The sequence below is a fragment of the Amblyomma maculatum genome, chromosome 10 (genome assembly GCF_055883805.1).
Source record: "Amblyomma maculatum isolate TAMU_Amacu chromosome 10, ASM5588380v1, whole genome shotgun sequence".
Lineage (NCBI taxonomy): Eukaryota > Metazoa > Arthropoda > Arachnida > Ixodida > Ixodidae > Amblyomma > Amblyomma maculatum.
In genome coordinates, this window is record NC_139353.1 from 10,189,417 (window position 1) to 10,332,455 (window position 143,039).

The window sequence follows — 143,039 nt, forward strand, 5'->3', positions numbered from 1 at the left end:
ATCATATAGAGCTCCTTAGCATTAATCAGAAGGAAAGCTGGCGACGGTGCACTTTATCCACATGGGTGGCGATACGCAGGAATACTGACAAAGTTTTGTATTTGGCTCGGCTATTCTTGGGCATGGAATGTGTATTAAGCCGCATCATTGTGGCTCTTTTCTAGGCAAAATGTAAAAAGTGCTGTTAAAATTTTCATACCAGCCTAAGCAATGGGTTAAATTTATGGCTGCAGTTAAAAACGCATTAATCAATGGTAATAATATGTACACATAGGAAAGCACTGCGGCGCAACTATCGGTTTCGAAGAAGGATCTATGTTTTCGGCCCGGAACTAGCCAGAGCTAAATACAGTCTTGTTTTCCCGCGATAGATGAATGTGCTCCTTAATAAAGTCGGTAATATATTGAGAAATGCTAAATACGTACGTTATATAAGGAGTGCTCATTGAAAATACAGCGAGGAAAAATTCAAGTAGGGCTAATGTACACAGATTATCGAGATTTTTGTCTTTTTGTCTTTCTTTTTTGTCAAAGAAGGTACTTACACTGAAAACCGGGTTTTTTTTTGGACTAGGAAAGACCAGAAAGAAAGAAATTCGGAGGGCGAATAAGTGTCTAAGCGCAGCTGTATAGTTTTTTTTTTTTTTTTTTTTACAAAGAAAAAAAAACGCGAGGGGAGAGCGCGTACTGGGGGAGACGCCAGCCTCGGTGAGGCTTTCAATGCCCGATTGGCCGTGTCGGGCGTTGCTCGGGCTTTGCTCGACTTCGTGTGTCCGATGAGCGAGCGGCGTAGAGCTCGTGGCTCTTCGTTCTCTTCTTCTGAGAAATTTGTTCTGGGTCGTGACTCGCTTTCGACTATTTATTATTATTATTATTATTATTATTATTATTATTATTATTATTATTATTATTATTATTATTATTATTATTATTATTATTATTATTATTATTATTACTATTATTATTATTATTATTATAATTATTATTATGCTATCGCCGCAGCCGATCACGCCTCGTGTACAACTGCAGCACACTCTCGCACTGTGCAGTGAATATCGGCGACTTCATGAAGTTTCATCAGCATTGCTCCTTCGTTGAACCTAGGTGAATATACCGTACACATACGCCATGTGTGCAAGTGCGGCCGAGGTCCGCGAGCGCAGTGTCGGGCGAATGAGCCAGGCGGCATGACGTAGAGGAAACTACAGGCACTAAATGCAGAGATCGCAGCCATGCCAGACAGGCTGCCGAGGCCATCGAATAAGCCTAGCCCGTTGCCGATAAGCTTACCAATTGCTCGGAAGCGAGCCAAGATCAAAGCAGCACAACGACTGCGGCTGCGGTTGTTGGCTCGTGAAACTTGGTTTAAGGATAGTTAAACATCTAGAATTTTTGAAGAGTTTTGTAAACTGAATCTATTCCAGAAATGAACTACCATTCTGCTATTTCTGAACATATTTTGGTTCAGCAATGCGCTTTTATTCTGCCATGTCGACGCCAGCAATGTCGGACTCGGAGTGATCCTCATACAGTGACAGGACGGTGCAGAACAAGTTATCGCCTACGCGAGCCGCACACTTTCTCGATCAGAAAGAAACTATTCGACGTCAGAAAAAGAGTGTCTTGCCGTCATTTGGGCTCTGAGTAAGTTCCGACCATACATCTACGGACGACCGGTTTGTGTTGTCAGTGTGTTAGCGATCATCACTCGCTATGCTGGCTAGCCAGCATTAAAGACCCTTTTGGCCGGTTGGCCAGATGGAGCCTCCAGTTGCAGAAGTACGACGTGACAGTCGTCTATAAGTCGGGCTGGCAGCACCAAGTCGCAGACTGTTTATCACGAGCGCCCGTGGAACCGGCTACGCAAGACATCACCGAAGATTACCCTATTATTTGTACCATCATCGTCTCCCGTATGGCGCAGCTTCAACGGACTAACTCTGAGTTGGCACCGCTCATTGAGTACCTGGAGGGTTTCAATGCTAGTGTGCCACTTGTGTTTCGCCCTGGGCTGCAGTCCTTCATTCTGCGGTGTATATAGAGTCCTCTACAAGTGCAATTTTGACAGCAACAAGGAGACGTTTCTGCTTGTTGTGCCATCCCAGTTACGCCCCGAAATATTGAGCGCTTTTCATGATGAACCATCCGTCGGCCACTTGGGTGTCAGTAGCATATTGGCAAAGATTCGGCTGCAGTATATTGGCTTAATTTACTACCATCAGTGCGTAAATACGTAACAACATGCCGCGATTGCTAATGGCGCAAATGTCCTCCTCTGAAACCAGGTGGCTTTCTGCAATCCATAGCCCCCTCCCCCCTTCCCCCCTCCAGGCCCCTTTCCAGCAAATTGACGAGGACCTCCTTGGCCTTTTTCTGAAGTCGTCCAGTGGAAAACGATGGATTATGGACGCGACAGATTACTTGAAGCGGTACGCTGAGATCACGTCACTTGCAAGCAGTATAGTGCTGCTGAAGTCGCCGAATTCTTTGTCCACAACATCGTTGTGCGTCATGGCGCACCTGCAGCTATCATTGCCGACCGTGGAGCTGCATTCACGGCCCGCTTTACAAAGGCTGTGCTGAATCTCACTCACACGAGCCATACACTTACAACGGCCTACCAACCACAGACAATGGCTTGGTGGAACGCATGCACAGAACCTTGACCGACATGCTTTTCATGTATGTTGATGTCGAGCACAAAACACGGGACCAAATTCTTCCATACGCAATTTTCGCGTATAGTACCGCGAAGCAAGAAACGACAGGGCTCACTCTGTTCGAATTAGTACTCGGTCGCCAGGTTAACACCCTGCTGGACGCTATGCTACCCGTGGACCTTTCTGACAGTGAGACTGAACTTGACGTCGACGTAGCCACTTATGTTCAACGCGCGGAAGATGCGCGGCTACTGACCAGACAACGTATTGACCGTCAGCAGCAAATGGATGCATAGCGCTACAACCTTGGACGCCGCTATACGTTACTTACAACCCAGGGGGTCTGGACGCCTGTTCGTCGCCGCGGGCTGTCCGAAAAATTACTGCGCCGCTACTTCGGCCCTTACTTTGTTGTCCGCCGCCTCAGCGACGTAACGTACGGAGTTGCATCAGCCTCACCAGCTCGTTTATCGCACGACAGCAAGCGCAGCGACGTTGTGCATGTGGTGCGAATGAAGCCGTACTACGAGCGACCCCCGACTGACTTTCAGGCTACATGAAGTCCCTCGTTCCCTGGTTCAACTATCTTGGTGCCCTCGTACAGCCGATGCAGTAGTTTTTCAGTGTAACAACATAACAGGCCATGGACTGCTCCTCTGCGGTGGCGCAGTGGTAGGATACCCGACTACTGTGTCAGAGCACGTGGGTTCAACACGTCCGCTGGCAGCCAGAGAAGGTTTTGAGTTATTCACAAAACTCTTCCGGGTTGAAATGTGTCCATTAGTAATGTGTGCGGTCTTTAGCTCGGTGTTAGACAGACAGTGAGCTGTCATGACTCTGCGAGCGTTCAACTGCTGGGGAGGGGAGAAAAACGTCCTTATATACTGCCACGCTCTTTCTTACCTGAAAAATCCCTACACACTTCGTGCATCTTCTATTCCTTAACGAGCAAATCTCCTTGTAGGAGGGCTAAGCTTTTTTTTTTTACTTATAATTTACGCTGAAAGAGTGTAACTTTGCCGGTGAAGTAGCCTAAAGACAGTAAATGATGTCGTTCCATGCTCGTCGATCGCTTAGTTTGCGGCACTGCCGCAGCGTGACATCGTTTTCATAGACATCGCCAACACGAAGGGAACTTCTCCGCGGAGCTTCTGTGCAGTTTAAGAAGGCCAACCTGCAGATGCAGTTGGTAACCGTGCGATGGCTAGCCACGTTGTAGCCTCCCAGTTGGCTAACACCTAAAAATTCGATAAATGTGACAGTATTCTCTCTTCCTCATTCAACAGTTTTTTTTTTTTAAAGCGGTCCACTGTAGTTAAAAAGAACGACAACAACAACAACAACAACAACAACAACAAAAAAGCTAGCGCTTCAGACCGACTGTTTAGCCTTGTTTGCCGCTTCAACAGAAATGGCTGAAGAGCGCGTCAGCGTGACCTGAAGGAAAGATTCACAGGGCTAACAAATAGACACTCACAAATAGACACACAGAACAGAGCCCGTCCTGTGTGTCTATTTGTGAGTGTCTATTTGTTAGCCCTGTAAATCTTCATTTTATGAGTAATGCAGCAACTAGCCCAGCATTTAGTTTTACGTGACCTAAAGGAACCACCACCGGCAGCATCCATTGACCAGTTGAGCACCTCGTTCAACTCATTCTTGCTGATTTGCCTCTTTCTTCGATGCTTTTGCGAGTGAACGTATCCAGCCTATCGAGGCACCCTCGGAAATACACAACAGCATGTAGTCCGAGAAAAAGGAAGTTGACCTGACTTGTTCCGGCTGACCTGACTGTGAGCAGACATACCATCGGGCGGGTGAATGCACTCGCTTCAAGCCCGGTTCACGTTTACAACACGTGAGTACAGTAGCTCCTCTTCCTCCGCTTCTTGGCCTCTCACGCCTGCTTTTGCTAGTTTCGGGTGCCATACACTACGCAGGCGCTTCAGCCGGCTCCAGAAGAAACACTGTTCCGTATTCTACACGGGCCACGTACAACACACCTGCCCGCCCTGCACGGCCTGACAGATACGCATGGTCTGTCAGTGAGTAGCGAGCCAGGGCATCCCTCCTGCAGTACAAAGCCTTCTTCACTCCGAGCCAAGAGCTTAGGTGTATTTGCAGACACCCGTAAAGTTTGCGTCATTGCCCTGTTGCCTTTCCAGATTGGTACCAGCAACCTTAAAATAAAATTGGGGTCACGTGCCGTTCCGCATGTGTAGCTTCGACGCAACGTACCATCCTCGAACGTGTCTTTCATCGGCTTTCGCTGGAGCGTCCAGGAATCGCAAGAACCTGTGCAGGAACGTGTCTTTACTTTCTTCGGCAGCCTGGTAAGCGTGCCTTAGTCCACGGTCATGTCTAAAGGACCCGCCTCCTCAAGTTTGAAGCGATTACGCAACGGTCCACGAGCACGCACGCGTGGCTCATGCAGAGACGTGGTTGAACGACAGACGCTTTCAAAGAGGAAGGGAGGGGGAAGCTCGGTCAGGGGTCGGCCGTTTATTTACAATCGAAGAGGGAAAAAAAATAAGCGAACGAAGAACAAGACAGGAAAGAAAAAAAAAGGCGTGGGGAGGGGGAGAGAGACCAAAAATAAAGGAGGCGCTAAACGAACTGTGAAACTCCAAGCTCTGCCACTTTCTCTTTTCCGCGGCACTTCGAGATCGAAGTGCCCGCTGTGATCGCTGCTGATTTTTGTCACTTTTGATCTTGTTTACATCTAGCTTCAACATATTTTCGCATTATCGCAATTCCTAAATGCGATAAAAAGAAGAGCATGTCGCGACAAACACTGCGGAGTGTTCATCATGCTCGCAGCTAGAGCTCATGTTTACTGTGGATTCCTGCCCTCCACGCTGCGGGTAAGTAACATATATTCATGCAATGTTGAGTAACAAAATGCAAGGTTGTGGTGCTTGATGTACTTAATCGTCATGACGTTCCGAAATTACCTGGCAGCAACGTTTATAAGCATACGTCGAACAACATCCATGCAACGTTGCGGTGCTTGAGGTACTTCGCCATGATGTTCCGAAATAACGTCGCAAAAACGTTTATAAGTATCGTTGAACAAACATTGGGTACAAACATCCCCTCAACATTTCTCAGTTACACCTAGACAATATTCGCCAGCAGAAATTCGTAACACAGTGTGAACAAGGTTCGCACTAAGACAGCAGTGCGGGTTTTTTTTAACAAAAACTATTAGCAACATGATGATACACTCTTGTATTTTTATTTTTGCCATTTGAAGCGCAAAAATGATTTAAATATCTTCTCTGAACTTGCAAGTGATACTACACTCTAAAACAGGGTAGCATCAGGGGATATAAACTCGCTGAAAGTTCCTTTTATGCTATTCTGTTCGCAGTGCTCCTTGTCTGATCGATATATTTGACCTGATCGCGGTGTGAATGTTTGTGTAAATTACATGCTCTATCAAAATAGCTGCTCCCTGCAAGAAAGATATATATATATATATATATATATATATATATATATATATATATATATATATATATATATATATATATATATATATATATATATATATATATATATATATATATATATATATATTATTCTTATTGTCCCAAACAGGACCCAAACAAAGAGGAGGGGCAATGCTCATTGCTATTGACGTGTTATATATATATGGGAAAAAGGGGGATTCTTGCTTGGTTGAGAACACGTTAAAAAAAAAGTCAGAAATGATGAATAAAAGAACGTATTGACGTTTCGGTCTCGGGACCCGCCTTCGTCGGAAGCAACTAGGTGGCAAGCAGTGTCCTATACTTATACACTAGCGCTATCAGTATCAGTACTGATGACGGTGACCATCTAATAATAAAACCAAAGCTAATATAGGTAACACTCATCCAGTCACACATGCGTCATGATACAGGTTACAACTGGTTTAAAATAACAAGAAAATAGCACGTGGTTGCCCGGCATTATCAAGAATCCTACGGAGCCCTCCACTACGGCTCCTCTTTCTCTCTTTTCGCTTTCACTTCCACCTTCCTCCCTTCCTCTACGGCCCGGTTCAGGTGTCCACGGGACGTGTGTGACAAATACTACGCCTTTCCTTTCCTGTGAACCAACTTATTATTATTATTATTATTATTATTATTATTATTATTATTATTATTATTATTATTATTATTATTATTATTATTATTATTATTATTATTATTATTATCCCAAACAGGACCCAAACAAAGAGTTGTTGTGGCTGTAGGAAGAAGAAAAAGAAAATGCACGGGGCCTGCTACAGGCTCTGTAGCTGAGCCACCTCCGCTGCCTCGTGCAGACAGAAGATAAAATAGAGAAGAAAGAAAAAGAAGAGGGAGAGAAAGACGCGCGCCGCAACAACAGCCGTTGTCCACCACCGAAACGGTGGCGGGTGCAATGACGGCCTACAACAGATAAAAATTCGTTGGCAGGCAAGCCCCCGCCGCAAGCGGCGGTCACCTACCTGTCCCAGCCCCGGGAGACTTCCAAACAAAGAGGAGGTAGAGTGCTCATTGGAGTGCTCATTGCTATTGAGTTCTGTGCAGTGTATTCGACGTTCCGATCTGAAAACTGTTGAAGAATGTGTGTGGCTTGAGCTCACTTTAAATCGACATGAAAAACTTTTACTTGCAGCTTTCTACATTCCTCCGAGAGTCCAAGTCTTCCTCCTCCAGCCTATGATGATGTTCTGCTCTGAATCGAACATGTTATAACTCGTAACAGCAAACACAAACTTCTTATTTTAGGCGATTTTAATACTCCAGGTATCAACTGGAACATGACATGATGATAACGATGACATGATAACGATTACATGATGATAAGCTGCTGTTCGGTGTTTAAGCACGGGGATAGGAAAAAATCATAAAAAGTCATCGTTTCGTTTTGTAGCTTGCACCGCAGGCTTTTGACGCCGCGAAAGTGATTGCCGAAACCGCTGCTGCTGGTGAGACGAAAAAGGGGGCAATGATATCAGTTTGACTATCCATACTCTCATCCAACCTGTTTTGAGCCAGGCGTTACCGCTAGCTGTCGCTAACCTAGCGCAGAACTACCTGAAGCACGAGATTCCGAATGCCTCCTGTCCACAGCTCGAATATAGAGAAACAAACTGAAGACGCTGTGTTTGTGTCCTTCTGATCTTCGTCCTCGTCCTTCGCGCTGTTATTCCAAAATGAAAACGGAAGCTTTTGGCGGTGGTAATAATCGGCCCCAATCGCGCCAGTGATACCCCCTGGCGAACAGGGGGCGAGGCGTGTTTGGTTTATTTGCGATAAATTGGAAAGCGAAAAGCAGTGGAAATGGCAGCTTTGATTAGCGGGAAAGTAAGAAGCCTACCGACAGCAAAGAGGCAACCGGACCGTAGCACGATTTCTCGCTTATCAGGCAACGCATGACGTGGCAGCTGCTATAGAAGAAACAAGATCCGCACGCTGCACTTACAGCGTACATCAGTGTCGCTTCCGAAGGCCTCCAGTAGACCTTTACGCAAGTTTGGAACCTATATCGCGACCCTATACACTAAGCGCTGCGTTGGCCATGAGCTGCAGTGGCTGCGCGAAGAAAAAGGCAGGAAACTTGTTGACTCGCACCTAACGGGCCGCTATCGCTACGTCGCGTGTATCACGGGAGGATGCATGATTTTACGCCGTCAAGCCTGTCCTTTGCATTCAGAAGAGCGGTCCTCTTCGTCGATCATTTTGAATTGATGCCACGAAAGTGTATCGCACGCGGATGGCTCCGATAACCTTCCCGTAAACCACAACGAAACCCCTCTTCTTTCTTGACTGTCAGGCAAAACGAGCGACGCCGGTGTAGGCTCACGTACCTGGTGATCTTGGGAGTACATGATGCACCGAAGTCCTTCCACTTTACCGTAGAGCAGCCACTTCCTTGTTTCAACACCGCTATAAATCATCGCCCAGAAGTGCCTAGTCCGACACGCCTCCGACGCCACCATGTTGTGGATCGTATACCAATATATACAAGAGCTATCGCATTATAATCGACCTGAAAGGGTGTCATATTCTTAGATCGTGTAGAAACGCAGTGCTTAAAACGGCTTGTTCGGTGATCGTTTGTAGCCCACTGTGTGATACGGTAGCCGTTATCGTTTATTCCATCTAGAATATTTTCGCGGCCGGCAAAGACCCCTAATGCCTAAGCAACACTTGCTCTTGGGCGGGAGAGTTAATTTGTTTACATGCTTACAGGTCCCTGCTCTACACACAACGGAAGTCAAGAACAAGAAAAACGACAGGACGTCCAGTCGTCCTTGTTCTTGCGCACGATTATTTCTTGCGCTGATTCCTGCAAACCCAAAAGCCTGCTCCGATCGATCTTATTCCACAGCCGTACTAGAAGCCGCCAAGAAGCACATTTGTGAGCCAGACATTTAGCCTAGCAGAGACGTTCTAGCGTAATGTATGCCGTTTTACCGGAAGCCCTGTGCGCACATGCCGTGGCAGGGATGACCACGGGCTCCACTTCCGGCCGCCACAGCGAACGGACGTGCGATGACGGGCTCCGTAGGAGCGGCTTCAGCGGCCATGTCAGGCCGCGGTAAAAGGGATGCAGAAAACAAAAGTGTCTCGTCGTATTGCCAGGTCTGCCTATACAGGGCGTTTTGTTTCAAATACAGTTTTCTTTCATGCTGATATCACGGCCCAACAGTATCGCGTGGAAGATTTCCCGGACGTTACTGCCCCACAGGCGTATCGCATGAATCACGTCTGGATCAGCTTGTAGGATGCCGAAGCGGTAAAGAAGATTGCAAGCATCGGTGAGATAAGTGTAAAAAGTCGTCGCTGCCTCGTGACTGACCCGGCAAACCAGGACTTGCTATTGAAGCTGCACTGGCTTTTACGCAACGTGCCCGACTAGGACGTGCGTGCTGCCTTTGCGCCGCACGAAAAGGTTTCGGAAGTTGCCTGGGAGCTCTGGCGAGTATGCGGAATAACGTAAAAAGGTGCTATTACCAGGATGGTCACCCTAAAGATGAAATCAGGCATGAAACTCGACGACCTCACGCATCAGATAAACGTCGGTGATGAGCTTGAACTTCTCGTCGTGCCTGGCAGGCCTCGGCTGTGCCTCTGCTGTTGCAGTGCGAGTCACATGCGCGAAGAGTGTCGGGTTCCACGCTGCGGAACCTGTCGACGTTTCGGACATGAAGACAGCCAGTGTGCACGCACCCACGCTAGCATTGCCGGACCTGGGAAAAGTGAAGACTCCTCGAGGTATTAATGGACGATACGGATGCGGAGTAAGCTGCTGCCACCACAGGACGCGCCTTCCATGACGGTTCTAACCAAGCGGAAGGCGACTTCTCTAGTGCAATAAATGGAACTCGGAAAGTCCTGCTCGTTCCGTCACAAGATCACGAAGGCACTTTAAAGGAAGCGTCAAAAGCTGCATCTCAGTCTTCTGCCATTGTGGAGCGCCTCAGTACTGAGGCCCTCTGTACTGACGCCATGGAGGTCAGCCACGAAACCGCGGCCTTAATGGCTGCGGAACGTCCGCATGAGGAAAGTGTCCAAGAGGATTAGCTGCCCGGTGTTGTCTGTGATGAGCCGGCGCTGAAACCGGCGGGCCGAGGCCGAACTTTTCGGCTGACACACGGCAGGCGGGGAATCCGCCTCCGTATAGTGGGGTGACCTGAACGATCTGTGCGTCGGCTGCCTACCGACCAATGTCAGGAACTTTCTGCAACCAAGCGGTGCTTGTCTGCGAAAAAATGGAACACGGTGCTTGGACATGGTTTGAATGCATCCCGACGTTCTGCTGGAAGGGCATAAACATGCATACATGAATCGCTGTCCGTTAGATAAGGAGACCACACAACCATGAAGGCAGGCACCATACGGGTACCGGCGTCTCTATTTAATGCATGACCCTCAAGCTTAGTTCGCTGCTTCACGTAGCTGTATGGAGACTTTTCAAAAAGACTGATGTGTGTGTATGCCATTCTGTTGGTGCATCGGGTGAATGTCTTATTTATACCCAACCAGTTGGGAGTAAGCGTAGAGTTCGTTTTTGCCTGTCCAGGTGGTCAGCTTTTGGTTACTAATTTTACCTACTCGAATTTATGCTGGCATGTGTGTGTGTGTGTGTGTGTGTGTGTGTGTGTGTGTGTGTGTGTGTGTGTGTGTGTGTGTGTGTGTGTGTGTGTGTGTGTGTGTGTGTGTGTGTGTGTGTGTGTGTGTGTGTGTGTGTGTGTGTGTGTGTGTGTGTGTGTGTGTGTGTGTGTGTGTGTGTGTGTGTGTGTGTGTGTGTGTGCGCGTGCGTGCGTGCGTGCGTGCGTGCGTGCGTGCGTGCGTGCGTGCGCTCTTCCAATTCAGGATGCGAGGCGAGCTTGGATTTTTTGAATTTCTTGGGTTTTGGTTGAAGGCCGACAAAATCTTGCTTGTACTCGGTGACTACAACTGTGTGTGCGCAGCTGTGGACAGAGCGAAATGTAAACTACGCAGATATAGAAGCTCCCAAGTGTTCAATACGCTGGTGCATGATTATGGCTTTGAAGATGTTGGTAGCGTGTTCTCCACTGAACACCCGCCAGATTTCTCGCACTTTCAATGAGATAGCCAAGCTAGATTGGGCAGGATGTATGCATTGGTGGACCTAGTTTTCCTATGTACTGCGTATGAGGTCAAACCTCTGTCCTCCAGTGATCCTTGTCACGTGAGCGCAGTATTTGGTACGAAAGGAAAGACATCCCATTTTAACTGGTATCCTATGGAAACTCAATGCAAAACGTCTTCCCGATGAAGCGTTTTTTACGGAAGTTAAGATCGAGTTTGAAAAAAGGTTGGCTGTACGGCCGGATAGTTTTGCAGCTGAATTCGACAGCTTCAATGAGTGATTAAAATAAAAGTAATAGAAAAGAGTAGCAAGAGGCAGTGTAAAGAGAAAGAAAAAGAACTGGATGCACAACTTTAGTATTTTTCTTCTTTTTTTTTAGCATGTAAATTACTGCGCAGGGAATTTTGCTAGTGAAATACGACAGCTGAAAAGTGAGCTCGAAGGAATCGACAGCGAAAGATAATCAGCAGTCATTCTACGTGCAAGGGCTGAAAAACTATAAGTGCCGACAAAACGGGCGCTATCAGACGAGAAAAGATACGCCTGCCAGAAAGAAATTAGGAGTATAAGGTATGCCGGCCTGAGGTTGCTAAAGATATTCAGCGAACTGTAGCAAACCACTTTGAAGAACTGCTTAGCAGTAAGCTTAGGTTTTTTCAGACTGATGCCTACACTGCATGACGAAAGTGAAGAGCGCATAGCCATACCGATAACGTTGTAGGAGATATAAACTGCAATTGATGACTTGCCATGTGGAAAAGGCCCTGGGTCGGATGGTCTAAATGCTGTCTTCTTTAAGAAGTTTAAACTGTATTCGGCTCAGAGTGAGCTCGATGTAGTTACTGAAACTAATGAACTTAAAACAGTTCCGATGTCTTTCCTCTACCTCACACATTGTTCGAATACCCAAGACTGGGGATACGGAGAAACGACTGTTGGTGGGGTCATATCGACCGATGAGCATTACCAATATTCACTACAAGGTGTACATGAAGATGTAAAAATTGCGCCGAACTATGTACACCACAAGAAAGAAAACGAGACAACCGCCTCTGTCTCATCTTCTTTCTTGAACAATTTTTTCACCAATTCAGTATGCACGAACTTGCCCAAGAAGCGGTGTTAGTACATGAAGGTCTTATCAAAAAGATTGAACAGCGTAATCACACATTTTGTTGGATCTCATCAGACGAGTGTCATGAAAAGTTATTGATCCACTGCCACGAACATCCACGTCGCATGAATCGCATTAGAATGTGTTGATGCATTCGATGGTCATATAGATGATGCAGTTAGACTTGGCAGAAGCCTTTGATTTCTATTCATTCACTGTAATTTGTCTATTTTGGACCATTTTAACCTTATTGAAGTCATAGTGGGGGGTGTTAAAATGGCTTATGCGAACTGCGCGACCTGTATTATAATGAATACTGAGCTCACTCAGAGCATCGCACTACGTTCATCGGTGTGAAAGGGCTGTCCGCTTTCAGCCCTGCTTTTTGCACTGTATTTAGAGCCACTATGATTGGCTGTGAACAATAGCAATCGCATCTTAGGTTTCAAGCTGCAGTCAGTACACTCGAAAATACTACCGTACGCTCAGCAGTGTTTTGCGCAACCAGAAAGAGCATTTGTGAAGTTACGTGCGTCGTTCAAACACAGTGTGATTAAACCGGGTGTAAGATCAATTGGGGAAAAGATCTCTGGGTTTCGGCACAGCGATTGGGACGTTGCACCAGAATTCTTCTGTAGGCTACGATGTTCTGTCCTGCCAACGCGATATCTAGGTGTGCCTTTAGCTTGTTATCGCGATCCCAACGTGCATTAGATGGAAGAATTTTCCAGAGCTAAAGAAAAAGCACACGCGTGGCAAGGAAGGCAACTATCGGTGTTTTTACGTGCTTCTATTTGTAATGTTTTTTTTTTTTTTTTTTTTTTTTTCTCATTTCGAGGCTGTGGTACCTCATGAATGTGCTGTGTATTTCACGAATCTCTATTCAGAAAATGCACCGCGATTTTGCTATTTTTATTTGGCCATCCACGTGGGAGAAAACCACCCGGACGAATCTATTTCATTCTGTTGAAAGGGGGCGGGCTTGACCTCGACCATTTGTTCTTGCGTCAAGTTGTTTCGCGATTTCTCTTCCTCAGCGATCAAAAAAATATCTTTCTATGAACGGTGATTCAAGTGCGATTGCAGAGGCTGCTGCCTGTATGGATTGTGTCATGTGAAAACATGTCTGGTTCTGTGACTGGCTACATGCGCGAGATTGATTTTTCGTGCAAGTTGCTAGAAGTGCGGTTTTCTTTTATCTCTACCATGTTCGCAGGAAAAAACCTATACAAAGATCTCATTTTAACCACGCATGCGTCAGCTCAAGAGTACCTGACGCGTTCATTATGTGTATCTTTGTGTTTAACGGAAATAAAGAAAAAAAGCAGGGGTGGCCACATGTGCATATATTATATATTATACGACCGGTAAACCGGCATACGTCTACACTAGTACGCCTAGGTGGACTTAACGCGTTCGGCAACATACCAAAGAGTTTATTTTAGGCGCCTCTGGCGAAGCCACAAATATATATAGCCAGCGAGCCCGCCAGGATTCGAACCTGGAAACTTCTGATCCGTAGTCTGACGCGTTATCCGTTGCGCTTCAAAAATTGTTTCCTGTGTAACAAATCAGAAACATTTGAACAAATTTTCATAGATTGTAATAACGCTATTTTTTTTTTTTTTTTTTTTTTGGGGGGGGGGGGGGGGGGGGCGTGCTACAGCGTATCATTAATAAGAAGCTTCCTCTTACACCGCAAGGTATACAAGTTCTTGCCCGTTCACTACGAGACAGTACCATACGATGCCATATTAAGACTAAAGTCTTTAATGGATTATGCTGCCGTGGACAACATGTGTCCCGCTTTTGCGGCGCCTCTGATTGGCCGAGGCGAGATGACGTCACAGAGGCCTCGACCAATCACAGAGCACTACTACAGTATGCGCGCCTTATACGGCAATCAATGATTAATTACTAATAATGCATAATTGATAAACATATACTAAATTAGGTACTAATGATGACTAATTAAGTAAGTTGATAACTAACGGATTAACGCGTTATCTGTTGCGCCATAGGCCCGAGACGAAGGGAGTGATTTTGGTGACGCACCCAAGCGTTCTTATGGCGCCTCAGGAATCAGTGAAACAACGAACGAGCCTGCCAGGATTCGAACCTGGAATCTTCTGAACCGTAGTCGGACGCGTTATCCGTTGCGCCACAGGCCCGAGACGAGAGGAGTGATTTTGGTGACCCACCCAAGCGTTCTTATGGCGCCTCAGGAATCGGAGAAGAAAAGAACGAGCCTGCCAGGATTCGAACCTGGAATCTTCTGATCCGTAGTCAGACGCGTTATCCGTTGCGCCATAGGCCCGAGACGGAAGGAGTGATTTTGGTGACGCACCCAAGCGTTCTTATGGCGCCTCAGGAATCGGCGAAAAAAAGAACGAGCCTGCCAGGAATCGAATCTGAAATCTTCTGATCCGGAATCAGACGCGTTATCCGTTGCGCCACAGGGCTTTTTTTTTTTTTTCTTTATTACCGACTTGGCAACTACAAAGAACGATGAAAAGTCGCATGGAATTAAAAACACAAGTCACTTTCTTACAGGTTTCTTGTGATAAAATGGATTAGGTGACATGAGCTTGTCCAAGACTGGCAGCCAATCCGGGGGTTCAGATTGCCCTCCGAAAACATCACGCGTGTACATTACACTTTCAACAAAGTATTGATGGGCTGGGTGTACGACAACATGCTCATGCCGAACATCCATCCGCGTTCTCCATATGCTGTGCATACACAAGACCATCAATAAATCACTGGGCACTTCTCCTGGCTGGGCGCATGGAAGGTAGCGTATGCCAAACGGCGTTATTGGTAAGTCCTTTTTAATAGTGCGCTGCAGCACGTCCCACAAAAAAACCGCATCGTGACAATCAAGGAAAATATGCTCTATGGTTTCCAGCTTTTTGCAAATTAAACAGTCAGCAGACCAAGGCACGAAAAGGCCTTTACTTTCCAGCCATGGCTTCACCGGAAGAGTGCCGGTATGCAATTGAAAAAAGAAAGATTTAGCGGACGATCTGATGGGCATTCTTTTCACTCTCTTCAACACGTCCCGCTCCGGACCCAAAGCATATACAGCGCGATAAAGAGGCACAGGTAAAAAGGTTTCCAATAAATCTTTGTACAGCCTTTTTCGCGTAACAGTACACATATACTCATTTCAAAATCTCGCCTTCACTATTTGGAAGGACGCGACAGCTTCGCGAAGAAAAGCACTTAGAGCCACTGTCCCTGTAGACATAGTCGAAACTACATATTCCGGCAGTGAATCACGCAATCGCACTTGGATTACCGTTCTAAGAAAAACATCGCTTTGTTCGCGCAAAAAAAAGAACCTGGTTACAATCTGCTTTAAGTATAAATGGGACAATCCCAGTCCACCGTTATGCACCGTATGAAAAAGATTGCATCGACTGGTACGCTCCCATGTTGAAGCCCACACAAACGTGGCAAATACCCTATGCAGTTTTTGAACAGAGATTCTTGACATAGATAACACTTGCAGCATGTAAAAAATTTTTGCAACTAGGAACATATTGCAAACGGTAGCTCTTGCGAACATAGAAAAGTTATGTCCTCCCCATTTGTTTGTTTGGGTTTTCACTTGCTCAACTTCCCCGGCCCAACATTCCTTGCTTTCACGGTAATGCTTTAGTGGCACACCAAGGTAATTGCCTGGCGTTGTTGTCCATTGCATACTGGAGAACAGTTCAGGCGCGTATTGCCAGTTTCCGTGCCAAAATCCTAAACACTTTGCCCAACTAATTTCACTTCCACTTGCAGTGCAAAAAGCAGTGGCTTCTTTTACAACTTCTTGCACGCTCTCATGGTCAGTACAAAAAACCGCAATATCGTCCGCGTATGCCAAAACCCGAACTTCACTTTGAAAAAATCTATAACCGCGTATGTTTGGCCTTGCAAGTAATCTTAAACAGAAAGGCTCCAGATAAAGCGCAAACAAAAGGGGAGACAGAGGACAGCCCTGCCTTACTGACGACTGGACAGGTATACGATCGGTTAAATGCTTATTCACGACCAGTCTCGCTGAACAGCACTCGTAAACCATTTTCACGCCATTTGTAATCATGGAACCAGCATTGACATACTCTAAAACAGAGAACAAAATTTCATGTACCACTTTATCAAATGCTTTGTGGAGGTCTAATTGCATCATGGCTACGTGGTCATGCATCGCGTCACAACATTCGAGTACACTCCTTGCTGCGTGTATGTTAGTAAAAATGGTCCTTCCTTTTATACCGCATGTCTGATGTGGGCCTACAAGAGAAGTAATTACACTTTGGAGTCTTCGCCCTAATACTTTCATGTAAATTTTATAGTCAACATTCGTTAGACTTATAGGACGGTAAGACGCTACAGACTGAAGCTTAACTGGGTCATCTGTTTTCGGGATTAGTACAACGTGTGACATTCGAAAAGACGGAGGAGGTACGTTCTTTTCGTAGCATTCACTAATTACTCTTTCCAGTAAAACATTAGGAAAGGCCTTGTATATGGCAGCACCAAGACCATCTGGTCCGGGTGACTTATTGGAATTTAATTCCCCGATAACGGCCTCAATTTCCTCGGAAGTAATGCTTGCTTCAAGTGTCTGCGCAACTTCGTCTTCCACTCTTGGCATCAGCGACAGAAAGTCTTTTCTGAAGCGTTCGATGTCCGGTGTTTTCAGGCTAAACAATTCCCTGTAAAATTCTACAAACGCCCGTTCAATCGTTTTCTTTTCCGAGGTAACTACGTTCTGATAGCAGATTTCTTTTATCTCTTTTGACACTGCGTACCGTTTTTCATCACTAAGTGCCCTTTTCGTGGGCGTCTCTCCGAGCCACAATTTTTCGCTGCGTGCCCTTATCACCGCACCGCGATACTTCTCTTCGTCTATCACCTCAAGTTTGGTTTTTATCTTTTTTATATCTTGGGCGAACAAGCCAGGCTTAACGCTCTCCATGCTAAGCATGTATTCAAGTGTGCTACGAAGTTCTTTTTCTTGTTCTCTTTCTTTACGTCGGAGAGTGCATGCTCGGTCAATAGCAGCTATCTTTATATCGCACTTAAACTGCTCCCATGCTTGTATAAAATTAGAGTCATTTTGCAACAGATGCGTAATATATTCTTTCACTTTAGTGGTAAACTCTTCATCCAGCAGCAGCTTTTCATTAAATTTCCATAGCTCCCAATTGAACTTTGTTGCCTTACTTTTCATGCCTAGAGTAATCATTACGAGGGAATGGTCACTAAAGCTCATGGGAAGTGTTTGATATTCCGAGCACAAGGGCACACAATCAATAGGAACATATATTCGGTCCAACCTTGCATGACAGCTACCTTGAAAGTGCGTGAACAATGCTTGACCTTCATGCGTCAGTATACAGCCAGCATCTTCAAGCTCTGCCTCATTAACAATGTCAATAAGTAACTCTGCACTTTTGTCACGAGGGACACGGTCTGTTGTTCTATCTTCCGGTCTACAGACACAGTTGAAGTCTCCAAGCAGGAGAACACGCCTCTCATGTATTAGGAAGGATTTCATATAGTGAAAAAACTCTTCGCGCTCAGACGTTCTAGTAGGCGCATAAACACAGATCGCTCTCCAGTCCAATCCAGAAAAACTGAAATCACATATCAAAAGCCGACCACTCTCACACGAGAACACAGACTGTACGCACTGTATACAATTTCGAATGAAAATGACACATCCCCCCGATCTTCCAACCGCATGACAAACGCAAACACTATATCTAGAACGATATATTTCAGCCATTTTATCTGTTTGTTGTTCGCTTTCCATTTTGCTCTCTTGAACTGCTAGCACATCAATTTCATTTTCCAGCAGAATGCGGTTCAGCTGAAGTTGTCTCCGACGCGTTGACAGCCCCCTCACATTTAGCGTGGCTACGCGTAAGCTAGTGGTTAAATTGGTCGCCATCTCAAGAAATTATAAATCGCGAAACATATATCACTCACATCGCTTTTGCAGAAAGACAGCATTGCGGTTGATCTGTTGCACGGGATGACCATTCTTCCTTTTTGGCGAGTCCGTCCGTCGTTCCAAGCGCTGCTCCCGATCATGGACCGGGCTTGCAACGTCTCGACCGGAAAGGGTACCCCCGCTATGGCGGAGGCACAGGTGACACAGTTCTCCGGTCTGGGGGAACGTTTGGCCTTGGCTTGAAGGACGCCCGGCGAAGGGGGGCCGCCTTCAGTGGAGGCTGTCCGCTTTCCGCTCCTCCTTGGGTTGATTCCTCGTTGACACTGTCTTCATGCACCCGCTTCACAGGCAAGGTAGAAGCAGTTGGCATCTCAGCTTCAGTGTTCCCCTGTTCCTCACTGTGTTGCGTAGCCAAAGCTGGGCTTGCAGCACTGGCCTTGCCGTCTTCTTTCGTGGGTGTCTCGGTCTCAGTAACATTTGACAACGGAACTATCAAATCTGATTCACGGTGTTCTTTCAGAGCAGGGGTCTTCTCAGAGGATTGTTCTTTCTGCTCTGCATCCTCAGTGATTCCACTGCTAGCTTCCTCGGCGTCCACTGCGTCCATCAAGTGCTCGCCTGCCACTTCACACGGCACGGGGCCGGCAACGTTGGCATACGTGCGCACACACTGCGACTCGTCATGGCCGTAGCGACGACACAGCCCGCAGCGCGGCACACGACAATCACGCCGTATATGTCCTTTCCCCCGGCACCGGAGGCAAAGCGGGGCTCTGCCTGGCACGTGGACGAGTGCGACGTCCTCGGCGACCCGAAGCTGATGCGGCAGGTCCTCAATGGTCACGCCCACTTTTAGCTTCAGCGTGACCGTTCGTGTCGTTGAAGCCTTGTCGACACACCCTTGCACCTTCCACTTTTCTCTTGATATTTCGGTGACTTTTCCAAAAGCCGCCAACGTCGCTCGCACATCATCGTCGTGCACGCCGTGAAGCAGCCAGAAAAGTTTTAGCCTGATGCCTTGGTTGCAGGGGTCAATGACCACGCATCGGTGCTCCTTCACTTCAAAAGCTTCGGCTTGCAAAATCTTCGCTTTCGCCTCTTCCCCTTTAAACGTTACAGCCCACACATGATTCATCTGATATGCCCCGAGGGCAACCACTTCCGGCAGCAGTGGAAGACGAGCGAGGGAGTCTCGAAAGTGCTCCACCCGGTACGGCCTGGCTTTTATGTCTCCATGCAAAAAAACAGTATGTAAAACACTCGAACCTGTAGGCAGATGCGGCAGAACCAGTTCATAATCCTTGGCAGGCCTTTCCGTGCTCCTGATACCACGGCCCAGCTGGGCCGCTGAATCCGCTCCTTGGGAGCCCATGATGAACACGTCCGTCACGCTCGGTGGCCGGAAGTAGAATGTTGCGCCACAGGGCCGAGACGGAATGAATGATTTGGGTGACGCACCCAAGCGTTCTTATGGCACCTCAGGAATCGGCGAAAAAAAGAACGAGCCTGCCAGGATTCGAACCTGGAATCTTCTGATCCGTAGTCAGACGCGTTATCCGTTGCGCCACAGGCCCGAGACGGAAGGAGTGATTTTGGTGGCGCACCCAAGCGTTCTTATGGCGCCTCAGGAATCGGCGAAAAAAAGACGAGCCTGCCAGGATTCGAACCTGGAATCTTCTGATCCGTAGTCAGACGCGTTATCCGTTGCGCCACAGGCCCGAGACGGAAGGAGTGATTTTGGTGACGCACCCAAGCGTTCTTATGGCGCCTCAGGAATCGGCGAAAAAAAGAACGAGCCTGCCAGGATTCGAACCTGGAATCTTCTGATCCGTAGTCAGACGCGTTATCCGTTGCGCCACAGGCCCGAGACGGAAGGAGTGATTTTGGTGGCGCACCCAAGCGTTCTTATGGCGCCTCAGGAATCGGCGAAAAAAAGAACGAGCCTGCCAGGATTCGAACCTGGAATCTTCTGATCCGTAGTAGGACGCGTTATCAGTTGCGCCACAGGCCCGAGACGGAAGGAGTGATTTTGGTGGCGCACCCAAGCGTTCTTATGGCGCCTCAGGAATCGGCGAAAAAAAGACGAGCCTGCCAGGATTCGAACCTGGAATCTTCTGATCCGTAGTCAGACGCGTTATCCGTTGCGCTTCAAAAATTGTTTCCAGTGTAACAAATCAGAAACATTTGAACAAATTTTCATAGATTGTAATAACGCTATTTTTTTATTTTTTTTTTTGGGGGGGGGGGGGGGGCGTGCTACAGCGTATCATTAATAAGAAGCTTCCTCTTACACCGCAAGGTATACAAGTTCTCGCCCGTTCACTACGAGACAGTACCATACGATGCCATATTAAGACTACAGTCTTTAATGGATTATGCTGCCGTGGACAACATGTGTCCCGCTTTTGCGGCGCCTCTGATTGGCCGAGGCGAGATGACGTCAAAGAGGCCTCGACCAATCACAGAGCACCACCACAGTATGCGCGCCTTGTACGGCATTATGGCAATCAATGATTAATTACTAATAATGCATAATTGCTAAACATATACTAAATTAGGTACTAATGATGACTAATTAAGTAAGTTGATAACTAACGGATTAACGCGTTATCCGTAGCGCCATAGGCCCGAGACGAAGGGAGTGATTTTGGTGGCGCACCCAAGCGTTCTTATGGCGCCTCAGGAATCGGCGAAAAAAAAGAACGAGCCTGCCAGGATTCGAACCTGGAATCTTCTGATCCGTAGTCAGACGCGTTATCCGTTGCGCCACAGGCCCGAGACGAAAGGAGTGATTTTGGTGACGCACCCAAGCGTTCTTATGGCGCCTCAGGAATCGGCGAAAAAAAGAACGAGCCTGCCAGGATTCGAACCTGGAATCTTCTGATCCGTAGTCAGACGTGTTATTCGTTGCGCCACAGGCCCGAGACGGAAGGAGTGATTTTGGTGACGCACCCAAGCGTTCTTATGGCGCCTCAGGAATCGGCGAAAAAAAGAATGAGCCTGCCAGGATTCGAACCTGGAATCTTCTGATCCGTAGTCAGACGCGTTATCCGTTGCGCCACAGGCCCTTTTTTTTCTTTCTTTATTGCCGGACAATGCACAGTTTACAAGAGATAAAACACGCCAACCTGTCTTCAGCTGGCGAGACAAATTAAAATTTCTTCAGGCACACTAACTCATCAAATACATCGATCCACTCAGGAGGTTCGGGTAATGCCTGATACACTTCTCTCATGTATACCATACTCTGAATGAAATTTTCGCGTACAGAAAGAACATTTGGATCCGCGTGACGCACTGCCATTCTTGTTTGCCACAGACTGTGAAGGCCTAGGAGCATAAGCATGTCATAGGGAATTTCATCACTTTTCACTGGGAGAAACCGGATTCCGTAGGGTGTAATGGGCAGCTGTTTCTTTAGAGTTCGTTGCAATATGTCCCAATGGAAGATAGGGTCCCAGCACTCGATGAAAACGTGTTCAATTGTTTCCGCTTTTTTGCACAATAGACAATTAATTGTCCATGGAACGAATATGCCCTTCTGGTGTAGCCATGCTTTTACGGGGAGGGTGTTCGTGTGTAACTTAAAAAAGAAGGATTTAATGTGAGGTCTAACTGGCATTCTTTTGACCCTCTTCAACACATCCCTTCCTGGGCCTTCACAGTAAATTACTCTGTACAATGGAGCTGGCAGTAGGTTTTCCAGCAAGTCAGCATACAATTTCTTTTTTGTAACAGAACACAGGTAATTCAATGAGAACCGAGCATGCAGCATACGGAAAGAAACCACAACTTCATGAAAGTAGCCAGTCACGCGACGGCACCTATATCACTGGTTGTAACAATGAATTCAGGCAGCGCTCTCGCGAGTCCAACTTGCATAACTGTGCTCAAAAAACTGTCCCTTTGATCCCGTAGAAAAAAGAAACGTGACACAATCTGCCTAATAAACAAATGAGATAGGCCCAGGCCTCCATCGCGGACTGAACGGAAAAGATTAGTGCGGCTGACTCTCTCCCAAGTTGAGCCCCATATAAATACATTTTCTGTACATTGGCACGGCTCATACACAGCACCTGCAGCACGTACCAAACTTTAGCTATCAAAAACAAATTGCACACAGTAGCACGCGCAAACATTGAAAGGCCACGACCCTGCCAATTTCCCATCTTCTCCCTCATTCTATCCGTTGCCTCACTCCAGTACTCTGCGGGATTCTGATAGTGCTCGAGTGGTACACCAAGATACGTCGTTGGTGTGGTTATCCAATTCATACATGCAAACCTATCTAGCTTAATGTCCCAGTTGCCATGCCATATACCAACACTTTTTTCCCAGTTTAACTCTGAACCAGTGAGCTTACAGAACTTCTTAGCAAGATTGACGGCCCCTAACACACTCTGGCGATCTTGACAGAATACGGCTATGTCGTCAGCGTACGCCAGTAATTTTACCTCTGTAGAGTGTATCTTAAAACCTATTATGGCTGTTTGACGAATCACTGCTAGACAAAAAGGTTCAACATAAATAGCAAACAATAGGGGTGACAGTGGGCATCCTTGTCTTACAGAAGATCGTATAGGCACTCTCTCTGTAAGAGATTTATTTATTATGAGCTGTGCTGCACAATCTTTGTAGGCCATCATTACGCCATCTAAAATGGTGCTGCCAACATTCACATGCCTTAATATGCTGAACAGAATCTCATGTGAAACCCTATCAAATGCTTTCGCCAGGTCGAATTGCAGCATAGCAACTTGACCTTCCATGTCACCGCAGCACTCCAACACATTTCTGGCAATGTGCGTATTGGTAAGGATTGTTCGCCCTTTGATACCGCACGTCTGATGCGGCCCGACAAGCTGTTTAATCACGCTTTGCACCCTCTTCGCCAGTACCTTCATGAATACTTTGTAATCAGTATTTGTAAGGCTGATAGGCCTGTACGATGTTACTGACAGTAGCTTGTCACGGTCATTCGTTTTTGGGATCAGAACGATATGGGCTGCTCTAAAGGACGGTGGCACCTGACTATTATAGGCCTCATTGAACACGCGGTGCAGTATATATGCCAGCTCATTCGCGAAAGCCTTGTAAAATGCGGCTCCAAGTCCGTCTGGTCCCGGTGACTTGCCTGCAGGCATTTCCTCGATAGCAGTCTCAATTTCGCGCACGCTTATCGCTTCCTCCAGGCGTTCTTTGTCGTCATCTTCTATCTTTGGCATATCGGACATAAACTCCGTCATGAAATCGCCACTGACTCGGGTAACGTTGCTAAATAACTCGCTATAATAATCCACGAAAGCTTGCTCTATCAATTTTTGTTCACCCGTCACCTCGTTTTCATAGCGGATCTGTCTGATTTCGTTTTTTGATGCATGCCTTTTCTCGTCGCTTAGAGATCGTTTATTTGGTGCTTCCCCAAGCCATAAGCGTTCGCTCCGCGCTCATCAGGGCTGCCCTGTATTTTTCGTTGTCTATAACCTCCAGTTCACTTTTGGTTCTTCTTATTTCGGCTGCCACTTTTTCCGGTTCGGAACTCACTGTGTTTACCAAAAATTCCAGCTGGCATTGAAGTTCTTTTTCTTTCTTCATTTCATTTCGACGCTTGATGCTCCCTCTTTCAATTGCAGCCATTTTGAGTTCAGTTTTAAATTCTTCCCAGGCAAATCCGTAATTTTCTGGCTCATTATTCATTAGCCACCCCAGTTTTTCCTTGACTCCGTTAACAAAAGCTTCATCATCGAGTAGTTTAGCGTTGAACTTCCACAGGTTCCAGTTGAATCGCTGCTGCTTTGGCTTATTGCCAACTCACAAGGCAATGATCGGAGAATGAAACAGGTATAACCGTATAACTATTGCAGTGTGGCACCAACGGAAGCGATACGTAAACTCTGTCAAGCCTTGCTTGACTATTTCGCTGGGTGTGCGTGAATTGTGGCCGCCCACCGATCGTTATCGTGCGACCTAGATCTTCCATGTTATAGTCAGCCACTAAGGATAGGAGCAAGTCAGCGCTTCGGTCACTTGTATATACCAGTTTAGACCGATCTTCGGCACAACAAACACAGTTAAAATCTCCAAGAAAAATAACGTACCTGTCACATTGCATATATTGCTTAAGGTTTTCAAAAAAAAGACATCGCTCACATACACTGTTGGGAGCATAGACACAAATCAAGCGCCACCCTTTTTCAGCTAGCGAAAAATCCAAGACGATAAGGCGTCCCGTTTCAGACACAGTAATCATTTCCTCTATAATTCCAACACTTTTACGTATCAACACAACACAGCCAGCAGATTTTCCGACGGCATGACATACACAGATGTTGTAATTGGTTTTAAAAGGCGACACCATACGATCGGTCTGTTCTTGCTTTTCCACCTTTGTCTCTTGTACCGCAATTAAGTCAAGCTCTTTTTCCATGCATAGGCGGCTAAGCTGATATTGCCTTCGCCTCGTTGACAAGCCCCTGACATTAATTGTCGCTACATTTATCGAGTAATTGCAGTTGTTCGCCATTTTAAAGCATGCTTATAGAATCGTGTGATGTCATTACACACATGACTGCCACAACCACATCGTGCGTGTAGTAAAAACTCAAGAAATGGTACGAACAAAGAACATCCGGCAAAGTCCTCAACTGTACCTTGAAGGTGCATCTCGAAGTTCCCTTGAATCCTTCCATTTTGACTCAGGAGCGGTTAGGCGCCTTCGACGGCACCGATTCTGTACACTAAGTGGGCGTCGCCGCCGGTCTTCGGTCCGGCGGGATGTTCGGTTTTGGGCGTAATGTCGCCCGACGTCCCCCCGTTGTTTTTGCCGGGGATTCATCATCAGCCGGTTGGCCTTGCTGTCCATCCTGGATATCCGCCTCTTCATGCGTCCTTTTCGTGACAGTACCAGTTGTGCCTGACTCGTTTGAATCCATTGTGCCATCATCGCCTGCCTCAATTTCATTGCCTTTTGAAGCTGAAGATCCTTCATCGCTCTCAGAGTGTGTCGAAGGCGGCTCCAGTTTAGATGTCGGGGCAGCTGGAGAATTACTGGGCTTAGCTTCGTGCTGTACTTCAGACTTTTGCTCTTGAGGCTTCGCATCTTCATTATTCGGTCCTGCTCCTTTAGAGGTTTCCTCGACGTCTGCTTCGTCCATGAGCAGGTCGGTGACATCATCCTTTGCCACTTTATGTGTTACAGAAGCGTACGTCTTCACGCACTGTTCCTCTTCGTGTCCATAACGATGACAAAGAGCGCAGCGCGGAACACGACACTCGCGTCGGATGTAGCCCGTATTGCGACAGCGCAGGCATAACGGGGCCCTGCCCGGCACCACAACCAGAGCAAGTTCACCTGCAATACTGAGCTGATGTGGTAGGTCGTCCTCCGTCACACCTGTCTTCAAAATAATAGTCACCAGGCGCGTCGAGGATGCTTTGTCGTGCACGCCTTGAACACGCCACCGTTCCCGGGACACTTCCGTCACTTTGCCATACGGCAAAAACGCCGCTCGTATGTCATCGTCCGGCACGTTGTGAAGCATCCAATGTAATTTTATGTGCAGTGCTTGATTGGCAGGATCTACCACAAGGCAGCGGCGTTTCTTTCACCGTCACCTCCTTCCTAGACAAGGGCCTTTTCACACCGTCTTCATTTCAGAAGGTCACTGCCCATACATGACTCATCTGGTACGCCCCCAGGGCGATAACATCAGGCAGCAAGCCCAGGCTCGCCAATGCATCACGGAAGTTTTCAACTCGGTATGGCCTTGCCCGCACATCGGCATGCAAAAAAATGGTATTCAAAACAACTCGCCCTGTTGGTAGCTGAGGCAGGAGCACTTGGTATTCCGATTCATCAGTCAAACATCCTGTTACCGCGGCCCTGGTGGGCCGCTGAAGCCGCTCCTACGGAGCTCATGCTGAACACGTCCGTTCGCTAGCGCGTCCGGAAGTGGAATCCCCCGTTGCGCCACAGGCCCGAGACGGAAGGAGTGATTTTGGTGACGCACCCAAGCGTTCTTATGGCGCCTCAGGAATCGGCGAAAAAAGAACGAGCCTGCCAGGATTCCAACCTGGAATCTTCTGATCCGTAGTCAGACGCGTTATCCGTTGCGCCACAGGGCCGAGACGGAAGGAGTGATTTTGGTGACGCACCCAAGCGTTCTTATGGCGCCTCAGGAATCGGCGAAAAAAGAACGAGCCTGCCAGGATTCCAACCTGGAATCTTCTGATCCGTAGTCAGACGCGTTATCCGTTGCGCCACAGGGCCGAGACGGAAGGAGTGATTTTGGTGACGCACCCAAGCGTTCTTATGGCGCCTCAGGAATCGGCGAAAAAAGAACGAGCCTGCCAGGATTCCAACCTGGAATCTTCTGATCCGTAGTCAGACGCGTTATCCGTTGCGCCACAGGGCCGAGACGGAAGGAGTGATTTTGGTGACGCACCCAAGCGTTCTTATGGCGCCTCAGGAATCGGCGAAAAAAGAACGAGCCTGCCAGGATTCCAACCTGGAATCTTCTGATCCGTAGTCAGACGCGTTATCCGTTGCGCCACAGGGCCGAGACGGAAGGAGTGATTTTGGTGACGCACCCAAGCGTTCTTATGGCGCCTCAGGAATCGGCGAAAAAAGAACGAGCCTGCCAGGATTCCAACCTGGAATCTTCTGATCCGTAGTCAGACGCGTTATCCGTTGCGCCACAGGGCCGAGACGGAAGGAGTGATTTTGGTGACGCACCCAAGCGTTCTTATGGCGCCTCAGGAATCGGCGAAAAAAGAACGAGCCTGCCAGGATTCCAACCTGGAATCTTCTGATCCGTAGTCAGACGCGTTATCCGTCGCGCCACAGGGCCGAGACGGAAGGAGTGATTTTGGTGACGCACCCAAGCGTTCTTATGGCGCCTCAGGAATCGGCGAAAAAAGAACGAGCCTGCCAGGATTCCAACCTGGAATCTTCTGATCCGTAGTCAGACGCGTTATCCGTTGCGCCACAGGGCCGAGACGGAAGGAGTGATTTTGGTGACGCACCCAAGCGTTCTTATGGCGCCTCAGGAATCGGCGAAAAAAGAACGAGCCTGCCAGGATTCCAACCTGGAATCTTCTGATCCGTAGTCAGACGCGTTATCCGTTGCGCCACAGGGCCGAGACGGAAGGAGTGATTTTGGTGACGCACCCAAGCGTTCTTATGGCGCCTCAGGAATCGGCGAAAAAAGAACGAGCCTGCCAGGATTCCAACCTGGAATCTTCTGATCCGTAGTCAGACGCGTTATCCGTTGCGCCACAGGGCCGAGGCGGAAGGAGTGATTTTGGTGACGCACCCAAGCGTTCTTATGGCGCCTCAGGAATCGGCGAAAAAAGAACGAGCCTGCCAGGATTCCAACCTGGAATCTTCTGATCCGTAGTCAGACGCGTTATCCGTTGCGCCACAGGGCCGAGACGGAAGGAGTGATTTTGGTGACGCACCCAAGCGTTCTTATGGCGCCTCAGGAATCGGCGAAAAAAGAACGAGCCTGCCAGGATTCCAACCTGGAGTCTTCTGATCCGTAGTCAGACGCGTTATCCGTTGCGCCACAGGGCCGAGACGGAAGGAGTGATTTTGGTGACGCACCCAAGCGTTCTTATGGCGCCTCAGGAATCGGCGAAAAAAGAACGAGCCTGCCAGGATTCCAACCTGGAATCTTCTGATCCGTAGTCAGACGCGTTATCCGTTGCGCCACAGGGCCGAGACGGAAGGAGTGATTTTGGTGACGCACCCAAGCGTTCTTATGGCGCCTCAGGAATCGGCGAAAAAAGAACGAGCCTGCCAGGATTCCAACCTAGAATCTTCTGATCCGTAGTCAGACGCGTTATCCGTTGCGCCACAGGGCCGAGACGGAAGGAGTGATTTTGGTGACGCACCCAAGCGTTCTTATGGCGCCTCAGGAATCGGCGAAAAAAGAACGAGCCTGCCAGGATTCCAACCTGGAATCTTCTGATCCGTAGTCAGACGCGTTATCCGTTGCGCCACAGGGCCGAGACGGAAGGAGTGATTTTGGTGACGCACCCAAGCGTTCTTATGGCGCCTCAGGAATCGGCGAAAAAAGAACGAGCCTGCCAGGATTCCAACCTGGAATCTTCTGATCCGTAGTCAGACGCGTTATCCGTTGCGCCACAGGGCCGAGACGGAAGGAGTGATTTTGGTGACGCACCCAAGCGTTCTTATGGCGCCTCAGGAATCGGCGAAAAAAGAACGAGCCTGCCAGGATTCGAACCTGGAATCTTCTGATCCGTAGTCAGACGCGTTATCCGTTGCGCCACAGGCCCGAGACGGAAGGAGTGATTTTGGTGACGCACCCAAGCGTTCTTATGGAGCCTCAGGAATCGGCGAAAAAAGAGAACGAGTCTGCCATGGTATTTTCTTCATTCATTTCTTTGATTGACTGGTATCCGAAAGCTATAGTGTGGGATCCACGCACATATACTTGAGTGAGGAGGAAGACTGCACTCACGGACACACACACAAAAAAAGACTTGTACCCTGTTGATATCACCGATAGACTGTTGTAATGGGTGATAGAAGTACATTCCGAAGAAAAAAAAGTTCTCCCTTATATATGTCTTAACCGATATGATGATGGCGTATAATGTGTCATATACACCATGGTAATAGATGCGTGCGCGCGCGCCTGTGTGTGCGTTCGCGTGTGTGCCTGTGTGTGTGCGTGTTTTAGAGCTTGTACAATAGCAACGCAAATTAAAAATCCTGTGCCACAATATATTAATGTGATTGTGTTCCAGAGTTAAATGGCGGGGAGAATAGCTTGCGTAATATCATTCCCTGCTTTCACACGTATGTATCTCAGGAGCCGCTGGCCATAGTCGGTATGAGATAATGCGTGCAAAACAGTCATTCGGATAGAGCCCTAAGTGTTTGATGAGAAGCAAATTACAAATATCCTATACTGACACAAATGTGAAGCGAGGATATTGGTTAGTATATATTGGTTGCAATACTTTTGTGTTGAAAAGAATAGGTGTGTGTGTGTGTGTGTGTGTGTGTGTGTGTGTGTGTGTGTGTGTGTGTGTGTGTGTGTGTGTGTGTGTGTGTGTGTGTGTGTGTGTGTGTGTGTGTGTGTGTGTGTGTGTGTGTGTGTGTGTGTGTGTGTGTGTGTGTGTGTGTGTGTGTGTGTGTGTGTGTGTGTGTGTGTGTGTGTGTGTGTGTGTGTGTGTGTGTGTGTGTGTGTGTGTGTTGGGAGGGTGGGGGAATCAGTTAAGCTCCGCTTTGAAGGGATGATGCGACACTCTTAATGGATCCCGTTTGTTTTGCGGATCCTCGTTCGCGTACATTCATTTCGCTGTTCGCTTATTCACTAATCTCCTCATTTTTCCCACTGTTACCTCACACATTTTTCATTGACATCGTGCGCTACCATCAGCACGCTAGTAACACTACTCGATGCAGACACAAAGCCCCGCTTTAACTAAGCCTTAGGAAATGCGTGCCAAATGGCATTGTATCTGACTCTAGAGCCAAGGGTCCCAGAAGGTCCTTTCTGAAAGAATCTGCCCTATCTGGCAGCTTCTCCTATACGCCGAGTGACGTCACACAACCCATCGACCTGTCAGTGCCCGCCCATGTCACCTGCCAACCCCCACATGCCGGAGGCATACCCGTGACTTTTTTTTTCTTTTTTTTAATCGATATAATCGATATTTATTGCCTCAGGGCATCAATAGGGTATGTGATGAAGGATGAATAAAGGAATGGAAAAAGGTTGGTTGATTTTATGAAGTCCAGGAGTGAGCGATGATGAGGTCCCTGCGTCCAAGCGACATATGAGGCAGGATTGGTTGCTGAAAGGCCAGCTATCCTCAGGTGACGGATTCGTGTTGGTTTCAGTGCTGGGCAGTCCCGCAACAATTGATGAATGTCGGCCTCAACATCTTCGTTTTTACAGATCGGGCACCCTGGGCGGGTATATAAGTGTCGGTAGTAAGAACGAGGCCTTGCGTTAAAAGAAATTCAACAGCAAGTCGATAAGAAATGCACACACAAAAGCAACGCAATAGCAGTCATGAGAAACATTCTTATAGCTCTACGCTCGTGATAAGTGGCGCTTCGTCGCCATGATTGCTGCTATATGTTCGATTGCGCTGGTGCTAGTCGTGCCGGCTTAACTTGACGAGCACGATGATCAGAAATCCTCAGCAGTGAGTAGAGTGGTGCCCTATGCAGCTGTAACAGCTGTGGTCAGTGTATAACAGCATTTTTTGCGGTTTCTTGCCCGTTACCGCACTTTAGACGCATATGCCTGCCCAAAATGCCGCAGAAGTGTCGAAGTGCTGGCGGTACAGCAGGTTGCACTGGGCTCCAGCACGGGCCTCGGAGGGCAGCGCATTCATACCGTCGTTGCCGAAACCTCCGGGGGTGGGCAGCCTCGTTGAGAAAAGTTCAGCAAAGCTGTCGACTGGGCGAGTTGATATTGGTTCATAATCGAAACCAGCCAGAAGACGATAAAAAGAAAAAAAGGGGTGCACACAGGACGAAGAGGTGCGCACCCCTTTTTTCTTTTTATCGTCTTCTGGCTGGTTTCGATTATGAGAAAAGTGTTCTTAAGCCCATTGCCGCACGCCGGTCGGTCGTCTCCTCATGCCGTACGCGCATTGTTTCTTAATATCTAGCTTATATATCGGCACTTGCTTATATATCGGCACAGACCAATTTTCATTCGCCTTCGGTGTCGCTTTAAATGGAAGACAAAGTTCACGTTCAAGAACGTATGTTTCAGATAACTGAAAACAAAAAAACAAAAAAAAAGCGACACTTTTGAAAGTGCATAAAGGCACTATGGGTTTGGTGGAAACTACTGCGGAGGAGGCGCAACATACGTCTCGCTCATATTCAGTGAGTAATCGTCGACTGCACGTAGATAAATGTTCCCGTACATAGTGACTCGACCGGTACCTCTATAACTGACTGGGATTTCAATGTATTTGCAGCTGGACGGAATAATGACAAGGTTTATGTGCAGTGGCCATGAAAGACAAAACGCCTTTCGGATGCGAAAGTGAGAAGCCGGCTGCCACCCAGGAGTTGATGTCGGCTAGATTTTTTTTTTTTCGAGAAATAAAAAAAAAAGAACGACAAAACGAACAATATACCCTTATCGAGAACGAAGGCAGGAACGGAGAGGACGACATATAAACAATAAAGTGAGCAGTGGTAAAGACACTGCAATAGACGGACTATATGCGGCATTTCCTCGTCGTCTTGAGGCAGACCCGCTGCCCACTCTCACCCCCGCATTCTCTTCGCTTTCAACCCTGACGCCGCATTGTGCGACATAGCGTCGCGTCGCCCACGCCCGTCGCTCCCAGGGCGGCCATCAAACGAGCCTCATACCAGTCCGAGAAGCGGCGCAAAGGCATCTCCGTTCCGATGAAGTTTTGAATGAAGCAAAGAAAACGCATCGGGCCAGACCAGCTGGAACCGGCTGGAACCGGGTTCGGGACCTCGCGGTCCGGAATGAACGAGCACGGGGTTGGAGAGGCGACGACGGTGGCCTTGCCTGCCACTAACGTCAGGGTACCGAAGACACAGCGCGCAACTCACTGCGGCGGCGTTGCTCGGGAGAGCGAGGAGATGGGGAGGGGAGGAATCGCGCGTGGCTTGGGTTGTGGCCTGGCAGCGGATATGAAACGAATGTCTTATCACTCATCTTCCGTTGTGCTCATTGTCCAGCTTGCTTCCAGCTGCCTAGTAACGGTGGTGTTAAACTGTAGAGCCTCGCCATCGTATTAGCACGTCAGGAACATATTCAATCCGTCAGGTGTCAGAAATGCTGCTTCAACAGACGCAGCACAGAAGCGCTATGCTGGTTGGTTTTCAGGTACTTCAGTTGCTTGGTGCTGAGGTGTCAGAGTGGGCACAAACTGATTGATTGATTGATTGATTGATTGATTGATTGATTGATTGATTGATTGATTGATTGATTGATTGATTGATTGATTGATTGATTGATTGATCGATCGATCGATCGGAAAAGAGTTGGCTTAGAAGTAGAACGAAAAACGAGTTATCGCCACTGCTGAAAACCTGGGCCTCAGATGATCTCACCGAAATTCAAATTAATTTGAGTCGGTCCCCCTTTTTTTTTTCTGCGTATAGGGATTTATCAGCTGTGCATTTTTTCTGCATTCTGACCATAAATTCTGTACTGTTTTGATCCTTTCCTCTCATTTTTGTTAGATTACTGTTTGATATGTGTTCAATTTATTCGTTAAGTTCCTTTTCTTTTGCGAAATAGTGTTATTTCGATAATCTATTTATGATTTATGTACGATATATGCATGCTTTATTGTGCCATGTATCAATGCTGCTTTACATTTTGATTCTGATTTGTAATTTATAGAAGGTCCCGATACATTCGCTGTCTCGCATTGAATGCTAACATTGCTACAATAAAACCGAATTGAAATTGAAATTGCACGGACCCTGAGCGCGCCAGTTGTCGAGGGCTTTAGACAGTCCTCGGTGTTTCAGCTTCAGGACGCTGTTCGTGGTATCGGTGTTCATGAAGATGTATTGATCGTCAAGCCGAATTACACTGGGTGCTCGTAGATGTGTCTCATAGGTGTTAAATAAAATTGCCCGACGATTACGACACTAGAACTAGATAGCGCGAAATATTAACACACCACTTTAGACATATGTTTTGCGATATGTTGAGAGTAAATCACTTGAGAGAGACATGTTTTTATATAATTGCAATTAGAGCTTACTTTACACGGTCCCCCGGATGACACTCAATATTTCCCAAGTTCTTGTTTGCCGTAAAGGAAGATCCTAACATCGGTTCGAACAGTGAATGGGCGACGTGAACGCGTTTCTCATCGGCGCAAACACATTTCAGAGCCGACAATTTACGCATTGTTTAACTATGCCTGTATGGGTATGACACGACTGTGTTAATGGCCCCGTCTGCAGCTCCTATTTCGAATTTACATTCGCGTTCAAGCACATTTCCTGCTCGCTTAATCATTGGTCCCTTATTTGGGCCTCTAACACCTCCCAAGTACTTATTTCACACATCATCTCAAACCTACGTAGCATACCGCCGTAATTATAGGCTATCGCTTTGTAAACGACCATCAGACATATGCAAATCTCCGATTTAAGCTAGCCCCACGAACGTCTCTGCATGCGTCTCTGCATGCCGCGCATTCTCCTCAGCCTATGCTTCGCCGCGATTTACGATTCTCCGCGCCCTTTACCCTCTTACCGAGAGAGAGAGAGCAATTAGCGCCGAACACACAACCGCTGCGCCTACGCTGTGCTTTTTAACTGCTCTCGTTTGCCTTCTTCACGGCACGGTCAAAGCGCGACTTTCCCGAGAATCGGAACGGATTGATTTTTCTATACCACTTTCGAAGAGCGACCGCCGTCTAAGCCACAAGCGGCTAGTAGGACTTGGCTCTGCAAGTTTGGGCGGCAATAGAAGGTCTTCTTTTATTTCAAATACAGTAAATAAAAGCTATGCAACCCGATAATAATAATAATAATAATAATAATAATAATAATAATAATAATAATAATAATAATAATAATAATAATAATAATGATAATAATAATAATAATAATAATAATGGGGCTGGTACAGGTGGGTCACCGCCGCTTGCGGCGGGGGCTAGTCTGGCACCGAATTTTTCATCTGTTGTAGGCCGTCATTGCACACGCCGCCGATGGTGGTGGACGACGGCTGTTGTTGCGGCGCGCGTCTTTCTTTCCCTCTTCCTTTTCGTTCTTCTCTATTTTTTCTTCTGTCTTGGAGGCGAAACGATGAGGCGTCCGTGTGCTGTGCGATGTCAGCGCACGTTAAAGATCCCCAGGTGGTCGAAATTACTCCGTAGCCCTCCACTACGGCTCCTCTTTTTCTCTTTGCACTTTCACTCCCACCTTCCTCCCTTTCCTTACGGCCAGGTTAAGGTGTTCATTTAAGGTGTCCACAGAAAACAACTGAGACAGTTACCGCGCCTTTCCCTTCCTATAAATCAGTCTCTTCTGTCTGCACGAGGCAGCAAAGGTGGCTCAGCTACAGAGCCAATAGCAAGCCCGTGCATTTTCTTTTCCTTCTTCCTACAGCCACAACAACAACAGCCTAGCCCCGCCGGGGTGGTGCAGTGGTAACACGCCCGACTACTGTGCCGGAGTACCCGGGTTCGAACCCGACCTCGGCGGCTGCGTTTCGATGGAGGCGAAACGAAGAGGCGTCCGTGTGCTGTGCGATGTCAGCGCACGTTAAAGATCCCCAGGTGGTCGAGATTACTCCGTAGCCCTCTACTACGGCTCCTCTTTCTCTCTTTCCACTTTCATTCCCATCTTCCTCCCTTCCTTCCCTTACGGCGCGGTTGCGGTGTCCACAGAAAACAAGTGAGACAGTTACCGCGCCTTTCCCTTCCTATAAATAAATCAGTTTTTTAACAACAGCCTACGCGACCTGAAGTGGTAAAGGGTGGCAGTTCCTGGCCCTACGAGGCTGGGATGGTAAGTCAACGCTGCTTGCGGCGGGGGCTAGCCACGGAATTTTATCTGTTGTAGGCCGTCATTGCATCCGCTACTGATTCGGTGGTGGACGGCTGTTGTTGCGGCGGGCGTATTTCTCTCCCTCTTCTTTTTCTTTCTTTATTTTCTCATCTGTCCTCACGAGGCAGCAGAGGTGGCTCAGCTACAGAGCCAGTAGCAGGTCAGTGCATTTTCTTTTCCTTCTTCCTACAGCCACAGCAACTACGCGACCGTCATAAATAAACTCGCGTCAAGCTGCCACTTGGCCTTGGCCGCCCCGGCTTCGGAATCCCCACCGCGACAGTGGACTCGCGATTAACACTTCGTTTCTGGGAGAGCCCGCAATCCCCCTTGGAATGGGAATTCTTCAGAGCCGATGAAGGTGATATATACTCGTCCTCTGTCAGCTCGCTGCCAGCTTTGCGTGAACTTGAGCATCAAAACGGCCGCGACTCCGTCGACTGCCGATTTATGAGCCTACTGCTTTCCGGTTCTGCCTTCGTAGCCGTTGTACTTCAGCACGTCGAACACGGCGAACCTGAGCCGCAGTGCGAGATGGGCCGGCATTCTTCCTCCATGTGGGCCGGCTTCATCCATTGCGACGCGAAGCAAACGCACACGCACTTGTACAACACTGCCCAGCGACGGCCGCCATGTCCGCAACTGACACGCCCCGCTCTCACTGTCTTACTCTAACTGGGTGCATCCTGCGGTCGCTCCGCCCTCTCAGTGTGAAGTCGCGTGATGCGGGCGTCCGATTTCCATTCCTCCTCTTCAAGTTCACTGAGAGATGGATGGACAGAGAGAGAGAGAGCGGCTTCTACTACAGCGCCCCCGCTCCACATACTCAATGCTGAGCCACAAGACAAGCGCTTAGCCACCTTCTCTTGGTTGATGCCTGATTGATTTATAGGAAGGGAAAGGCGCAATAATTGCCTCACTTGTTTACTGTGGACACCTGAACCGCGCCGTAAGGAAAGGGAGGAAGGTGGGAGTGGAAGTGGAAAGAGAGAAATAGGAGCCGTAGTGGAGGGCTACGGAGTAATTTCGACCACCTGGGGATCCTTAACGTGCGCTGACATCGCACAGCACACGGACGCCTCTTCGTTTCGCCTCCATCGAAACGCAGCCGCCGAGGTCGGGTTCGAACCCGGGTACTCCGGCACAGTAGTCAGGCGTCGGACACCTGGACCACGCCGTAGAGGGAGGGAGGAAGGAGCGAGTGAAAGTGGAAATATCTGTGCGCAAGATGTGTCATATTCCGTGAGATTCCGCGAGATGTGCTCTTGCCTAGCGTTCTGCGACCAACCAGAAGTCTCGAAGCGACCAACCGGAAGTCTCATCTTGTCAGCGTTCCCGCCATCTGCAATCCCGCACTTGAATGCGCGGCAAGGAACGCTACGCAATAGGAGAGATGGTATACCGTCCAAACGCACACTTCTCGGAGAAAGTGTGACAGATACTACGCCTTTCCTTTCCTGTAAACCAATTATAATTATATGTAGCACTGCAAAGAACGCCGATAAAAGGCAAACAATGAGATGCAAATAATAGGAGAGGGAGGGTAGGCTTTCGTCCTTCTCCTTTTAAGAGACATTTAAGAGACCCTCTAATTTTTTGCGTCCGTGTGCTGTGCGATGTCAGCGCACGTTAAAGATCCCCAGGTGGTCGAAATTACTCCTTAGCCCTCCACTACGGCTCCTCTTTCTCTCTTTCCACTTTCGCTCCCACCTTCCTCCCTTCCCTTACGGCGCGGTTGCGGTGTCCACAGAAAACAAGTGATACAGTTACCGCGCCTTTCCCTTCCTATAAATAAATCAGTTTAATTTTTTGTGCATGGCTTCTAGCGACGAAATGATCGTTTTGCAATCCAATCCCACTAGCCGTTTCGGTTGCTCGACAACAGCTATGGCAACTAAAAAGGGAGGCGTCACACAGACAGACTTGAGAAGAGGGATGACTGAATAAGTGATTTCGCACTAATAAAATATTATCTTTTAACCCATACTCGAGCTTCGGCAGAGCTTGTGCGGGCGCAGACTTGAGGATGCTTTCAAACAGCGCACCTCACGATTGCTCCCCTGTGTTCAAAGTTCAATCAGCGGGTGCTCAAATCAGGCAACACATAGGGTGCCTCGACGCCTTCGCCTCCACACATGTAGCGTCCTAAAGGAGCCTCGAAGCAACAGCCACGTGTTTTATCCGATAACGAGCAAGGTTGCGCAAGGCTTCGGGCGGCTTACAACGAAGGAAGCGTGAGGCACGGGCATTTCTGTGACGTACAGATAAACGTGGGCAATAAACCATGCACTACATTCTATGCAAAAACAAGGGAAACAAAAGTCGTTCTGATGCTGCGGTGGCATTTCGGTATTTTTGACGCGTTAAGGCAAGTAAGGCATGTGCGCATTTGCGGCATGGCCTTGGAGGAAGGACCTCAATGCATTGGAGAAAGTGTGGCGGAAGTGGCGCCAAAATTTAGGGTTAGCTAAGTCGGGCCATTAACGAAGGCATCGCTGATGCTATGAAAACTCGGGCCACTAGCAACAGCGTTGCTAAGGGCCCGAGGTACGTGAGCTTCGCGGAGAAAAAAAATGCGGAGGGTAAATGAGGTGGAGATAAGAGACATTGCAGCGTCCGGTTGCTCATACCGGCTTCAAAAAAAGTGACGTCAGGGACTCTGGTAAGTTTTTTTCCTTCTTCTATGGGCATGGAAAACGAAGAAGCAACAAGAGCGCCGCTGTAGTGCGTTTGAGGTAAAGAGAAATGATTGCCTTCAGTACCGCACTTCGACAAGAACGGGTTGTCACCTTCAAGAGCCGCTGGCGGAGCGCCAACACGCATCCTGGGCCTGTGGCGCAACGGATAACGCGTCTGACTACGGATCAGAAGATTCCAGGTTCGAATCCTGGCAGGCTCGTTCTTTTTTTTTTTTCGCAGATTCCTGAGGCGCCATAAGAACGCTTGGGTGCGTCACCAAAATCACTCCTTTCGTCTCGGGCCTGTGGCGCAACCATTCTACTTCCGGCCACCACCGTGTACGGACGCGGAATCATGTGCTCCGACGGAGCGGCGATTGCGGCTTTTACCGGCCGCGGAAACAGGATCTCAGATAGCGAAGACAGCGATTATCAGCTTATTCTGCCTCAGCTGCCAACCGGACGCATCGTTCAGAACACCGTGTTTTTGCACGGCGACGTGCGAGCAAGGCCCTACAGGGTTGAAGATTTACGAGATGCACTCTTGCCTACAGGCTTACTGCCGGATGTGGTGGCCCTGGGAGCCTACCAGGTTAACCACGTTTGGGCAGTCACCCTTAAAGATTCCGAGGCTACAAAACGGCTGCTTGGTGTGAAGGAGCTAATGGTGAAGAGGCGACGCTGTGTTATCATCGACCCGCAGGAACAGCAGGTGAAGCTGAAGCTTCACTGGCTATTGCATGGAGTGGCGGACGAGGACGTCCGGTCCGCACTCGCGGCCTTTGGGACTGTAATGGATGTCAGACGAGAGCGCTGGCGAGTGCAGGGTGTGAGTGACAAGGGCTCCACAACAAGGTCAGTGCTTTTAAAGCTGAAGAACGGCATGAAAATAGAAGACCTGCCGCACCAGTTACGGGTCGGTGGTGAACTGGCACTAGTTGTCGCACCTGGTCGCCCGATGCAGTGCCTGCGATGCCATGGCTCGGGCCACGTGAGAAGAGAGTGCAAGGTGCCGCGTTGCTCGATCTGCAGGCGATTTGGGCATGAGGACTCGCAGTGCGTCCGTACCTACGCCGCGGCAACGAGAACGGCGGCGAGTGATGACACCGAGCACCTCATGGACGAGGTTGAGGCGGAGGACGCTGCGGAGGGGACTGGTGAGATAGCGACTGCTTCGGGAGCAGAAATGCCTCTCCTTAGCGAAGGAGCCCAGGATAAAAGCACGGACAGGGCAAGTGAAATGGTGGAAAACCCATCATCGGCAGCGTCGGACATCAACGAAGATGGATCCAGTCAAGCGCAGCAGCCAGCAGCAGTGAAGGGTCAGGAGCCCCCAGGCAATGGCAATGTAAGTTCAGTGGGTGCCGGAACTGCAACTAAACGCCCCCACGACGCAGCCGGCGATCTCGACGACATGCCGTATACAAGCAGTGTGGACGAGCCGCCTGTGAAAGCGGTGCAGCGGTCGTCCTTCAAGCCGCGACCTAACATCGCAGCGGAACGAAAACCTGTCGACAAGCCACCCCCGCCGAAAAGCGAGACCGGCCAGCCGGGCGGCTCCGGAGGCGTCTAGCGGCTTGCTAGACGTTAAAGGTAAGCACCATGCTCCTGGGCCTACCTCATGATTAGAGCAACAATGGCACCTGAACCGTCTCTAAGTGTAGCCACGTTGAATGTCAGAGGACTAGCGAGCAAAAGAAAACAAAGTCAATTGTATCGGCTGATAACAGATAATGACATTGACGTACTAGCTGTTCAGGAGACAAAAGTCGAGGGAGAAGAGGAGACTGGGAGCATGGTGCTGCGTTTTACCTCAAGGTACTACGCTGTGGTTAGCCACGCTGGTGGGTTGTCGGCAGGATGCGTACTCTTTGTCAAAAAGTTACCGGGTCTTACTGTGCAGAGCATCACATCAGGGTCCTCTGGAAGACTCGTTATTTGTGATTTTAGTTATTGCCAAAGAGAATATCGGGTTATTTGCATATACGCACCAAATGCAGTGGATGAGAGATATAATTTTTTCGCTATGGTTCAGCAATATGTGGACCCTGAAAAATGCCTCATTATTTTGGGGGACTATAACTGTGTACTGAATTCTACAGACAAAACCAGCGGCACGGCTTTCCGAGATAAGAGCACAGATTTATTAGCCGATATTGTTACCGCAGCCGAGGTAATCGACGTGGCCGAAGTCCTAGAGAGTGGACAGGCAGTGAAGTACACTCATTTCCAGGGGACAAGCCACGCACGCCTAGACCGGGTTTATGTAGCACTCGACTTGATCTCAAAATGCCGCACTTACACCGTGCTACCGCTGTGTTTTACTGACCACTGTCTGGTTAAGTGCGTAATAGGAACAAAGAAAGAAGTTAGGAAGTTTGCTTGGGATATGTGGAAAATGAACGTTAAGCTTCTCAACGACGAATATTTTGTAGCAAAAGTGACAGAAGAAACCAACAGAATAAATATGAACGATTACTGTAAGGTGGGACAACAGTGGGAACTATGCAAAGAGCAAATCAAAATCACAGCGATTGATAGGGCCAGTTCGATTCGATTTCACGAAAAAATTAAAGAAAACGAACTGCAGAAAACACTAAAGATGTTAATAACAGAGGAATGCAAAAAGCCAGGCGTTTTCAAAGATGACGTGAGGATTATAAAACAGCAATTACAGCTGATCGAAGAGGAGCGTTATCGGGGCGCGCTGGTGCGAGCTAGAACAAATGCACTAAAAGCGGGCGAATTACCTACGAAGCGGGCTTTAGGTTTGGAAAAAACGAACGGCCAACGAAACCACGTATGCGAGATAGAGCGGAACGGCGTTGTGGTGTCAGATAACGACGGCATTGGGCGAGAGTTCTTTGAGCATTATCAGGCGTTATTCGCGTTTCATGAAGCTGACTTGGACGGTTTCAAAAAGATGTTTCTGGGTCAGATGCCGCGACTGGCCGACGAGGTAAAAGAAGTTTTGGAGCGGCCAATAACCGAAAGAGAAGTGTGCCGAGCAATTGAAAACTTGAACGACGGAAAGTCGCCTGGGCCCGATGGCTTGAGTGCCGCGTTCTACAAGTTTTTCAAAGATAAGTTGTCTGCAGTGCTTACAGCTGTATTCAATGAGGCATACCAACTGAAAGAATTACCACCGTCATATAGTACATCACATACTGTTCTCATACCAAAAACTGACGATACAGAAAGACTTCGCCTTGTAACGAGTTACAGGCCCATCTCTTTAACCAATGTTGACTATAAAATATTCATGAAAGTCTTAGCAGCTAGGCTCCAGACAGTGATTAAGGACATAGTAGGGTGCCACCAGACATGTGGAATCAAGGGAAGGTCTATAGTAAGCAACATACACAAGATGCGGTGCGTGCTTGAGTGCTGTGATGTCATGCAATCTGGCGTCGCGGTTTTGCAGCTCGACCTAGAGAAGGCCTTTGACTGTGTATCACATGTTATCCTGTTCGCCATTCTTGACCATATTAATGTCGGTTCGGTTATCAGAGAGGGTGTGGTCATGGCGTACAGGAGTTGCTCAACGCGGCTTATTGTAAACAAGTCACTGGGGGCCCCCATTGCCATGCAGCGTGCGGTACGCCAAGGCTGCCCCATCAGCCCACTTTTATTTTGTCTGTACATCGAATCACTATGCTTGACTATTATTAAAAATGATTCTGTTCACGGTTTTCGACTCCAAGCTGCCGAAGTGAAGCTCTTAGCATATGCCGACGACGTCGCAGTGTGTTGTATTGATAGAGAAAGTATTATAGCAGTGGTCGAAGAGGTAAAATGTTTTCGGGACATCACAGGGAGTTTGATCAATTGGGAAAAATGCCTGGGATTTTGGCATGGAGAATGGGCGTCAACCCCAGACACGTTTGCAGGCGTAACGTGGGTGAAGACCCCAGTGAAGTACCTGGGTGTCCCTCTGCAATTCTACGAAAGCAATGATGGCCTCTGGAGAAGCCAGGCGCATGAAATACGTGAGAAAGCAGACAGATGGAAGGGGGTTCCTCTCTCGTTTTTTGCCAAGGCAACTGTGTGTAATCTTTTTTTTATAAGCAAATTATGGTATCTAATGCAGGTTTTGCATTGCTCGCGGCTAAATGTGCAAAAGCTGCACAGAGTGTTTGCCACCTTTATTTGGGCATCGCAGTGGGAAAGGTGCAGCCGAACAAATTTGTTCAGAAAGGTGGAGGACGGCGGTCTTGGTCTGGCGCACCTCTTTGTGCGACAGCTTATTAACAGGTTTCTGTTTTTTCGGGACACAAAAGACTCTTTCTTACGAACGGTGTGCCAAATGAGATTAAGACGGGCGTTGCCAAACTTTGTGATCGGCACGAATGAAATGCCAGGGCCAATTAAGGGCTTTTTCAAGGAGGTGGTGATGAGCGTATGTTTCTTGACAGTACGATTTTCCAACGATTATTTGTCTGCGGTGAAAAGGAAAACACTGTACAAAGATGTGTGCGACAGCATACTTCCTGTACCGATGTACAGAGCCATGCACAGTGGAGAGCCGGGCCAGAATGTGTTAAAACGGGTGAAGAAAATGCAGGTGACACCAGGCATGAAGTCCTTTTTTTTTAAACTTCATACTGAAACACTTCCAGTCAAAACATTCCTTGAACAACGAGGTTTTTTCTTGCCATGGGGAACTAACTGTCTAATCTGCAAGATACCCGAAACTATAGATCATGTTTTTCTTCACTGCTGGGAAGGAGTGTATTTCTGGGATGTTCTGCAGAGAACAGTGAAAAAGGATTTCCCTCTAGATCCACACGGGATCAGATATTTGGCGACAGATAACGAAGATGGTTTTCCTTTCGATCTCGTAATGTTGGCTGGCCTCCACTCTGTATGGCGCTCCCGCATGGCCGGCTTCTATTGTGATCCTGATGCGAGGCCTGCACGGTTGTATTTTCGGGAGAGCATTTCCCGCTTCGTGGAGGTGCAGAAGACACTTGAATGTGTGCCGCAGTGGCTGCCAAGGCTGGAAGCCTTGGCAGGCCTAAGGGAATTTTAAGTGACAATGTCAGTACAAAACTGACAGCGTTTCCTTTTTTGTTCCACGTCTTGCCTGTGTTTGTATATAGTGTATCGTGATGTACTGAATTGGTTGTCGGAGCCCGGCAATAAAGAAAAAAAAAAAAAAGGCCTGTGGCGCAACGGATAACGCGTCTGACTACGGATCAGAAGATTCCAGGTTCGAATCCTGGCAGGCTCGTTCTTTTTTTCGCCTATTCCTGAGGCGCCATAAGAACGCTTGGGTGCGTCACCAAAATCACTCCTTCCGTCTCGGGCCTGTGGCGCAACGGATAACGCGTCTGACTACGGATCAGAAGATTCCAGGTTCGAATCCTGGCAGGCTCGTTCTTTTTTTCGCCTATTCCTGAGGCGTCATAAGAACGCTTGGGTGCGTCACCAAAATCACTCCTTTCGTCTCGGGCCTGTGGCGCAACGGATAACGCGTCTTCGAATCCTGGCAGGCTCGTTCTTTTTTTCGCCTATTCCTGAGGCGCCATAAGAACGCTTGGGTGCGTCACCAAAATCACTCCTTTCGTCTCGGGCCTGTGGCGCAACGGATAACGCGTCTGACTACGGATCAGAAGATTCCAGGTTGGAATCCTGGCAGGCTCGTCCTTTTTTTCGCCTATTCCTGAGGCGCCATAAGAACGCTTGGGTGCGTCACCAAAATCACTCTTCCCGTCTCGGGCCTGTGGCGCAACGGATAACGCGTCTGACTACGGATAAGAAGATTCCAGGTTCGAATCCTGGCAGGCTCGATGCTTTTTTTCTGCATCTCGGTTCATTTCTTTTTCGCGCTAGCATTATAGTTGGATACACCTGAAGTCTGCAGCAACCACCACACACAATACCTCCTTGAAAGAAAGCAGACCGCGCTGTTAAAGCTTAGCTTGATACATAATAAAAAAGAACTAAGCGTCAAGCCAGATTACGAACGCAAGCTTCGATGCATTTGGCTTCTTTGGTACCGTCAAGTAAAAAAGAGTTCATTTTGTTATCGTTCGGCGACGTAACAACAGGCCGCGTACCATGGCCATGGTATAGGTATCATATGCCGTTTTCTTAAGACTGTAGTGTGTGCTGTTACCGGCTGCCTTTGTACTGTCCCATAAGCCTTTTATCGCTATGACCGGTCTTATTAACGATCGTTACTCTTGCGTAATCAATTATTATAATTATTTCACTTACCCAAGACCCCAAGCGGAAGTAAAACACGGTGCGGGAATATACATATGGCGTTTAACATCTCGAGAAAAACCCAAACCCAAAAAGCCAAAGCGTACGGCGGGACGTTTTCCGTTCAGTTCCATTCTTCACAGGTTGCATTAACTAAAGGCAGTATCGACCAATTAAAAATGAAGTATTTGGAAACAAACGGGTTCATTTCGTTGCTCAGGGACGCGCTCAATTGCACTCTACATACCCAGACAGCACGCCAACTGCCAGGGACGTCTCGCTTAAGTCCCCACCTCCCACGTCCCAACAGAGTATTCAGCAGCATGTCTCCGCGAGTTCCCGTCTGGGATATGCTGTAACCTTCAAACAAGGATCTCCGTGGGATGTTCCGTTTGCTTGGGATCATGCACCCTGTCACACGAAAGCGAGTGAACGAGAGCCTCACAATTTCGCTATGAATGTAAAAAAGAAAAGGCATACTGTAGGTCATTGCAGCTAAGAATAATTGGCACCGTCCTTGCTACTATACTCAATAGTTGCTAACTAAAATTTCGGTTGTGCTTCCCGAACATAGTCTATGTGGAGGGTTGCAGCTGTTTGTTTTGACTTTTCAGAAAATAAAAATAGCAAATGTAAGCTCATAATTGCATTAACTGAAACATGGAAATTGGATCCTTTGGAATATATATAAAAGGCCATTCAATATGCTGCATTACATGCAGCCTACCATAATATGAAGGATATGATCAAGATGAATCACATGTTCGCAAAAAAGGCATATGTTGCAATAGTTAAGCGTGGCATCCAACTTCTCCGAAGAACACAAAATAGCTGTAACTATCGCTATTTTTAACTGCTGACAAAAAATGAGGGCCTAATTAACAAAACGTTGTATGTGACCAGGATTAATTGTACAGCAAATAAAATAAATAAGCATTCACGACAATATTTTATAAAAAAATTGCTGATCTGCATTTGCAGTCCATCACTTGCACATGCCGGGACCCATACTTCAACGACGCGAAAACTAATTAACTACAAATAATGTTGAGAATGAACTCCAGCACGGTGGCCACTTTTCCGCTGAAATTCAACTCTGCCTGAATATTCTGCTCACGTCAGCCTTGCCTTGTCCCAATACGAAGTTAGAGATGCCATTTTGAGTATGCTCAGGACACCAACACGCGCTCACAATTATTTTGGTAAGGGAAAACTGGAAACAGAAGGCATTTCAGAAGACGTCATAATTGCATGCTTCTTACTAGGCACCTGCAAAAGACAGGGCCTAAAATAACAATGTCGAGAAAAGTCTCCTAAACAATGTCCCAATAAGCTTCCAAAACACTCCGAACAAGTTTAACAGCGGTATTGTTTGAGACGTCCTAAAGAAGTCACTTGCTTCACTTCGGATATCTTTCGGATTTTTCTGGGGCTTGGGGAATTCCCAATCTCCCATAATCGTAATCTCTGGGACGTCCATGGGACGCCTATTGCTGTCTTGGTAATCGTCCTAGCTGTGCCTTATAATGAACAGCGCAGCATTATGGTTTCTGGAAAAACAGCAGCATGACATGAGGCCAACAAGACTAGTGAGTGACCGCCGCTGTGACGCGCCGCATGATATATGGCCGTGCAGCGCGGCTTATAGGCCTAGAGCTCGGCCTGACGAGGCGAAAGTTCGTTGGCCGTGGTCTCGCCTGTTTAGCTCGGCCGTTGGGTGTGAAGTGCTATTGCTGTTTCGGTTGTTGCACAGAAGGCCGCCTCTTGAACGTGCGTTCACGCGTGTACAACAGCAGCGGAGAGCGTGTATCAAACATCTATCGCGGCGTGATTATAGCGCCACGCCCCAGCCGTCATATCGCTTCTGGAATTCTGCTGGCTTATCGTATCACTACGGCACTGCGCAGAAAGGAGCGCCGTTGGTCGTTCTGCGCAGTTCTCTGCGCGTAAATCTGCCTCTGATCGAGTAACGTATACCCATGGTGAAAATTCTTTGGGCCACGCTGTTTTGTGTTCGAGTCGTATGGTGCGCAGCCGTAATGGCAGCCCTTGAATCCACAAGGCTTTTAAAAAATGACAATTTGGTTTCGTTTGGTTTGTGGGCTTTAACTTTCCAAAGCGACTCGGAGACGCGTATAGTGGAGGGCTCCGGAAATTCCGACCCCCTGGAGTTTGTAGCGTGCACTACAAAGGGCATAGCCACCATCACCATCTGACAACCCACAGCACACGAGCGTCTTGCTTTTCGACTCCATCAAAAAGCGACCGCCGCAGCCGGGAAAGGATGATCGTGAGAGTTATCCTGCTGAGATGTCTTGCTTCCCGCCACCCGCCTGAAAAGCAAATCATACGCGGCTTGAAAGCTTTGTACTAAGTAGGACATTTAATACAAATCAGCAGTTTTTGGGCTATCAGCCACGTCTAAAGGAAGGCTCAGTGTTATCACCCAATTATGGCGTCGTCAACGAGAAGCCCGTAGTTATTCAACGGACACGAAAATGAGTCCCCAAGCTCCTTTTGCATTTCTCCTCCATATATATCCACGCAGCAGCGGCCGGCACCGAACACGCGAACTGCATGCTTGGCATACAGCTGTTACGGTGGGTGGTTTCTCTTTTATGTCAACAACCTTGGACTCCATGAGAATGTATTGAAGAACGCTGTCTGAGATTAGCACTCAGTCATTGTCTCACTGCAGATCTCGTGAACATGAAAAAGAAACTTGCATGGGTAAATGATTAATGGCTAACTCAACGGTCATGTGCGCCTATCCAGATAAAAAATGAAACTACGAGAAACAAGCCTGGAGCGGAAGCATCATGCTGGGAGAATTATGCAGGTGTCACAGTTAAACGCCACCAAGCATTCTTCACTGAGGTTTTTTTCAATTGCACGGGGCGTTTTAAAGCCCCGTGAAAGTGACTAAGAGCTGCTGAGAGTCGGGCGGCCTATAATCTCTAGTATTTCTCGTTTTTCAACATTATAATCAGTAAACACCGATTAGTTGTTTTTTTTTTTTTTTTTTTTTTTTTTTTTTTTTTTTTTAGCGAGAGCTACATTGGCAGCAAAGTCGTATTTTCGCTGTGGCGGTGGCCAAGCCGTGGTCGCATCGCTCCTACATAACATCGGGCGGGTCAATGGTGTAGTACTAAATACATAATAGCTAACTAGTCACTAACCAGTACCGGACTAACTAGTCACTAATACTAATTAGGCCTTAGGCATGACTAAATAATCATGAGTAATGACAATTGATTGATTGGCTGATTGATTGATTGATTGATTGATTGATTGATTGATTGATTGATTGATTGATTGATTAAAACTTTTATTTTCCATCGATTTAGGAGGCCCTCTACTCCCCGCTCCTGGCACGCAGGCCTGAGGAAATACTGGGTTCCTTCTTCCTGCCCGTAATGATTTCAACGTCAAGGGCCTCGTTCGGAGGGCACGCGTATTGCGTAAGAGGGAGGGGTGTTGTATCGCCGCCATATGTATCTATTAGTTCCGCGTCCGTCTCCTCGAATGCATGTCCTGCCTTTGCTATTGTTGTGTTCGACTGTGTTTTCGAACTGTCGGGATCAAAAGATATCGAAGTAGGCTCCACGTCTTGGAAAGGCTCATGTTTCCTTCCATTTCATGGCACCTGTTACACCAGCTTTGCTCGCAGAGTTTAATTGTATAATCCTCAATTTCCTTATTGTGCCTGGCTATTTTTCGCCTTAGGTTTCGGTTCCATCTTTGACACCGGAGACCTCTTTTCATACCTTTATTTTTGCTTCCCACATCTGTAGGAGTTTCCTGTCGACTGTTTTCGGTGCATCGCGTCCCCCTCTAGAGTAATGGTAGCAAATTTAATGTGGCGCATGAGGGTTTCTGCCCAATCGTCGATGTTTTGAATATTTTCTTCTATGTTTGCGGATTCCTTAATTTGTCTGAATTTTTCCCATTCGATTCTTACTTTGACTCCCTTTTAAGCGTTATTTTTAGAACGTAGTGATCGCTTTCAAAGTTGAGCACTGTGTTCTTCCACCTTAGCTTCTCTATGTTTTTTGGTGATTGTTAAGCAAACAGTTGAAAAACCTCTAGCCGTAGCTCTACAGGTAACTGGAAAAAGAACGATTGAATTATTAGGATATCAAGCGTTTGCTAGGACCCGGGCAGAAAAACCCCGGGTCACTACATTCTTCAAAAGAAACGTAGCGGTGATCGAACATGAAATTAGTTCTCGCGACATTGAGGCGGTTTTCGTTGAAATCATCACGGGCAGGAAGAAGGAACCCAGTATTTTCGTCCTAAACGTATATAGCTCTCCTCAGCAGAGCAACGTTAGGTTCAAGACATTATTCCGCAAAGCAATGAATGCAGCCGGAGCCAATCCCCTGTTAATTGCAGGAGACTTCAACGCCTGCCACCAAGAGGTGGGATATAATAGGCAAGATCCGAAGGGCAGGCAGTTATGGGAAGATTTTCACGAATTAAACCTCACCCTGCAGACGTACTCTGGCTGCCCGATCAGGATGGGAAACAGTGAGCAACGACACGACCCCAGACTTAACATTCACCAAAAACATGAGTGATGACAATGAGTGGTTATGAGGTCATCACATGGTGACGTCATAGGCTGTGACGTCATCATGACGTCACATTCGGTCATGTCGAACATGTTTGCGTCACATCAGGCAATCACGTCACCAGGCGATTATACCATATACGACTTGTAATCGCTGCCAGGCTATGTGGCCTCTTTATTATTTAAGCTAGGACGCGGTGGCGATATCAGGCGTCTTCCTAATCTATAATTTTCGGTGATTCCACAACAACAACAGACGCTTTCGCCTCATCGCACTTTAGTAAAGCCCCTGTATCATTGTTTACACTTTAGTGGTCCAAAGTTCCCTCTATGGCATAAGGCTGTCTCTCATTGCTTAACACGAATGACCACAACAAACTCACCCCAGCCCGAAATAATTCCTTGCATTTTGTAGCAATAAAAGTTCTTACCACCACCACAGCAAGGAAAACGTACCTCTTGCTACGTAGTCTGGGTAAGACGCCCGACTACTGTGCCGGAGTTCCCGGGATCGATTGATTGATTGATTGAAAACGTCTTTATTTATTCAGTATTCTCAGAACATGTGGGTGGGCCGCCTAGTCCGGTAGTCCATTGGCTGCTGCTGCTGCGCTGGCCCTCCCCACCAGCCAGTGCTGACGGTCAGGATCATCGCTGAGCAGAATAGCCTCCCACTGCTCCTCCGAGGGGTTGGGAATGGGGTCAACTAAGGGATTAAATTGGCATGCCCACACCATATGGTAGAGGTTAGCTACCTCTCCACAGTGTGGGCACTGCGGAGAGTATAGTGTAGGGTACCACAGGTGTAATTTAGCTGGTGTTGGGTATGTGTTGGTTTGTAGTCTCCTAAGGATGTTCTCTTCTAACTTATTGAGGGATTTGTGTGGTGTTGGGTACTCCTTTCTGGCTGTTCTGTATGGCGCGAGATTGTCAGCATACACTGCTAAACCTATCAGGTCACGGCACCCTTTATGGTCATCAGGGGGAGACGCCCGGTATAGAAGAGCTCGGGCATGCCTGTGAGCGGCTTCGTTTCCTCCTGCTAGTTCCAGGTGACCGGGAAACCAGATGATTGATGCTTGGTTGGGTGGGTGCTTAGTTAGCAATGACAACCCTGACTTATGAATTAATCCGTAATTGAAGTTGCGACAGGCGTTTTGAGAATCAGTGAGCACAACGGCGTTGGGGTTAGATGCTACAGCTAATGCAATAGCTGCCTCCTCTGCGTGAGTGGGGTTAGATGTTTTCACCGAGGCGCAGTTCACCATCGACCCCGCAGGCGTTGAGACTACGATAGTCATGACTCCATTGTGTGGTCCTGCTGCGTCCACGTAAAGGGTGTTAGCCTGCTTGTCCCATTTCTTCTGCAGGGCTTCCCCTCTTGCTATCCTCCTCTCGATGTTATATGCGGGATGCATATTCCGCGGAATGGGGTACACGTTGATGCGTCTTCTCACATCGCGTGGGACCTCTTCCCTTTGGTCAATTGTATAGGGCTGATTAACATGGATCTTCTCGAGCAGTTCTCTGCCGGGTGTTGTAAGTGCGAGCCTATTGAGTTGTGAGAGCCATGGTGCTTCCCACATCTCTTCGAGGGTATTATGTACTCCTAGAGCCATGAGCTTGGCCGTTGGCGTGGAGTTCGGTAGCCCCAGGGCCGTCTTGTAGGCTTTCCTGATGAGTGTCTCCAACTTTTCAATTTCCGACCTGGAGAGGTTAAGGAATGCCGTCCCGTACATTATCCGCGAGATCACGAAAGCTTGTACCAAGCGGATGGTGTCCCTTTCCTTCATGCCATGGTGTTTATTTCGGATACGATGTATCATCCGGAGGATTTGCTCGGTGGATGTTGTAAGCTTCTTCATTGTGGTGGTGTTCTGTCGCCCCTGCGGGATATACTGCCCTAGGATCTTGATCTCCGTGGGTTTCTGTACTGGGTGGCTCTCTATATACACCGAGATGTTCTGTGCTAGGGGTGTCCTCGGGTTCTTCAGAATTAGCAACTCGGACTTTTCCGGCGCACACTGGAGGCCTCTCTCCCTGGCGTACCGGGCCACCGTGTCCGCTGCTGCTTGAAGACGCTCCTCGATCTCGGCGTCACTCCCCGAGTTGCACCAGACAGTGATATCATCCGCATACAATGTGTGTTTAATGCCGGGAATTTCGGAAAGAAGGCCTGGTAGATCTTTCATAGCTAAGTTGAACAAGAGGGGTGACAGTACCGCCCCTTGCGGAGTTCCCCTCGGGCCTAGAGTGATGAGATCTGATTTTATTCCACCGAAGTTTATAGTGGCTTGCCTGGCTGATAAGAAGTTTTTGATATAGTTGTAGGTTCTTGCGCCACAGTTGGTATCGGCGAGGCTTTGCAGGATATTTTTATGTAGAACGTTATCGAACGCTCCTTTCAAATCAAGTGCCAGGATGGCCCTTGTCTGTGACTTGGGAGGTGTCTCAAGGAGGTCTTTGTACAAGTACAACAGGGCGTCCTGTGTTGATAGCTGTGGGCGAAAGCCGAATTGAGCGTTAGGTAGGAGGTTGTTATCTTCTAAGTATCTACTCAGTCTCGTGTTGATGACCCTCTCTATGAGTTTCCCCAAACACGAGGTCAGCGATATCGGTCTTAGATTATCCAGTTTAAGGGGTTTGTTCGGCTTCGGAATGAACCGAACCTCGGCTGTCTTCCAGGCTATTGGTAACGTTCCTGTAGCCCAATGCTGCTCGTTGAAGCATTCCACCAGCGAGGTGATGGTGTCATCGCTGAGGTTAAATAAGAGCTTCGCTGTTATCTGATCTGGACCTGGAGCTGCATTTTTTCTCATGGCCGCGATTTCTGCTTTTATTTCTTCTTTCGTGAGTGGGATGTCCAGCTCGGGATTCGGCAGCCCAGAATACTCCGGCTGTTCCACGACTTGGTCAGTGCACAGATACCTGGTCTTGAGCTTTTCCATCAACTCTGTGTCCGTACCCGGGGTGGCGTGTACGATCTTCGTGAGCCTGTCTTTAGTGGCCGACTTGCTGCTGCTGGGGTCGATTAGGACACGTAGGAGCTTCCAAGTCTTTGACACCCCTAGCTTCCCCTGAATACCATCACAGAGCGAATTCCAGTTCTGTCTGGCTAAGGATATGGCATAGGATTCTGCCTTTTTGTTTATCTCCTCTATTTTTTTCTTGAGTTTGCGGTTAAGCCGCTGTCTGCGCCATCTCTTTGTCAATGAGTGCCTCGCTTCCCATAAATGTAGAAGGTGCGTATCGACCGCTGGGCAGTCCTCTGTCGTGCAGACCTCTTTTGTAAAGGCTTTCAAAGTGTGCACCTCATCTTTAACCCATTCCTCTAGGTCGGTAATAGGGTTTGCAGGAGATGTCTGGGCCTTTCTCCACCTGTCCCAGTTCGTAACTCTTGCGATACCTATTTTGCGCTTGCACGCATTTGTGCTTATCTCCAGAGAGAGTATGAAGTGATCGCTTCCCAGGTGCTGTTCGGTATTCTTCCAAATGGCGCTTTGTATGTTCTTGGTGAACGTCAGGTCAGGACACGTATCTCTACTGACACTGTTTCCCAGCCTCGTAGGGTAAGTGGGATCGGTGAGGGTCGATAACCCTTCTTGCGTCACTACTTCTTCCAGTTTTCTGCCTTTTGGTGTCGCTGCCGGGTAGCCCCATGAAGGGTGTGGTGCGTTGAAGTCGCCCCCAATCACGCAGGGGGAATGGCCCACTGAGGTCAGAAATTTCTTTATGAGGGAACCCAATTTTGCGTGCCTGTCTTTAGGAGGGCTGTATACATTCAATACGTGCGTGCTTGCCGCTCCTCTTTGGAGAGGAAGAATAGTTATATAGCAGTGCGCAATATCCGGCTCGAAAGGGTCGTGCAATATGGCAGTGTATAATTTGTGCACTAACGTGGCAGTTAACTGGTCGTGCTGGTGACATAGTCTTGGAGTTTAATAGGTATTAGGTGGGGTTCTTGAATTAGGATAGCTGCCGGTGGGTCAGACTCCTGAGATATAAGTAGATTTAGAGCAGCCTGCTTTCTCCTGTATCCCCGGCAGTTCCACTGCCAGATCTTTACTCTAGGTTTGGCTGGCATGTTGAATCCGTATCGGATGGCTCGTCCACTTGCATTGTACGAGCGAATTTCGACTTATGTCTTTTATACGCATGTTCCTTCCGAAGTGCAGAAATTGCCGTCTCCGTGTATCGTCGGTTGTTTGCAATCTGCTCTCGAATTTCTTGGAATTGGGCGTTCACGTAAATTGGAAAAGCTTGAAACTCCTCCTTGACGGACCTCAGTTCTTGGATAATTTGTTGATAGACCTCGCCTAAGGCGGGCTGGGAGCTAGGTACTACCTGCTGTTTTTGGTTTTGAGGAGTCGGCTGAGTTACCGGGGTTATTGCGCTAGTAGTAGCTCGCTTAAGCTCTTGGTTTTGGATTGTTAAAGCACTGACTTGTTTTTTTTTCAGACTTTCTATCTCTTTTTTGAGTGCTTCCAACTCCGTGTTATTCTGAGGGGAGGACGAGGGGAGGGGAGGCCACTCTGCAAAGCTCACCTTCGAATCTGAAAGCTGACCCGAGGACGTCGTCTTCGGCGCCCCGGTGGTCTTGATGAGGTTCTCTTTCCCTTGTTCTTTACCCGCCTCCACGTGACTAGCGTTCTGGGTGGAGCCTGTTGCCCGGCGTCTTGAGCTGGAACGGCCGCGGGAGGCGGAACGAGAGCGGGAGACTGATGACGACGCTCCTCTGTGTCGCTGTGCAGGCTGCTTCTTCTGCCTTGGCCTGCTCCTATCTTCTTCATCTTCAAGTTTCGTTGTTGATGCCGCGTTTGATGACGCGGCACTAGCGTTCTTGTTCAGCGGTCTCTGGAATTTCTCCTTGCAGTCTCTTGCATAAGTCTTGTGCGGGCCTTTGCACAGCGCGCAAACGGGTGTGCACTCGTGCGTCTCATCTGGACTCGGCGTTCCACAGGTTTGGCAAGCAGCCCCCTTGGGTTTCGGACAGACATCTGCTCGGTGACCTGGCGTTCCACAGTTGATACAAGCCGCCCTTGTTTTCCGGTAGATGTAGCAGCGGCGCTCTGACCACCCGTAGTTGACCGTGAAGGGAACCTTCTGCCCGGCGAATACGATGACTGCCGACGTAGTCTTGCCCAGTCGGCGCGCTCCCAGGATGGAATGGCTGGGTGAGGACACGTCTTGGAAGATAGAGTCATCACTCACTTCAGGCTTGATATTATGTATGACACCCCTGCAGACATCATCTGGCAAGGCAACATAAGCGGTGACCGTTATACTCTTGCCGTCGAGGTGCAGACAATTAAGCTTGGCGAGGCGGAACGCGTCTTCCTCACAGTGAGTGCACACCATTATAATGTTCTGCTGGCTAACAACGCGCAGCGTTGGCTTTTCTTGTAGAGGGGTGTTGAGGGCTGCTTGGATCCCTAATTCGAGATCGTAGGAGCGTGGAGCCACAGATTGCAGATCCACCGTGGTTTTAGGTCGGATGATGACTTTGTATGGAAAATTCCTGAGACTCGGTAGACGCGGAGGTCTCGGTGCAGGAGGCTCTCGGTGTTCTTTGTTCCCCTGCTCTTTCTTGGGAGGCGTGGATTTAGCTTGCGCCGCTCTGTCGTTGTTGCGCCGGGACCATATGTTCCAGCCATGGCTGTTGTCTTCCTTCGGGAGATCCTGCGGGGGCTTCAGCTGCTGCTGGGATGTTGGTACAAGAGTGAAGTCCATCTCCGTCGGGTCGTAGCCTCTTAGAGAATTCATCGTGGTCGTGGTAGTCATCAATGAAGCGGGAGCACTCACTGGCGAGCGTCGTTAGACCCGCGTTGCGCGAATCGAATCCCGGCCTCGGCGGCTGCGTTTCTATGGAGGCGAAACGAAGTGGCGTCCGTGTGCTGTGCGATGTCAGCGCACGTTAAAGATCCCCAGGTGGTCGAAATTACTCCGTAGCCCTCCACTACGGCTCCCCTTTCTCTCTATCCACTTTCACTCCCACCTTCATCCCTTCCCTTACGGCGCGGTTTAGGTGTCCACAGAGCAAGTGTGACAGATACTGCGCCTTTCCCTTCCTGTGAACCAACCAACCATCTTGCTACGTAATCCTGGCATAGCTGAGCTAAGTCACTGCCATTTTTTTTTATTATTGACTTGATGAACTAAGCGTCAATTCAAAACTTGTACATTGTCTTCCAAAAATTAGAGGGTCTCTTGATATCTCTTAAGAGGAGAATGGCGAAAGCATACCATTCCTCTCCTATCATTTGCTTCTTATCGGCGTTCGTTGCAGTGCCACGTAATTATAATTTGTTTACAGGGAAAAAAGGCGCTGTATCTGACATGCTTGTTGTCGTTGTTGTGGCTGTAGGAATAAGGAAAAGAAAATGCACAGACCTACTGGCTCTGTAGATGAGCCACCTCCGCTATTGTGCTCTAGCTGTCTGATTATTTAGAGGAAGGGAAAGGCACGGTAACTGTATCACTTGTTTTCTGTGGACACCGCAACCGCGCCGTAAGGGAAGGGAGGAAGGTGGGAGTGAAAGTGGAAAGAGAGAAAAAGGAGCCGCAGTGGAGGGCTACGGAGTAATTTCGACCACCTGGGGATCTTTAACGTGCGCTGACATCGCACAGCACACGGACGCCTCTTCGTTTCGCCTCCATCGAAACGCAGCCGCCGAGGTCGGATTCGAACCCGGGTACTTCGGCCCAGTAGTCGGGCGTCTTACCAGTGCACCACCCCGGCGGGGCTCTAGCTGTCTCGTGCGGACAGAAGAGAAAATAGAGAAGAAAGAAAAAGTAGAGACAGAGAGAGAAATACGCGCGCCGCAACAGCCGTCGTCCACCCCCGAAGCGGTGGTGGGTGCAATGACGGCCTACAACATATAAACATTCTGTGTTGGTTAACGTTGGGCTAGCTCCGCCGCACGCGGCGGTGACCTACCTGTACCTGCCCCATCAGGGCCAGGAGCAGCCACCCTCCTGTGTCATACTTTCTCTGGCAAGTGTGAGTTTGGACGGTGCACCATCGCTCCTGTCGAGTGGCGTTCCTTAGCGCGCATTCAAGTGTGGGATTCCAGATGGCCTAAACGCCAGACAAGGAGAACACATCTCGCGGTCGCACAGATCCAACGTCTTCTAATAGGCGTTGGATCTCGCCAATATGATGAGGATTGTTGAGTGTTGTCGCGCACAGATCTCGCTTATAACTCTCGCGCACGGGATTTCGTTCCATTGTTTTCGCCTTAAAACACCTACCTGAAATGTTTGCAGAAAAGTACGCGCGCCGCGATGGTTCAGTGGTTAAGACGCTCGGCTACTAAATCGGAGCACCCGGATTCAAACACGACCGTGGGAGCCTCGTTTCGATGGAGGCGAAGCGCAAAGGCGTCCGTGGGCTGTGCGATGCCAACCAACAGAGAGGACCCTGATGGGGTTGGGGCAGGTAAGTCACCGCCGCTTGCGGCGGAGGCCAGCCTGCCACCAAATTTTTATTTGTTGTAGGCTGTCATTGCGCCCGCCACCGCTTCGGTGGTGGACGACGGCTGTTGTTGCGGAGCGCGTCTTTCTTTCCCTCTTCCTTTCTTCTCTATTTTCTCTTCTGTCTGCACGAGGCAGCGGAGGTGGCTCAGCTACAGAGCCAGTAGCAGGCCCGTGCATTTTCTTTTCCTTCTTCCTACGGCAACAACAGCAACAACAGCATGGCAGCCAACGTGTCAGCGCACGTTAATAACCTCCAGGTGAACGTAATTCCGCAGCCCTCCACTGCGGCGCCTCTTCTTTTTTCTCCCACCTTCCCCCTTCTCTTACGGCCCGGTTAAAATGTCCACAAATAAGTGTCATAGATAGCTTCGTTTCTTTTCCTATAATCCAATTCACATTTGCATTGTACCATATACACAACTTTCTTTACTTGCCTTCAAAGAAAGCTACCACAAGATTGTCTAGCAGTGCGCATAATTAGCCCAGTCTACAAGCAAAGCTCAGCCGTGGATAGCGCTCAAGAGGAAGACGGACATTGTTCTGATACGCGTCTTGGGAGGCTGAAGTAGTGCGCTGTCACGTGCAAACTCTTATTGTACTATATTCCAGCCACTGTAATTGTACATGCTGCCTTTTAATTTACGTAAACGGTAGCATGACGTGAATATCTGGTTTTGTTTTGTTCGGTTTATGGGGCTTAACTTCCCAATGAGACTGAGGCTATGATAGACGCTGTATAGTGGAGGGCTCCAGAAAATCTGCTACCTGGAGTTAGTAAACGTATCCTGGCATCGCACAGCACACGGGCTCCTAGCTTTTCGCATCCATCGAAAAGCGGCCGCCGCGCCTGATTAAAATAAAAATGCTAATCATGCAGTCTTTGCTGGCCAAACAAGTTTAGAAAAAGGAAACAAAAAAAAAAAAGAGAAAAAGATACCGCAGCCCAGACCACGCGACTTTCAGCAGCCGTCAGTTGGTTTCATTAGGCCACGACATACTGCTTTTTTTTTTTTTTTTTTTAAATCTCAGCTACATTTAGTTGGGCCGCCAGGTATGCACATTTAATGTATCATTACGGAGAGATTTTTGGGCCCTTCATGCTCCTCAACCGTACAGCTACGTCATTTACTGGACTGTCCAAAATTTGTTGTACTAAGAGACTTGCAGTAACATTTCATCTGGAGAATGATGCTTTCCTTAGATTATTTTCGATCCGAAATTAACCCTATAGAAGGCAAAAGGGGAATTAGATCCTCGAACCGTGGCCACAGCGATCGACGGATCTCGAGACATGCAAAGCACTGCTTCGCTATTTGAGGTAGTCATGCGTACCTGGCGAATTGCGACTATGCTCCTCCCATTTCTCTCTTCGTATTCTGATCCCCACACCACTCGTGCCGTACAAGGTAACTAACCGGAACGCACTTCCGTCACCTTCCTGCATTCCTTCTTCCCCTCTTTCTCTCAGAAGTTTTCAGGTAGTTTAATGAACTATCAGGGAAATAGGGTAATTTATTTCTTCGGCTGAGCATATTTTTACGGACGAGGAAGACTGATTCGGGCAGTGGCGCAAGCGGAGCGCTCGTGCTAGGCCCGTAGCCATTATGAAATCATGTCAACAGCATCCGTCATGTTTTGTCTTCGTCGGCTTACCGTAACGTAGTGGTATCAACGGTAGCGAAATCAGTGGTGGTGGTGCTAAAAGCATTTTCTTGAGGTCACCTTTGAGCCTTCTGAAATGCGGTCATGACTGCTACTCAACAATGATTTCAAGCGCCATCATTTTTCAAGAGAACCGCAAAAACGATTCCCAGCTAAAATAAGATAAGGACCCACCGTGCTGTCTCAGCTCTGACAGCGCTTTCATTCTCTTCTCTGCTCAATAAATTACTTATGTTATTATTTAGACAGCGTTGGTGCTGCGAAAGTTTGCTACCTGACGAACGTTATGAAAACGAAAACGTGATGATTCCGTTTCGCGCTTTACATCGCACTCTTCAATAGACCACCACGCCTGTACACTCTTTTTTTAAGCAAAACTCGCATAAAGTGATGTATCCGGTGCCACCAAATTTGGTGCCACGGGATGTAGTATTTGTGGTGATGGCGGCCATATTTTCTCGCTAGTCGCCTCTGCTTCAAGTATATGTAGCCGATGTCAAGAAAGACAGACACGAGAAAGACGAAGAATTTCTTGCAAACTACTACGAATAGTTAAAGGAGGGAAAAAAATCGCGAATTTTCCAAAATAATATGCGCTGAGGAAAGCAGCGCGACGAAAGGAATTTTTGGTTCATGTAAACGGCATGGAACACTGCTGGTGACTTGTTCCCGCTGATCTCACAAAAAGCGCCACAAAACCACTAAAATATTAGAGCAAAAGAATAAAAATAAATAAAAGAACTGGGAGGACTTAATGGCATCCTTTTTATGCCCACTGGCATGGCTTCGCAATTTCTTCCTTGGCCAGTCTTTGTGCGTACAGCTGTGACAACAAAAAATCGCCGTCCACAGCAGTGTCAGTCCCGTTTTGTTTCAACAGGACAATGCGCGTTATGATAACGCCGTCTGTACCAGTTTCAGTTCGGGATATGGTTTGGTTTGGTTTGGTTTGTGGGATTTAACGTCCCAAAGGGACATAGGCTATGAGAGACGCCGTAGTGGAGGACTCCGGAAATTTCGACCACCTGGGGTTCTTTAACGTGCACTGACATCGCACAGCACACGGGCGCCTTGCTTTTCGCCTCCATCGAAAAGCTGCCGCCGAGGCCGGGATTCGATCCCGCGTCCTTGGGAGCAGTAGTCGAGCGCCGTAACCACTCCGCCCCCCCCCCCCCCCCCCCCTTTTTTTTTTTCTTTATTGCCGACTTGGACATTCAAAACAAGACGATGAACACCCCGGCGGGGTAGTTTGGGATATCTTACAGAAGTGTTCGTACAGGATCGCGTTAATTGGAGAGACCTTCGCTGTGCAGTGGATATTGTCCGACTGATGATGATGATGAGTTACAGAAGTTTACATCATTATTGTCATCGCTGTTTGTTTTGATCTGCCGTCGCTGGAGCGACGACACCTTCCTCAATGTGCAATCTGCTTTGGCCGGGTATAGAAGTTATGGGGGCCATATTATTTCTCTTCGCGTTTCCCGTTCACCGCGGTAACCACTCAGTTCTTTTTCACCAGGTGGAAGGATCCCAAGGCGCTGGTTTGTCGCGTGTCACTCGAGTCCTGCATTTGAGAAGTGGGCATGACTTTCCGTCTCTGTTGCGTTCTGCGTTTGTTGCGAACGGACGACTATACCCAACACGGGTACTATGTTAAATGGCGGGTTTGGGCACACAGCTGGAGCTGATTCCTCGCCTTTTGTCGGGACCCTCAAATGCTTTCCGCTGGTTCCCGAGATGCCTAGCCAACGCTATAACCCTTGGTGCTTGCGAGTACTTTGTGTGACAACTCGTGTTCCCCGAGTGCCCCTTGAACGCAGACGTTGTCATTCCTCCCGCGGCCTCCATGTGGCATTTGGTGTAGGGGTTTGTGTCTACGCTATAGACCGTTTGCGACGGTGGGCCCAGAGCGCACTGCACAGTGTCCGAACTGCCAGCTCCAAGGCCCGTATTCCGAGTTTGTGTCATTATCTAAGTGTCGCTATCTCACGTGACCTCGAGTTATCTGATTGGTCGAAACGCCGGAACCGGGTGTTGCCACTACGGAACCGGAAGAGGTAGCAACATCATTTTCCAGCGTTTCTACCAATCAGGGGATTCGAGGTCGGAGAGATAGCGACGCTCACGATAACGGCGCAAACTCGGAATACGGGCCCAAGTGTCTAATTAACCGGCATGTGCAAACATATGTTGCGCCCATGGAAAGCAGCCAAAGCTGAAGTGCGCGCTCTTTTGCAGTGCTCGGGCGGCTTCGCGTGCACTTTGAAGGATGTTCAAGGAAATGTAAGTTTCAATTTTTCTTTTCTTTTTCGTCATTCTCTCATTGTTTCAACCGATGTACCCCGTTTCACAAATTGTTCACAGCAGGATCGCGCGCACTCCATGCTCCTGTCGCCCACCGCGGTCAACATAATCATGTTGAGCGCTCCATCTTGGTCGACCCAGATCGCCCTTATCTTCCACAGTGCTGCAAACAACTTGTGAAACGGGGAATTGATTACCAGAATAGCAGATGTGATGAGTGCTATTTTCAGCAGCAACGATTGCTGCTGGCAGTAAATGCATCACATTTGACAAGGGACATCTTTTTTCTGGTTATATATTAGGTAGCGGGTCGAAGCAACTAGACCTCCCTCGTCCTCCACTCCCTCCCATTCGCTGCAACCCCGATAAAAAAGAATATTGTATTGACATGTGCAACTATTCACTCATGTTTATGAATAACAAGATAACGTTATTTTTAAAAATGAGTTTTCTTCTCGGAAAGCGATTCCTGCAACATAAAATTGAAATAGGTGGTATCCTTGCGTACCGCTGTTAGCTCTTTTAGTTTCAAAAATTAGCACGATTTCTCTAATGCCTTTGCAAGCTCTATCCAAAGGAAACTTAGCTCATGACTGGATGTAAGCGTTTCCTTTAAAAGTGCTCGCGTCTGTACTTTTTGCGCTTGCCGCGCAGACAGTGCAACAGATACGTCATAGCTATAATGTAAAGGCCTCAAAGCCAATGGCCGAAATATGAATCTGCGAGCATCTGAGACTACCGAATTGATAGCGATGACAAGAATCCGGCGTAATATGCACTTCTAGAAGCGCGGTGTCATTCACCCAGGCGTCCCCTATCCCGAACCCCACATAGGAGCCGTAATTGACGCCACCACGAAAGATGCAACTCTAGTGCATAAAAAAAAAAAAGGCCTGTGATGACCATTTCTCAGCTGCTTGAAATTTGCATAATCTCCGGACGTTGAGGTCTGCTTCAGAGGAACAATATAAGTACAGCGATCGATCTTATCTTTGAGGCCACCTCAGGATACGGATCACGTTTCTCCTCTCTTGTGTGGCTTTTATTAAGGGGGTACCGCACAGGGCCAAGCAGTACATGATGGGACGGGTTGAAGGACAGTGCAGTTAGGCCATCCCGACGGACTGTCACTGTGGTGAGACAGTGAGATTTCAAGTGCGACGGTACTCGGCCCGGTCATGTTCGGGCAAGTTTTCAAACGGCTATAGTTCGCTTCTGTCAACCTTGTGTGCCACCCGCTTCCAAGTTTTACGTGAACCGGCGCGTTATATTTGCGCATGTTACGCGGCGCGGTTGCGTTAAATAAGCTAAGATTCTACCGCATTGTTAATTGTGATTTTAAAACATTGGGACCTCCTGAATCATTCGCCGTGTTGAGGCCACGTAAAAAATATAAATAAAATGCAATTCGCTACTCGCTTAATCCCCAATTTCTTAATTTCTGCCTCCAGCACCTCACGCATGTTAATCAGTATACAGTCATAAACTGACGCGCTATGTGAGAGACCAACCGCAATATACACAAAGGCCCGCTTTAAACAAGCTCCATGCGTGTCTGGCTCGGAATGTAAGTGTTCCCGAGGGTTCGATTCTCATTTCACTCCCCAGTCTCAAAGGAGTTATTTGAGTTGGCAGCTCCCACAACTCGGCCACGTTATGACGTCTTGTGACGTCACGCAACTCCCTGACCAATCAGTGTGCCACCTGCCAAAGGCGTGCTCGTGACTTTTTCGCTCACAACGCCGACTCCGACCCCGGAGTTTTTAGAGAACGAGACCTTTCGCGCTAGCGCGTTATAATGAATCGTTGCTTTAGAATAAATATGCATTGAAGTGAAATTTTGTGGAACCTATGGCAAGAACACCATGGATAAGTTCGAGCGCCAATTTTGCGCAACCATGATCGCGAATTTTCTATACTCTAGGGCCTGTGAAATTTTATGAAAACCACATTACGGTTACTTTTTACTCGACCCGTAGAACATGACAGTGACATATAGATAAATAATTAATTTAATCGACCCCGCCGGGGTTGCGCAGTGGTTACGGCGCTCGACTACAGTTCCCAAGGACGCGGGATCGAATCCCGGCCTCGGCGGCAGCTTTTCGATGGAGGCGAAAAGCAAGGCACCAGTGTGCTGTGCGATATCGGTGCACGCTAAAGAACCCCAGGTGGTCGAAATTTCCGGAGTCCTCCACTACGGCGTCTCTCATAGCCTGAGTTGCTTTGGGACTTTAAACCCCACAAACCAACCAACCAACCAACCAATTAATTTAATCGACGCGTTCACTACACGCATATAAAAAATGAGGACCGGAGAGTTAAGTCGGTAAGCCCGACAACACCGAATACGGCGAGTCATAAAGCCCTCTGTGTGCTGCGTGCTCTCTGGGACGCGCTGTACTAGCTAAAACTTCTACTGAAGGGGCAGTGCGGAGTACAATAACTCCAACATTGAGCCATGTGCTCAGCGTTATTTCGTATTCTCATGAGTAGCGAGAACAACTGACGAACACGGCGCACGTAATAATGCCCGTATATAAGTAACTGCGGGTTTAATACACGCAACATGCTTGCATGCGAGGCGAATAGTCACTGGAATGCCGACAGACTTCAGCTATAAAAAGTGTATTATTAGACAAAAATCGCCATACAAGGTGCTCAACGTTCTTGAAAATATGCTATTGAAGAAAGCTTGGCTTCCAATGACGCCAATACGTCATGCGAAGGAGACATGCGCGCGCAGTTACTTACCAGAACCCGACACGTGACGCGGTTGACGAACACCGACCCAACATCGGCTGCGGCTTGTGGAAGCACGATCATCGTCCCATTCCTTTGTTCTTCAAATCCTCTCACCAATTCCGATGCCGAGAAGCACGCGGTAGCACGACAGCCGTCAACGACATGCACCTGCGCGGAGCGCCTATCCGGTGTGGCGGGCTCACCAAAGGACACGAAGACTGTGCGGGAAAGCCCGCTTGTCCCGATGGCTTTCCCGTCTTTCGTTCCTCCCTATTCTTTCCATCCCAGTCGCCGTCGCTCTTTCCCTCTCTCCTTCCTTTCAACTTTCATTTATCTCCGCCACTCTTTCGTTCGCTTTGTTTCTTGTCTTCCGCCCGAGCACAGCAGAGAATACGGCTTTCAGGGTTGCCGTCCTATTTTCCTTTTCTGCTCTCTTTTTAAGTCCTGCACGCATTCTTTTCTTCCCTTTTCCCAACACATTTTCTACCTCGTGTTTTGTTTTTGTCACCCAGACCAGTGTCATCGCTCTTTTTCCCCGTTGTGTCAGCAGCGCCGTCGGGAGGGTTCTTCTTTTGTTCCCTTTTACCCTTGCGCCCATTTCGCTTGTTTGTATTACTCCTAACGTGCGCTTCCCTATACCGCCACTGCATCACGCACCTTTCGTTACTCCTCGCCTATTTTTCCCTTTTTTTCACTTCGTTTTCTTCCCCTAGCGTGGCGTGCGCTAGCGCTTTCGCCGCACTCATCCTCCTTTCACGAGTCAACAGGTTGAAGGGGCGTGCTCCCGGACGAATAGGGAGGGCTTAGGGAAAGGCGGAGGTGGGAGGGAGCAGCGAGCTAGCTATACGCGATCTTTGCCTCCCTTTTCTCCTTCCCTCTCTCCCGTTTTTGGAGGAGAGGTGAACCCTCGCCTCTTGCTTGTTTGGCGCCGAACCGATGTTCTCTCGTGTTTCCGCTGGCCGATGCTCGAGACCTTCGATAACGGTGGTGCTATGTACGTGTACATTTATTAGCGAGGCAAGTGACCGCCCTTCCAACCTTCTCGACCGCGCGTCCCCTGGACGTGGAGCGTTGCACCGGGTAGAGCCTCCCCTGTCTCCCTCTCTTAACCCAACGTTCCGCAGATACGCCGTTCCAGCTGGAAACGCTCTCCCCGTTTCGTTCTTGCCTGTCGCGCGCTTTTGTTAGCGCTGTGCGGAAAACCAGCATCGATGTTGACGAGGTGCACCTGCTTTGTGTTTCCCTCAGAGATGCAGCTTCTGCGTGTTTATCGGCCGCCATCTTCTTTTCCTTCTTTTCGCGATAAGAACTTGCAATTGCGGGTCATAGGATCGACCACGGCACGGGACGACCCTGTGCGGTCAGTGCCGAGGACACGTTGCTGCAAAGACACGTAACATTCTTGCGGGCGGGCAAATGTGAGCGGACGAAGTCGCAGAAACGAAATACAAAGTTGTCGCGCACTGGATATGCACGGGGGTCGCGCGTTTGCTTCGCGCATTTACAGCCTACCTTAAACAGCCAGTTTCCCTCATTTAATTAACTTATTTATTTTTATTTACACGCCTGAATATGCGATGCTGGAGGCTTGAACAAAAAGCTGTCATGGAGACTGCTGCTGACAACAATGCTGCAGATAACCAGCGCATGCGTAGATAGTCCCTCTTTCCTTCTTCCCCTCCTTTCTTTCCTTCTCTATAGATTTCCGAGCCGGAAATAAAGCGTCGTCTTTTCGCTCTGCGAATCTGCCTGGTTTTCATCGCGTAGCTGCCGGCCTTTGGTCGGTAGATCGCAACAGTGGCGACGAGGATTCTGCTGCACCAAGGAAACCAGCAATACGCCCAAGCACGACAGTCACGCAGAAGGAACCCACCGCCAAGGATCAGCCATGGCACACAGGCTACCGGAATTCGAAGACGAAAAAGATAAGTGGCAGCCGTACCTTCTCAAGGTTCAAGCTTATTTCGAAGCGAATGATCTGATAGACGATGCTAAGAAAAGAGCCCTGTTGGTAGCGGCGCTTGGAACAAGGACAATAGAAATTTTGAACGCGAAGGTAGCACCGCGAAAGCCTAACGACCTTACCTACAAAGAAGTTGTGGAGACTCTAAGCAGCTACCACGACCCGGTACCGAATGAAATCTCTGAAAGTTTCAAGTTCTTCCATCGCTGCCAGCAAGAAGGGGAATCTGTACATGCATTCATTGTGGCAATACGGCAGATGGCACACAATTGCAATTTTGGAACGATGCTATACAGAATGATAAGGGACCGTATTGTGTGTGGTGTCAGATCCAAGAATCTGCAGAAGCAGCTGTTAGCGAAGAAAAATCTGAATCTTGAAGAAGCCGAGGCTCTTGCCCTCGCCGCAGAGAACGCTGAACGCGATTCGCAAGGGATTGTTACTGACCAAGAACAAGCGCGATTGCTAAAGCTCTCTGGCCAATACGAATCGCGCACGAAGTCACAGGGCGTGCAACAATGCAAATGTTGCGGTAAGCATAGTCATAATACAAAGGCTTGTCGACTAATCAAGCGCAAATGTTTTAAGTGTGCACGGCCAGGGCATTTAGCGCGAATGTGTGCGGCAAATGAGACAAGCAGGACGCTAGCACTAACAGCACAGACGCCAGAAACCGAAGAGAGTGATAGTAGCGCGTCCCAAATCTGGTCCTTGACCACCACGCGCTCTCTTATACCCCCCATCAGAAAATCGTTTGCATGCAATGGCATCGAAATAATGATGGATATTGATACCGGCTCCCCTATTTGCGTCATTCCCAAAAGCATTTACCAAGTGCACTCCCATCAATGGCCGCAGCTGCAAAAGTAGGAAGTACAGCTTTCATGCTATCTCGGAAAGTTGCCACTCCTCGGTACACTGACCATGCCAGTTTCCTATAAAGGTACCACAGTACAATGCAGTCTGACGGTTTTAGACTGCAATGGCCCCAGTCTTTGCGGTCGGGACCTGCTGAAAAAATTGACAGACGAACGCATTCAGGTGCTGACCATGTATTCGAAGCCTTCCGTATCAAAGCAAGCCAGGGAGGACGTGCCGATGCTGCTCCAGAAAAACTGCGACCTGTTCACTGAAGGCGCTGGTCTCATGAAAGGTCCGCCAGCCCGACTGCACATCAAGGCCGGAGCAAACCCCAAGTTCTTTAAGGCAAGGAAAATTCCTTTTGCACTTCGTGATAAAGTGTCTAAAGAGCCTGACAGATTAGTCTCGGCTGGCATAATATCACCAGTTCCTCATTCTGAATGGGCAACGCCCATCGTGCCAGTCTTGAAGAAGGACGGAACAGTGCGCATTTGCGGGGACTTTAAGATTACACTAAACCCTGTGTGCGAGGTTGAGCAGTACCCCTTGCCTGTCATAGACGACATTTTTGCAAATCTATGTGGAGGAAAAAAATTCAGTACTTTAGACCTTCGCGATGCTTACAATAAACACACACAAGGGGCTCTTTTGCTACAACAGGTTACCGTTTGGCATCGCATCAGCGCCAGCGATATTCCAACGAAAGATTGAATCGGTGCTGCAAGGACTAAAAGGGACTCAGGCTTATCTAGACGATGTCCTGGTAGCCGAGAGCAGCGATGCTGATAACGCAAATCTGCAAGCGGTGCTACAGCGTTTCCGCGAGAACGGTATCAGACTTCGTTATGACAAGTGCAAGTTTGGCAAACAATCGGTGACGTATCTTGGTCATCGTATTGATGTTGAAGGGCTACACCCCCTCGAGAAGCACGTGGATGCAATCAGGCTAGCCCCTTTACCGCGAAATGTTGCCGAGTTGCGATCCTTTGTGGGAATGGTTACATTTTACACCAAGTTTTTGCCAAATCTTTCCACTATGCTTGCACCCCTGTACAGCCTTCTTGAAAAAGGTGCAAAATGGGTTTGGCACGAAAAAGAAGACGCGGCATTTAAGAAGGCCAAGGATGCTTTGTGTTCAGCCCCAGTGCTAACGTACTTTAATCCGCAGCTGGAGTTGATGTTGGAATGCGATGCTTCACCTTATGGTGTCGGTGCTGCCCTTTTCCACCGAATAAATGGTGAAGACAGGCCAATTTGCTTCCGATCACGGACGCTCACCTCAGCTGAGAGAAACTACTCTCAAATCGAGCGAGAGGCTTTAGCCCTGGTGTTTGGCGTGACACAGTTTCGCGATTACCTGTTGGGCCGGGAGTTCACGCTTGTAACGGACCACCGCCCCTTATTAGGTCTACTCCGACAGGATCGTCAAACTTCTGTCATGGCTGCCGCCCGAATTCAGCGCTGGGCGCTTTTGCTAGGGGCATACAAGTACAAGCTCATTTGTAAACCTGGAAAACAGATGCTAATTTCTGACGCTCTAAGCCGTTTGCCTCAATCGCTGCAGGAGCCGCAAGCGGAAACAGAAGATCTGTCGGAAATTGTGCTTATAATCGACGAATGGGACCGACCAGCAGTTTCCCACCAAGAGATTCAAGCGCTCACAGCAGCTGACAGGCTTTTGCAAGAGATATGAAGGTACGTGACTAACGGATGGCCCTCCGTCGTAGAAGGTGACAGCAGGGAAGTGGCGGAATTCCGGAAAAGGAGACATGAGTTGTCTGTGGAGAAGGGGCTGTTGTACTGGGGGCATCGTGTGGTGATACCAAGTGCGGCGCGTGAGAAACTGTTGACGATGCTACACGAGTCTCATCAGGATGCGTCAACCATGAAGACAAGGGCGAGGGCTAAGTTTTGGTGGCCCGGTTTAGATCAAGATATTTGTAGATTGGTCTCGAATTGTCGAAGCTGTGTGCAGGCTTTGCCCATGCCCCCTAGGAATCCTGTCAGCTGGTCGATTTCAAGAGAGAGGTGGTCACGGCTGCATGCAGACTATGCAGGGCCTATTGGAAACAAAATGTTGTTGGTAATTGTCGATGCACACAGCAATTGGATAGAAGCCATTCCAGTATCTCGAGCAACCGCTAAAGCCACTGCCGATTGCATGAGAACCTTGTTTAGCAGGTTTGGATTGCCCCGCACCATAGTTACCGACAACGGTACACCCTTTACTGGGTTAGAGTTTGCGGTATTCCTACAGAAAAATGGAATCGAGCATATTCGTACCCCGCCTTATCACCCCCAGAGCAATGGTCTTGCGGAACGGGCCGTAAGAACAGTCAAGGAGGGCTTGAAGAAAATGCCAGGCGTGGAGTTGACAACTGCTCTGGCGAGAATTCTTTGTAACTACAGAAATTCGCCACAAGCTTCAGGCTCTACTCCGTCCGAACTTCTTCTGGGATACCGTTTGCGCACAAAATTAGATATGTGTTTTCCTCCCAGGAACTACGAAATGCCCAAGCATTCAGAGAGTGATTCCGCCAGTTGGTACTTCACCTCGGGAGACGCAGTCTACGTGCGCAACTACGGCGTAGGAGAAAAGTGGACACCAGGCAAAGTGAAATCGACGAGTGGTGCCCGTCTAGTCACTGTGGCTACTGAGGACGGAGTCGTTCGACGTCATGTCGACCAGATCCGAAAACGTTCATCAGACACCGACGGAAGCGGAGAAGTATCAAGCCCTGCAGAATCGCCTCCTGCGACCTTAGGGGCCCCGAGAGACGAGGCTCACGACCTTCCCGAAGGGCCTGTTCCTGAGTTACGCCGGTCCACAAGAACTAGAAAGCCAGTGGAGCGCTATGGCTATTAGGGGAAGGAAATGCTGCTGACAACAATACTGCAGATAACCAGCGCATGCGTAGATAGTCCCTCTTTCCTTCTTCCCCTCCTTTCTTTCCTTCTCTATATATTTCCGAGCCGGAAATAAAGCGTCGTCTTTTCGCTCTGCGAATCTGCCTGGTTTTCATCGCGTAGCTGCCAGCCTTTGGCCGGTAGATCGCAACAGAGACAACTCGACGAGACATCACACCGACCTGCAATGGTTGCCTTACAGCGTCGCAGAAAAAAAACGGCATCATACACAGCAGATTTGTTTGACAAAAGTGTTCAGACAAGCATGATTAACAACGCTGATTACCGATTACTCTGTAGAGCGAATGACCAAGCACTGGTTCGCAGAAATGATTAAAAGCATATAAAAGTCTTCACTACACATAATTCAAATGGATGCACTTTATTGGAATGAATCTGCAAACTAATATGGCAAACTAAATTGTGGCAAAAGGGGTAAAAGAGAAACTCAAACAAATTGTCACTTAAAGAAACTACAAAAGCAAATTGTTATTTAAGCAAACTAAGTATATTAGCAAAGGAACTGTCAGTAAGAAAGGTTGTGAAGAATTCGTGAGTAATTATGGTCGTTTGGGCAAGAAAATATGCACATGCTTTCGCGGCCTTCATCAACTAATTGAAATTATAAAAGAAACTCCAGCTAGCAACTTTCGTTATTGAAAAACTCGGGAAGTGTTAATTTTGCACTGCTGACACCGCTTTATTGTTTTAGAATGAAATTACTGATCACTATACCCGCGCCTTTCGTTTTCCGCGCTATGATGCCGAACAAAACCACTACAACCACAATCCGGTCGATTCTATTGCAGCAAACTATTCAAATCTGTATTTGTTCTTTTTTTCGAGAGCTGCCGGCATGCGGCTTTTTCACTCTGAGTCTGGCACGCGTATCAATTCTGTGTTCTTTGTCTGATCATGCTCGTTGTCGAGAGACGCAGCTTTAACAGTTTCTTAGCCATGCAAGACGCTCCGAAATGTTTCTCGAAGATTGCAGCCACTCGCGTATATTTCTGCAATGTTCTAGATTGTGCTAGTCACCGTTTGCGGTTTTATCTCGATCTTTCTTTGCAGCCTTTTTAAACCAAGTGCTGAAGCGTGAAACGGGCATTCGTAGATCGACGACCGCTGAGCACGATTGTTCCTACCGCGGGCGATGGAGAACGGCGCGCACGGGAAGCTGGAGGTGCTGGTGCCATGCTTCTGTTCGATGCCGGTGAAAGACCCCGCAAAGGTGCTTGCCGTGGGTCCCCGCAATTACGAGGGTAGCGCGAATGACGAGAAGGGCCAGGATTGTAATCCTGCTGCTCAGGGTAGTTCATGGAGCCGTAGCCGTAACGGAATGCTTGGCGGCGAGAACATGATCTTGAGATGTGGAGGTTGGTCACAGCGATAGCGCACAGGGGTCATGGCGCGGAGGAGTAGTCGCCACTGAGAGCCTCGCGTCGACTGTTGTCATACCGCGGTTATGTGTCGGCTGGTAATAGCGGGTCCGTTGCCTTGGGGGTGCCCTCGGTATGTTGCTCTGTCGCAGCTGCTGCGGTCCCCGGTATCCATCGAAGTCCGCTGGATTAACGAAGTCCGCTTCATTAAAAGTGGTTGTAGGAGGCGGACACGGCGGATGCGACGGGAGCGGCGTTGAGGAGCCCCAAGCTATAGAATTAGCTTGGGGCTCCTGAGCCGGGGCTCCTGAGAAGTGAGCCGGTCGCACTTCTTCGCGAACGATCTGACGGATCGTGGAGGCCAGATCGCTAGACGATGTTACGTCAGCAGCGGCCACCGACGTCAGGCCAGCCAAACGTCCGAACTTGGGTGATATCCGACGCATTTTCAGCGTCTCGAACGTGCGGCAATACTGGATCACCTCAGCCACTAAGTCAAGGCTTGATTTGCCGATAAGAAAATTATAAATATCTTCGGCAAACCCTTTAAGCAGATGGCCAGCTTTGACATTTTCAGTCATACGAGCATCGACAATTCTCGATGTACTTTGTGCATGTTTCCCCAGGAAGCTGAGGTCTTTGAGAGAGCGCTTGTTCAGCTCGCTTCTTCTTCGCGTCAGAATCTCCAAAGCACCTTTTTTTATCTCTTTTACAAAGCGGTCCCAGGTGGTGAAAGTGTCATGTTGTACCACGTTAGGGCTGTGTCGTTAAGCGCGAATGCTACGTAAGCTAGCTGGGTGGAAGAGCCCCACTTATTGTAATGGCTCACCCGCTGGTATAGTGAGTGAGCCACTCATCCACGACTTCCCTGGATGAGCCCGTGAACGAACGCGGCTCCCGGTGATGCTGCCATGAGCTGCTAGGCACGAACCACGGAGCGTCGCTGTCAGACATCGTAGGCTCGGGTGGCGGCAGGCCGGCAATACGACTTCGGCGCGGTTCAAGCTGGGCATTAGTCTTCGGGGTTTCTGGTGAACGTCTACCCAGCGCCTTTCGCCAAGATGTTACGAGCGAGGTTCCAATTGACGCAGAACAAACGTCGAAGACGCAGCTATGTTCCCTTGGGGTCTCAGCACGAGCCGCTTCTTTCATTTCATTTATTAATACTGTCAGCCACCATAAGGGGCTGTAACAGGAGTGGAAAATACAAAACAAAAAATTAGCAATATAGAACACGATCAAAATCAATAGTCAATCAAAAATTGTCTCTGAATACACACACAACCAAAACAAAAATCAATTACACAGAAATCGGAACAACAGCCATCCTACACAACAGCAATAGAACCTCATCACCCTGTGGTAGTGCCATAGACGAAATTTTCTAAATGGCGTACAAATTCAGATAATGATGATGATCGAACAGCAGAATCTGGAAGAGAGTTCCAGTCCTTACAAGTTCGCGGGAAATAACTAAACTTGAAGCAATTATTTTTTATAGCCGGCAATGGAATGAACCTACTATGACGATGCCTTGATGTCTCATTAGTTTTGGTCTCAAAGTAGTCTGATTTATTAATTTTTAGATAATTATTGATAATGAGGTAAAGAGTTTTTAGTCTTTCATACCTGGTTCTGCTTTCTAACATTGGTAGTTGGGCTTGTTGGCAGAGGTCTGTTGAAGAATGGTTACGGTGGTATTTATTATATATAAACCTTGCAGCGAGCCGCTGAATCCTATCTAGCTTGTGAATGTTAGTTGCTGTGTGAGGATCCCATACTACTTTGGCATATTCAATAATTGGTCTGACTAGGGTTTTGTAAGCCAGGCACATTACATCCGGGGTAGCACTGTGCATTGTGCGCCGCAGGTACCATAGTGTTTTAAAAGCTTTGGAGATGACATTTTCAATGTGGGTATTCCATCGTAAGTGTGATGTAAAAGTTAAGCCTAGGTATTTATACTGATCAACTCTTTCGAGCATGTAACCATTTATTTGATAATTGAAATTAAGAACATTCTTTTTCCTAGTTACTGACATCAACACAGACTTTTTTAAGTTTAACTCCATCTGCCAGTCGTTACACCAATTGACTATTCTTTGTAGGTTTAAATTTAATTTAATCTGATCATTGACCTCATCTTCTCTTACCTCCATTTCTGGGTGTTACAATATATCTAGGGTGGCAATTCGTTCTTTTAGCATGATGCCTCCACCACCCATCTCCTCTAACTTTTGAAATTGCCATATGCCATGTTCCATATAATGCTGCACAGCCTAACTGTGATATATCGAACTCGAAGGAGGTCGTGAAATAGTGCAATATATTGATAGCTTCATGCATAAAACAGCAACAGATGGCCTTAACGGTAACCTAGATTAATATATTGATTTCATGCTGGTAATGCGCTTCTTGCAGTGACATATCGCCAATAGGGGTGTTGGCAGCGCACTGCTCGCTAGGCATCGCAAGGTCCAGCCTTCTTCCACCCAATTTACTGTGGACGGTGCTTTGAAATTGGGCACTGCATATCTTTTTCTCACTTTGCAGAGCACCAATGGAGGCAAAGTATGCTACGTTATTCTAAAGGAACTCAACACTAATAAATGTAAACATATGAGTGTTCCTCGATGCACTACCATACCCAACATGCATGAACTGAACGATATCCTTCTGTACCCTGTCCCTTCGTATGAATACCTCGGTATGCATATAACTTCTAACCTCTCTTGGAAACAGCATGTCGAAATCGTTAATAACAATGCTAATCGTATGTTGGCGTATCTGCGCCGAAACTTCCGTACCGTATTTCTTCTAGCCCAGTAAAACTACTGATTTATAAAACACTTTTCAGACCCACATTGAAATTTGCAGCTTGAACCTTTACCATCTGAACTTCAATCTGTATAAAACCGGGACGTCACGTTTTATACTTTCAAATTATCATCCTAATTCCAGTGTCACTGCCATGCAAACAACATTTTCACTGCCACTGCTTTCCCAGCACAGAAAAATTTCTTGCCTTGTTTCACAAGGTCTACTATAACAATCCACTCCTTAAGAACCGCCTCTAACTACCCCTACATATATTTCAGACTGCATCGATGATCCCCACAAAGTAGGCATTCCTTCATGTCAGAAAAAACGTTTTTTATTAATTTGTTCTCAGCACCTATGTTAGTTGGAACCGCCTTTCCAGGCACATAGTAGACATTACCAACTTTTATAATTTTCAAACTGCCGTATGCGATATTTTTTCTAAATACTTGCCAATTTGTATGGCGCTTTAAAAATGAACATCTTAGAACAGACTGTAAAAGTATCAAATCTCATGACAGGGTGGAGTATATTTTAGAATACAGTGAAAGGTAGGGAACGTGAGTCAGGAATGTGACTCATAGCAATACATGTAAAGAAAGCTTACAAAAATATTACTGCGAAAGCAATACTATGACAGCCAAAGCGAGACTTTGGGTGGCCACAGCTACGCTGTGAAGAGGCGTAGCTACAGTGTCCTCATAAAAAAAGTCAGCCTGCCATGGCATTTGAATTCACGTTACCCCTATGCCACGGGCAGCAGCTGCCAACTCTGGTTGGTCCTTTCATGTGGGAGGGTGATATCAAAATCAGCCTGCCAGAACCGTTTTCAATCTCGTTACCCCTATGACACGCAGGCACATCCATACGGCTTGGTTGAAGCGCGACTTTATATACGAGCTGGTAGCTTACGCTCTCGCACCATACACTTGAAGAATGAGCTTAAGTGTCCCCAATAATGTAGCACTTTACACTGATAGGGCGTGATAAGGGAATAATGTAGCAGGCAAAAGAAGCTTCCACCGTTGCTTTCGCAATTCAACTAGGGTTAACCAAAGTTAAACCACAACCAGTTTTTGTTTCCACTTCCCAATAATAAAGGCAGACAACAGTTAAAGGATAGAGAGTACTTTGAAGGAAGTAAGTATGCTGCATCATTTTGTAGTCAATATATGTTTAAAATGAGCCGATAAATGTGTGTTACGAAGTGGGCATTGCCCAGAAAAGCTCATTATCTGCTCGGGACTTCTTCCAATCATGCAAGCTTTCCGTGTAGTCGGACATGCTACTGTGCAGGCTACACTACCTTGTAAACATTGCCGCTCAAACAATACAAACATTGACACTGAATACAAGTCTTTACATAGTGCAATAAATGCACCGCAGCACATGAACAAAATCCGTTTACATGCACAGGTCACATTAGCGGACACTGCAGCCGTGTGTGCTCATGGTAATGTAAAGTGCTGAATGAAGTGAAAAATCTTCGCACAAAACACCTTCCACACAAGACTATAAACTATTCCATTCCACACTCCTTTCTACTTGTGAGCTTTGCATCAAGGGCAAAAAGGAAACATATGCCTCTGTCATGTATCTAAACTGCATTTTCATATATTTCAGAATTTTCGCAAATTCTGGCAGAATCCTGCTCAATCGCCTCGAAATGACAGTCGCCTTCATCAGAGTGCTACAGACAACTTGCGAGACAGCTCGAGTCCAGATGTGTAAATCCCGCTGAACTTGAAGCAACTGTTCCAAGTTCTAGAAACCATTGAACAAATGTTGAACAGGAAGCTAGGTCCCTCAAAGGGAACTGGAAACTCTCGACGCTCTCAGGTTTAGCCATTGTGTGAAAACTGCTTGCTTTAGAACTGCTAAAGTAGGTGACTGAGCAACAAGCAGACAGCAAATTTACCGTATTTGGTAGCCATCCTGACCATTTTATGGTTCCTCTCCAAGCATCTTCAACTACTCATTAAAAGATTAAGTACAAGATATGAACACAGGCCACAAAAAGTGGCCTCCCAGGAGTGATAGCAAAAAGAAAAGAGCAAATCAAATATTGGCAGTATCTGATGCTGTCTTAAATGGGGCAAAAAGCTCTAGATGCTACTTTGCAGCTTTTATACTGCTAAGGACAAAAAGGAAATGACACAATAGACCGAACAGGTGGCAATGTACTAAACAGGTCTTTAATAGAATCGTGTTAAAATCGTGCCTTACTTCTGGAAAGTGGCACTCACTATTCATGCAAGTAACAACACTTAGAATATACATCAAAACCAACTCAGTCCTCGTGCAAACTGCAGCAACAAGTTCCACAAAAGTCGAACAAAAAGTGTCGCACAGCACAATAAAACGATGTCATTGCAATGTATAAACTATGTATATGCTATGTATATGCAAAGGATGCCCATGTCAAGCACATTACAAAGAATAATACACAAAGTATGCATACAATACAAAATGCTGTTACCTGCATGGCTGCAACAAAACCAAGCTATGATATGAGCCACATGACTTAACCATGCAACGTCTGGGATCACAAACTATATATATAGCTGTTTGCCTACCGCGCTGGCTTCGTGCTTAGGGCACTCGGCTACAAAGCCGCACAGTCCGGGTTTGATTCTGCACGGTGCCCGTGTACTGTGCGATGCCAGTACACATTATTTCTAATTGGTCAAAACTGTCCACATACAACCCCCCCAGCGTTCTTCATTGCTCGAGTCTCTTCAGGACGTTAAGCCGAGACTACCCATAAACAATATTTATCTATGTACTTTTTTTTCTTCTTCAGATTGAAGACAACACTCCACATTATACTCATGTTGTCATTGGTTTAAGCATATGCTAATGAAGAAGCTCATGATATGCCAAGCATCACAACCAACCAGTAAGCTTGCAGTTGGACACAGCCCAAATAGCCTTTCCCCACATTATTTACCTACATTATGTAAAAAATATCTAGCTTCCTTTCTATATCAGAGCACAGCTATTAACGTTTAGTAGAAGAAGAAACAACGAACCAACCACTCAAGAAACTGCCCCTTTCAATATTGTTGAAAAGTAAGATTTTCGGCTAAGTGCGGAATACCAGTAAACTGTGCAATTATGCTCAGATATTTTCACTGACAGGCTAGTTGCAATGCTGAGCGTGCATAGCCCAATGATGTGTGCCAAAGCTTGCAGAAAGTGCTTTGGAACGTGCGAGCACAAATTTATGCTACACAAAATGGTCACACCTTCCAACCTGAGCATTCAAAAGATAGCAAAAGCTACTCATGAAATTGTTTTTGGCTTTATGCAATGAGCATGGCATTTTGATCTTCATTCAATGAGCAGCAGTAACCATGGTCACACTTATGAGCGTGCGAGAGAGATTTACTTGGCGTTAGATGACTTAGATCACTGCAAACATTCGACACGGTGATTCTATATGTGAACATGCGTTGGCATAGGCATTTCCAAGGCCTTTTACACAGCTTGGTTATGTGAGCAAATGTATACACATCACATCAAATGTTTACACAGCAACGAGGTTCCTTAATAGGCGCAGTAAACGAGTTGGGAATGCATAAAAATCCACCAGTAAAACACATGGCTAAACAGTTTCCAACAACAAGCGGTATAAAAGAACAACAAACGTGATGCAAAAATGCAATACTTTTTAAAATTGTATATTTGAATGACTGCACATCAAATTAAATAAAAAAAAAAGAGAGAGAGGCTGGCGTATGGAAAAAAATACATTCCTTCTGGAAATGGATACATGAAACTTCAGGTATGAAAGTTTAGTTCCTCCTAAGAAGCAACAAGGTGAAGTAGAACTGTGCCCTGGAAATGTTGATATGCCCAATATCTAGCACAAAAAGATCCAACAAGAGATAAGCCACACGCTCAGTAATGCATACCTAGTCTGCTTTCACAAACACCAACAATTTCACAAGACTTCCTTTGGCCAGGTTTCTGGAATAGAGATAAAGCACGCCTGAAAAATGCAGATTCTCAACCAAGTGCGGCAGCATTTGTACTGCTCACTGTGAGGTCCACGCCTCAGTGAAGCAGCAGACAGTCCTGTTTTTCAGGAGAGCTGAGGAACAGGCATAATACAGCTATCAAGGAGTCAACCTTATGAATTTGTTGCCACTGGGCCATTGCAGTGTGTCCTGACCTGTGCCATATTTCTCCCTCCTTTTAATCCGCTGGTCAGCCATGAACTCGCACTGAGGCATGCAGACCACATTTCCATACAGCAGAAGAGATCTGCCCAGGACACTCAAGGTGCGGCTATAAATGCCATCACACGTGAAAAATATATGACCTTGCAAAGTACCTAAACAAAAAGTCAAATCCATCAAAGTCGATGTGCTTGCACTAAATTGAGATTTGCTTTTAAACATATTCATATTTTTCAAGGAAACTGCTAAGCATCAGACTGGTACTCCATTATGGTCATGTATTGACACGAATAACCTAGGCTACAGGCAACAAAAGAAAAAAGAAACCGTTCTTATTAACAATTGAAGTTGGTATTTCTAATGTTTCTTGTAAAATGGTACAACTACATTATTTGATACTATTGTAGTAGATAAAAGCTGAGTTTAGTGTTCTGCTATTTATAATGAAGCGATAACTGTCAGGCATAGTGTATCTGCTCAAAGTAACTGGACCAGAGCATTTGTGTTAAGTCCTGCATCTGATTTAATTGACTAATATTTGCAATTGTGGACGTGACTCCACTTCAGGTGCTATTCTGCAACAACGAAGTATAGCTGTTCAATAAGGATCACTGGCTTAATGCATAATGAAAAAAATCGATTGGTATGTCTCTGGAAAAAAATATCACCTGCATATGTCCCATTCAGAATGCTAAACACAGTTGCTCTGCCACAGACTTACTACAAATGTAAAAAAATCCTAAACATGTGCCAGGCTTACGGCGTATAACACAATTAATACCATAGTGCTTCCTTGAGGCACTCTCCAAAACAACAGTAAGCAGCAGCGTTACTGTTATGACCGAAAACACAATGCAACTAGATTTACTATGTACAACAGGCCAAGAAAATAATAGCACATTTTCACTGTCAGCTTCAACTGCAGTAAATTTCACATTCTCTCCACATACTCAGCATTCAACTTCCCTTTTACATTCTAAACTACCTGCAATCACCATCACTTCTCTTACGATGCCAACAACATCATTTCTAACAGAAAAATATGCTTTTCTACCATTCACAGACAACTGTTAACTTGTGCATCTATAACTCTGCCTGTTGCATGCAGAAGGAGACTTATTTACACAGCACTGCCAGTTGAATGCAACATCTTTTCTTGAGGACAACTAGAGAGTCAAGTTCGCGGCACTCAGCTCTCCAGCATAAAACTAGCACTATGCTCAAAAACTGCACTGCACTCGATCTGCACTGCATTGTCCACTGGAATACAAGTCAGTGTTGGTCTTGTAGCGAGAGCACGGCAGATCTTGAGCACTACAGCCACAGACAGTTAATCACACCTGTGGCCATTCGTTGCACTGCTCACAATCACAGATTACAAAAGTACACCTTTTTCCAGGCGCAAGTGAAACTAAGCTTGCGCTTCTCCCTACACTGGAACCACACATGCTGCCCCACACTGTCTACCTGAATGCAGACCAGTGCACCACAATGGTTACGAGATTTGTGGCCTGTCCACACGAGATGCTAATCACAGCTCCGGTCGTTCATTACACTTGTCACAGACACGGACTGCGCTCTCCCAGCCGCGAGAGGTGACCGGCCTGCGTGTCATTGAGCAGTCATTGCAGACGCCCAGTCCGCAGCTGCGGCAGTGGTGGATGGGGTTGCGCGGACCAAACTCCAAGCTGCAGACAGCACACTTGGTCAACTCGTTGTCGGGCGTCCAGTAGTCGGGGCGTGCCGAGTCCTTTATCAAACCTAGAACAGATCCTTGATCAAGCGAGGTATTGCTTGCTTTTTTTAGTTCATCCAGCTGCCTCCTTCTGTCATGCTTGGAAAAACAGCTTGATGACAACGGTATGCAATGAGAGCTACAAATGACACTAGCTACAATAGGGAGGTAATCAAGTTCATACCTCCCATATGACATTTCTGAGAACCTATACTATGTCAGGTGTCTACAAACACTCCATGAATGCTTACAATGGATGTATTGACAACACGTAAGAAGTGCTTTTTCATTAGCCTGCAATTTTAATTCACAGCTAGCTATTAGCGCATGCCACATTAGGCCCTCTAAGGCAGTGCAGTTTAAACTCAACTGCCATACAGTATAAATGACCACAGCACTGTACATGAAAGAATAATATGACACCTCCGAGAGAGTCTGCTTTGATCTGCTAATCGGCATGTGGTATCCAATGTAAGGTTGATCAAACAGACTTTAGATGAGTGGCTTACTATTTAATGTGTCTGGGCAGCTTTCTTACACCCACCTCTGGTGACCCTACAATTCTACAAAAGCCACCTTTTTATCCTGACCAGCCTATATGCTAATGTCACGTGATGTATTTACGAATATGCCTAGTACAAGCATAATGCAGCTAATGAGCGACTGATTACCCTTCTAATTAGGTGATTAAAAATATCATTGCTACTAGTTTTGCATGTCAAAGTTTTACTGGTGAGCATGCCCAGTATAATGAAGCGAATTTCACTCAACTTCCTCGCCTACAGCCAAAATTTTGTCGCAAGACAAATAGTAGAGATACTATATTAACCTTTTAGTGTCATTGATTTACCCTTGTGCTAAAAAATGTGAGCTGCAACACAAAGCTAGAGCGGTTGTGCTGGTGGCACCATCTCTAGCACATTTCTAAAAGCTTGTATTATCTCTCTACTGGGTTTGTCAACTGAAGGTCATTGATCCGAAGCGTGGTCGCTCGGCACCAGCAGCATGTGCTAAACTTGCGAAAGGAGCGGAGACATATTTGTGCGAGAGAGCATCTACACATGCATTACTTCGTTTAAAAATTCGCATGGGTGATTCATCCATCTGTTGTAATCATTCTCTTATTCCCTTGCTGTGTCCGCTATAGGGCGTCAGGTTATGGAGCGCAAAATTGTTAACCCTCGACGAACTTCCGCACCGCTATCAATGGCAAGCCATCACACCGCTCTTCAGTTTCTCTTTCATCTCTAGTTGCAAGTTGCTATTTTATTTTGTCTGAAAAGAGGGGACGCCCCAACAAGCCCCAGCGGCCAACTTTTGCTCTCTGTGAACCTGCCAAGACTGGTGAAGTGCACCTGTCTACAGTAGCCTTTGAGGTAGCCACGCTGGCTGCCAAACCTCAAAGGCCAAGTATACACATCGCCATCTGGCGGAGGCAATGAACATCGAGCTCGGTCATAAAATGACCTGCGTGTCCCCTCTCGTCGGTTATGTTACTCTATATCTGGGCCGCTGTGCACTCTACTTGTGGCTGTAGCACTCCCGAAGAAGATAAAAATAAAGACACTGTTAAAGATAGAAAGACATGACCGTCTTTCCAGTGCATCCAAGTGTAGAATAAAGTTTAATTGTGTTATACGTTAACTGCAGTGCCGGTCCGAAACACCACTGAACACTTAATTTCTAACAACAGGCTTTTATGAAAGGAATATCATTGCACTAGTACATCTGCATAAAGCAAATCACATCTTATTTGTCGGGCCAGATGATCTGAACTGTTGATGGCATACCAATACATCAGGTAGCGCTGAAATGACTGAATTTTTGTACTGTAGTACAGGGTTGTCCACTCTTAGTGTGAACATGAAAGCAGATGGTCTCTTTGCTTTTTTCAGGGCAACATTGTGACCAATGCAGTCACATGTCGAAGCAGAGGTGAAGGCACAGAGCGATCTGGAGGCAGTGCTTCGCATACTTGCCGCTTCGCTTCAATGCGTGGCTGGCTTGGATGAAAGAATGGCACTTTGAAGAGAGAGACCTCTTGCTCGCATATCTGCACTAGCAGTGGACGGCCCTGTGCATTCGAGCCTGCCAGTAACGAATTTGAACATCATGTGGCATACTGTAGAGTTATCCACAAGCTCGTGATGTGTAGACTACACACAAAAAATCGGCATCAATAGGAAAAAAAGAAAGCTTAAATTTAGTGATAAAAAGAAAACAGTGATCGTTGTTTGCTCCTTCGGTGCACGTCCAATCACAGTGGTTTTAAGAGTGTTTACTGCTGTGATGTGTTTGTGCTCCAAAGCCTTACAATATAAATTTATAAGGGCCTGATCATGGCTCACTGCTCTGGTTGCACTTACGAGCACTGGCATATGGAAGTCACTAATTTGTATAAGAGCAGAATGGCATCTGTTCGCTATAATAAGCACTTTCTTTCAGTAAAAGCTTTTGTTTTAGCACATACCACTCGTGATGAGATGGGAACAAAGCTTGTTAGTACATTAAAAAGCAACCACCACAGCCAGCGATTCGCATGATGAACGCATACCTCCGAAGCTGTTCTGCCTAATGATTCCAATAACACTGAAGTCCCTTATAACCAAAATACTATCAGGCAGTTCACTTTAACAAAGGGGTTCAAACGTGTTCAAAGAAATGGCAGTGTGCAGTACCATCAGGGGTAGCAGAATAAAACTAGCAGAGACTGCGCGTGCAAATTATGCTGAGAGTGCAGTGTTACGAGGGGGGGGGGGGGGCACACATGGATAACACTTACCGATGGGGTACTCCATGGCCGTAGCGACAGCACCCAATGTGTTGCGGAGGACTTCCCCCACTTTTCGAGCAGTCACTTCGGACTCACTTCCTTCTTCTGGACGTGGGGAGCCCGTCTCATCGCACACTGCATTCAGTAACAGAACTGACTTCAGGACCTTTTTCCACAGTGCACTTTGTCACATTATAACATTAACTCCATGTCTCTGCACTAGTTCAAACTTGAATTACCGTATTTACTCGAATGTAACAAGTTTTATTCTTGGTTTTGTTTCTTTAAAGTTTTTGGCTCTAAGTCTACCCTCGTGTTATAAATTGCATACTACGATTCGGTTGGCCTAAAGCAGCATGGGGTGCAGCCATACTGAATCAGTCACCACTCGGTTTCGGTCTCAGGATGTTATGTTGGCAATGTGGGTATCAGGGGAAGCGAAATCAGCCAAATCCCAGTCTATCCTAAGTCAAAACAATGCACTTTTTGCCCGCAGGCTCATTGTCACCTTTATCCCGCACTTGTCGCATCTTCCAGAGTGGATTAGTGCAGTTACTTCTGTTGTTATCGCATTTTGCACGATGGCAACACGCCATACACAGTACGATCCTCGCTTCAAAAGAAAAGCTATTCTGATAGCAGAAGAAATTGGAAATTCTGCAGCAACTCTACGGCCAGACGTTAATCTACCATACGTGCATGGGTGGCAGGTGCAGCGGCAGGAAGATTTTTAAATATGAGCCTGACCACAAAGGCTTCCGAGGGCGACATGGTCTGGGAGGATGAGAGAGAAAAGGAAGGCTGTTTCCGAGAACTTGGCCTCTGACGATGATGAATGAGCATTTTTAACGAGACTGCAAGGGCCATAATATCTATTAAAGGTATTTTTTCAAGAGCTTATCTTGCATTACGTGGGCAATATGCAAAGTCGCCCCTTGCGTTACATTTGAGTAAATATGGTAACTGTGCATGATGTGGCTCCTGCTGCCAATAAAGTGTTCTACCAACCATCCAATCCAGACAGCTCCGCGTGGTGTATAAGGCATGTGCACATAATTTTGCATCATATGATATAGACATTTAATGCTGTACCTCCAGGAACTGTTCACCAGCCCTATACCGTATTTACTCGCATAATGATCGCACTCGCGTAATGATTGCACCCCTGAATTTTGAGGTCAAAATTCCATTTTTTAAGTTCCCCGCATAATGATCGCACCCCGAACATGGAGCCGCCTGGTGGTTGATCTGCAGTCATCCCGCAGCGAATGCATTCCGACGAGTTCCCAACCTAGTCTAGTAACGTTGGAGTTCCCATGATTCCATGCTTTGCGGCGTTCGCCATTTTGCAATTCGGCAGCGTCGTAGCGTGCTTTGTGTTTTTGTGCGAGTTTACGCCATTTCACCATGGGGCGGTATGCCAGTTACACCGCCGCGTTCAAGCTCAAGGCTGTCGACTATGCACTGGAGCATGGCAACTGCGCTGCTGGTAGGCATTTCAGCGTGGACGAAATGAGGATACGCTATTGGAAGAAGCAGCGCGAGAAGCTGATGGCTACGAACAAGACACGGCGGGCTTTCCGTGGACCCAAAACGGGCAAGTTCCCTCGTGTTGAGGAGGCGGTCCTAGAATACGTGAGGGACCTGCGCATGGATGGTTGTGCAGTGTCATTAGAAATGATACAGACGCAGGTGCGCACAACTGCCAGGAAGCTGGGAATCGCCGCAAAGGATTTCCGCGCTAGCTCCGGTTGGACGACTCGCTTTATGCGACAGAATGGACTTTCCCTGAGGCGGCGGACGTCGTTGTGCCAGCGGCTCCCAGCCGCGTATGAAAGCAAAGTGATAGACTTCCATCACTTCGTCACTAGGCTTCGCGAAAAATTCGGTTAGCTCATGTCGCAAATTGGAAACGCCGATCAAACTCCACTGACGTTCGACATGCCCCGGAATACAACTGTGAACGAGAAGGGTGCTCGGAGCGTCCTCGTGAAGACGTCTGGCGCAGAAAAATAGCGATGCACAGTCATGCTTGCTGTGACGGCCGATGGGCGGAAGCTGCCACCATACGTGATCTTCAAACGGAAGACTATTCCAAAGGGAAACTTTCCCCGTGGAATCCATATACGTGCACAGATGAAAGGGTGGATGACTGCAGACCTGAAGGTCGACTGGATCAAGACTGTTTGGGGAAGAAGACCAGGAGCATTTCCGCTTCCCTCGCTTCTGGTTTTGGACAGTTTTAGGGGTCACCTTGTGGACAGCGTGCGTGCCAAGCTAAAAGAGCTGCGCACGGACATTGCAGTCATTCCTGGCAGCCTGACTTCGCTGCTGCAGCCTCTCGACGTGTCTTTGAACAAACCGTTCAAGGACAACGTTCGACGACTTTATGCTGAGTGGATGGCGATGGGCCAGCATGATTTGACGCCGAGCGGAAAGATTAGAAGGCCATCCGTGGAGATGCTGTGCTCGTGGATCACAGAAGCGTGGAGCAGTATCCCCGATGAGGAAGTGGCTAAGAGTTTTAAGAGGACAGGCATATCTAACGCTTTGGATGGAACGGAAGATGACTTCCTGTGGGATTGTGAAGATGCTCCCAGCGACGACACTGCCGTTTCCGATGAGTCGTGCAGCAGTGAAAGCGAGGATGGCGAGGATTCAGACTTTGATTAGAGTACTGACGAAAAAAAATAAATGGGCAATGTGCACTCCATGTGATGCTTAACGTGCGTGTTTATTGCGAAGGTAAGCCTTACTCAGCTTTTATTTTTGGTTGTAATCGAGATATATGTTCTAAGACGTCTGACCTGCAACTTGTTTGCGTTTTCGGTGCTCAAAAATTTTTTGTAGAAAATTTACCCCGCGTAATGATCGCACCCCGAAATTTGCGTCAGTATTTAAAAAAAAAAAAGTGCGATCATTATGCGAGTAAATACGGTACAAATTTGCTGCAAATATCAGTGTTCTTACATAAAATAAATATTGCTGTATTACAAATTATTTCTGCACAATTGCTGCATTTCTTCCCTCGTTATAACTGCAGCTTAACGCACGGTCTGAAACTCAGACAAGCTTAACGGGGGCAAGCCCAAGTGTTTCTATGCTGTTGGCCAACACCGCTAAATATGGCGAGCCAAGACCCAAGCTGATGTAATGCAAAATGACCCAGAATGATCATATCTCCCCTGAGAACACGTATTTATAGGAAAGAAAGAGGTGACCAGAGGAAGCCATCAAATAAGTATGCACACACAAAGGCATGCAAGAAGACAATCCAATAAATGAGAACTAGAACCGAGCCTCTCAATACAACATACTGCAAAAATTTCGAGAGCATGGCAACAGACATAAGAGCAATTGAATGCATAAATTAAAAAAAAAAATAAAATGCCCATCTGAACAAATGAAAATTTCAAGCACATCGAAGAACAGACATTTTACACAACCTCTTTCCAAAAACCATTTTTTTTTTCTCTCTCTCTACTCTCTTCCATCGGGTGGAAGCAGTACATAAGATTCCTGAAATGCAGTGGAGTGAAAGTGATCTGTGTTGCATAATCCTAACATTAGAGCCCTTCTGTGATGGTACAGTGGTTAGGGCACTCAACTATTGTACAAGCCCAAGGATTCGGAATTAAATCCTGGCCGCGGTGGCCGCTTTTCGATGGAGGTAGAAAGCAAGGCGCCCGTGTGCTGTGCGATGTCAGTGCACGTTGAAGAACCCCGGGTGATTGAAATATCCGGAGCACTTCACTACGGAGTCTCTCATAGCCTGAGTCGCTTTGGGACGTTAAAACTCACAAACCAAACCAAACCTAAAATTACAGCTTGAATAATTCTTTTGACTATAGGCATCCATAGGGTCTCTGTTTAGGGGCATCCACCATAACAGTGCCTAGTTATCCAAACTTAGTGAAGACAGTTAAAGAAATAGCACAGTTTGATATTTGTTCAAGGAACATTTCATAGAAATTATCAAATTTTTAGTGCATGCAGACAAAAGAGTTTGGATATGATCATTGACATTTATATCACATTGCACTCAATTTTATATTTTGTGTAGGACGCCTTTTGTGTACTGCAAGAGATTACCACTACGTGCCATGTTTTATACCTTCCACCTGCACTAATGCCAAGAAAGGTACTGTAGGAACGTGTACAAACAAACAAACAAACAAACTGTACTGTGATAGTCATCGCCATCGACATGCACCTGTGCGTTGTGCGACGAAGACGAAGACGAAGAAGAAGTACGCTGGGCTCGCCGTTGCAAGGTCCTGTCCTCACAGCTCTCCATCTGAGCGTCAATAAACGCCCTATTACAATTGGCGGAGGTGCCGGAAACGATCCCACCCAAACTGGAACTGCGAAGCCGTACACTACCCTCTACGACCGCCATGCAAGACACTTCGACGCTGCCGGCCGTTCCACCCACGATCATGTGTGCTGGCGTCGTGCGCCAGCGTGACCCTTGCCTGTTCAGCGGCACGGCCGATCAAGATGTCGACGACTGGCTGTCATCCTATGAAAGAGTAAGCACCTACAACAAGTGGGATGACTCATACAAGCTCAGTAACGTCATATTCTATCTGACGGACGTGGCGAACCTCTGGTTTCGCAACCATGAGGCTGACCTGTCATCTTGGTCGACATTTAAAAAGAATTTCGCGGAAGTGTTCGGCCGCCCGGCAGTGCGTAAGCTTCGTGCCAAACAACGTTTACACGATCGTGTTCAGCGCGCTGATGAGACCTTTACCAGCTACATAGAAGACGTCGTTGATCTCTGCAAACGAATCGACCCGGCCATGCCGGAAGCAAACAAAATCCGCTACATCCTCGAGGGCATTTCTGAGGATGCCTTCCAGATGCTGGTAGCGAAAGATCCCACCAGCGTTAGTGAACTCGTGAAGCTTTGCCAGAGCTACGACGAGCTCCGCAAGCGGCGCGCTTCTAGGCGCCGCTCCAGTGTGTGCGACGAAGGCGTATCCGCATTAGCCCTGGGTGGTTCGCCAACTTCTGAAGGGAGCCCGCTGAATCAAAAGATCAAAGATTTTATTCGTGAAGAGGTCGCACGTCAAATCTCACTCCTTCCCCATTTTCAAGACTCGGGCCGCCTCGTTCCTGAACTGGCTCCATCTTTGGCCCCTGCTATACGCCGTGTCGTGCAAGAACACGTCGCTGATGCCTTGCCGTCCAACCCCGTGGTGCCGCCTGTGACGGCACCTCTCACGTATGCCCAAGTAACGGCTAGGCCACCACCTTCGCCCACGTCTGGCTCCTATGTGCAGGTCCCTGCCTACCGTTCACCGCCGCATGCTGAGCCTTCGTTTCAAGCCCCACCCTCAAGGTTCCGCCCACATCCTATGAAACCTTGGCGTACTACGGACAACCTTCCGATTTGCTATGCCTGCGGTCGGCCGGGCCATGTTGCGCACCTTTGTCGCCAGCGCCTCCAACCTTCACAGCCTGACATTCGATTTTACCCGTACGATACCGACTCACGCTCGCAAATGATTCCGCCCGGTTCTCAATTTGTCCCACAAGATCGCCAAACCTATACCACTCGTCGATCACATTCTCCTCGGCGCCGATCGCTTTCTCCAATGCTGCGACGTTCTACCAGCACCGTTGAGGGAAACTAACAGTCGCAGTTCCGGGGGCAAGAACTGCGCTTGTTTCGAATTCCTCAAGTCCTCCATGCCGTCCCGCTAATGTTATCAAAGTTTCTGTAGAAGGCGCCACAGTTCTCGCTCTCGTCGATACCGGTGCAGCCGTCTCCGTCATCAGTGAAGCGCTCTGCCGTCGAATTCGCAAAGTGACCACTCCGATTTCCGACTTTTCGCTCCGCACCGCCTCATCACAGCACATTCACCCCTCCGCATCTTGCACAGCCCGTGTGCTCATTCAAGACGTCTTGTACCCCATCGAGTTTATTGTTCTGCCGAACTGCTCGCATGATATCATCCTCGGATACGATTTTCTATCGACTCATCAAGCCGTTATTGACTGCGCTCGTGCACAAATTGCCTTCGCCCCCCTCTGTGATGCCCCCTTCTGTGATACCCCTCCCCGCACTGCAAAACTTCTCGTCGCCCATGACACCGACATTCCTCCATTCTCTGCTGCCCTCATACCACTGTCTTGTGAGTGGGTAACTCCTTTGACTGCGATTTTTACACCTTCCGAAGCCACCTCCCGTCATCCCTGCCTCCTTTTTCCGTTCGCTGTTTTCGAAATTCAAGACGGCAAGAGTGCACTCTACGCCTCGAACCCATTTTCTTGCCCAGCAGTCCTGCTCCGTGGCGAATGCATTGGACGTCTTGAAGAGCTTGATCCCAGTCATATCACCACTCTTGCTGACTCAACCCCCTCCTTCGACGTTAGTCTGTGCTCTTGCGATGTTGCGACCGCTTCGACGCCCTCCGACGTTTTCCAACATGCTATTGATGCTGATCTTCCACTTGCGCAACGTGATCAACTTGTCGCCCTCTTGCAGAACTTCGCTTCTTCATTCGACTTTCCTCAAACTGACTTGGGCCGCACGTCTGTCGTAGAGCACACCATCGACACCGGTAAAACTGCACCTTTGCGCCAGCGCCCCTATCGCGTGTCGGCTTCGGAGCGCCAAGTAATTGCTGATCATGTGGACGACATGCTCCGTCGGGGTGTCATTCGGCCATCCCACAGTCCCTGGGCGTCTCCAGTTGTGTTGGTACCTAAGAAAGATGGCTCCTTCCGGTTTTGTGTCGACTACCGCCGGCTCAACAAGATCACGCGCAAGGACGTCTATCCTCTGCCACGCATCGATGACGCACTAGACTGCTTGCAGGGCGCCGAGTTTTTCTCCTCGTTGGATTTACGATCTGGCTACTGGCAGGTGCCAATGGCTGACGCTGACCGCTCTAAAACTGCCTTCATCACACCAGATGGATTATATGAATTCAACGTCATGCCCTTTGGGCTTTGCAACGCCCCGGCCACATTTGAACGCCTCATGGACACTGTGCTTCGTGGATTCAAGTGGCGAACCTGTCTTTGCTATCTCGATGATATCGTAGTCTTTTCTACCGATTTTCAATCCCACCTGCTCCGACTGAAGGACGTTCTCACTTGTCTCGCTACCGCCGGCCTCCAACTGAATCTGAAGAAGTGCCGCTTTGCTGCTTGCCGACTAACAATTCTAGGTCATGTCGTTTCTAAGGATGGCATTCTTCCCGATCCCACCAAACTTCGTGCAGTTGCCGAATTCCCACGCCCAAAATCACTGAAGCAGCTACGAAGTTTCATTGGCCTATGCTCCTACTTTCGCCGCTTCATCTTAAATTTCGCCTCTATTATTGCTCCTCTCATCCAGCTCCTCTCCGGCAGCTCCGACCTCTGCGCATGGACACCTGCTTGTAATGACGCCTTCAACACTTTACGCCGTCTTTTAGTTTCGCCTCCCATCCTCCGCCACTTCGACCCGAATGCGCCAACTGAGATTCACACTGACGCTAGCGGTATTGGGATAGGCGCCGTTCTCACCCAACGCAAACCTGGTATCCGAGACTATGTGGTGGCGTACGCAAGTCGCACCTTGACCAAGGCAGAGTCCAATTATTCTGTTACGGAAAGAGAATGCTTGGCCATTATTTGGGCCATCGGCAAATTCCGTCCGTATGTCTATGGCCGACCATTTTATGTGGTCACTGATCATCACGCTCTGTGCTGGCTGGCGTCCCTCAAGGACCCGTCCGGCCGCCTTGCTCGCTGGGCTCTTCGCCTCCAAGAGTATGACATTCGTGTCATATATCGCTCAGGCCTCAAGCATACTGACGCGGACGCTCTTTCGCGCTCACCGCTGCCTCCCTCTTCGTTGCCTGATGAGATCTGCGCCTACGATTTGTCTTCGCTTGCCACTATTGACATGGCCACGGAACAGCGGCGCGACCCGTGGATATCTACACTTCTGGACTTTCTTTCAAGTCACTCTCCAGGTCGTCTGTCTCGGGCGCTTGCCCGCCAAGCTCACCATTTTTCAATTCGTGACGGGCTGCTCTATCGCCGCAATTATCTTCACGACGGAAGGAAGTGGCTTTTAGTCATCCCCCGTCGCTGCTTTCCATACTGATCCCCAGTGCGCCCACGGCGGAGTGTTGAAAACCTACACGCGCTTGCGTCTACGCTTCTTCTGGCGTGGAATGTACCGCTTTGTCCGCCATTTTGTCCGCCATTTTGTTTGCTCCTGCCAGTCTTGCCAACGCCGAAAAACTCCTCTCAAGTCCTCTGCTTCGTTGCAGCCGTTGCCCTGTCCTGCCCGTCCGTTTGATCGTGTCGGCATAGATCTATACGGTCCCCTTCCTACAACTTCAGCTGGCAACCGCTGGATTATCGTGGCAGTGGATCATCTAACCCGCTACACTGAGACATCATCATTGCCCTCTGCTTCCGCACGCGACGTGGCTGCCTTTATTCTGAAAAACCTGGTTCTTCGCCATGGTGCCCCTCGCGAACTGCTCAGTGACCGCGGACGCGTTTTCTTATCAGACGCTCTTGAGGCTCTCCTGAAAGAATGCCGCATCATACACCGCACCGCTACCTCGTACCACCCTCAGACGAATGGACTGACAGAACGTTTTAACCGCACTCTCGGTGACATGCTGGCTATGTACGTGAACACCGACCATTCCAATTGGGACCAAGTTCTACCGTTTGTTACTTACGCATATAACACCGCGACACAGGCCACTACTGGATTCTCTCCATTCTTTCTCCTTTACGGGCGCGAGCCACCCTGTACTATGGACACACTTTTTCCCTACCGCCCTGACGTTTCCGAATCTTCCCCGCTATCCGATGCCGTCACGTACGCAGAAGAATGCCGTCAGCTCGCCCGCTCTCTCACAACAGAAAATCAGTGGCAACAAAAATACCTCCGTGATACCGGCGAAGCTTCGTCATATCTCCCGGACACACTGGTGTGGCTCTGGGTGCCCTCCACAACCCCTGGCCTTTCAAAGAAGTTTCTTGCTCGCTACCACGGGCCATATAGGGTCCTCCAGCAAACATCTGCAGTCAACTACGTAGTTGAGCCCGTCACGCCCTCTGCGGACTTGCGTCGCCGTGGTCGTGAAACAGTTCACGTGAACCGATTGAAGCCATTCTATGACCCCGCTGTGCTTTCCGCACCATAAGTCGCCAGGATGGCTCCTTTTTTTACCCGGGGGGAAAATGTACTTTGATAGTCATCGCCATCGACATGCACCTGTGCGTTGTGCGACGAAGACGAAGAAGAAGTACGCTGGGCTCGCCGTTGCAAGGTCCTGTCCTCACAGCTCTCCATCTGAGCGTCAATAAACGCCCTATTACAAAACAAACAAACAAACAAACAAGCAAGCAAGAAAACAAACAAACAAAAATCACTTTATAAAATGTTATATACCAAAAAGAACTGAGGCTTGTACTGCATAAAGAACAGCACATATCCTGTCTAAAAAATTGCACATTGTTTCCTATACAACCAGGCATAAGCGCGATGAATCTGTTGCACACATTGCCTAGTGGCTTTTTGTCGGTCATGCCAAAGGAACAGTCTAAAAAACCCGTGAACACGACAAAAAAAAAAAAAAAATTCTCTTTTCTGCGAAAAATCAGCTTTACAAATCACGAAATTCGCCGCTCCCTAGGTTTTGTATTTCGATAATAGGGAGTTATAGCATAGCGCAATCTGCTACTGCGATCAGCTTCCACAGCGCCGCCCATGCGCATGCACCAGCGTGATCAGATACAGCAGGCCCCGTCGCCAGTGCGGGTGCACTGACTGGTGCCGATGTGGTAGGCTTGCACGCCACCAGGAAGCAAGCAACTCACTCAAGGCGGTCACCGCATGTGCAGTGGTGCCCCGCAGAAGCGGATCGTGTTAAGCTGCAACCACTATGGCCCTTCAGTTGGAATATCATGGCCACTCGTGCTTTCGTCATGTCCATGCCATTTCACGACATATTGTGACGCGCAGGTCATGCTCATGCCACGAACAAATGCACATGTCACGCGAAGCAATAACATTCAATATCTGTGTCCATGGTTATCGGCGGTAGTATGGTCCCTGGAGAAATGGTAGCAAAGACCACGAGATGGAACTCATGAAAAAGACAAAACAAGCGCAACGAGAAACTACATGAATGCGGAGGTACAGGCAGTATGACTGATATGTGGCTTGATAGTACAAAGTGCACAGAAAGCCAGGCAGCAGCAATGTTGGAATTTCACATTATTTAGAGCAATACTGAAATGTTTCAGTGTACCAGGCTACAACAAAGCCAGGTTACATGTTACTTGAGGCAAGGGACATAGAGAATTGCGAGGCTTTGAAAAAGAATGAAAAATAATATGAATGGTGTTTTAAGGTTAATATAGTGATAAATACAGTCGCAATACAGCCTTACAATTCGAGGTCACTGCAGAGGGAAAATGTTTGCTGCCTGCAGCTTTGCACACAAATATAAGCTTTGTGCACCTGCACAGGTGATGATAATGTACAACTAGTACAGGTGCCTGCAAAAGTTTTTGGAAGATCAAAAGAACAAAAAACACCCGAATTTCTTTGTTGCTTGGGGCCCTCCAAGACAATCAGGGTTGTGACTACATAGGTTGTAGAGAGAAAAGCTTACCACACTATTTAGGTTGTGGCTGCACGCTTATATTGCAAAGAAATAATTTGTCTTGTAACACTCGTGTTCTTGAAACTTTCGAGGGCACCTGTATTATAGCGACACCTGTGGCAGACACTTGCCTTACTACATGCTGCAGCAGTCCACATGCAGTTCCTGCTGAAACTCACCCTGTTCAAAGCAGTCGTCGCACACGCGCACAGGCTCTGGCCCCCAGCCACGCTCAGGCACGGGCCGAGTCTTAGACGAGCAGTCTTCGCAGAAGCCATTGCCACACGCACGGCAGTGGTGTTTCTTCTCTTGCGGGGGAAAGCTTTTCCCACACTTGTGGCATGCCTGCAGTTTTTGGACACACTTTTAGTTTTACAGCGTTTATGAGATAACAGATTCCAGACTGTTATATATGCATGAAACAAACAAACTAATTTTCGGACCTTCACACCTGGAAGTGACACATGGGCTGCAAAAGGTGCCATAGTGGAAGGCTTCGCATCAATTTAAACCACCTGTGCAAATCACAAGAGCTGACGTCGCATAGCATATGGGCATTCCCGAGTTTCACTGCTACGAAAATGCAACCGCGGCAGCCGGGATTTGGTCCTATGACCTTGGATCAGTAGCTAAATGCCACTTGACCATCAAGGCGGGTCCATGCATTAAATACTTCCACTATGTTACTATGCTATATGATGGATGAATATTAAACAGTACGCCGCATGCAGTGAGGGAGAAGGCCCTGCTTGGTGCCTAAAAATGGGGCTGTTTAGGTGGCAGTCTGGCCCCATTCTAATGTGTGTCAATAATTATATCAGTCAAAAAACTAGCAGTACTAGAGGCTAGTTGGTAAGGCATTGTGAAGACAAAACTACGCAGGAGACAGGACACAGAAAAGATGCAGTCAGGATGAGCGTAGACTAACAACCGATTTGTTGAATGAAACATAAGATAGGGTACTACAGTTTTGCGGCATGCGTTATGCTCTTGAAGGAAGGATGTTTTGTTCAATAAACCAGTTGTTAGTCTACGCTTGTCCTGTCTCCATCGTTTCTGTGTCCTGTCTCCTGCGTAGCTTTATGTCTTCAGAGTAGTAGAGGTGGGCTGATCTCACACAAAATCAAAAGAATTTAACTATTTCGAGTCTTGCAACACTCTGCAGGATCTGAAAACAAGTATACGAAAGAAAGGAGGAAGCAAAGAAAGGGAAACAACAAGGAAGAAGTCAATCTCAAAACTTCACAGCTGACTCTCTCAGACCTCTTGCACCATTAGAAAGAAATAAGCCCTCCACAGAGCAACACACCTAAAATTCCTGGCACTGTGTGGCTCGTGGCAGCATTTAGCATTGCACTCTCTGGAAATTAACTCCGTGCCCAAAAAGCACGGTACTCAGTTGCACTAACACTTGCACTAACAACTGTATCTGTACAATTTTGATAACGGTAGTATATGAATTTAATGACATGAGGTTGAACTCTGGTCACAGAGTGTCAACACATGGTGCACACAATCAGTAGACAAAAAGAAAAAATTCCTTCCAGAGGTTTTTAAAATATCCATGGCTGGACGAAGTTCTGACCTGGATCTTGTAGTTGGGGACCCAGTAGGGAGGTGCAATCTGGTCATTCATCCAGTCGGAGATAGTGCGCGTAGGTCGAGCACTGTATGTTGAGACAGTCTCTGTGATGACCTGCAGCCCATCTAACACTTTCTGGGCAGTGTTGCTGGGCTCCTGCGCAAACGACTTATCCTGCAAGAGGAATTGGCTTGAAATGAGTATTATGTAAACACATTACTGCATACTCTGTCAGAGAAACTACAAAATCTCCACATACGCAAGAAAAAAACTAAAGATGGTTCTTCAATGTGCACTGAAATATTGGCACATTCCCGTTATGCTGCTTCCTTTTCTTTCTTTTTACAGGAGAAAGGATCATCAACCTCACAATTATATGGAAGTGGCAAGTGCAGTCTTTATATAAAGGATGATAGTTCTTTCAAAAATAATGTACAGGTATAGTTTGGTTTGAGAAAATATTGTCACCCAGTGGTGACAAGCCAGTAGGAAAATGAAGCCGCTGGTGTTGCACTTGAATTAACTCTTTATTGGGCCGGCTTTCGTCCGCAAAAGAACTAAGCGAATCGGCAGCAGTGATAGCAGCAAGCATGTTCAGCGGTCGTCAATCTACAAACGCCCGCTGCATTCGGCAGTGTTCAATTTAAAGTTGGTGCAGAAGCACCTTGATACAGTCGCCGACAGTTTTTTCGGACTCGGTGGGACCTGGGAAATGGTTCAAATAGTCTAACAGTCTGAAAAATCCGTGAACTTGAAAAAAAGATCAGTTTTCTGTGAAAAATCAGTTTTACAAATTATGGACTTAGCTGCTCGCCATGTTTCGTTTATGTGTCGATAATAGGGAGTTACAGCATAGCGCGACCCGCTATTGTTGTTGGCTTCTGCGCGCCGCCCATGCGCACCCGCAATCCGATACAGTGGGCCCGACCGCCAGTGCAGGTGTGCTGACTGGTGCTGACGCGGTAGGCGTGTGCACATCCGGAAAGCATGCAGCTCGCTCACGGCGGTCACCACAACCACAGTGGTGCCCCGTTGAAGCGGATCGTACTAAGCTGTAACCACTACGGCCCTCCAGTTAGAATTTCTCAGCCAGTCATGCTTTTGTTATGTCCATGCCACTTTACGATGCGCAGGTCATGCTCGCTGTGAACGAATGCATGTGCCCGCAGTGCGAAGCACTAACATTCAATTCCCGTTTCCATGGTTAAGGTCTTGCAACCTAAGGTGTGCGAAGAGACATCATTGCACAAGGACAGAATGGCACCTTAGCCTATTTCTGGGGGAATTGAAGAACCAAATATGCGAATGGAAGAAACAGAAATGTGCGCTGCCCTCAATCAGCCTTCGAAATGGTGAAAAGGGCTGGCCATGGCTGGCTAGCTGACGCGTGGCCGACCAACACTGGCACCATGAGCTGCCGTGAAGCTGAGAAAAGTGAACTCCTTAACCTATTCTCAGAGATGAGGCCATCCATCTTTCGTCATGCCTGCCACAGCGCATGCATCGAAAGTATGCGGGCATGACAAAAGAGCAGTTACGGTTTGAGCAGGGCTACTTTGATGAGCATTTGCTGTGCTGGGTAGACCAGGACACTGCTACTCTTTTGGAGCCCGCTCAAACTGACTGGTGCGAGAAACGTTCAGTCAAAATTAGCGTGCATTCGATGCTATAGCCTTGGGTAGTGGCCGGGACTGCATGGACAGTTTGAACTGTTCTGATTTGCCAATTAATGGGGGTAAAATTAATGAACCTTTAGTGTATATGTGGGCTTTTATGGTAGGTATTCGGCGTGCCAATTCTGCCATCACGTTCTGAAATTTACTGTTTCACGCAATAGTCCCAACAACAGACTGTTGGTGGGTTGCGAGGATATAAACAAACTCATTTCTTTTTTAATTATTAGAAGTGCAGAAGCTTAGATCATCGCAATTCTGATAGGAGTGAGCATGACTGCAAGCAACAAGAAACCAGTGAGAGTAAATGAAGGCAAGGAATGAAGAACGGCAGTCAATGTAGCAATGCTGACTTACACCAGGCCAGACGTGCACTATCTCCACCCTGGTCACCGTCTCATCTGGGTTCCTGTTGCCAAACCAGTACTGCCGGCTCTGGTAGATGACTCCACAGCTGGGACACTCGAGCACATACCTGGTCACACGAAAACCAAGCATAATGACAAACCAGAAATGCCCTGGCACCACGTGCAACTCAAGACAGGAAAACTAATGCAAATTTATTCCAACATGAAACTACTCTAGATGCTCTGCGCCCAAAGAATAACGTTTGAGCTGCATTATGTGGGTGCATAACTGTTGAGTTACAAGTAGACAGACATTAATAATATGTTTAGTATTTTGAATCAACGCAGAAAATTTTTCTTCCCTAGCTGCTCAATCACTACCAATAAAAGACTAAGTAATTTATCTGATGATATGTGCATTCCAATGGCACAAAAATGAAGGGTGAAATTGTCAGTCTAGAACGAAAAACTATCACTGAGCCTTTCAGTTTAGATCTGTTGTACCCATTTGCTGATCGTTCTCGCCAAACTGTTACAAACTTCCGAAGTGTGGCATCTCAGTTTAATATGACTGCTGCATCCAACTGCTGAATAAGCAAAGCAATGCAGGCCTGCTTTGCTCTTCACTTTAGCGTTTGTGAGTGAGACTCTCTCTTGGGTGCTCCGGATGACACAAACATCCAGGCACACGAAGCAAGCGTTTAAGCGACTGTTGGTTCGTGCTATCATGTGATGACCACTCCGGTGCCTCCTACATCAGCTGAGGGCGCTCCTTACCCTGACCAGGCAAACTTAGCCCAAGCCATCATAGCAGACTCGCTCTTGGCAGCAGTCTGTGGTGTGAGCACAACCTCGCGACCCGACTTTTCGTAGCAGTCCTGCATGAAAGTGCAAACAAAGGCGCAGTCACTCCTCCCTATCCTTGCACGTGCAAAAAGATATGCCAAATGCTATTGTCAATAAGATTTCGCAGCTTCCCGATGCAGCAAGAACTGTGAAAAAGAAGGCTGCAATTTTATGACAACAGTAAACAAAATATCCTGAGACACACACAATGACACAAGACCACTTGGGCAGTTTTGCCGTACCACACATTTCCACACACAGCTGTAAGATTTCACCAATGTAACTAAAAGGAAAAGAAACATTTTGTACTATACAAGCAGCTGGCATAAAAATGCCCTCATAATGAGTATGCTTACACGTATTGTTCTCAAGATGCCCTGTCATAATTTATATGTCATTAGGACCTAAGGCGCACAAAAGTGCACCTTAGGTCCTAACACAAATTACCGTAAAGCCCGCGTATAATATGAGGTGTAACTTCGGAACAGCAAAAACGGGGAAAAAAAAACCCTTTTCATTCATGTATAATGCGAGTGAGGAAAGATCAGCAAAACTATTTATTTGCGTAACATTTCACGGTTGCAGGAGTGCAGACATAAGTGTTCTGCATTTTCGCGTCCAACACCACCCCGCACCAGGCGCCGAATAGAGCCACGAGCCTCCACGTGCCAGTGCTGATTTGCTCCCCTTTTCGCATAGACACTTTATCAGAGAATTTCATTCGCCTTGACAAGGGCAGCTCACATTCGCTCTGGCAATCCCAAAAGCCACGTGGTCCTGCGGCTGTTCTAAAACCAGTAGTCCGCTTCCAGCTTGGACGCAGGACGGCAACACAGGAGCTGCCGGCCATCATGCGCTGCGCTGGTACTTGTTCACATCTATCATCATGCGCAGGAGTGTGCGCCCAGGAAATGTTCTCAGGTTCGGGGTTTTTGCGATCACAGTCATCAGGTGTATCGCTTGCCGAGAGTCCCTAGCTAGAGACATCTTTCTGTAGAAACTTTTTTTTTTGTACTTCTAAATACATTCAGTATCTTGCATTTCTTGAAAGCGCAACCAATGTGCTCCTTGCGATTACTTCTCAAGAATCCGCGATTCGGCCGAAGGAGATCCGTGAGTGACCTATAAAACATGCCGCAATATTCTTTCGCCATCCCTACATCGTGCAATGTGCGATTGGCCTCTTTCTGGTCACATATGCACCGCGAGGATCTCTGGGTCAGTGTGGTGAAACCAGAACCAACGAAACAGTCAGTCTCCACCACTAGATAACACCTTCTCTCGCTGGACGCCGGTTGTTGTTAGCATTGATTAACAAGGGCAGAACTGCGAATTTAGGCTGAAATTTGTTCGAATCCACACATAGTATGAGGAGCAAATCTGATATGATAAAATCGGGAAAAACTATCTCATATTGTATGTGGGTTTTTACGGTAGGTGGCACCTTCCATTGCCATAAAGGCTATTTAATGTGATCGACAGCTGCATACAAAATGAAATAGCAGCAAGTAAAAGGGAGTGCATTCGGAGGCGGGTGTTTCGCTCACTTCCTGTAAGTTTCATCTCAGGGTATTTGTGACCATCGTTACCTAAGGAAACAGAACATTATTAAGACGAAACCCTTACTTGGCTATGTTTGCAAAAACGTGTCCACAAAACATGGAAGCAAAAAGTGGAAGCGAAATATGGAAGCAAAATGTAATGTGTCATATGACATCACATTAAGATGATACTGGCAGTCATGAATGGGTATTTAATGACAAGTGGTATATATAGGCCATGTCATGAGAGTCATTATACAGTAGAACCCCGTCGTTACGTTCCTCACTGCTGCGTTTTCCCGGCTGTTAAGTCGCTTTCATCCGGTCCCGGCATTGCTCCCGTAGGATGCAATGTATTGGGATCCTCGTTGTTACGTTCTAGCTGTGAAAATGTTCCCACATGATACGTCGCACTGGTCACCGCGAACCCGCCTGAGGCAACGCGCGCCGACCACCATTTTGACTTTTGAAGAGTCTTGGCTAGGCTTGGCTATGGAACTAACTTCAAGAAGCCGCACGCGAGTTGGAGAGGCCGCCACTAGATGGCCATCTGCCTCGTGAACGTCGGCTAGGTGGCGTGCACCGCCACCGCCCGATTCAAAGGGTTCAGCTTCATCCATCCATCCATCTGTCGAACCAGTCCACGACAAAGCCGGTCGTGAACCAGTCGAACTAACCCTTGTCCTTTGTATCCGACGATCGTGATCTGACGTTCTTCGATGGCGTCGCGCAAGCGGAAGGCGCTTTCCCTCCAGGAAAAGCTGGACGCACTCAACGCTGTCGACAGGCAGCCAGCGCAGAAAAGAACTGATATTGCCAAAGACCTTGGTCTGCCACCAACGCTTAACAGCATCGTCTCAAAGCATGCCGAGATTGAAGGCAATGCAGCGCTTTTCGGCCCGAAAACTAAGTAGGCTCGTGGGGCCAAGTATGGAAACCTCGACGAGGCTCTTCTGACCTGGTTCAAGCAAGCTCGCGCTGCCGGCGTCAACTTTGTTGGCAGCATTTTGCGCGAGAAGGCAGTGGACATCGCCGACAGACTGGGCGTCACGGACTTTGCGGTGTCGAATGGCTGGATCGACCGTTTCCGGAAGAGGCACGGCATCGCGTACAAGGCAGTAAGCGGTAAATCAGCAAGTATGAACTTGGCAACAGTCGACGATTGGAAGGCCACACTATCTGCTATACTAATTGAGGGCTATGCGCCTCAATTACATCTACAACGCCGATGAAACGGGCCTTTTTTTTTGGGTGCAGCCATCGAAGTCCCTAAGCCTGAAAGGAGAAGCGTGTCACGGAGGCAAAAACAGCAAAGAGCGATTGACGGTGCTCCTTTGCTGCAACATGGATGGTTCCGATAAGTTAAAGCCATGGGTAATCGGCAAATATTGGAACCCGCGGTGCTTGAAGAACACTCGCCTGCTGCCATGTCACTACAGAAGTAACAGTCGTGCGTGGATGACGTGTTCGTTGTTCGAAGAATTTCTTCGCTACTTCGACAACAAGATGGGATCCCAGTGCAGGAGTGTTCTCCTTTTTCTAGACAATTGTGCTGCCCGCCCAAGAGACCCGCAGTTTCTTCGGAACGTCAAGCTTGTGCTCTTCCCACCGAACACTACAAGCTATCTGCAGCCGGGCGTCATAAAGAACCTGAAGCATTCCTACCGGAAGTGTGTTGTGAAGCGCTGTCTTGCGCGTATTGATCGTGGGCAGCAGCCTACGACCATTTCGGTGCTTGACGCTATGCACTATGTCGCTTCAGCGTGGGCTGCAGTGGCTGCATCAACTGCACAGCACTGCTTCGAGCAGTGTGGCTTTCGCACAGACGGCAAAGGGGAATTTCCTGGCACAGACGCTGGGGAGTCAGAAGCAGCCTCTGGCGATCAAGAGCTCACTGAGGCGATGGATGCGCTGGGTGCCACGGGACTCACATACGACGACTATGTCGCAGTGGATGCTACCGTCGTGACATCGGAGTGCCAGTGTATCGGTGATATTGTTGCGAGCTCGGTCGCGAGTGAAGCCGTAGATTGTGATGACGAGCTCGAGCCGCACGATTCCGAGGATTTGTCAGATCCGAGCTTTGGAGAAGCGGTTGCGGCTCTGGACCTCCTCCGTAGGTATGTCGCACCTCAAAGCGACGCGGACAGCAATGCGGCTTTCCAGGCTATTGATAAGCGCCTGGTGTTTTCTAGCGAGCGAAAAATATGGCAGTCCACTATTCTTGATTTTTTAAAGTCCTAACGCCACTTTGCGGAAATAAATTGTTTGAAGTGAAAGCTGCACCGTTCTCGTTCCTTTTCGGAGCCTTCCTCACTGTTGCGTTTTCCCGGCTGTTACTTTTTTTTTCTCGACCGGTGAAAAACGTATGAACGGGGTTCCACTGTAGTTGAGTCATAGTCACTTGTCATAAGTCAGTTATGGCCATGTTTAGTGTCCAGTCATTACACTCAAAAGTGCTGAGTCATGAAACTCTTGGAGCTACTAAAGAGCAGCCAACGGACATACTTTTGAGTTTCTCCAATGCAGGTCTATGCAGTGGTCTTTTTTTTGTTTGCTTGCGCGGTGTGTGCATTCGTCTGCTCATGAGTAGCAGCGGCATGGCCATGATGAAAGCATGCCTCTGGCTAAAATAGTCTAATTGAAGAGTTATAGCCCAAAGCAATCCACTTCTTGCGGCATCACTGTACATGTGCAGATCACCTTGAGGGTGCTGCATGCTTCCCTACGACGCACATGTCTGCCGCGATGGGACCAATAAGCACGTGCGCACTGGCGGCCCACCATATCAAATCATGCTAGCATGTGCGCACTAATAGCGTATGGAAGCAGATCATGGCAGCTGGTCGTACTATGCTTTAGCTCTCTATTATTGGCTTACAAACGGGATGTGGTATGTGGTGAATGAATTCTTTTTAATGTTCACAGATTTTTCGCATTGTTTGGTTATTCAGACCATTTCCTGGGTCCCGCTGAGTCTAAAAATATCAGTTGGTGACTGTGCAGCAATTAAAAGAAGGTGGGAGTTTACAACTTAATTGTGGCAGTTTTGAAAGCTGATAATGTGTTCAGCAAAGTGGTGCACTGCTTCCTTAATAAGCCAATGAGTATCCTGTGACAATGAAAGGTGGTAGAAGTGTCTGTTGAAGGAAGATTCCAGCAGTGAATTTACTACCCATGAGCCCTACTAAACTTATCACACTAAGGTCCTTCTACCCACTTCTTCCTGCATTCCCTCACAGCCAAAAGCTCTTCATGCAAATTTCCTCACAGGAGAGCTCCTCCCACAGCACACTTGCCTTGCACTGCTGGACCCGGTTGTCGTACTGGTGCTGGTATTGGCACCTCGTGTCACAAGAGTGGGCATCTTGGTGGTTCATTGTCTTGTTGCACCGGGCACTGCAATAAGGCCACAGGTCAGCCTTCTTTTGATTCGGTTATACAGTAAAACCTCGTTGCAAGAGACATGGTTACAAGAGACACTCTGTTATAAGAGACACATGAAAATGGTTTGGTTGGTTTTCCTATGTTTGCCAGGTTAACAACATTGCATGCAAGAGACATGGTTACAAGAGACACTCTGTTGCTAAGGAAAACTTTTGCAGGTCCCTAAAGTAACTTCTTCACTATTTATAAGAAACAATTAACCCAGGTGCATTCATGCAACGCAGCTGACTCGTACGAACTTGTATGTGTGGTAGTTTAGATTTTTTTTTTTTTTTTTGTACGCAAACTTGCCATAAGGCATATTATAGTTTAGATTTCCTTATCTAAATTCTGTTCCATATCAGTGTCCTGTTTTGTTGCAATATGTCAGGAACCAAGAAGGAGTGCCTCCTCTTGACTGGGAAATCAAAATGTTCCTGTAGTTTCAATCACACAGGAATGTGAAGACAGTGGCTGAAACAATGAGGACATTTTGACTTCCCAGTCAAAAGGAGGCACTCCTTCTTGGTTCCTGACATATTGCAACAAAACAGGACACTGACATGGAACAGAATTTAGATAAGCAAATCTAAAATACCACACATATGAGTTGGTAAGAATTTTTGTTTACAAGATACCTCGGTTACAAGAAAAATCTTTTTCAGGTCCCTTGAGTGTCTCTTGTAACAAGGTTTTACTGTAGTATAGGCTACACTGCACACCAAGCAACATTGAGATGCTGCACACTCTACCTAAACATTTTTTGGCTGTAAAACTCATGTTTTCATCAGGAAGTGGATTAGCTTACCACAGGAACATTCAGGCCAACATTCAGCTCTAGAGTTTTTACAATTCATTCTTTAAGCGTTGAATTAACTATTGGAACCACCTTCCCAAGGCTCTAGCGTCTAAAATGCAGTCGAACCCATATATATATACTCAACCTGAATATTTCGCATTTCGGTTACATCAAACTCACAGATTATCCTCTTAAAAGCCCCATGTAAAAGTACAGAAAGATTGCATCATATATCGAACTGCATTTTCACTGGTAATTCGACATATGCCTGCACCGCGCACTGAAGGGTGTACCTTCCCTAAAGATGATTGCATCATCCTAGGTCATTTGCCACGTGACATTGAGTGACGTTTGCGAGCCACTTGTGGGAGGAACGAGAGAGAAGAGACTCAGCGACGGCCAATCTAAAGCAACGCCGCACCCTGGACTTTCCCCAAAGACACACATCAGCTGCGATCAGCTGGCACCATGTGATGGCTGCAAGCCACATGCGGGAAGGAAAGAGAAGGAACCAGTTTGGCATTGGTGGGTATGGAGCAGACGCAGCCAATGCAGCTGTGGTGTTGGGGAGAGAAGAAACGATGCAAAAGAGCGAAGCACAAGGATGTGCGGGAGTGTGGGGGAAGAGAAAGTTCTGCAGAGGTTCCTTTCTCCTCTTTTTTTGCCTTCGTTCGCAACAGCACTCAGAAGCCAGCTTAGCATATGACAGACAGAACACTGGAGGCTTTCTCCAGTGTCTGTTCTGAACGCTCTATGCGTGGCGGGTAACGTGTTGTAAAATCCAGGTAAGCACGAAGCTGAATGTCGGGCGCTTAATCTGCATTCTTGAATAAAGCGTTTTACTCTCTCTTGGACGCTTTCTCCACTGAGTGTTTTACCCGCCCTAATCATGGTGCGATACAGCGAATGTGCTGAAAACCACCCATGTGCGAAAAGCCGAGCAGGCCACCACAGGCCCTCCTGTCAAGGACGCAGAACTCCGCCGGAGTATTAAAAATAAATAAACAAATAAACTAATAAACTAACTAGCTGCATGTATTAGTTGCACTGAAAATGGAGCCTTTATAAGTTAGAAAAGTCCTAGAAAATAAATATAGGCATTGTCATCAGTGGCTGCTTTTCACAAGAAAACTGTGGCTGATCTACACATTCCTTGCACACAGATCCCAGATCCTAGCGAAATGGTGACCACGAGGCCTTTTCCAGTCTCAACAAGCAAGCTTAGCTCAAGTGATGAGAAAATTCTTAAATCCAGTTTTCTCACCAGAAATTTGTTGCCAGAAAAACATCACCACAGCCAAAAAGCTGTAGAAATTATTTTCACCAGGAACAAAACTGTGGTGCTGTTATTCTCACTGTCTACAAAGACGAAATCCATCTCGTCTTATGAATGTGAGACTTTACAACAGAATGAATCTTGCCACAAGTCAGTGTAGTTAGTGGTAGCTCTGCACAGCCACCAATATCTCGTACACACAGCAGCCACAGTCGGACATTACATAGAAAAGGGCAACTTTCTCTCTCTCTCTCCCTCTCTCTACAATTCAGTGCAGTTTGGAAAAGGCAGCACAATAATGACCACAGAAATAGACATGATGATTTACACTCACAATATTTCTACTTATTGCTTACTAGTAGCAGTTAGCATGTCTATTAGTCTCAAAAATATTACCATCAGTTTGTGTACATACTACAGGTGTGCAAACATTGAAATTTTCGAATACGAATTGAGTACAAATATATCATCAGTTTGTGTACATACTACAGGTGTGCAAACGTTGAAATTTTCGAATACGAATTGAATACAAATATGGGAAAAAAGCGTCTTCAAACATCGAATAGCTGATCAACGAAAAAAATTAAAATATAACAAATATAACAACATTGCTCGTCTTGTTTATTTACGCACTCACACGGTATTTTCAAACAGAATTAAACAACAATTGCACAGAACTGTCCATGAAGTTAAGCATCGTGGTGAAGCACGCAGTGAGGTGAAACTGCGCTGAATGTGAAAATCTTCTGTGTATTCGACAATCTTAAACTATTCCGAAAGTTCTGAATACACATTCGCACACCCCTAGCATGTAATATCCCCCCAAAAATTGATGCGTCTTAGTAATGCGACGAGGACAAAAGTTATTGCAGCCCATGGGCATAAGAACTCAATTATGAGGTGCACTGTAACTGCAACTGATGGGCGTTCATGTCTGAATGTCAAGGCTCAGAAACTAAACAACAAATATGTTTTCCACAGAGCTCAGTTTTAAACTTGCCTGCAAGTTAGTGCTCAGGTGTGCTCAAGCATAAAGTGCTTTTTTCGAACCTTACAGGGCACAACCCTGAAAGCCAGTGTCAGATGGTAAGCGTACCAAGTACAGAGCATGGATATTTCACAACTTTTCAAATGACACTCACGTGCAGGCAATACAGGTGACTGGGCAGGTGAAGTACTGGTCTGGAAATGTGCTTGGAACAGTTTTCTCGATATCTCCGCTGAATTTATCATTCAAAAGCTGAAACGAAAGAAGATACAAAAAGTGTCACTTGCACTGTCCCTCTAGCATCTTTCACTCGCTACAACCCCTGCCCAACAGAATTCAGCCTCAGGTATACATACCGTATTTTCCGGTGTATAAGACGCAGTTTTTTTCAAAAACATTTTGGTAGCGCGTCCTATACAATGGCGAGTCTTATGCGATTTATTTTTTTTTTTCCCCGTTTTACACAGCGTTCACCTAGCATAAGTAACATAGAGTGCCAAAAGGTGGCAACATACGCACTCCTTCGCCTTTCCACACTGCCAAGGCAAATAGACTTATTTTTCCAGTTGCAATTTACGGCATTGTTTGGTCGCTACAGCATATGTTTTTTCCACTTCCTGCATATGATTTACCGCGTTTTCAGAATGCCCGAGCGCAGCAACAAACAGCACAGCGATTATGAGCGCGAAGAGGATGCCTTAGCACTGCCGCGAGAAATCAGCTAAATTATTTTGATAGCGCGTCCGAAGATGAAGCCTTTCAAGGCTTTGAGTAATAATAAAAGGGTTGATGCTCTCACAGTGCAAAAGTATTTTCGGGCATGGGTGCTGCCTTTTTTTGCTATCATTTGCACATCAAAATTTTTCTTTTAGGCACAGAGCATTTCAAGATAGTTGCGCAAGTATTTATTGTCAAATCATGTTGCCCTAACCTGGGTAAACTGAGGTGAGTCTTATATAGTGAGCTTTTTGTTCAATGACTAAATATGAGGGGTGCATCTTATAGACTGGAAAATACGGTACTGCTATGTCTATGGTGTTCAAAGCTATTTGCATCACAACTTGACTTTGTCAAATGGAAAACCAGTTCAGAGCCTCCAATGTTCGAATTGAAAGATGTGCTTGAAGTTTGCAAGTAATAAATTTTTTACTTTTTCCAGTATATCTCAAAACAGTGGTTTATCCTTGCACTTGGAGATAGGCCCTCTGGCAGCAACGACTTTGGAGTATATTCTAAAACAGGAAAATGCCTGCCTGGAGGTACACTAAGGTACACTAAGGTATTCAATATTTCATGACTTGAGTGCTCATTTACCGGCCCTTCCCTCCACCAGGAGAATGTCAGAACTCTAGATATGATTTAGACATGGGGCACATGGTAAGGCACTAGACATGGTTAAACATGGCCGAAATAAATGTGAACTGATGCTATATTATTAACAAAACTCCGCTGTGTTATTTAAATTTTTTTTTTTTTAAATATGCAACACTCAAGGGGAACTGCAAAGAAGAGTTTGTTGGGCCCAGACGCTAACATGGCACACACAGAGTCAGTAGCGTCAGCAATGAAGTTAGGTACAGTTGTGTTAATGGGCGGTAAAGTTAGCAAAGAGAACCACGAACGTTAAACAGAAATGATCTACATGTTAGGAAAGGTGTGGCGTGCAAAGAACAGACAGCTCCTTGAAAAAAAAGCACACAAGCAAGAGATTTTGTGTTGCAGCGAAAAATGAAATAAGCCAACAACAGCTCACTACCATGACAAGAGTGATTAGAGTTAAGCGAGTGGAATTGTTCTCGAAGTATCAAAAACTGCCTTATCAGAAGGTACTCTTGACCCCTGCTACACAGTGTGTGGACTAGAGTTCACATGAACAGGTTGTGGACTCGGGTTCATGTGCCACTTACTGCTGCACAGCCTGCATCGTCACGATGCACCTGACCCGGAAACTCCAATGAAACAGATGATGCCTGGGCCAAGTGCAGAAATTCCAAGAAAAGGCAACAAGCGTATGATCACAGCTGCAAAACTATGTTCACACTTTGGCAAAAGTGTCTTCTGCGGTGAACAAGCAACAATAGCGGTGAGCAAACAAAAAAAAATAATTATTTTCGCAGCCTATACATTGGAATGTTATTCAGTGTCACCTACAACGTGGACCACTTTTGCAGTTAACTTATTTGCATAATTTTGCTGCACATTCAGATGAGGCTAGTTATAATAGATATTTGGCTGGGGAGAATTCTGCGCAAATATTTGCATTAACTAAAAAAATTGGACCGAAAAGGCAATGCATGAAAGTATAGCCGATACCTACCCACTAACGGTGCTGGCGTCATGGTGCTAGCACTGCCCGGCACGAAAGAGAAACAGTTATAATAACTCAAAGCCAAGCTACAGCTTCCAGAAACCCTCCTTTCACTGAGGATCACAGCCACTTGAAGCAATCCCAGCCAGAGTAACCGAGAACACAAGATATGGCACACAGATGCAACACCTGGGGAACCATGTAAATTGGTGACACAATCGGGATTCTGCTCTATAGTAATAAAATATAGTAATAATCTATGAGCACCTGGATTATGCAATGACCACTAGTGCACCACATTTCATCGATGAACTAGTCCTTCGCTACTTCCCCTCGGTCTACTCCCGGAGCCTGACACCACAATGACTGAATTTTATGCTAACCCCTCCTTTCTCTTGGCCAGGCCAGAAAGCAATTCTTTTACAAGCCTCGGTCGCTCTAAATAATGCCATTGCCGGCTCTGAATGTGGTCCCCTCTAGTCTCACATTGACAATAAGAATATTACACTCGACACAAGCAGCCCCGGTTCACCTTTAGTGCCTGGAATATGACCTCCATCGGCCTCGCTGAGCGCACCGTCGAGTTCTCCATGATTTTCTTCACCGCCGCCCTCAGCCCATCGAAGCAGGTGGGCAGCCTCACTGTCTGGATACCGACGTACTGCAGGTCACTGAAGGCATCGAAGCTCTGGTTGCTTTGCTCAAAGCGGTTCTTCAGTTCTTCAACAGCCAAGCGGCCATCTTCTGCAAAATTCAGAGGATGCTAAGGTCATAATACAGCCCTGTGGTTTCAAGCCAAGGCACAGCAGCGGGTGACTGGCAAACACACTCTATAGAGTTCTTTTTGCCTAAAGGGAGCGAAATGTGCTAACACTGATTTCCCAACAAAGGGCAGAGGTGGCAGCACCTGGCTAGGCGTGTATATTGCAATGCTTGCCTTGGAAGTTTTCTGACTTAGCCCTTTCCTTCAACCAGTAGTGCCACATGGCACTTCAGCACTGCTGTCTCTCTCTCTCTCTCTGAATTTCTCTAAATCTGACCTGTCCCGAGCACCTTCGCAACCGCGGCGGCCTTGGGTGAAAATGGGCATCGTCCATGCTCCACGTCCCCAACTTCCTTTCCACACACACTGGAAAAGCCACGCGTCGGGCTGCCTGATGAGCAACCCTCGCAATTTCAAGTGTGGGGGGGGAGAGAACAAAAAGAGCGAATAAGTGCTGCAAAGTAGTAGGCTTTCCCAAGGCCAGCAAGCATCACTTTACTTCAACCAGTAGTGCCACATTGCACTTCAGCACTGTTGTCTCTCTCTCTCTGAATTTCTCTAAATCTGGTCACAGACGGTTCCGGTTTCTCGTCCTTTGTGGCCAAACCAAGTGAGCACCATTGCCAAACTCGGTATGCAAAAAAGGGATCAATAACGCGCGAGCTTTGTGCACAGTTTCACTGCAAACTTGTAGTTGAGGCAGGAGACTTTTTCAAAAGTGTTCCGATAAAGTTGCAGAACACTGGATATACGTTATTCTTGGATAATGTACTATGATGTGTGTACTGTTAGCATCAGTGGAGTGAAAATCCAAACTGTTTCACATTCTTCTGAAACATTTCTTTCAAAGTACCTGCTGAACGGCAAAAAAACAAATTGCAGCCAACCAATTTTCAAGGCTCCAATAGTTCAGAGCTGTGCTCTAGCCTTCCAGACTTTGTTGCCGCAGCATCATCACCTGTGACTCATTGAGCAAAAGTGGTACACAACACTCAGCCACTGACAGGTCTCTGGAAAACAGCATCGAAATGCCATCTAGCGACAGCGACAGGAACTGAGACAGTGACACATGCATGTGGATAAAATGGGACACCGCCACTACTCTCTCAATCCCAGATAGCTGTTCCTAGATCAAGTTGCAATGCAGTTTTCCCGAGCTCTGCCAACGAACCAGAGTAGTATATACTACTACTGCTCACGACTGTACATATTCGCAACTAGTATTTCACACTCTGTAAGCCTGAAAGTTCAATTTTCCAGACTAAATAAGGTGCAAGCGGCATCACTTCTACAGTCAATCACACCAACTGCTCGCTAATGAGGAATACCATTCAAGGCACCTGCTATCCTAACAGGCACTGCATGGCACTCAGCTGTCCAACGCTATCTGTTTTATGGCAAGCCACATTTGACGTATAAAGCAAGAATAGCATGTATTTGTTAAAATACATAACAGCAGTTAGATATAGACAATAATTCGTAGATGAATATCCATGTAGGTACAGTATTGAGACAAAAGTGTATTAGCAAGCACGTTATATCCCGATCCTATTCAGTGAAATGAATATAAAAGCTCGTTAATTCGAAATTCACGGGACCGGAAAAAAAGTTCAAATTATCAGATGTCCGAATTATCGAATGGCCTCGAAAAAACAGACAAGAACCATTTGCATTACGGTAAATTTGCAGTTTTTACTCGCATAACGAACCCACTCGATTAATGAACCCACCCACCCCCGATTTTTGCCGAAGAATCTTAAAGAAAAAAAAAAACAAACAAACAAACAAAAAAAAACCAAAAGAACAAAAAACAAAACAAAAACAAGGAAGGTGTCAATTGTTAGCGTGTCCTTCAGTTTCCTGTCCACAACCCATTTCTTGGCAGCGCGCCTTTACCTCTTGAAGTTGGCTCTAGCAAGGAGGGGAGCGATCTTGGCAGAGTGCCAGCGCTTGTCTGGTTGTGCAAGCCTTGTTTTCAGTATGCTCCCTTTATCATGCCATGGGCTTATGGGGCGGTCTTCTACTGCGGTATGATGCTAAATTATTGCGGTATGATGCTAAAAGGCAGCATCATGTTTGCTTGCGGCTGACTACATGCTGTCCTTGATGGCTGATAGGTGGAAGGATGAACGATCCTTTCGCAAAAACAAAAAAAATTTCCCGCGTGACTAGTAGCACCCATCCGAAGTCAGCCTTTCATGTGCGTTAGCTGGGTGGCTGCGACCCACCGACAGTGCTTACCCGTATTTCATAATTAATGGGGCTCGAACAAACGAGTATTCAGTTGCGAGTTTGGGAAGCTGCGCGGAAGAGGGAGCAGGCAGCTAGCTGCCGCCGCGGCCGCTGCTGTGCCAGTCATGGCGCCATCTAGGCTTTACCCACTCCTCCATGGTTTTGCCTGGTTTCGTTTTCTGTCCCTGTTTTGGACGTCCGCTCTTTCGCTAAGGTTTTATTTTTTTGCCGCGTGCTCTGCGCCAAGCCGCCCAGACACGGCGGCGCGTACGTAGTCTGAATGATCCATAGCGGAACCGAGTAGCGATCGAATTAACAGGCTTTTTTGTAAACAGACCTCTATGGAGCTTGGCCAGACCAAGTAATGTAGTTCTAATTATCTGAAAATTCAAATTATCGAGGTGCAGATTAACGAATTTTCACTTATACATTTACAATAGAAAAGAACACAGTGGTGACAACAACATGTGTACATACCGCCGTTAGCGAGTGGCGTGGTGTGCATAGTTTCGTGGAAAACAATAACAGCAGGTCCCAGAGCTGAAATGGGTCCCGTGAGATTGCAGCGTTCCTTCAGAGCCTTGAGTTCACGAGTGAAGTGACCAACATAGGCTCGCGAGGCATCCCCGAGAAAGGTGAAGAGGTCTGTGGTGAGGCGCTCCGCCCGGGTGCGGTAGATTACTATGTCCGACACAGCTAGAACCTGCACAACACCACAGAAGCCATGCACGATGCCACCAGACTTTGTAGAGACAGCTGTAGGCAGTGGGTCTTTCATGAAATAAACAAGGACGAACACTCGGAGGTAACATGTTACTTTGCATCCTTTCTTTTTATTTTCCTAGACGAAACCGCATAGATTACCAACTTAGTCTACACTAGCATCTCACTGACACCAGAATAACATATCCACAACAGAAGCGCTGTTTCACCAGCAGGGCCAGGGCCAAGGTACAAGCATTCACAATTACAAAAAAACGCTGCTTAAAAGCTAAAAGAGAAAAATTGGAAGACAGAGCACCATTAGGGGGCAATCTTGTTAAACGATTCAAATGTTGATCAATCCTGACAATGTCTCCTGCCATTTCATACATCTCTGTGACCTGCATGAATACATCAGTCCTCACGGAGGCATTCTACTTGTTACAGGTGAATGGGAATGGCAGATGATCACTGCACCCACTTCATTCCTACACAATATCAGATCATGCCTTTTCCAGGTATTCATAGTTAAAAAGCGTTTCGATGTAGGTACGCTGTTTTTGCATGAAGCCACCAAGGTATGAACAATGAGAAAAATAAAAAAAAAAAAGACTTTCGGCTGGATTTTCAATTACACCAAATTAAGGCACTGAGTCCATGTTCCCACCTTCCCACAGCAAACACTTCCTGTTACTGCAAAACTTATAATGCATGTTTCCATAAACATGCTCGTGTAAGAGAGGGCCCACAACATATTCAGGCATGAGGACCGCTGACTAGGCAGGAATTCTCACCTTAAGGAGAAGCCTAGTGCGCTGGTTCTGGTTTTCGGCAACGCCGAGGAGTCCTTCGGTGTCGATGGTGAACAGTCCCTGATCGGGACAGTAAGCCGCCCAAACACCAATGGTGCATGACTCCTGCTGTGGCGATGTCTGAAACACCCGCCGCCCATTGTAGAAGGTGTGGTTCAGCGTGTGGGACTTGCCCTCGCCCGTGTTTCCAAAGATGGAGACCACTTTGACTGGTGTTTCGGGCTTGCAGCCTAGCTTCGATGCAAGCTCTGCTGCTGACGAAACCTGGGAGAAGAGGCACACAGAAGTGATCATACTCTAGCATGACCATGACTGCAATGTTAGGGTTACCTCAGCTGACACAAAGTGAGCAAAGGGTGAACATGAGAGTGCATGAATGTGCTTTTCTGAGTGCTGCAGCATACATAGTGGCTGCCCAACAAAGCAAGCTGCCAGACAATATGAAGTAGCATCCCATCAACAAGGTGGTGTGCAAAGAAATGTAGGCACATGCGTAAAAATGTGCCAAAAGCTTTAAAGGCGAAGCGACAAGTGGACTCCACCAATGCACACCTGTAGCACCTCCTTGTCGTCCACGAGTAGAATGCTGGCCGACGGTGGTGGCTTGCGGCCATCGTGGCTGTTGTGCGTGCCGCTAACAATGTCCGGCTCAGTGAGAGACTGCAGGGCCATCATGGTGCCGCCTTCCTCATAGGACGAGCCGTAGTAGGGCTCAGCAGACAGGTACTGCTCTTCTTCGTCCTCGTCTGCTGTCGCTGCACTCTGTGCTGCCTCTGCCTGGCGGTCAAGGTAGAAGCGGAAACGCACCTGCAAAGCAGAGAGATGGGAAAATATTTGGGAGACACTTAAGTTCCGCCTTGACACAACAGGCTCCACTCTGCGGCTCCTCAAGCACACACATGCACTTTGATGCTCACTTAACCACAAGTCCTTAAATTTGTGCCTCTATTATCTAAACATACTCATTAGCATGGAGTTGTGAACTATGTGAAGAACCACCCGACACAAGTATAAAGCCCCACTTTAACCAAGACCTAAGAGCATGCCTGCGTGGCTTATGGGCAGCACAACCGCCATCTCACTCTCCCATCACAGAGGAGCTGCCTGAGCTAGCAGCTCCTGCCAAAGCGGTCATTGTCCCCTGGTCCCGTGATGTCACACGACCTGCCAACCAATCACTGTGCAGCCATGTCATCCAGCCAGCTAGCCCATGTCAGAGGCATGGACATAATTTTTTGCTCACAATGCTGAGAATGGGAAGCTCAAGCAGACACCAGAATTTCTGGAGAACAAGGCATTTAACACTACCGTGCTAACATATATTACAAGAGAATTACTTCAGTGAACTTAAAGTGCTACTGTATAAACGAAACAGTTTGATATGACAGTGAGTGTCCTGCTTGCACAAAAAGCTTTCCTTTTTCCTTTCCTTCCTAAAAAAGAGATCAAAACAGGGAGTCCCTTATCCTTCATTCACCTGATGCTTGTATCCCACTGCAAATATTCCCCTTGCCCATATATTTACCCAACACCCCCTTCCTTGATCTTGAAATTTTAGCTTATCTCTGTTCCAATGTTCATCAGGCTAGTTAGTGGCTATAGTAGATGGTAAAGCAAATGGTTTGAGCCAAAGCCTCAAATTAAGTTATATTTATCCATCTAAACCCAAACTTGCCACTCTTAGTGCGAACAAGCATACTCTCTTCAAAGCGCCATTGCTTCCCATTCGACCGTGCATTGCAGCGAAATTGCCAAGCAAAATCGAAGCACCGCCTTTGGGTCTCTTTATTATGCCTGCACCGCTTTGCTTCAATGTGCGGCCGCCTCAGATGCAATGGCACTTTGAAGAGAGCATGCCTGTTGGCACAAAGAGTGGATTACCCTGTATTCCAATTATGTATTCCATGTTGTATTGCATAGGAATACAACTGTGCAATGTGTGGGGTGAAGTAGTGAATGAGGAGGCAGCGAATGAAAAGAACTTTGTTCACGGCACTTGCTGGGCCTTTGAGCCTATTTATCACCAATTTACAGCTGTTCAAGGAGACAAAGGTAAAAACACAGGACTCTTCGAAGTTTCCCAATAGCATGCCTTTTCTTGAGCCCTTCTTGACATTGACCGAGACGAAACAATATTTAATCAAGCCTCAAGATTAGACATGCAAAATAAGCCAATTTGAACCTGCAATAGCAATTTGGTTCCAACATGCATATTTAATCAATAAAACAAAATTGTTTAGTATTTAAAATGCGTGAATGTGTGCAATGATTAATTCTAACAGGCTATACAGCTGACCTATTCTGGCCAGCTAAAGTATGACAGTACTTGGAAAGATATCAGCAAAAGTTCTTGTAGTGCATGCATAATTGATGGTTAGTTTTTCTCAAGAGGCCATAGCATGACAAATAACTACAGAAAAATAAATGAGAAGACAGTATGATTCTAGGCAGACTTCATAGTGCTTTACTAGGGAGCACCCCCTACATGTCACTGACTTACTGACTTTTTGGGTAATTCTTATACGCAAAGGCAACACTGTTGGCAATAAGGCATCACAGCAGAAAGGTCCAGGTTAATTTTGGCTATCCTGGTGTCTTATCACACACCAAAATCAGAGACTGCGGATATCTTTGTATTTCACCATGATCCAAATGTGACAACCATAGCATAACTTAAAGTTAAGGGGTTACTAGGGCTTTAAAATCTTTTCTTTAACACATGCTACTGAAATTTAGCATACAGGTATATCACTGAATGGCAACTTCAAATGTGCATTTATTTTTAGAATACAGTAGATTAAATTTAAGACGAACGTGAAGCAACCTAAGATTTGTTTGTCTTATCAGAAGGTCAGGTTAACAGAAGTGTCCCTAAAAAAGATATGTAAGCATGCTTGGTGTGCCCAAATATATGTTGAATGAAATCAATGCAATGAAGCTTTCCAGGCAGAATTATTGCAAATGGAGCTATTGCACCAAGCATGAAGAGAGCTAAGATGGAGCACGAAACCAGTTCATGCAGCCTTGTCTGAAAATGGCATTGGTGTGGTTTTCTCTTTATATGGTAATTTCTCTCTATATCCAGGCAGTGCTGTTTTTGGGCTTCTTGTTCATTTTTTTTTTATCTACCATCTGTCCCAAGCCCTTTGAAGGCAGCCAGCAACACAGGTATGTGTCTCTCTTATCTCACTATCTGCAGCCCAGCTGTTACCCACTGCATGAGCAGCCAAACCGTGAGTGCCGTTAACCAAGTTCACCTTGAAGGGAGTCTGCTATATCCGATCTGGAAGGATAGACAGAGCAAAAAGATGTATCCTAACTTGGTAATTCCTCATGTGCCATTTGATAACCTCTGGTTCAATCCTTCGTCCACATACTAACAATAGTGGTCCCTATTCACTAGTGAATGCGGTTCAGGTAGTTCATGTCAACGTCTAGGTGCTCGTAGATGCCTTCTTGGGACAAAGAATAAACTGAATCTGCCACCCCCGGAAAGAAAGGAGGTGCAGTACAATCCTACTTTTGCCACAGCCCACTTGAACAGGATCAAAACTGCTTCGATCACCATCCAGATTGCCCTTCGCAGTCATGGCAATATGTAGAGAGGACAACATGGTCCCCTTTCAGGCCCAAGTGCAGTTCAGTAATGCCCGCCCCAGCAATGTTTGAACTGCATCTGTGCGCCTTCATCGCCAACTTATGTTAGTTCCCCCATCTGCACTGCTCTCTTTCAGTGCCTGAAGTGCACCCCCATCAGCCAGGAAGAAACCTGCACTCCTGTTCAGCAACTAACAGGTGCTGAACGTGTTTGAAGGAGAAAGGGAAACGAGCAGGTGTGTGTGCAAAGGGCAATGAACACACCTTGATGTGACCAAACTTTCTGCTCAGCAAGTGTGTCTGGTAGTCGCAGGCGTAACAGAGGCTGCGCTGGCACGTATTGCAGCGGATGTCTGCGAGGTTCTCACGCTGACAGCTGAAGCCCTCGCACAGCAGCTGGGGGTCGGGCTCCACAACAGGAATGCGGGGCCGGTGGTCCCTGAAGTGGGGGTCCTCGTGCAGCAGCAACTCGCACCCCTCACATTGGTTGGTGCCGCAGTCGGCACAGAAGTACAGCCCACTGCAAAGGGAGAAGACGACGCCCCAAAATTTGCAGCTGTCTCTCTGAACACTGGGGAGTTTTCTCTGCTGCTTCTTGAGACCTACCTTTTTTTTTCAACGAAACAACTTTAAGAGCTTACTAAAAAGATGTTGCACTGACGTGATTAGCCAAAGTCCCATTGGAACAGCTTTAAGAGAATCCAAAGTGCCTTTTGTTGCAAAAAAGTGAGCCTTCAGAACACGCATGTGTATACTGCATTTCCTGGTGAACGTAGCACTTCTTTCCCCAGTTGCATTTCTGAGTGTGCGACTTACGTGTTGTTAAAAATGATGCACCATAATGCAAAGTCGTTTGCTGCTCCCAATATGCTCGCAAAGAATTGATGTGTAAAACAGAAAAGGAATTGAGATATAAAAGAATTTTTGTGCTAAATGATCTGCCACTGCGACCCACTTCTGTGGAGATGGCAGGTGTCCACTGCTCAGGGCCATCTATGCACGAGCGGATAGCTACTCATCGAAGTTGTCCACAGGATAGAAGAATAGAAAAACTTGAATGACACGATGCTGCCTGCGAAGCAAAGAAGCTGCAATGCGAAACTGGAACTGCGGGCTGGTGAATGTGCGCTGGCAAACAGGAATGAGGCAGCAGGGAGACAGTTTGATGCAAGCAAAAAAAAGATTACTGAGGGACTGGCAATAACTCCCAGGAGTGCTACAGCTGAAGCCGCCAATATAACCAGGAAACCATCAGAAGGCATGTTTGTCGAAACTTGTGGATCATCAACGCACAGCAGCTGCTGTATTCATAATGCCTGTATTACCGTCACACTCCTTCATTAAAGTGATCCCCAGAGCATTTCTATGCATCAGAATATGGAGTTACTTCGTGAAGAGCTGGCATCCTTCGTGTGCGGGCGTGCATGTGCTATTTGAGATATGTATAGTAGATAAGAGTGATATGGTAAACTGAAGTGTGATTATATTATTGACACGTGGTGGAAGCACATGTCTGATAGTATGTTAGCAGTATCAGTGCTAGTTGCTGGTTGAAAAGAGGAGGACTAGCTGGTAGGTATGGAATGTCTAAGTGGGCGTTAGTACCATCAGTGGTGGGTACTGGTGCATGTAGAGCTGCAAATCGGGGTGTGAGTGGAGCAATCAAAGTGGCTTCAAAGAAGACATGTAGCCAATGCAAAGTGACAGCAAAGAAAAAATCGAGTAGCAAAGGGACAATGTTAACACACAGTCATTGCACAATGTGGATTTTGCACCCTATTAATTAATGTACACAAACACTTAGGACTGATTGAAAAATTTTTTTCCACAAGTTCCACCAAATGTAGATGTAGAATTACATGAAGTGCCTGAGGACTGGTTTTTTTAAGGTAATACAAACTTTTGGTGCAAGTTTGGTTCGGATTACTGACATTCTGTCATAGTTTCAAAAAGCCACAGCTGTTATATCGCAGATTTTGAGCCCTTGCAAGAAACGAGAATAACATTAATTTAGCACTGAAAATCGTATAAACAAGCTGTAGTGTCACCCTGCAATGAGACCCTCCCATTATCAGCGTGTCCCATCCCGTGACCACATGTCGGCAAAATATCAATGATTTGTACTCAGAGCATTTTTTTTCCCTCTCGAGAGTGTTCATCATGTTTTACTATAGTTTGTGTTCACACACCGTCCAATGAAAACAAAATTCCCTTTGCATCTCAGATGATACGCTTTTAGGCTTTGTCATCAGCTGGAGTTAAGACTGTTTTGAATTCCTTGGAAGAAGCGATAAACATGGTCCGCCAAAAAATCTGCTGCTGAGTAATATATAACTGTGCCCTAACATCTCTGCGTGAGGAAACTTAAATGAATGCTACACTTATCTAATTACAGTTTAGCGAGAGATCTATATTTATTTTTTCCGGTACACCACTTCGACAACATGCAATTGGGATCGCGCTCAGCAATTATAGTTTTCAGTGTCAGAATACATAAGAACAAGTACACACACTTGCACTGACTGATAAGTTCTCTGCAAATATATCCTACAGCATTCCTGACAAAACTATTGCAGAACTGAACCGCTTAGACAGCAAGCTTATCCTTGCACCTAGAAAAGTTGGGTGCATAAAATTCAGCAGCCATTTTCTTCACTTTGGTTTACAGGTTTAGCGTCCCAAAGAAACTCAGGCTATGAGGGACGCTGTAGCAAAGGGCTCCGGATACCACCTAGGGTTCTTCAACATGCACTGACATTGCACAGCACACGGGCACCTTGCTTTTCACCTCCATCGAAAAACGGCCGCCGCAGCCAAGATTTGATCCCGTGTCCTTGGGTTTAGTGGTCAAGTGCTCTATCCACTGAGGCACTGCGGAGGGGCAAGTGCCACTTGCTTTAGTTGAAACTTACAGACCACAGCTGCACACAAAAGCTGACTTTACTGATAAACCTTTTCTCTTAGTAAATGTTACTTTTCCTTCGAGATTCTTTCTCCGCTGGATGATCACTTTATGGACAGGTTTTGCTAGAAGCCTAAATGTCTGTATAGACAAGTCACAATTGCAACGGGCAATTTTGGTTTATCGCACAGCACATGGGCGCCTTGCTTTTTGCCTCCATCGAAAAGCAGCCGCCACTTCAGGGATTTCATCCCACATCTTTGGGCAAGCCAGTCGAACCCCACGACTGGGCCGAGAAGGCACTTATAGACGCCCCTGTAGTTTATCGAAGTCATTTCTTCTTCTATCACCACAACACTCTCTATAGAAACTCCCCTAGACATCACAAAATATCTAAGGGTTGGTGGTACGATACCTGCAGCCCTCGTATTTGAACAGGAAAAACAAATCTTCCAATGACTTCTTGCTGTAAAAGCATAGGAGAGCGCAGTCACAAACACACAATGGCAGTGCTGGGGCTTGCCACAACCCGAGAGCAGACAGAGCATACTGTGGACATACCCTTCACTCTGAGGGGAAGGTGTTGAGGAACTGCACGTGCCAGGCCGTAGCCTGAAACACACCGCCATGCAATCAGAGGAGATGGAAGTTGGGAAAAGATAGAACGCAAGAACTGATCATGCAAACACAAAAGAGCATATCCAATATGAAGCAGTTAACTTACAATCGTAACAAGTTGTAACCAGCCGTTATGCAGCCCGTTTTTTGATGCAATCTCCTTGCATATCTTCATCAAAAATCAGTATAAAGAGTAGAGGGAACCACTTATGTTAAATATGCTGAATGATACATGGGGAACACCACAGTGGCAGCAAAGTACAACATTCAGAAATGTGTGCTACCAACATAAGAGACCACTAATTGCAGGCTGGTGGTGCCTGAAGGTGGCTTTGTACACACCCTATCTTTGAGACATGCTTAATTTTAGCCCCAAATATCAACTCAAATAGCTCTGTGCTCATCAGCATGGCACACAATAGGATGCTGCATGTTCTAAAACTGTGGGGGGAAAAAAAAGACCGAAAGGAAAAAGCTCACAGGCAGACCTCTTTTAAATTAAGAATATACATAAGCCATGACATCTTTATTGTTATGTTGTCTTTCTTTCATTGTTTAATGAGAAAATTCTGTTTTCATAATTAAAATGGAAGCAATGACATTCAGATGCATATGTTAACACCATTCAAGTGTACAACAACCAGCAGTGCATTTCCATGGTCGAACTTTCACAGCAACATTAACCAGTAATCACCTTGGGTTAGGTCCTTTGCAGCTGAGGCGCTCTGCGCAGGTTGCCCGAGCAGGTCGGGTTGGCGGGTGTGGCGAGCGGGCCTGACTAGAATGGGAGTGAGATGCCCCTTGCGTATGGTTCATTGAAGGAACTGCCACACGAATGGCTCGTAACCACTGCCGGGACTCCTAGCTTCCATGGGAGTCCCTGCGTGCAAAGAGTGCCAAATGATACTTTACAGCAACCGAACAGCCTTTAGTGCCAATACATGCAGGGAACCTTAGCTTCCAAAGCAGGTGGTGCAACGCACAGCTGTAGCACTTTACTCGGAAATTGGGAAGAGCATCTGAGGAGAGCATGCTGATGCATCTGGTTTCACGGTTGGTTTCTGGATTCCCCAGTAAGGCAGGCTAATGAGAAATGAGATGTGCTGCGGGGTGCCAGAATTGCAACATCAAGAGATTTATGTTGTTTAAACTTCGGATAAAAGAAAGAAGATGTATTTGGATATTTAAATTAAATGCAACAAGTGGACCCAGACTGATTGCGCTGCACTTAGCAAGGTAAGAACCACTGCCTTTTATGGGGTTGTGTTATGAGTGGATAGCCGGCGCCTGATATATAATTTATTATGCTACTGTCAGTGTACCGCTGCACAAAAACTGCGTGTCTTCAGTAAGCACTGAAAAGGCGTTCAATGCTGACACGCTACGTTCAATAAACCGTTATGATCATCACCTTTAAAATCAAATTTGTGAAAGTTCTAACTATGCAATTAAACTTTAATAATTCAATGTCTACATATGCACTAAGCACTTCCATGTCAACAATGTGCACTAATTGCTTAGCCATTAAGCAAAGGTGACAGTACTGTGCACTGTGTGCAATGCAACACCCAAGGAAACGAGCGTGAGAGGCCAATTTTTGGATGTAGTTCTTTCGTTTGCAAATTTAGCACGACCTGAATCGGGCTTTACTGAATAACTTTGAGAATTCTCAGTTCGAGGCATATAAGCAAGCCACAGCAGTTTCCACATTCTTTGCCAACAATGTGCCTGTAAGAAACCAACCTCAGAGGAAATCTCCAAAGCGCACGACAGATTACAAGTGAAGTCAGGAAGAAGCGAATGTTTGGTCAGCTAGATTTACAATGCTTTTCATACATTTAGCAACGTTAGCAGCTAAAGAAACTGTGCAGGAATGTGCACCAGTTATTTTCACCATATGGACCAGCAATGTGTTACATACATACATACATACATACATACATACATACATACATACATACACACACACACACACACACACACACATACATACATACATACATACATACATACATACATACATACTAGGATACAATAATGTCCAAGCCATTAGAAAAGTTTAAACTACTGTTGTTTGGATAAACTAATAATGTCGAGAAAAATTAAACTGCTAAGCTTTGAGGCAACTTCGATGGCAGCTGAGACAATGCTCGTGCATTAGATTCAGTGCCTAACAGTTCATGTTGTCATTACGTGGCAACTATGTCTCTCTCTGCATTTGTATGGTTTGGTTTATGTGGTTCAATGTCCCAAAGCAATTCAGGTTAGTAGAGACGCCATAGTCGACGGCTCCGGAAATTAGTAAAGTAATTCCGTGAAACTTCCTCCAGTTTGTTTGGAAACATTTATATGTATTAGGGTTAAACTATTCTGGTAAGAGTTCATCTGAAGCTCAGGTGTGGATGTAAATTAGAACAAATTAGAATCGTGTTTTAAACTAAAATAAAAATTTGTGTTGATGTCTTCTACATGACCGGCATATTTCATACTTTTGTCGCAATTAAGTAGTTGTACACGAGTACACTGTTCTACAATTTTCTATATAATAATTAATTTCGGGACACTTTTATATAGCTATCATAGTACAGCTCTCATCGTAACAGCAGTGTTGAGATAAAATGCCCAGCTTCTGTGCTGCCAAAACACTCAAACAATGCGCATGTATACAGTCAAATGCACACATCCTGTCCAGGTAATCTGGCACCAATTTTCCTAGAGTGATAATCCTTTCAAGCCATGTCTTTGACGTTCCCTCAAGTCACTGTGGTTTCGGCCAGACATTTTATAAAATTGAGATCACAAGCTATCAAACACCATAAACAGTGTTTTCATAAAATACATATAGGAGCATGAATCTACGGATGAAGAATAAATTATGGATGGCACATACGAAAACATGCCTTTTTTCAACTTCGACATTGAACACTGGTCCGGACTAATGATTCTGTTAGGTGGTGAAGCTTCATAATAAAGATTTTGCATGCTCGTTAATGCTGAAATGTCCGGTTTAAATGCATGATAAAGGCAACAAACTCCAGTGCATCCCGCTTTCTACACAAACATTAAAGGCAGCAGAAGTCTACCGGCACTGTAGTGTGTAGAAAGAGCAGACTGCTGTGTGAGGAACACAGAAGAACAATACACCACTGATTTCGCCATGCAACTCACATGACAGGCATAAACTTAATGCATGGAGGTGCTGCCGACATTGCTAGTGATGCACCACATTCAACAGGAGTGTGGCTGCCCCCGGCTACAACTATTTGCCAAGCTCTTACAGTATAGATCAATTCTGATCTTTACAACACTATAGAACTATGTGGCTGTCATTCTGGCACGTTACGTTTACATAGATACTCTCTCAAGCTTGTGCCTGCGTAAGTCGGCTAGTGGTAGGAGCAAACAGCTGCTTCAGAAAAACTACTAAAGCATCTTTTACAGCAACTGAACAAAAGAAAAAGTCCAAAAAATTCCCCTGCACAATAGAGGCAAACTTCCATTAACAAGTGGCCACTGTGACATTCCTACTTCACGATCCTGATGCCAATGGAATGTTTGCAGCTGTAAGCCAGCTTCTCTGCAAGGCTTGTTTTCCAACCAATAGGTTCTGTTCCCAAATGCCACCCTCGCATTATTTGGAGAAACGAACAAAGGCAAGCTCTCCTTTCTAAGTAAACCCTGGAATATCTCCAGTTGGTTTCAAGATGACTGAGGGGGAGGTGTCGAAAAGAGTGGTTGAACACCGCTCCTTTCTAGGTAAAAAAGAGGATGAAGGAGGTGGAGATTGTCCAGATCCTTTCTTCTCGAGCATGACTGGTTTCGGCCCATTCGTCATGCCCCAGTCTCACTTTCGCAAATCGCCAGTGTGAATGCGCTATAAAGAGGCGCTTGCTTCTTTTCGTTTCAACAAAGGCTGCGAGAATTGCACCTGGAAACGAGACCTCTGGTTGGAAAACAAGCCTTGCAGATGCTTAATTACAGATTTCTGCAAATAGTTCATTAAACTGTAACAACTAAAAACATAAAACTGAATTGACCTGGTCCCATTCCCAGTCAATGTTAAATGATGTGGAGAACTGCAGTGAATGACCCAGCTCAATGTCAACCACAATATGTGAAGTCTCCCTGAAAGGACATCGTACACTGTGCACCAGTGGAATTCAGCTACCACAGGCAGCAATAAAGCAATTTATAAAGCAGTGAGCACTTAGAAACAGTAAAGTAACTACTGCAGGTCAGTAAGCCAAGCTCCGTAGTCATTGAAGTTGTAATGCCTTTCCATTATGGTTATCACATGCAACACTTCAAATGAAAAATTTTACCAGACTTTCCTTCTATTCCCTATGGAAATGGCAACACTTGCATCACAACACAAGAACATGCACCACCAAGTCTGCCTGGATAGCATGAAAAATGGTTTTATTCTCGTTGTTCAGCATACGAATGCGGCCTTCAGATGTAACACTGTTTACTGCAAGGTATCCAGTTGGCAAAAATTTGGTTGAAAACAAATGTAATTAAATGGCATAATACCTCCTGTCACATTGTTTACAAATACCTTGCTAAAAAAACATCACATTCTGCGCAATACATGGTAAATGCTTCATATTACTAGTCCACGAAAACAGGAATCATCTTACGACACCTTCAGCGGTCCATTGAGATGATGCAATTCTTTTAAAATTCGTTCCCGAACCATGGTGTTATGGCCCGAACTATCACTATCACTTATGCGCGATAGATTTTGCAACATCCACTCTGAAAAGTGGTCACGAATACTAAAGGCATGAGATACTGGACCGTCGTGTAATCGGCCTTGGCAGTGCCGCGAAGCGCGACAATCTGCATGCGACCAGAGAAAGCCATTTAGTGTGCAGTTACACAGCACGGCTGAAAGGCCCGCACAGCATGCGCAATATGCGCCTAACGACCGGATTACGCAAGTAACCGCGGAAACATTGCACCTCCTGCAAAACGGCATACCGTGTATGCGTACACTATACTAAGGCCAGACTCTAAGCTCGCCTCGAATTGACAAATCTCTGAACATTGCCCACAGGCGCAAAGACATCGTAGAAGTTGTGTACTAAAGCAGGAAAATTTTCGTATCGCGATTACTGTAGTCTGACAAGCGACGACGAATCCGCGGTCGAAATTGTCACTGGTGTCAACCACGACCTACTCTATGGTGTCAACAAAGGGGCAGCCTGTGATGAGTCATCCCACGAAACTTTTAATTTGTGAGGGGCAGCAACGCTTCGCGCCAGACGCACACTTGCGGATACAATGTCGCTAAGCGTGAATTTACGCGCGTCGAGGCTAAATAAACAGCTGCCAGTTCAGCAGAGTAATCCTGCTTACGGCCTGCAAAGATTCCAAGCGAGTTTTGATGGCGAAGGCAAAGACAGCGAGTTGGCTTCACAGGACCCACTGCGGTGCCCCGCGTTATCTCAAGACGTAGGCTTAGATAAGCCAAGGCGAAGCCTGAAGAACCGCACTTTATCTAAATGCCAGACTCGGCTGCCGTCTCCCGCTGTTTACGTTTGGATAGTTAGGAAAACTGACAACACACAGCAGTCAAGGATGAACACGAACCTCGCGGAAGTGGTGTTGTCACTCTTGCTCTCGAGTTCACGAAGCTGCTGGCTCTTCGACGGAAGTGAACGAAAGCAACGGTAAAAGCAGCGGCTATAAACTAATTCAACTCGCTGCTGCTAAGCTTCGCAGTTCATGAGAGAGACAACGTGATCAGCCATTACTACCGCAATACCGTGCGCGAGAGACAGTAGCCGCTGTATTAGCGCTCGTTGCGCCGCCGCGCGAGGAGCTATTTTCGCAAAAAACTGGTCACTTGAGCATGTGTACCAACGTCCAACGTTACTAGTCTATAATGTAGTTTTAAACAACACAAAACTGATTATTAAATGTACAGAAGACGGTGATTTTCATCCCTCATGTATAGCTACGTAAGCAGTGTTGCAGACCGATTGTAACTTGTTTTTCCTTCCTCCATGCTTGTAACCGCGAAAACAGTTTTCGATGCTTATTGATAGGTACGTATTGAGTATAGTTAAAAGCATAGCCTCCTTTAGTATAAAGGAGGCTATGTTAAAAGTTAAAATTCACTTAATGTATGGCGAAAAATAATGGAGCTAACAAGCTATGTAAAGAACAAGTCGAGAATTCAGATTATAAATTTTAAACAAGTAACCTCATTTTGTATTTTTACTTGGTAAATACAATTTAGTGTGTTTTTTTAATGATTTAGGATTTGATAAAACAATAACACTTTATAAAGCTCGTCGCTTACGATGGCAGCGCTCCCAATAGGTAAGCATTGTGCGAAATTAAAACAAAAATTGCAAAGCCAGTAGCGTTTGTAGCGCCATCTACGCCGCATCTCCCGCTGTGCCTGCTTGTGCCGTTCCTAGGTGGCCATTACTTTGTGAGGAACGCTCTTGTTGGCGGTGGACGCGACTTGTCCGTGTATTTTTGCGGAGTCGTGTGTCTCGTTGTTCTTTGCTCGTGTTGTGCGTGTGCCGGCATTGCGTCGGAAAATTTTGGGATGATGGCCGATATCGCCAGCTACGACGGACACGCCGCGAAACGGCAGCGAACGGACGAAGGCCGGGTACGTAGCGCACACGTTGTCTCTGGAGGGGTGCTGGCGCGATCGCGCCCTGCGATGACAAAACCGCTCTCACGCTTGCCGGCTCGGAAGCGCAGTACACGAAGCGTGCTTTGATAGGCTTAATGCTAGCCGGCGCACAATGTGCCTTGTTTGTGCCTCTGTTTCGCGGCTTTTATTTGTGTGTCGTGCGAATGTTATCGAGTTGAAGAAACAAAAATGGGCACGGAGTCGGACTGGACCTGTGAATAAAACGTTCGTCGGGAAGTCTCATTCTTGTTCGCGGTTTGCCGAGGTCGGCGAAACAATCGCCGCCGCGCTGCGGATCAGGTCGGCCTGTGCGCAACCTGCCCCTTTGCTCTAGAATACTTTTGCGGCTTCGTAAAATGCGGCTTGATCATCGTAGAAATATAGCCGGTATATGTTGCCTGATTTTTTTTTTTTCTCATCCATCTCAAGTAGTATGACGCGTCAAGTTCACTGCATCGTGCTAGGAAACATTTTAAACCGCAGCCTGCCACCTTCGCCCGATCAGTTCATAAAAAGAGCCACTCTTAGCTTATTATTTTCAGCGATGCGGCTGCCTTGTTTTTTCGTACGCGTCCGGTCAACGGCCTGCAGAGGCCGGAGGCCGCCGCGGTCGCTCACGATTTCTCACGGCGGCGGCGGTCCCCCCCCCCCCCCCCCCCCCCCCTTTTTTTTTTTTCGTCGGCGTTGAAAGCAACTTAAAGTATGAAAATTTAGAAGCCAGACCGCGCGCTCTGCGAATAGAGCTGAAAAGGGGAATGTGATAAGATGTTCGCCTCTGTGCGCACAGGACCCTGCTGTGCCGGCCGTGCGACGGTGTGGGCTTATTTTAAACCTCTCGATGGTCTGCCTTCTCCAAAGGGCGTCATATCGCGACGATCTGGGCCCTTTTTCTTCCAACCGCGCGTAACACCTCGTTCGGCGCACAAGGCTATCCGTTTGTGTCTCCAAAATAACCGCGGTCACCGAGCCATTCTGTGTGAACAGAGTTTGCTTTTGTTTATCCCGTAACAAAGACGGGCTGATGAGATGACGCCTTTGTTCAGAGCGCAGTCGGCGACTGGGGTGTTCGCTGCTTTGACAGCAATTAAGCGGCAGGGCCACAGAGAGGAAGACGGTGGCTCAACTCGGGCGTGCAGCCGAAGATTGATTGTGCTTTTGGCAAGAGTCGTCGAATGATGCTTTGCCGTACCCCACCTGCCTTGACGCTGTGGCACGGTAACGAAGAAAGGCAACCGTCACTTTGGAGGCCTTGTGCACTTCTTCTGGTGCGTGAACCGGCGTGGTGGCAAGTGCGTACTCTTTTTAGCGGATCTAAATACCTGTTGATGTAGTACGTATGTTAGTACATATTTGGTCTGAGGCGAGTTTTTCGTAGAACGACCCGTTAGCAGCCGAAGGTTTCGTCTCCGAAAGTAAGCCGCAATCGTGGAAGAAGCGCTCACTTGCGTGCTGGAGCGAGCCATACTTTTTTTTTTTTTTATCGTCGTGTGTAATAGTGCCCTGATATGGGTTTGATTTGGCACTATTTCAATCCAATAACAGATTCTAGCCATATATGACATTTTGGAAGAACGCTATCATCATTACGCCTGTTAGTCACGTCCGCACCTTTCAAGTGGCGCGCGACGTCTTTCGTTTTTCTTTTTTGCTTCTTTATTTGCTCACTCTAAGCGTTGGTGGCACCAAAAGATCTGCCCGATCAAATGTCGCTACAGTTATATCTGAGATGCGGCGTCTTCCTCTTTTCCTGGCAGGCAGCGTGAAGCTGATGATTTTCTCGTTGCACCGCGCGCGTTTCTTTGGCGCGGTGGTGGTCAACTTTGTGACAATTTGGCATCGCGACTTTAACCCTTAGCAGTCTGTTGTTGAGCTTTTTACCGGCGCCGTGCGGTCGAGGGATGATCTTCCTCATCGGTCCGAAACGGAGGGCCAGGCAGGCGAGGCCGAGCGTAAGTCCATAGCGGCGTGTGAGATTTTTCTTGCAGCTTTTGTCTAGCGTTTCGTTGTTGGCTAGCGGAGGTTGATCGCGCTCGTCAGATCTGCCTTTTGTTTTAATGCCGGTGTAGGACTGCTCGCACGGGCAGCTGTCTTGGAACAGCTGCCTTCCTTTCTTGACGAAGACTAGTATTTTTTATTTTTTTTGTGTGTACCCCGTTCCTTTTGGCGTTTTTCAGGGCTGTAACGAGCGCATACAAAGCCGAATGATCCCGCTTCAGCGCATGATTGCCACATGTATGCGGGGCTCATATTTGAATTAGGTGGAATCGCTTGGAAAATTTCGCGCTTTACATACTCGGTGGCATCGCTGCAAACGTGTTTGCAATTTGTGAGCTCTTTCAAGGCAAATTTAATGTTACCTGATAGCGTCGTTCGTTGCGTTCAAAACGTCAGTCCGAGCTTTAATAGGCGGTTTTACTCTTAGTCAAACGAACTGTATGATTTCGTATATATATATATATATATATATATATATATATATATACGTAGCTGCTTTCCAGAGAAAAATTGATTTCTGCCATGTAATTGACTTATCGGCGTCGACTCGTTAACGCGTTCTAAATTCTGTACTTCGTCTCACAAGATATCTGCAGCACTGCGAAAGGCAGAGGAGCCCTTGCAGTTTGCTCCTCAGTGCCTCTCGCCCCTGCGCGCTATAATAGAGAATTGTGCTCCTACTGTCACCCCCGCCAATTTGGGGGGCGAGAGGCACGTAGGAGCGCAATAGTTCGCGTGATCCTGATTGTACCGAGGTGCCTCTGCCTTTCGCACTGCGTGCTGCAAACATCTTGTGGAATAGTAGTGGTCGAGAGGTTCTGGCTAAAAAGGAGAGGCGCTCCGTGGGTGCCTAGGTCTGTATTCCGAGTTTGCGTCGTTTTCAGGTGTCGTTATCTTCACCACAAGTCACCTGATTGGTTGAAACGCCGGAAGTGATAGTGGCATCTGGTTCCGGTATTTCCACCAATCAGATGGCGCGAGGTCAGGGAGATAACGCTTCTGAAAACGACGCAAGCTAAGGTGGGATTGAAAGGAGAGAAAGAGATGCCATAATTGAGAATTCTGACTCTCCTGGGGATCTTTTAGGCCGATTTACACGAGGTACCGTCGGGCCGCGCATCACGTGTTCACACGTCACGGCATACTGGTCTATGGTTCGATCGCACAGCACAGGGACTGGTTTGCGTTGCACATCCGTAGAAACGCGGCCGCCCCAGTCGGGTTCAACCCGGGTACTCCGGATCAGTAGCCGAGCGTCTTAACCACTGAGCCACCGCGACGGGCTGGGGTACTGCCTAAAATAAATTGATTTATGGAAAAAGAAAAGCGCAGTATCTGTCACACTTCTCCGTGCGCAGCTGAACCGCGCCGTAATGGAAAGGGAGGATGGCGGGAGTGCAAGCGGGAAGAGAAAAAGGGGTGGCGTAGTGGAGGGCTGCGAAGTAAATTCGGCCACCTGGGGATCTAACGATTGTAGTGCGCCGGGACGACCGGCACGCAAGAGCGCAATTATACTGCGCATGAACCTGAATGGGGCAGGACCGGGTTGACAGCGTGCCTCACATAGTAGTGACGTGTGAACACCTAATACGCGGACCGACGGTCCGTCGTGTGAATCGGCCTCTGGCTCCGTCTGTGCGTTTTTGGATCTCTGTTCGAGGCAGCACAGTGAAAGCGGGATGGACACAACAAGACAGTCGTCCTGGACCTATTTTTTTCTTCCTCCCTGTGTCCTCGCATCATGCGTTGTGTGGTCGGAGACACGGTAGCGAAAAGTGGCGACGATCGGAAAGTTTGCTGGTGGTGTCGCAGCCCCCCTCCCCCTTCCCATTTTCGTAGTCTGCCAACTCTCTCTGTAAATAGCGGCATTCAATTTCGTTTTGTCGGGCAACGCTCATAAGCGCAGTAAGAACAGCTGCCCGCCTCGACATCTTTCTCCATGTCTCTTACAAACGCTGGAGCGAAGGCTTCTGTTTCTTTTCAGCGCCTTTTCATCATCGTCTGCGCTCGCCGGATTTTTTTCTTCTTTTCTCTTTCTTCCATTTTTTTTTCTTTGTCTTTAGCATCGTACTTTTGTTTGTTTCGTTTTTCGCGATTTCGCTGGGGTCGTGGAAGCTACCTGACTGTCTGAAACTCTTTTGTAAAACAAGTCTTGTGGCACGTTGATCGGCTGTGTTAGTAGGGCGGTAGGGGCGCGACAGTTCACGACGACGCGATGAAGCAGCACTCTGGCTGGGCTGCAAGCGTAGACGTGTACATTCTTTGTTCTGACTCCCCCCCATCTTTATTGAACAGGAAGTGCGGGCGCCTCGTCAATACGTCTGTTTTATTTTGTGCCGTCGCCTCGCAACTGTTCTGTTCGTCGGAGGGGGGCATACTCTTATTCTTTCCAAATAGACTCTCGTAAATCACTTAGCGGGGCTTGCGCTGTCACAGGCCGTCTGTCGGTCGAGATTGGTTTCTCGTTTCATTCGCACTGTATGGTTCCAAGCGCCCCCGCTGTTAGTTCTTCTTGTTCATTCTTGGCTTTTAAATTTCTCTCAGAAAGGAGGCGAGAAGCTTTCTGTACTGCTTGTTCTTCTGTTCGACTGCTTGCTAAAAAGTTATACGGAGTTTCTGGAAAAGGCTAGTTTTGAATTTAGTCGGTTAGCCACTGTTGAGGCTTGTCTGTCGCAACTGGCTCAAGTTTTGCTGAGGAAATATGGTTCACTTTTGTGCTACGTTTCCCTGGTTGAAAAGCTGTACAGGTAGTTTGTTAGCTATTTGAAAGTCTGAAGGCCTCACTCTGCCTACAGTTACAGGGGTATCTGAATTGCAAAATTGAGCTATCATAATTTTTGGGCCATAAATTTTCTGCCAGCAGAGTCTGACCATTTGTTGTTGAGGTATGCATAAGCCCACTGTCCCCTTAACAAATAGCTCATGTTTCAGGCATTATTGCATTTATTATGGGCCTTTTGTGTTGATCCTAGCCTCCAGTTTTTCTTGTGAAGTCTGTTCATTGTGTGGTGGTATTACTATTGTCATCATTGGTGTCAAACGAAGCTATTGTAAATTTAAGCTGTATTTTATTGCATTCGCTGTGCTTGAAGAAGTAGTAATAAATAAGCTTTTTGGTGGTAGCACATGTGTGTGAGATATGGCTTGGGACGTGGTGAAAGTTACCAGTCTTACTGTGCTTCAATTATAGGGGCATTTTAGGTGTGCTGGCAACATGAGTATAGCACAGCGTGAGGCAAACAAGAAACAAGAGCGATTGTGCATGTTCCTTCTAGACACTGCCTTAGGCTCTCGTGGGCAGACTCTTCTCAAATGCACTGAGAATTTCAAGGGCAGTTGTAATTTTCAGCGTGCTAGTTATGAAAACAACAATGTCTTTTGCACTTTGTTGGATGGCACAGTGGATTTAGTTATTTGTTCCATCAGCACTGGGCAAATTAACACCACTCAGATGCTCACATATGAACTGAGACCAAGACCACATTAGTCCTTATTGTAATTGCTTAACCCTTTGGGACTTTAGAAAAAGTCGGAGATTGTGATAACAATAGGAATTATGTTTTAGTTATTGAAGGTTTTGCCCTATTTCGGTGTAATTGTATCAAAATTCAGCTGAATTAGCTTTTGCACGCATGCACACAGATTAAATATATAAAAATTCTTTAATGATGGTACAAAAATTTTACAAACAAAAAGGACACATTGTAAGTAGGAGAAGGGTGAAGATGGGAGTAAGAATTTGCCTTAAAACATTCCAGAATATACAAAGTATGATAGATTGCCTGTCTTTCTGGTTGTGTAAATTTGGCTGCAATCTGTAGGTTTCTTTGATGCAAAAACTCTCTCTCTGAACTGCAGACGAACAGGCAATTCTAATTGGTACTAGAAAAAAATATTTTTTCTGAAGTAATTTTTCAAACAGTTTTTAGGATTTATATAAAGTGCAACAAAATAAATGGGTTTTTACAGAAACAAAATTGGATGCTTAAACTTAATGTATAGAAGAAAAAAAAATTGCTATACAAAGCTTTATAGATAACTAAAAAAAAAGTTGAAAAAATCTGACTAAGGCAGTCAAAAGCTGTAGTAAACAAATTCCAAAATGCATGAAATCTAACTATGAGGCAAAAAAAAAATTGCAGGCTTATTTTTTTGTTCGTCTTTTTTTTTTTTTTTTTGTACCAGTGAGACAGGTTTTCATGCCACTAATTTAAAAAGCACCATCAAGCATTGAGACACATTTATTAAGCATTTACTATAAGAAACAGTAATTTGCACCCAGATTTTCCTCTGTTCCTAGCAAAGCTTGCAGTGCTTTTGCTTCTAAATATTTTGCAGCTCATGGAGCAGGTGTTGTTCAGAGGGCAGGTAAGGAGTGCCAACTTGCCTGGCACCATTAAAACTGATGAAAAAAAAAAAAAACAAAAAAAAATTTCTTTCACAAGAGCCAAATACAGACACTGAAATTATCTGAAGTACAGGTGTCGTTATGAGTGTGTGCAGATATCTTTGCTTTGAAAAATGATCAAAATTTGAATGCGCCATATGACTACCATTTTAAAGAGGCAGGGTAAGCCCCACCATTACTATGTATTTTTTGGGGCTTATTCTGGTGCACTTTCTCGGCAACTAATTAACATGGTGGCCAGATGACTACATAGTTTTGTTCAGCACTTTATCATTTTGCTACTGTGGCAAAATTACTTTAGTATATGAAAACCAAGGTATTAATTTCTCAATTTTTTACACAATATTTTGACCAAATTTTGATAGTTTTTATTACAGAACAAACAGTGCTCTTCCCACACCCATAGTTTTGGGGCAGTGAATTGCCACATATGAATACTGTATGCAAGAAATGGTATCTGTTATTTTAAAAATAATGGTACTGACATAGCAAAAAATGTCTTTAGAAAACAGATTACCTTTTAAAGTAAACGCAACCTTCAATCCCAAGATTGGATTGAAACAACCTTTCACTTATTCACTTTATTCACCTTAATGACCCCTTTTCGAGGGTATTACATAAGAGGTACCTTTCATCAAAAGGTTCGATTATAACGATTGGGACAACTGTGATGTTGCCACAAAGCTTTTTCTTTCAGGTAAAATGAGGAGAGTTTCATGTTTTGCTGAAAAATGCTGAGAAAACACATTGTCCCGAATTGGCGTTGTGTCACTGACTGCACTGCTTTCAGGTCGCTTTTCCAGTTTGATGTAAATTACACAGAGTGAAGTGTGATACCTGGAAAGATGCAGGAAAGAATGTAATTCCATATGTAGACAAAAAAAAACTTTTTTTTTTTTTTTTTTTTCACAGCCCTAGAATGTGTTGCTGTAGATTCAAAAGAAAACTTGGTTTCTGCCAAGGTTTATTTGGCTTTGTCCAGAAAAGAATGCTTCATTTGCTTCAGAAATTTATTTTCGTTTCAACAAGTATTTGGTATCATTTTGTGCAAGAAATAGCAAGAAAAAAGTCCAGGTCAGTCGGAGTTGGTGCTCAACTCCGAGGCACCACCTTCATTCAAGTGCACACCAGGTTCTTCCTATCTTGGCAATAACTAACTCTACAAGCATCTGCCCTGAGACAGCAGAATATTTTGCCATAATTGCTGAAGCACTACCAAATGGAAATAAAATGGCCGTGACATTTAGTGATCATACGCACCTCTTGTAGAGCGAGCTTAAGCTGAAAGTTTGGTGATATGTGGCCAGTTGTTAATGTTCCAACTTGTTGTGCCTCTTTATCACTAACAGAGAAGTCTGAGCTTTGAAAGCTTGCTTCTGACTCTTCACTGCGAGTATCAAAAATCCGGAGCTGCAGCGGCTGAAAGGCACGATTGACACCAGTTTCTGCGACCTGACGTGAATTTGATGCTCTTTTTCACTTGCTGAACTGTCACCACACGCTGGTTTAGAATCTGTCATGTGCTGCTACCTGCTAAGAAGAAGCAAACTTTGCCAAAGTTGAAAATTAAGCCACAGGTGGCACATGTAGAAATCCGAGCTTGGTGGCGCGTGAAAAATGGCCTTTGGTGTGGTCCCTAACAAGTTAAAGCTCTTTGTGGCATGGAATCTAGACCTTCTTTATTATGGCATGTTGAGGCCATTTTGCATTTTCCATATTCTTTTCCAACATCTCTTTCATACTGAAGTGCATTTGTGACATGTAGGCTAACATCCTGGATGCACTGGATGTTGTTCACTTTTAACATTTTTTGTTAATCTGTTTTCAGGATCGTGGTTATGGCAACAACCAGCAGCAGGGCTACAACTACTACAATAATCAGCGGGGAGGAGGAGGAGGAGGTCGAGGGTGAGAGGCTTCATTTGTTTAAATTTTTGCATGCTGTTTATGCGAGACCTGTACTTTGGTGTTGTGGATAAGGCCATATTCATTTGCACAGTGACCCTACAAGAGCAATAAACGCAGCTTTTCCATTTGTCATTAAGCTTGAAAAGAATTTTATTTTCCTTCAGTATTATATTATCTTTGTTCAGCAATTGCACCCTCAGAAATTTGCATAAACTTACGGCTTAACCTTGTGCGTGTGTGCGCATAAGTAAAACAGCATGACTGAGATTACGAGGGGCAGGCAGGCGGAACTCTACATATTGCTACCCCTCAGAAAAAAATTGCTCACAGTTTTGAGCCAGACCAGAAAGCATATTTTATGAGGTGCTAGGTATTTTTTTTTTTTTAATGCTGTGTCCCTAATAGCTCTGCAGTGAGGAATTATTTATTTTTTTCCAGAAAACTTTGTCACAAGGCCAAGTTTTAAAGTTTACACACCTCCTTATGAGGTTGGCCTGCAACTTCCTTATTGCAGAGCTCTTATAATATGTAGCAATTTCATGAGACTCCTCTCAACCAAGTTTCGTTACACGCCATCTGGTCCCTCTCATTTGGCTACAACGCAAGTACAGAAGAAGTACAGAAGTGCCTGATAGATTGTCACGGATGTGTGAAATCTCATCTTGACCATTTGGGGTGGTTGTCCACCTCGGTAACTAACTGGTATCTGCACTTTACAGTTTTACGGCAGCATAAGGGCACTGACTATTATTTTGAAGATCAGGGCTCCCAGAAACTAAGTTTGCTTGTGCAGTATAGTTTACTAACGCATGTAGTCAGGGGAATGATTGTAAAAGTTCATATTTTTGCTTTGTATTAGGCGTGGTTTTATCCTTGATCCGCCAAGTGACTGGTAAGTACTCAAAATCAGTTTGCAACAAACAGTCCACTGGTGGTGGTTTCTTGTCTGTATTTTTAATCGGTCTTCGTTGTGCTCTAGCGTTCAAAGCAGAGACTACACATTCATGTAGAGATTGTCAAGGGAGTGGTGCTTTTATTTTCTTAGATATTTAGGCTAGCCATCAAAACAAAATGAAAAGGTTTTATCTTTGACTTTTAGCGGTGCCGCTAGTTCTGAACATTGGTTAAATATTTAGGGTAAACCCCTAAGTTAGAGTGGATTTGTAATAAGGGAGTAATTATGGGCATCAACCCAAGCGCAGCCATACGGCTACAAAGGAAAGCTATACAGCTTTCTCAGAAACTTAGTAGTGTGTGAACATTGTATGTAGATGGGCGATCATCATACATGTAATTTAGATTTTCCCCGATACTATAGCAAAAGGCAGATAACAGCAGGGCACACTGCTATATTTGGTTGAGCTTGGTAAATTTGTTTTGAAGTTCATTGCAACTTTAGCAGTATAGTATATAAAGCACAACGGTAGCAAAAAAGACTGCCATTCAAATTTTTTATATTGATGATGAAGACTACTTTTAGCAAATTACACTGTTCAGTGGCCAAATGCATGTGGGAGAGGCTGACTAAGGCAATTTCTACTTGGCGTGCCACAGGGACAGCTCGGCTAGTACTTTTACTAGTATGCAATACTGTATGTGTATGCAACACTCACTCACTGTAAATGCATTGGGAGTCTTGGAGATAGGTTTGCATATATTTCTCTAGTTATATTTAGGAAAAATTAATTTTACTTTCTATCACTTGGTGCTCATACTATACTATACTATATTACTATACTATATACTATAAATAATTTTTATCAAGTGGATGCGACTTTGTGCAGTTAAGGATTTCAGGCTGTCTATTCGACCACCCAAAAAAGGTCTTCAAAACAAGGATAGTTGTTGCTATTTTACATATGCATTTGACGCTTAAGTGTTAGGCTGGATTTATGCTTACTTAGACATTTATTTCCTATCGCCTGGCACAGTCCATCCATATTGTACGGTATCTCTGCACCGTGGCTTATACGGCATTACAAAATTTTCCAGTATCATTTAGGAAATCGGGAATTGAAAACGATTCATTTTACCGCTACACTTGAATGTAACCACATTGCGAAAAATGTGGACTCCAATTGCTCGGAGGAACTGAATGATGGTTTCAGTTTTTAGTGCAGCTAGGCTGTTCATCAATATGACGAGCTAGTAAGTTGGTGGAGACACGCTTCATTGTGTCTTCATTGTCCTTTTTTAGCACAGTGTCTGTAAGGCAGCAGATTCCTGCTGGAAGAAAGTTCTGAAACTGTGCACTTCACCAAGGCACTCAGTTTTACTTTTGTTGAGACCAATTTTGTGAAAGTAGAAAAAATGGCACTAAAGACAAAAGTGACCATGTTTATTTTGCCCTCTGGCACCATGTTTCTCGTGCAATTGCTACTGAGTAGCCTGAATGGTGCCAAGGAAAGAATACAAAGCTCCATGCTCTCAAAGTATTCATACATGAATGAAAGAGCTGTGCAGAGAGAGTATGGCTACGATGTTACACTAGGGTGCCTTGTAATTGTACACCCGAAGTATTGTGGATTTGCTCAGCAGCTGTCTGGTCGATGATATGGCTTTTGGGGATTTTTTTGCGATTCTGCATATCTAGGTATGCGTTCAACCCCGCACCTCCACCAAGATGTTACGGGGGGTAGTTCAGCTTGAGGTTGCAGAGAGCGGAGGCGAGAGACAAGGCTTTCACACAACAGGCCTTTTCTGCAGGCACCAGCCGACACTGCTCGAACGTCGTCGTCTTCACCAAAAATTACCGAGATTCTTCTTTTTCCTTCTTATGCGCATATCAGCGCATGCATTGCCTAACGTAACAATATTATACACTTGGGTTCCTTTGCTGGTAGCAAAATTTAGTTATTCTGAGTTTTTGCATCGTAAGCAGATTCCGGCCCTGCTGTGAGGGTTCATTCATTAGGGCACACAACTGCTGAACCCACAGTGGCAGCATAAAATCTTGCCTATAACGGCCGTTTTTCGATGGAGGCGAAAAGCGAGGTGCCTGTCTACTGTTCTATGTCACTACACATCACAGCTCCAAGTGACTGAAATTCTCACAGCCCTTCACTACAGCGTTCCTCATAGCTTGAGTCACTTTGGGGCGTTAAACTCCACAAACCAAACTTAAACTGACCAGATTTCGTAAATATCACGTTAAACCCTGTTTTTACCCGACAAGGCTCCTGCTGCAGCCTTTCAGTGCACAAAGTTGACGGTTTAACTTTGCCACTAGTAGATGTATTGCACATATATTTAGAGCAGGGTTTTAGTTTTGATCAACTTAATGATCTCCTGAATCTTATCTCGGGTGTGGTCCAATTATGGGGCTAGGTTGAGAAATGGCTTCTAGAAGGGAGCAGCAGATGACCTGTGGACATTCTTGCATCCTACTGGCGAGCACCACTCACGCTAACAGCTTCCTGCTTTGTTAATAATGACCAGCCATACTGCCGATATTGATATGTTTTCACCAGTTAAAAGATGGGTAAGTTTTTGTGATAACTGAAAATAAAAACAATTTGTAATTTACCTAGCTTCTGAGTACAACCTAGTTTGTTTATAAAAATTGGCAAGAAAGATTATCCTTCATTGCCACACCAAAAAATGCCCACTAATATTCAGTTACGTGTGCCGGGAAAAGTAACCCAAAGGAAACGTCAATCGTGAAGCTTTCTCTGAGTTACCATTCAACAGCCATCAACCAACCGTTTGATTTTAAGCATAGGGCCTTTTCATTTTTAGTCGAAGAGGGGGGCATCTTGGGTCATCCCATCAATAGTTGGGATGACCCAAGATGCTTTTAGAGCAGACACGCACATCTGGGGGAAGAAGCTGTCATATGACTCAATATTCTGGGAAGAAAAGCAATTTGGGGCATTTAGCCATCACATTTAGTGATTTTTGTTTTCAATGGATGAACTGACCTGTGAAAAGTTTAGGAAGTCGTTGCATACTACCTTTTTTTCTGAAGGCAGTCTTTTGGCAGGAGTGTAAGAATTTTGTAATGGGTGAGAGGAGTGGGGAGGAAGTGCAGTGAAGTTTGTTCCCTCCAGCCGGAGGTCTGTTGCTGACTGCAGATGTTTACAGATGGATTGATTAGATTTTTTTTTTTTTTTCCCAGTAATGTGAACACTTCCGTGACTGCACATTTCCAGCAGTCACAACCTTGAGTGTTTAGTGTTGTCTTGGCCGTGAAATTCTGGGCATCCATTGCATAAGAACTAGTTCTGTTTCGATTAGCCAACAAGCAGAGTGTTCTTTAACTTTGACAATATGGCCTCTCGCTGTTCTGCTCGTCAGAAAACATCTTTATTGCTGTTTTGTTTTAATATTACTTTATACTGTATCATAGCTACTTGGTGCAACTTAATGGGGGGGGGGGGGTCAAACCTCTGAGCTTAGTTTGCAATCTCTGAAGCCCAAGCTTTCGTGTTCTTGCTGCTTTTTTTTTTCTTTTTGCGTGATAAAGTCTTTGCGTTGTGATGGTGTCGCACACAGTTTTGCATCTGAGGCCTCAAAGCATTCATTCATATTTTTGTTTGCTTGCCACCATAACATATTCTTCTGTACTTATGGCTTGTATTATGTGCACCCATTGTTTTCATCTCCCCCGTATCCCTCATTCTTGGTTCTTGCCATTTTCTTGCAGGCAAGAAGAGGAGAAGCCTAACCATGTGCTTCTGATGACCATCCTTAACCCTGCCTACCCTATCACAGTGGTAAGGTTCAAAAGCTGCTGCCATTGGCATTTTCCCCAAATTAAGATGGGCCGTTTTATCTTGGCGAGCACTTGTTAAAGTTTCACCAGGTTTGCCGCCCGAGATTTCGAGCACCGGTAATGTATCCTCGGAGGGCTCATTCTGGGCAATGCCTTGTGACCCACTGCTCTGCCGGGTTGGCACAGGGGTTGGGGTGCTTGACTGCTATGCCCTGAGAGATGCAGGGTCGAATCCTGGCCTCGGCGGCCACTTTTCGGTGGAGGTGAAAAGCTAGGCGCCCATGTGCTGTGCTATATCGGTACACATTAAAGAACCCTAGGTGGTCAAAAGTTTCGGAACCGTCCTCTACAGCGTCTCTCATAGCCCGAGTCGCTTTGGGACATTAAACCCCATTAACTAAACCGAACCCTTGTGACCCACACTACCATCCTGGCACGTAAAAGCTTGCTAACCAGTTTGGTGTGGGCCATTTTCTTTTGGATGACCTCTGTCAATTGTTTATCCGCAGCATTACTTAGTGAAGTGATGCACCTGACGCATCAAATCCTTCTGAGGCCAGCCGATGGGCATTTTGTTCAATTGAATAATTACTCCCTTATTATCATAAAACGTCCTGATGCATGTCCTCTTTAAACCTGTTTCTCCGATAATTTCGACACCTGTTAGATCTGTCTATGCAGCTTTAGTGAAATTACAGTGCTAGAATCCTGCTTAAAATTCCTGAAGCCGCTGTCTTTTTCTCGCCTGTACTGTTGATGTAGGAAAGAAAGTGCAGACTACTTTTGTGATGATGTTCAGCTTTGTATTTATAGCCACAGCTGTAGTTTGCTAGGGTTTTTGGCGCGAAGCTTTCGACATGCTGATACAGACAAGAGCTGGCTTGTTAAGTTATCTCGGGGAATTTTTTTTTTATTGCTCTTCGTTTGATAGTCAGAATGCACAATTTTAGCCATTGGTTAGAGATGAAAGTGTAAGTGGAGCTCATTTATATGACCCTTCTGCTAAGGGCCTTTGCTGTCTGAGCATGAAAGGAACCAGTAGTTAGAAAAGAAAGGCTGGGCTTGTCAGGCACGCTGTTTGGCCCTGCCATGATGGCTGGCATTCGAACTGCATTTGGGGGGAGAAGGAGGGGGGGGGGGGGGGGGAGACTTACTTTTCCTCATCGGGAGTAATGAATGCCTCATTGCAGTGGGAGAGAGATAACAAAAGTGTGGAAACAGCAAGAACACTTCCGGCAGGCTTAATTTGGCCCAGAAAAATCCCCGTTAGGTGCCTCCAAGCAAAATGTGACAGTTGATAAGAACAGTACAGTCGTGTTTGATAGCCTTTGTGGCTAGAAAACCTATAGCTGGCGTCGGCTTTTCATGCATCTTTTCTTCTTTGAGCTCGTTGGTGATTTATTTTGGCACTTCATTTAATGGGAGTAAATTTATTGTAGCAGTGGTACTGAATAAGTGGGGTGTTGCATAGATGTTCATCTTTCTTCTTTATGTTTAGAGTTCAGTGGTTACTGGCTGCTGCGATTGATCTTTTTTGTTTTTTATTTTTTCTGTGAATCAGTTTTTGGTCTTGTTTTCAGTGTTCTTCAAAACGCATAAGAAATAGGTGTGTGAAGGCCATTGTTGTTTTACACTGTTGCGTGGGACTCTTCCAGCAGCAACGCCTGTAAATTCCATTGTGTACATTTTACTGCACATTGTGTGTAAAGTGTGCTTGCGTGTTCAGTCATTTCTTTTTTTTTTTTTTTTGAAATCCACTGTAGCATGTCAGGCATGTTAGTTGACAGCAGTAGTTGAATGATTACAGCTTTTGTCTACACTTTGTGGGGAGAGTTAAACCCTCGCATCCATACTTAGCAATGCATGCATATTGGCTCAGATGTCACACACCTTCGCCAGGGTTGTTTGGAGTGCAGTGTCTTGTTCACTGCATCTCTTCCAGTGTGGTGTGGAATGTGCGTGATCTCTCTACTCTTTTTGGATATGGGCTGGGGGCAAACGTCTACGCTTCTCTTTCTTTACGTTTCAGGACGTCATTCACACCATCTGCACTCCAAGTGGCAAGGTGCTGAGAATAGTGATCTTCAAGAAGAATGGTGTCCAAGCCATGGTCGAGTATCCTTTTTAATTTGTGTCGAATAGCACTTTGTGCTTTTCCCTGCTTGGTGTTCCTGTGGCCCTCAACTGAGTGTAGTCCTGCAACAGTGGTGAGTGCACTTTGTGAGCTGCTCTTAATTGGAGGTGTTTGTGCAGTGTCAGTTGCCAGGTGGGTAGCATTAGCCTCCGGTGGGCCAGACACATAAAGCAGCTCTCATCAGAAGACTGACGAAAAGCTGCTGATTAGGTGCCGTGTGGCCATTTATTCTCCATAATTGGGAGTTGTGAATTATATCGCTTATTCTTATCTTTCACAGAGAAACGCCATCATGCATGTAAGTGATTTGCAATCAAATATCAATGAGAGGTATGAGCTTTTGAGAGGGTACAGCATATATACATATAGCTCGGATGTAGTGAACTTGAACGAAATATATTAGTGGAAACTTCTGGAATGGAAGCGTCTGGGAAATGATTGATTTTATTCTTGTAGACTGGTGTACATGCTTTAATGAAGGCCTGAAGTTGAGCAGACTGTAAAAGTATTATGGCGACCATGCAGTTTTGTTGATTTAATCGAAGTTGGGCGCATTTATTCTTGGAAAACACCATTGTTAGGATGTCAACCATGTAGCCCTTTCTTTTTTTCTGCACTCACGATTGAAGTACTTCCGGTTCAGGCCCGCGTGGTCGATTGTGTGTGCTCGATTCCGCGGAAGAAATGCTGGCGTCCTTTGGGTGCCAGCGCCTCGATATTCGGTGGCGTTGTGCTCTCGGACAATCCCGTTGTCCGAATCTGCGGTACCGCATGGTCGTGTTTTCTGGAAGACTTGTTGGAGTGGGGGCTTGCGTAGAGCTTGTGACGCGGTTTCGTTTTCGGTGTAGCGCACGAGGGCCCGCTGCCTGCTGGTCGTCGTGACTGGCGTGTAGAGGAAATGGCAGGCGGACGAGGCCGCGGCAGGATCGCGCGTCATATTTTCAGCGAGAATCACCGTCGGTTGCGCTTGTCGCTGTATACGGCGTGCCGTTCGCCGCTGGTGCCCCCTGTGGTTGGCAGTGTCCGTCCTGTGGGTGCCTGCGAAGTCGTCCAAGGCGGTGGCGCTAGGCGTGCTGCTTGCTGGCTGCCTCGGTATTCTCATTGTCGGGAGGAGGGACGCGGGTTATTTCTGTGCTCGCGTTCTTCCTCCTCCCCGGCTCATTTCTTTTCCCGCTGCCTCTGCGACTGACAGCTCTTTCTGTAGTTCTTAACAACTGCGACCCCGCCGCCGTTGACGACGACTACAAGTGGTACGCTGCGACGGGGGGAGACCTATCCGTTTTCTCTTGACGAAGAACGAAACCAGTGGCAAAGACAGCCGCCGGTTGATGCGTGTCTGGGGCGACTCGTGCGCGCGCGCCTTGCGCATGTCGTCATGGGTTAGCGCGCGCCTTTGGCGGGTTCAATGGCTGCGCGGGAAATGCGGCCGCCAGGTGTGTGGAGAGCGAAAGTTGTTCTTGGCGCTCGTTGCTGGAGGCTCGGGGTTGGCCGGAGTACGACGGTCGCACTGCAGCCGCAGAGAGGGTGAATTAGTTGGCGCGTTTATTCGAAGGTCGCGTTACATCGCGCCAGCAGAGCCAAAGTCGAACTTCACAAGCGTAGCCGGTGGTTCCCAGAGCTCCCGTGTGCTGGATCCATTTTTGGGGAACTCCGAAGCTTGTGTTGCTTCGTGGCTCGTAGGCTCGCCCTAGTCCCGAATTTTCAGTGAGCAGCTGCCAAAACAAACACCGTCATATGGCATGTGAGTTGGCTAATGTTTAAAACTGCTTGTAAATGCTCATCGCCGTATTTTTTTAATCTCGAACACCGTGCTTTTTTTTTTTTTCATGGTTAATAAACATGTTTATCAAATCATTAGTGCAACCTCTGGGCATGAAGGCGAAGCGCAAAATGTGCCTGTAGTGGAAGATGGAGCCCGCGGCGTTCTGAGGTCGCGCCTGTAGCGCTGGGTACCGTACTTCTAGCGAGGTGCGTTGCAGTGCGGTTGGTGATAGCGCTTCATTGTCGGACCGTGCGCGCACATGAGGCGGCGAACAGCCTGCTAAGCTTTGCGCTGTGTCGTTCTTATCGCGCGAGCACGCGTCCGGCTTGGATCTACCCGCCCGGCAAAGAAAAACATGGCTGATAACGCCACTGTCTTGTGCCTGTCCGCCTAAAGCCCCGGTCCGCCAGCCTTGAGCATCAGTAACTGGGTGACCGCTTGTCGAGGGGCCCATTTTCGAGTCGTACACCTTATCCAGCTACCTCTCTCAAGGTGCCGTTTTGCTCAATATTTCGGCGAGTGAAATAGCTCTCCTGTTTCTTGTGGGTGGGCACACTCCCCGTAGCTGGATTTCAAACGTATATTCGCTTTATAACCCGCCCCTGATAAAGTAAAAAAAAAAAATCTTGCTGAAAATAAAAGCCCGACAGGCCCATTGTGTGGAGATACTGGGAGAACTTCGAAGTAGCGTTGCTTTAAGGAATGATGGATGGGGGGAAGGGGGGCACATGGGCTGCGATTCTCGAAGCTCGTTAAGCTTCGAAACGGGTCGCGGCTCGGCTCGAGAATTATGAGAGGAAAAAGTAAACGAGCCCTGTCGGTCGTGGCGGAAAAAAGAGCGGCACTAAAGTTTGGTCCTCGCATGTCCGTGGCGGCCAAATGTGCTTGCCTGCTCTCTTATGCTTATATTGCGCGCGCAGAGGTCGTATAATCAGCGCGCGCCTGGCTCGTCGTTATCAGACTTCCTGCATTTCATCCCAGCGGGAGTGTTGGTGCGGAGAGGGTTGGAAGATGAGGGGGAGGGATTAGCGGTAAAATTGCGCCTCGTAAACGGCGCGGTGACTCCCGATGCCCGTCGTAAATAGGAAGCCTCCGTCCTCGCTTGTTTGCGCACATCTTTCTCTTTTCATCATCGCGTCCGCTGTAAGGTGGCGGTGGTGTCGAGCGCGGGTGGGCGCCACTAACGACCTGTTGCCCGCGCCGTCCTTCGCCTTTTGCGAAAGCACACAACATTGGACCGTACGGCAGT

At 46.8% G+C, this 143,039-nt stretch overlaps 3 protein-coding genes, 13 non-coding genes and 1 pseudogene across 23 annotated transcripts in view; 7 read left to right on the forward strand and 10 right to left on the reverse strand.

Annotated features, from left to right (window-relative positions):
- Window positions 1–14,470: 14,470 nt before the first annotated feature.
- TRNAR-ACG (transfer RNA arginine (anticodon ACG)) lies at window positions 14,471–14,543 on the reverse strand. The gene has a single exon. It is a non-coding gene; the product is annotated as a tRNA-Arg (tRNA).
- Window positions 14,544–14,616: 73 nt separating this feature from the next.
- On the reverse strand, window positions 14,617–14,689 carry TRNAR-ACG (transfer RNA arginine (anticodon ACG)). Its single transcript has one exon. It is a non-coding gene; the product is annotated as a tRNA-Arg (tRNA).
- Window positions 14,690–19,829: 5,140 nt separating this feature from the next.
- TRNAR-ACG (transfer RNA arginine (anticodon ACG)) lies at window positions 19,830–19,902 on the reverse strand. The gene has a single exon. It is a non-coding gene; the product is annotated as a tRNA-Arg (tRNA).
- A 72-nt stretch (window positions 19,903–19,974) lies between these two features.
- Window positions 19,975–20,047, reverse strand: TRNAR-ACG (transfer RNA arginine (anticodon ACG)). Its single transcript has one exon. It is a non-coding gene; the product is annotated as a tRNA-Arg (tRNA).
- A 73-nt stretch (window positions 20,048–20,120) lies between these two features.
- TRNAR-ACG (transfer RNA arginine (anticodon ACG)) lies at window positions 20,121–20,193 on the reverse strand. Its single transcript has one exon. It is a non-coding gene; the product is annotated as a tRNA-Arg (tRNA).
- An 838-nt stretch (window positions 20,194–21,031) lies between these two features.
- Window positions 21,032–21,104, reverse strand: TRNAR-ACG (transfer RNA arginine (anticodon ACG)). The gene has a single exon. It is a non-coding gene; the product is annotated as a tRNA-Arg (tRNA).
- A 219-nt stretch (window positions 21,105–21,323) lies between these two features.
- TRNAR-ACG (transfer RNA arginine (anticodon ACG)) lies at window positions 21,324–21,396 on the reverse strand. Its single transcript has one exon. It is a non-coding gene; the product is annotated as a tRNA-Arg (tRNA).
- Window positions 21,397–24,144: 2,748 nt separating this feature from the next.
- LOC146175552 (uncharacterized) lies at window positions 24,145–26,246 on the reverse strand (annotated as a pseudogene).
- Window positions 26,247–28,554: 2,308 nt separating this feature from the next.
- On the reverse strand, window positions 28,555–28,627 carry TRNAR-ACG (transfer RNA arginine (anticodon ACG)). Its single transcript has one exon. It is a non-coding gene; the product is annotated as a tRNA-Arg (tRNA).
- A 9,085-nt stretch (window positions 28,628–37,712) lies between these two features.
- On the forward strand, window positions 37,713–37,785 carry TRNAR-ACG (transfer RNA arginine (anticodon ACG)). Its single transcript has one exon. It is a non-coding gene; the product is annotated as a tRNA-Arg (tRNA).
- A 107-nt stretch (window positions 37,786–37,892) lies between these two features.
- On the forward strand, window positions 37,893–39,137 carry LOC146175555 (uncharacterized). Its single transcript, XM_084580827.1, has one exon. It carries the CDS (start codon window positions 37,920–37,922, stop codon window positions 39,135–39,137), a length of 1,218 nt encoding a protein of 405 aa, XP_084436953.1. The 5' UTR covers window positions 37,893–37,919.
- Window positions 39,138–42,724: 3,587 nt separating this feature from the next.
- On the forward strand, window positions 42,725–42,797 carry TRNAR-ACG (transfer RNA arginine (anticodon ACG)). Its single transcript has one exon. It is a non-coding gene; the product is annotated as a tRNA-Arg (tRNA).
- A 73-nt stretch (window positions 42,798–42,870) lies between these two features.
- TRNAR-ACG (transfer RNA arginine (anticodon ACG)) lies at window positions 42,871–42,943 on the forward strand. The gene has a single exon. It is a non-coding gene; the product is annotated as a tRNA-Arg (tRNA).
- Window positions 42,944–43,137: 194 nt separating this feature from the next.
- Window positions 43,138–43,210, forward strand: TRNAR-ACG (transfer RNA arginine (anticodon ACG)). Its single transcript has one exon. It is a non-coding gene; the product is annotated as a tRNA-Arg (tRNA).
- Window positions 43,211–43,283: 73 nt separating this feature from the next.
- TRNAR-ACG (transfer RNA arginine (anticodon ACG)) lies at window positions 43,284–43,356 on the forward strand. Its single transcript has one exon. It is a non-coding gene; the product is annotated as a tRNA-Arg (tRNA).
- A 31,284-nt stretch (window positions 43,357–74,640) lies between these two features.
- Window positions 74,641–123,991, reverse strand: LOC146175560 (zinc finger FYVE domain-containing protein 1-like). 6 transcript variants are annotated; one of them, XM_084581945.1, is made up of 17 exons: window positions 123,807–123,991; window positions 118,906–119,091; window positions 118,155–118,205; window positions 114,956–115,211; window positions 111,647–111,901; window positions 111,077–111,358; window positions 110,058–110,283; window positions 107,118–107,329; window positions 106,185–106,247; window positions 104,432–104,529; window positions 101,088–101,187; window positions 96,179–96,279; window positions 95,412–95,529; window positions 93,385–93,555; window positions 91,979–92,144; window positions 81,169–81,294; window positions 74,641–78,412 (listed from the first exon to the last, which is right to left on the reverse strand). In XM_084581945.1, the coding sequence occupies exons 2-17, from the start codon at window positions 119,025–119,027 to the stop codon at window positions 78,183–78,185; spliced, it is 2,577 nt and encodes an 858-aa protein (XP_084438071.1). In that variant the 5' UTR covers window positions 119,028–119,091; window positions 123,807–123,991; the 3' UTR covers window positions 74,641–78,182. The 6 variants fall into 6 exon arrangements, with proteins under 6 accessions (XP_084438071.1, XP_084438070.1, XP_084438072.1 ...); XM_084581944.1 differs by having other exon boundaries at window positions 74,641–78,424; XM_084581946.1 differs by lacking the exon at window positions 118,155–118,205 and having other exon boundaries at window positions 74,641–78,424.
- A 601-nt stretch (window positions 123,992–124,592) lies between these two features.
- Window positions 124,593–143,039, forward strand: part of sm (heterogeneous nuclear ribonucleoprotein L) — a 124,004-nt gene continuing 105,557 nt past the window's right edge. Inside the window, exons 1-5 of one of the 3 annotated variants that reach the window (XM_084581950.1) lie at window positions 124,593–124,842; window positions 133,101–133,180; window positions 134,040–134,072; window positions 137,826–137,895; window positions 139,924–140,009. In XM_084581950.1, coding sequence (XP_084438076.1) covers window positions 124,777–124,842; window positions 133,101–133,180; window positions 134,040–134,072; window positions 137,826–137,895; window positions 139,924–140,009 — 335 coding nt within the window. In that variant the 5' untranslated portion in view covers window positions 124,593–124,776. The remainder of the gene's footprint in view (window positions 124,843–133,100; window positions 133,181–134,039; window positions 134,073–137,825; window positions 137,896–139,923; window positions 140,010–143,039) is intronic. The other 2 variants (XM_084581951.1, XM_084581952.1) reach the window with 2 other exon arrangements.

Bases quoted from the DNA above. Each gene is read 5' to 3' on its own strand.
- LOC146175555 (XM_084580827.1), top strand. From the start codon at position 37,920: ATGTGCTCCGACGGAGCGGCGATTGCGGCTTTTACCGGCCGCGGAAAC.
- LOC146175560 (XM_084581944.1), bottom strand. From the start codon at position 119,027: ATGAACCATACGCAAGGGGCATCTCACTCCCATTCTAGTCAGGCCCGC. The intron at 115,212-118,154 runs GTATGTCCACAG...CTCCCTTTGCAG, and splicing joins CCTTCCCCTCAGAGTGAAGG to TGGGCTGTACTTCTGTGCCG. The intron at 107,330-110,057 runs GTATGTACACAT...TGAATTTTGCAG, and splicing joins CACGCCACTCGCTAACGGCG to AAGATGGCCGCTTGGCTGTT.